We start from the raw sequence: 144,179 nt of genomic DNA, 5'->3' as shown, positions 1-144,179 counted from the left end.
CACTAATCCCTCTAACCTACGCATCTCAGGACTCTAAGGGGCAATTTTTAACCTGGCCAATCAACCTAACCCACACGTCTTTGGACTGTGGGAGGAAACCAGAGCACCCGGAGGAAACCCACGCAGACACGAGGAGAATGTGCAAACTCCACACAGACAGTGACCCAAGCCGGGAATCGAACCCGGGACTCTGGAGCTGTGAAGCAGCAGTGCTAACCACTGTGCTACCATGCCGCCGTACTGAATGGCCTCCTTCTGCACTGTAGGATTCTATGATTCTATTCTATGATAAGATAGATAGGTTTATGTGGGTGAAGGGTGGGCCAATGGAATAATGGAATAACAATGACAAGCTGGAAGGAATAGAACCATAGAAATGATACAGCACAGAAGGGGGCCATTCAGCCCATCTTGTCCATGCCGACCCAAAGACACCCCGATGCCCTTTCTAATCCCACCTTCCTGCACCCGGCCCATAGCCCTATAGCCTATAGGGTGCTTTTTAAAAGAGTTTAGGGTCTCTGATTCTGCCACCAACTCGGGCAGCGAATTCCAGACACCCACCACCCTCTGCGTAAAGAGCTTCTTCCTCATGTCCCCTCTACACCTACTGCCACTTATCTTGAATCAATGATCCCTGGTCTTTGAATTCTCGGCCAATGGGAAACAGTTCCTCTGGTCTGTTCTCTCCCTACCCCTCACAATTCTGTATTCTTCAATCATGTCACTCCTCAGCCTTCTCTGTCCGATGGTAAACAACCCCAATCTCTGAATGCCGTCTGCCTGTTTCCATGCTCCCACCCACCACATGGCAGCAGTTTTTAAAAAAAGTACTTTTCATTTTCATTTTAAATCCCTCATCGTATCTACTGCAAGTGAGGGGTTAACTCTAAACTCACTACTGAGCATGTGCATAAGGGGCTATGTCACAGAGATGTAACTTACCGAGAGAGGGTAAGTAAGAAGCACCTTAGGGAAGAGCTGTAGCCATGTCCTGGTCTTCTATAACCTTGTAAGTAATTAGTGATGTTAATAAAAGTATTTTGAATGAAAGACCATTGCCCTCAGTAAGGTCTCTTGTAGAGTAAGAAATCTAGGAATCCTGAGACAAACCTACAGTAGCAGTGACTGTGTTAAGCTTTCCATTGTCAACCTCCTTGAGCTCGCTCGCAGCGGACTTTGATGTGCGTGGCCACACCATCCTCCTCCAAAGCCTCTCCTCCCACCTCAGTGAGACATTACTGATCCCACTCCTGTTTGCCCACCTGTAGCCAGAACTCCTCCAGCAACCCCCACCCCGCTGTCCCTCCCCCCGCCCCCTTGTCCACACCATTAGCTCAGCTGATTGGCTGACAGAGAGCTTAACTGCTTCAGATTCCGGCCCAGGAGCCAACCAGGATATGGATTGGTTCTGTCCATCCCTCCAGTGTCTCAAGTTAAAGAGTTAAGAGGATGGAAATTGCCTCCTGTTGGGGTCGAGTTCCCTGCTAGGGAGAGTGAAAGGAAAGGAACTGCCAAGGACGTGTGTTGGTCAGAGCATTGTCTCAGCACCAGCTGCCAGCTTTCTATTAGCTCCTCCTCACCATCAGCTAGCAGCGAAACCACTGTAAGAACCTCTCTCATGCTCCATCATGTTTTATTGTTGGGTAATACATTTATTCAGCAGTTAAAGCTCAGAACAAGATCTCCTGCAATGATTATCCCGGGTGTTGAGTGATAAGCAGACTGATAAGCAAATCTATGCAGACTGGACTGGAACCAAAGATCAAAGTAGTTCTGACAAAAAAACAAGATTCTAAGCTTGTTATTCCAGGCATGAGCCCTGGAATTTTCTCTGGAGATTGGGGCAAGTGAATACACTGTCTGATATATATATGACACAGGAAATCCACACAGACTCGAAACATCTACAGCATGAAAGAACACCAATCAACATCTCATTCAGCTGCGCTGCTACAAGAGTTTCAAGGATTAACTTTTTATTTTTATAAATGTCCCTATTTGAATTGAGAATTATTTTATCCAAAGCAGCAATGGGGGTGACAAGTCGCCTTTATTTAGCATCAAATCACAATGTGTTTCATGGACAGTGAGTTATGGTGCACAATGCAGTCATGGATCTAATCCACTATCTTGACATTAATAGCAACATGCTCGAACCAACTGAATTAACCCATTGTGGTGATTGTCCCTTTAAGGGAAACAGAGCAGAGTAAGGGTCACCTGGCCTAGGGGACCAATAAGTGTTCAGAGTGGGTAATCACCCCAGGGGGTGGACTCTGCTCTCAGGCAGGAGAGGTGTAGGGGTAGCTATGCAGGCTGCTATATTGCTGCAGTTTTTCTTATTAATAAATACATTATGTGTTTCTCACAAAGGGGGTAATTTTCCCGTCCTGCCAGCCGCGGGAAACATGGGGGGGGGGGGGCGGGGGGGCGGTGGGGGGGGCGGCAGACCATGCAAATGTCCGTTGACCTCGGGTGAGATTTTTCGGTTTTCGGGTGAATGCGGCCAGAAAATCCCACCCCGCAGTGTGTGAAAATGCATCTTTACACCAGTCCCTCATTGCAGTGTAAAGGGTTAAAGATTGGCTATGCTAATGTATGATATAGATGACGATGTACCACTGACTCTCTTTTGAGACAGAGAGAGGTTGGAATTATATTAGAAGCGGCACACCTATTCTGTAACCAGTTTAGATGTGGTACCAAGAAAGGAGTGTGAAGCAGATATCAGAGTCTGTCTGCAGTCTTTCTAAGAAACAAATCCCACGCCGAGAGTCCCAGATAGAAGGGCCACCTCACAACATTCCTGACACATCCTGCTCCTTAAACAAGAATAAAAAGCTGGCAGTGCTGGTGAGAGCTCTGAATCCTAATCATTGGTCCACCAGGGAATCGCTATATAAAAAGTCTGAACACGACACATTTTTACAGGCAGTTGCTATGGACACCACATCCATTTGGTACCCAATTCCTCCACCCTCCTCTGAAGGGAAGTATCTCTGAATCCTTCAGTACTCCTGGGGCAGGAGTGTCAGCCCCACCATCTGTAGAGACACATTCCCATCCACCCTGTCTGCCTCACAGCCGTCTCACACTCAAACGAGCATCAATTGTCTGCAAGTGAGTCCTCTGCCCCTCAGCTCGAGAGGAAGCCCTATCTCACAGACCCGCCAGCCAATCTGACTGCGACCGTGGTGCAGAGGCCAGAAGAGGAATTGCCTGAAGATGTGTAATCCCTGGGACAGGAAGGAAAGGCTTATTTTTAGGGTCTCAGGGCCTAGAGGGTAGGGAGGGCCGGGGGGGTGGGGGAAGGGGGGGGGTGCGGGGGGGGGGGGGGGGCATTGCATAGAGGGCAATTGGGGTGTTGGGGGAGGGAGATGGTCCAGTGGCCATTGGACCTTAATCGGGAAGGGAGGTGGGTCCCAAAACTAATAAGGAGCTTTTGATGGAAGTGCCGTTCCTTACCCCCCGAGGCCTAATCCCAATCCTTTTCAGGATTAGCCCGTGTAGTAGCTAACCCCTTTAAGGGGTGTTGTCTGAAAGAGGAATCATGTGACCTGCTAGTCCAATCAGGGACAGAGTTGGCATTCACTGGGGCATGTCAGGACTTGACCCGGCAGCTGGAGCCTAGAGCTGAGTTGGGAAAGCACTCAGTAAATAGTTGTTTATCGTTGTAATAAATCGGTTTTTTCTAAGTTAACCAGTTGAGCTCACCCTGAAAGTTATTGTACTCGCACATGGGAATTGCCCCCAGGAAGCTAAAGTTTGAGGCTGGATGTGAAACAAGCTTTAATTGTCCAATAATTGGCTGCTTAAGGGCCTCAATTGGAGCAAGTGTGGGCAGCCCATGCGAGGCCTCGCCTGCCCCAGCCTAAAGCCACTGGGAGGTCAGGACTGACAGGAACCCAGCAGGAAGCCTCTCTCCCACCTAAAAACTGGCCGACGGGAAGTGTGCAATTCCTGGAGTGGGGCTTCAACCCATGACCCCTGTAACTCAAGTGAGAGGGTTCCCTCTGAACCCTGGCCAGCACAGTCAAGTACACGGCCTTCAATATTGAAACTTTAATTACACATCTGATCACAATCTCTTGAAAAAATCCTCATCAAATCATTTATATTATATCTAATGGCCTTGCTATAAGACCATAAGACCATAAGACATAGGAGCGGAAGTAAGGCCATTCGGCCCATCGAGTCCACTCCACCATTCAATCATGGTTGATTTCAACTCCATTTACCCGCTCTCTCCCCATAGCCCTTAATTCCTCGAGAAATCAAGAATTTATCAATTTCTGTCTTGAAGACGCTCAACGTCTCGGCCTCCACAGCCCTCTGTGGCAATGAATTCCACAGACCCACCACTCTCTGGCTGAAGAAATTTCTCCTCATCTCTGTTCTAAAGTGACTCCCTTTTATTCTAAGGCTGTGCCCCCGCGTCCTAGTCTCCCCTGTTAATGGAAACAACTTCCCTACGTCCATCCTATCTAAGCCGTTCATTATCTTGTAAGTTTCTATCAGATCTCCCCTCAACCTCCTAAACTCCAATGAATATAATCCCACGATCCTCAGACGTTCATCGTATGTCAGGCCTACCATTCCTGGGATCATCCGTGTGAATCTCCGCTGGACCCGCTCCAGTGCCAGTATGTCCTTCCTGAGGTGTGGGGCCCAAAATTGCTCACAGTACTCCAAATGGGGCCTAACCAGTGCTTTATAAAGCCTCAGAAGTACATCCCTGCTTTTGTATTCCAAGCCTCTTGAGATAAATGACAACATTACATTTGCTTTCTTAATTACGGACTCAACCTGCAAGTTTACCTTTAGAGAATCCTGGACTAGGACTCCCAAGTCCCTTTGCACTTTAGCATTATGAATTTTGTCACCGTTTAGAAAATAGTCCATGCCTCTATTCTTTTTTCCAAAGTGTTTGAATAGTGTTTGAATAATGTTTTCTTAGAGAAAGCCACAGATGCAATTAAGATAATGCCCTCAGTTCAATTCACTTTAATCAATTGCAGTAGGTTAAGAGGGATTGATACACACGAAATGAGCAATGGTTCTCATGATACTGGTCAGCGGTAATATTTCATGTTTATTGATTCGAGAAGATAGCAATAAACTCTATCTACTCAAAGTTAGGTGACTCATGGAGCTTATCTCAAACACTAATGGCCTCTTGCTGTGAGGGATCTTAAAAGGCAATTTATTGAAAGACAGATAACCATATTTCTGCTGTTCTCTCTCTGGTGATAAATCCGATAAAGTGGAACTAGAAAGATAAGTCACAAGACATTTCCTGCCTCTTGAACTGTGGATGAGACAACATTTATCTCCTTCCCTCAGTCTCGGGCTGCATTCAACAAAATCAATAATGAAGAACTTGCATTGATGTAACGCAGCCTCAAGATATCCCAAAGCACTGTAATAGCAGTGACACTCTTTGAAGGGTCGTTGTTGCAATATCGGAGACATAGCAGTCAACATGCGCACAGCAAGATTCCACAAATAACCATGTGATAATGACCAGATAATCTGTCTTTGCTAATGTTGGTAGAGAGAGATGAACATTGGTCAGACTCTGGGGATAGCTCCTTGACTCTTTTTTGAGATAGTGACTTGGAACATTTTGTGCTACCTCATTTGATAGCCGGCACCTCCGACAGTGCAGCACTTCGTCAGTACTCCACTGGTGTATCACTCACTATGGTTTCATAGAATCATAGAATCCCTACAGTGCAAAAGGAGGCAATTTGACCCATCAAGCCAGCACCAATCACAGTTCCACCCAGGTCCTATTCCCATAACCGCACATATTTCACTCCTAATCCCTAAGGGGCAATTTAGCATGGCCAATCCACCTAATCAGCACATCTTTGGACTGTGGGAGGAAACTGGAGCAATTTCTCACTCTGTGAATTTTAATCTCACCATGGTAAGTTGAATTCTATAAATCTAGTTCTTTGTGGAGGAGTGGCAGGAGGTTACGGAAGATGCTGTAATTGTTATTAGACCCAACTAGTTCATCAATGTCTTCCAATAAACAGAAACTGCTCCCCCCCCTAACCTGAAGACCCTCATTATGTTGGGAGTTCATGTCCCGTGCCAGAGTCTGAGCACTGAAACTGCTGCCTCACAGCGCCAGGGACCCAAGTTTGATTCCAGCCTCGGGTCACTGTCTGTGTGGAGTTTTCACATTCCCCCCGTGTCTGCGTGGATTTCCTCCGGGTGCTCCGGTTTCCTCTCACAGTCCAAAAATGTACAGGTTAGGTGCATTGGCCAAGCTAAATTGCCCCTTAGTGTTCCGGAATGCATCGGTTAGAGGGATTAGTGGGATAAATATGTGGGGTTATAGGGATAAGGCCTAAGTGGGATTGTTGTCGGTGCAGACTCGATGGGCCGAATGGCCTCCTTTAGCACTGTAGGGATTTTATGAAACATGAATAACATAGAATCACAGAATCATAGAAACCCTACAGTGCAGAAAGAGGCCATTCGGTCCATCGGGTCTGCTCCAACTCTCCAACAGAGCATCGTACCCAGGTCTCCCCCCTGCCCCATTCACACACCTGTTAGTGATATACAGAATCACCAGGTTACGACACCAATCTGTGCAGAATGCTGATTTGCTGATTTGGTACCGGAGACGCCATTTTGGAGTTTGACCCTTCAGCCAACAGCCTCTCTGAACCTCACACAGCTGAACATCATGGGGCTGGATTTACTCCTGGCAGCTTTAGGGAATGGAGATGGGAGGTTTCGTAGGGCTAACCTCGGATGTAGATTGGCAACTTGCTGCATGGATGTGGGCTGCCAATTTCAACCGTTAAGCCCTCAATTAGGGGCAATTCACAACACTGCTGGCACCTTGATGGTGGCAAACAAGCCACCCCCACCCCTCATCCCACCACTGCTGCATGGAGAGGTTCTGGGGAGGTTGCCACCCTGTGGCATTCTTGAGTGTGGGGTGCCATGGTAGATTGAAGGTCATTCTGGATTTAGGGTGTCTGGTGGACAATGGCACATCACTGTTTAATGTGAGGAAGTTGGCTACTGCACTATCTAGGTGGATTGGCAACCTACCCAATTGTATGACAAACCATGCCAACTAGAGGGTGTTGACGTGCACATGCGCCTCATTCGTCTGCCTGTTGAGGATTTCAGTGTACGTTTATTGGAGCTTCACCTCTCTGGATCAGCGTAGCAGGTTCATCTCGTGTAGGTTTTAGCTGGTAAAGTCTTAGTGGAAAGAGCAGCTATACGCAGTGCAACAACCAGTCCATCTTGCCAGGAGGTTAGGAGGGGTAATAGTCAGAAGGGTGATGTGCCAGAAAGCACCCCAGTGGCAGTCTCCCATAAGAGAAAGGGATGGGCAACAGATGGGAGAAGGGAAGGGAGTGAGCAGCCTGTGGAGGGATCCCCTGTGGTTGTCCCCCTCCACAATAGGTATATTGTTTTGGATTCTGTGGAGGGGGATGACCCTCCAGGGGTAAGCCACGAGGACCAGATCGCCTCCACGGAGACAGGCTCAGGGGTCCGGAAGGGAAAGAAGGGGTTTAGGAGAGCGATTGTTGTGGGGGACGCAATAGTTAGAGACACAGACAGGCGCTTCTGTGGGACTGAACGAGAATCCAGGATGGTAGTCTGCCTCCCTGGTGCCGGGGTACTGGATGTCTCCGAGAGGGTAGGAAGCATATTTAAAAAGGAAGGTAGTCAAACGGATGTGATTGTACACATTGGGGGAAATGATGTAGGTAGGAAGAGCAGGGGGGTCATACGAGAGAAATTCAGGGAGTTGGGTGCTAGGCTAAAAAGTAAGACCTCCAGTGTAGCAATCTCTGGACTGCTCCCGGTGCCTAGTGCAAGTGAGGCTCGGAACAGGGAGATTCTACAGTTGAACGCGTGGCTAAAGGACTGGTGCAAGAGGGAGGGTTTTAAATTCATAGATAACTGGGAAATCTTCAAGTCAAAATGGCAACTGTACAGAAAGGATGGGTTACACCTTAACTGGAAGGGAGCAAATATCCTGGCTGGGAGTTTTGCTCGAGTGTTTCGGCAGGATTTAAACTAGTGTGGCAGGGGGGTGGGGAACAAAACAGGAGGTCAGTAAATACTGAGGCTGGGGTCGAGCTGGGGGCCAGGGCAAGGCTAGCTAAGAAGAGGAGCACTCTGGAGGAGGAGGACCTGACTGGGCCTGGAGGTCTGGAGTGCATCTGCTTCAATGCGAGGAGTGTAACGGGTAAAACAGACGAACTTAGGGCCTTAATGCTTGTGCGGAATTTGGATGTGGTTGCGGTGACGGAAACTTGGTTAAAAGAAGGACAGGACTGGCAGCTGAATATTCCGGGGTATCAGTGTTTTAGGCGAGACAGAGGAGGGGCTAAAAAAGGTGGGGGAGTAGCGATATTAGTTAAGGAGCATATTACCGCGGTGCAGAGGGTAGACAACTTAGAGGGGTCATGTACTGAGTCGCTGTGGGTGGAACTCAGAAACAGGAAGGGTGCAGTCACTATGCTGGGGGTGTACTACAGACCACCCAACAGCCCACGGGAAGTGGAGGAAAGGATATGTCAGGAGATTCTGGATAGGTGCAAAAAACATTGGGTTGTTGTAGTGGGGGACTTTAATTTCCCTGGCACAGACTGGAAAGTGCTTAGAGCTGGGGGACCGGACGGGGAGGAATTTGTAAAATGCGTACTGGAAGGTTCTTTGGAACAGTATGTAGATAGCCCGACTAGAGAGGGGGCTATACTGGACCTAGTTCTGGGAAATGAGCCCGGTCAGGTCGTCAAAGTTTCGGTAGGGGAACATGTGGCAAATAGTGACCACAACTCTGTTAACTTTAGGATAGTAATGGACAAGGATGAGTGCTGTCCTACGGGCAGGGTGCTAAATTGGGGGAAGGCTGACTATAGCCGGATTAGGCAGGAATTGGTGGATGTTGATTGGGAGAGGATGTTCGAGGGTAAGTCCGCGTCTGGCATGTGGGAGTCTTTTAAGGAACTATTGATAAGGCTGCAGGATAGGCATGTGCCTGTAAAAAGGAAAGATAGGAAAGGTAGGATTCGAGAGCCGTGGATAACCAGGGAAATTGAGGATCTGATTAAAATGAAAAGGGAGGCGTACGTTAAGTCCAGGCAACTGAAAACAGATGGAGCTCTGGAGGAATACAGAGAGAGTAGGAAAGATCTCAAATGGGGAGTTAGAAGGGCAAAAAGAGGGCACGAGATGTTCTTGGCAGGCAGGATTAAGGAGAATCCTAAGGCATTCTATTCATACGTTAGGAACAAAAGAGTTGTCAGGGAGAAAATCGGACCTCTCAGGGACAAAGGAGGGGAATTATGCTTAGAACCCAAGGGAATAGGGGAGATCCTAAATGAATACTTTGCATCGGTATTCACGAAGGAGAGGGGCGTGTTAACCGGGAGTGTCTCGGAGGGAGGTGTTGACCCGTTAGAGAAAATCTCCATTACGAGAGAGGAAGTGTTAGGTTTTTTAGGGAACATTAAAACTGACAAAGCCCCAGGGCCTGATGGCATCTATCCTCGACTGCTCAGGGAGACGAGAGAGGAAATTGCTGGGCCTCTGACGGAAATCTTTGTCGCTTCTTTGGACACGGGTGAGGTCCCTGAGGATTGGAGGATAGCGAATGTGGTCCCGTTGTTTAAGAAGGGTAGCAGGGATAACCCAGGAAATTATAGGCCGGTGAGCTTGACGTCCGTGGTAGGGAAGTTGTTGGAGAGGATTCTTAGAGACAGGATGTATGTGCATTTAGAACGGAACAATCTCATTAGTGACAGACAGCATGGTTTTGTAAGAGGGAGGTCGTGCCTTACAAATTTGGTGGAGTTTTTTGAGGAAGTGACAAAAACGGTTGATGAAGGAAGGGCCGTGGATGTCGTCTATATGGATTTCAGTAAGGCATTTGACAAAGTCCCACATGGCAGGTTGGTTAAGAAGGTTAAGGCTCATGGGATACAAGGAGAAGTGGCTCGATGGGTGGAGAACTGGCTTGGCCATAGGAGACAGAGGGTAGTGGTCGAAGGGTCTTTTTCCGGCTGGAGGTCTGTGACCAGTGGTGTTCCGCAGGGCTCTGTACTGGGACCTCTGCTATTTGTGATATATATAAATGATTTGGAAGAAGGTGTAACTGGTGTAATCAGCAAGTTTGCGGATGACACAAAGATGGCTGGAATTGCGGATAGCGAAGAGCATTGTCGGGCAATACAGCAGGATATAGATAGGCTGGAAAATTGGGCGGAGAGGTGGCAGATGGAATTTAATCCGGATAAATGCGAAGTGATGCATTTTGGAAGAAATAATGTAGGGAGGAGTTATGCAATAAATGGCAGAGTTATCAGGAGTATAGAAACACAGAGAAACATAGAAACCCTACAGTCCAGAAGGAGGCCATTCGGCCCATCGAGTCTGCACCGACCACAATCCCACCCAGCCCCTACCCCCACATATTTACCCACTAATCCCTCTAACCTACGCATCTCAGAATTCTAAGGGGCAATTTTTAACCTGGCCAATCAACCTAACCCGCACATCTTTGGACTGTGGGAGGAAACCGGAGCACCCGGAGGAAACCCACGCAGACACGAGGAGAATGTGCAAACTCCACACAGACAGTGACCCGAGCCGGGAATCGAACCCGGGACCCTGGAGCTAGGTGTGCAAGTCCACAAATCCTTGAAGGTGGCAACACAGGTGGAGAAGGTGGTGAAGAAGGCATATGGTATGCTTGCCTTTATAGGACGGGGTATAGAGTATAAAAGCTGGAGTCTGATGATGCAGCTGTATAGAACGCTGGTTAGGCCGCATTTGGAGTACTGCATCCAGTTCTGGTCGCCGCACTACCAGAAGGACGTGGAGGCATTGGAGAGAGTGCAGAGAAGGTTTACCAGGATGTTGCCTGGTATGGAGGGTCTTAGCTATGAGGAGAGATTGGGTAGACTGGGGTTGTTCTCCTTGGAAAGACGGAGAATGAGGGGAGATCTAATAGAGGTATACAAGATTATGAAGGGTATAGATAGGGTGAACAGTGGGAAGCTTTTTCCCAGGTCGGAGGTGACGATCACGAGGGGTCACGGGCTCAAGCTGAGAGGGGCGAAGTATAACTCAGACATCAGAGGGACGTTTTTTACACAGAGGGTGGTGGGGGCCTGGAATGCGCTGCCAAGTAGGGTGGTGGAGGCAGGCACGCTGACATCTTTTAAGACTTACCTGGATAGTCACATGAGCAGCCTGGGAATGGAGGGATACAAACGATTGGTCTAGTTGGACCAAGGAGCGGCACAGGCTTGGAGGGCCGAAGGCCTGTTTCCTGTGCTGTACTGTTCTTTGTTCTTTGTTCTTTGAAGGGGGGGGAGGTTTAACACAGATATCAGAAGGACATATTTCACACAGAGGGTCGTGGGGGCCTGGAATGTGTTGCCGGGCAAGGTGGTGGAGGCGGACACACTGGGAACGTTTAAGACTTATCTAGACAGCTATATGACCGGAGTGGGAATGGAGGGATACAAAAGAGTGGTCTAGTTTGGACCAGGGAGCGGCGCGGGCTAATTGTTCCTTGTTTCTCGTTTCAAGGCTTCATTCTATGATCATCTTGCTGGTGCCAGTACAGAGCGAGACTGCGGATAGTTGGGAACCTGTCTCGGGGGCAGGGAATTCATATGGTGTTCATGGAAGTGGAAATGACTAGGGTTGGGAAGCATTTTCCGATCAGGGCCATTGTGATCTCCTGGACTCGTTTCGATCGCCTCAGGGGGTCGGAGAGGAATTTCCCAGATTTTTTTTTTCCCCATATTGGCCCTGGGGTTTTTCACTCTAGGTTTTCGCCTCTCCCTGGGGATCACATGGTCTGGAATAGGGGGTGGGGGTGAGTTAATAGGTTGTAATGAACAAAGCATCGTAGCTGTGAGGGACAGCTCGGTGGATAGGATATTGGTATGTAGATAGACTGAAAAAATTGGGCGGGGATCCTGGATTCAGGATTCAATCCTGGACCGGGGAGCGGCGCGGGCTTGGAGGGCCGAAGGGCCTGTTCCTGTGCTGTATTGTTCTTTGTTCTTTGAGGTGAGGAACAGAGTCAGAGGGATGGCCTGTTTGTCCCAATAAGGAGCCCTTTATTTTCTTCCTGGTTAACTTTCTTCATGCCAAATGCAGCACCGGTGACTAAAAGGTATGTCAGTGTCTTGTCCCCAGCATTGCCACACACTCAAACACAATGGCTGCGACTTAGTGCTCAGGACAGTAGGCCTGTCATTGGCTGGAAACCCTGCCACAGCCATTCCCGATTGCTGATTGGGTTTACTGCTATTCAGACTGTTAGCTGGTTTGCGATTGGGTCCTGGACATCTTCAGAATGGATGTGCCACTTGCAAGATCTGCCTATTCTAGTTGATGCTGGCAGCTCTCCGGTACCGGCAGCTACACCGGGATTGGTGGCCGCTACCTCAGGAGAGCCCAGGCGACAGGATTGTCACTGGAGCTCTGGAGGATAGGTAGGTGAGGTGGGATCACCGCTCTTTTTCGGTAAATCAAATAAACTCAGGGACAAAGCAAGAGGGCAGCCCCCAAAAAGAAGGGAAAGCAGAAAGGAAACTTAAAACATCAAACCAAAACGTGGTTAAAGGGTCGATAATACACCCCAGTCCCTGTGGTGCCCAGCGGGCACGGAAGGCCTCAATGGTGAGCTCCGCATGCTCCCTCTCCAGACACCGGGCCGTGAATGTAGCCGTGGTAGAGGGGCAGACAGTCGGGTCAGATGACCCCCTCAGTTGCCCGCTGCCTGGACCTGTTGATGGTGAGTTTAGCCAGGCCCAGGAACAGGTTCATGAGGAGATCCTCCGTCTTCCCCAACCCCCGCTCCACACCGGGTGCCCATAAATCAGGAGCGTGGAACTGAAGTGCAAAGAAAACTTCAATAAAAGAATTTTTAGATAACTAAAAAGGGAGTGTAGTCTACAATAAGTGACAGAGATATCACCAGGGCCAGTCAGGGGGCCACAGAGGGGCGGGAAGAGGGTCTGTTTTAAGGGTAGGCAGACATCATACATGGGGGTGAACGTTGCTGCCATTGGGTCTCTAGGTTGGGCACAGGCTCCTCAAGTAAGAGGGAGCCCCTCACCAGGTCACAAGCATTCCCATAGAAATCATAGAATCATGGAAATCCTACAGCGCAGAAGGAGGCCATTCAGCCCATCGAGTCTGCACCAACAACAATCCCTATCCCTGTAACCCCACATATTTAACCCGCTAATCCCTCTAACCAATGCATCCCGGGACACTAAGGGAGAAATTAGCATAGCCAATGCACCGAACCTGCACATCTCTGGACTGTGGGAGGAAACCGGAGCACTCGGAGGAAACTCACGCAGACACGGGGAGAACGTGCAAATTCTGCCCAGACAGTGACCCAAGGAAGGAATTGAACCTGGGTCCTGGCACTGTGAGGCAGCAGTGCTAACCACTGTGCCACCATGCTGCCCTCAAGCATTTCCCACAAGGGTTTACCCGATGGGTTGCCCACTGGGCAGGATGAGGCCCTTACGTGGCCATTGAAGGGCCTGAATTGGCCTAAGCATTGAATTCTGTTCAATGAGGTAAGGCTGTCCCTTGTATGGAAAAGTCCAATTGTCATCAGACAAATCAGGTCAAATCGTGTGCCATTACTCTGCAATCACTGCATTGCAGTCAGAATTCACTCACACAATCTTTTAATCAATGCTTTGCCCACTAACTAGACTTTAGTAAGTTACTAACGAGACTCCTCTGTAAGGCAAGTCAATGCTTTGAGGAGTAATAGATCAGCTATTTACCCTATTCCACCATTATGGAATCAGAATTCTCGGTATTCACACAACTGCATCCTGTATTAATATCCACTCAGCAACCTTTACTTTTGCACAGAAAATAAATCATTCCTTGTAATGTTTCTGAAATATAGATAGAGAAACTTCATGACTGATTTCCATTATAACGTGGATAAATGAAAGTGCCACAATGTTCAAAATCATTGGAATACGAATCATGGCCAAAGAGCTGAATTCCAGAGGCGAGGTGAGAGTGACATCCCTTGACATCAATGCCACATTGCACCGAGTGTGGCATCAAGGAGCCCTAGCAAAACTGGAATCAATGGGTATCAGGGGCAAACACTCTGCTGGTTGGAGTCATACCGGGCACATAGGAAGGTGGTTGTGGTTGTGGAGGGTCAATCATCTCAGCTCCAGGTCATCTCTGCAGGAGTCCCTCAGGTTAGTGTCCCAGGCCCAACAATCTTCAGCTGCTTCACGAATGATCTTCCCTCCGTCATAAGTCAGAAGTGGGGATGTTTGCTGATGATTGCACAATGTTCAGCACCATTCCCAACACCTCAGATACTGAAATAGTCCATGTTCAAATGCAATAAGATCTGGACAATATCCAGGCTTGGGCTGACAAGTGGCAAGTTACAGTCATACCACACAAATACCAGGCAATGACCATCACCAATAAGAGACACTCTAACCACTGCCCCTTGACATTCAATGGTGTAACCATCAGTGAATCCCCCACTGTCAATATCCTTGGGGTTACCATTGACCAGAAACTCAACAGGACTCACCACATAAACACAGGGGCTAAAGGAGCAGGTCAGAGGCTGGGAATACTGCGGTGAGTAACTCATCTCCTGACTCGCCCAAAGCCTATCTACCATCTACAAGGCACAAGTCCGGAGTGTGATGGGATACTTTCCACTTGCCTGGATGGGTGCAGCTCCAACAACACTCAAGAAGCTTGACACCATCCAGAACAAAGCAGCCCCCTTGATTGGCACCACATCTACAAACATTCATACAATCCCTCCACCACCGACGCTCAGTAGCAGCAGTGTGCACTATCTACAAGATGCACTGCAGCAATTCACCAAAGATCCTTAGACAGCACCTTCCAAACCCACAACCACTTCCATCTAGAAGGACAAGGGCAGCAGATACATGGGAACACCACCACCTGCAAGCTCCCCTCCAAGATACTCACCATCCTGACTTGGAAACATAATACCATTTCTTCGCAGTAACTAGGTCAAAATCCTGGAATTCCCTCCCTAAAGGCATTGTGGGTCAACCCACAGCACGTGGACTGCAGCAATTCAAGAAGGCAGCTCACCACCACCTTCTCAAGGACAACTAGGGATGGGCAAAAATGCTGGCCAACCAGAGATGCCCATTTCCCACGAACGAATTAAAAAAATGACTTCCTAATTGGCCTAATGTCTGGGAATCAGCTCCTGGGCACAAACCATGTGCCAGCCAGGTGATACTGTGTCAGGCCAGGGATATGGAAGCTCCTGGCAATGGGAGCCGCCATTTCTGGTTGCACCTCAATGGACTCCTGTTCTGGGCTGCGTGAGGACCCTCTTCCAGTGTGGACCAAAGGAAGGACAAAGATCTGGGCTCGAATTACAGCGGGAAGACATTGACAGGCTTCTGTGTCATTCTCCTTCTGGAAGAGAAGGGATTGTCTGAATCCCTGGGGTGGGGAGAGCGGGGCTGGGGTGGAGCGGGGGTGGGGTTGAGCGGGGGTGGGGTGGAGCAGGGCTGGGGTTGGGCGGGGGTGGGGTTGAACGGGGTTGGGGTTGAGCGGGGTTGGGGTTGAGCGGGGCTGGGGTTGTGCGGGGGCGGGGTTGTGCGGGGGTGGGGCTGTAGTGGTGCGAGCTGGTTGATGGGCAAGGGCTGATGATGAGAGAGACATGGCTGAGAGTGATGCTGACCTTGCTGAAGAGGAATCCTCAACTGAAAAAAACAGAAGAGATTTTGAAAAATTCTTTCATGAGAAATTCCTGGGCGGCTTGCAGCACAGTGGTTAGCACTGCTGCCTCACAGCGCCGGGGACCCCGGTTCAATTCCGGCCTCGGGTCACTATCTGTGTGGAGTTTGCACATTCTACCCGTGTCTGTGTGGGTTTCCTCCGGGTGCTCCGGTTTCCTCCCACACTAAAAAGATGTGCGGGTTAGGTGCATTGGCCATGCTAAATTGATCCTAGTGTCAGGGGACTAGCTATGGTAAATAAATGTGGTTATGGGGATAGGGCCTCGGTGGGATTGTTGTCGGTGCAGGCTCGATGGACCAAATGGCCTCTTTCTGCTCTGTAGGATTCTATGATTCTATTAGACGTGGATGTCTCTGGCAAGGCCAGCATTTCCTGCCCTTCCCTAATTGCCTGTGAATTGTGAAACTTGCTGATGGCAGTTAAGATGAGAAGTCACATGTAGGCCAGACCTGGTAAGGACGGCAGATTTCCTTCCCTAACAGGCATGATATGAACCAGATGGGTTTTGAAGACAATCACTAATGCTCACAGTTATTGAGACTAGCTTCTGACTCCAGATTTATTAATGGTATTTAAATTCCACCAGCTGTCCCAGAGTATTAACCTGGGTCTCTGGATTACTAGTGTAGGGCAGTCACAGGCATTCAGCCTCGGATCTTCAGGTAAGCGTTCTCCAAGGCGGCCTTCACGACACATGACAGCGCAGAGTCGCTGAGCAGAAACTGATCGCCAAGTTCCGCACACATGAGGACGGCCTAAACCGGGATGTTGGGTTTATGTCACATTATCAGTAACCCCCACAGCTTGCCTCCTGGACTTGCAGGCTGTCCTGTCTGGAGACAATACACATCTCTTTAACCTGTGCTTAATGCTCCCTCCACCCACATTGTCTGTATCTTTAAGACCTGGCTGGCTGTAGGGATTCGCATTCTAATCAGTATTCTGTAACTTGATTTTCTGTCTCTGTGCACTGTTTGAGAGCACATTTCCACTCCATCTGACGAAGGAGCAGCGCTCCGAAAGCTTATGGTGTTTGCTACCAAATAAACCTGTTGGACTTTAACCTGGTGTTGTGAGACTTCTTACTGTGTTCACCCCAGTCCAACGCCGGCATCTCCACATCATTACTAGTGTAGGGACAGTACTATACCACCATCACACCATAAATATATAACAGAATATATACTGGAAGCTCTGCTGGCATTTTTGGAAAGTTGACACCAGGTGACTGACCCTGCTTCAATGAGGAGTATATAAAAGCATGCTGGGATAGCATCCAGCATGTTAAACCTGGCACACGGGTCAGGGTCCAGTTAGTATTGTTCTGGACGTGTGTGTTGTGTCACACCAGGTAGCTCCTGTCCCACCATTCTGGAATCTTAACTAACAAATTGACGAACACAGTTTAGGATGGATGCCCTGGTGAGTCACAAACACAGTAAGAAGTTTAACAACACCACGTTAAAGTCCAACAGGTTTATTTGGTAGCAAAAGCCACTAGCTTTCAGAGCGCTGCAACTTCATCAGGTGAGTGGGAGTTCTGCTCACAAACAGGGCATACAGAGACACAAACTCAATTTACAGAATAATGATTGGAATGCAGTCTTTACAGATAATCAAGTCTTAAAGGTACAAACAATGTAAGTGGAGAGAGCATTAAGCACAGGTTAAAGAGATGTCACAAACAGTCAGCATGCAGGTACAGCAAGTATAAAGATTAAGTTTATTTATTAGTGCCACAAATAGGCTTACATTAACACTGCAATAACGTTACTGTGAAAATCCCCTAGTTGCCACTCTCCTGCACCTGTTCGGGTAAACACAGTAAGAAGTCTCACAACACCAGTTTAAAGTCCAACAGGTTTATTTGGTAGCAAAAGCCACTAGCTTTCGGAGCACTGCTCCTTCGTCAGGTAAGTGGGAGTTCTGTTCACGAACAGGGCAGATACCTGTACCTGTACAGGTACCTGCATGTACCTGTTCAGGTACACAGAGGGAGAATTTAGTATGGTCAATGCACCTAACCAGCACATCTTTCGGACAGTGGGAGGGAACCGGAGCACCCGGAGGAAACCCACGCAGACATGGGGAGAATGTGCAAACTCCACACAGACAGTGACCCAAGCTGGGAATTGAACCAGGTCCCTGCTAACCACTGTGCCACCATGTCGCCCAATTAGGATTAGGAAGGCAAATGGAATGGTGTAGTTTACAAAGAACAAAGAACAATACAGCACAGGAACAGGCCCTTCATGTGCCCAACTAGACCATTCGTTTGTATCCCTCTATTCCCAGTCTGTTCATGTGGCTATCTAAATAAGTCTTAAACAATCCCAGCATGTCTGCCTCAATCACCTTGCTTGGGAGTGCATTCCAGGCCCCCACCACCCTCTGTGTAAAATACGTCCCCCTGACATCTGTGTTGAACCTTTCCCCCATCACCTTGAACCCGTGACCCCTTGTGTTCTTCACCTCCAACCTGGGAAAAAGCTTCCCACTGTTCACCCTATCTATGCCCTTCATAATTTTATACACCTCTATTAGGTCGCCCCTCATCCTCCGTCTTTCCAGGGAGAACATCCCCAGTTTACCCAATCTCTCCTCATAGCTGAGACCCTCCATACCAAGCAACATCCTGGTAAACTTTTTCTGTACTCTCTCCAAAGCCTCCACGTCATTCTGGTAGTGTGGCGACCAGAATTGGACGCAGTATTCCAAATGTGGCCTAACCAACATTCTATATAACTGCAACATCATATGCCAACTTTTATATTCTATGCCCCGTCCAATAAAGGCAAGCATGCCATATGCTTGACGAAGGAAGAGCGGTGGATGTGGTCTATATGGACTTCAGCAAGGCGTTCGATAAGGTCCCCCATGCAAGACTTCTTGAGAAAGTGAGAGGGCATGGGATCCAAGGGGCTGTTGCCTTGTGGATCCAGAACTGGCTTGCCTGCAGAAGGCAGAGAGTGGCTGTGGAAGGGTCTTTCTCTGCATGGAGGTCAGTGACCAGTGGAGTGCCCCAGGGATCTGTTCTGGGACCCTTGCTGTTTGTCATTTTCATAAATGACCTGGATGAGGAAGTGGAGGGATGGGTTGGTAAGTTTGCTGACGACACCAAGGTAGGTGGTGTTGTGGATAGTTTGGAGGGATGTCAGAAGTTGCAGCGAGACATAGATAGAATGCAAGACTGGGCGGAGAAGTGGCAGATGGACATCAACCCGGATAAGTGTGTAGTGATCCATTTTGGCAGATCCAATGGGATGAAGCAGCAGTATAATATAAAGGGTACCATTCTTAGCAGTGTAGAGGATCAGAAGGACCTTGGGGTCCGGGTCCATAGGACTCTTAAATCGGCCTCGCAGGTGGAGGATGCGGTCAAGAAGGCGTACGGCGTACTAGCCTTCATTAATCGAGGGATTGAGTTTAGGAGTCGGGAGATAATGCTGCAGCTTTATAGGACCCTGGTTAGACCCCACTTGGAGTACTGCGCGCAGTTCTGGTCACCTCATTACAGGAAAGATGTTGAAGCCATTGAAAGGGTGCAGAGGAGATTTACAAGGATGTTGCCTGGATTGGGGGGCATGCCTTATGAGGATAGGTTGAGGGAGCTTGGTCTCTTCTCCCTGGAGAGACGAAGGATGAGAGGTGACCTGATAGAGGTTTACAAGATGTTGAGAGGTCTGGATAGGGTAGACTCTCAGAGGCTATTTCCAAGGGCTGAAATGGTTGCTACGAGAGGACACAGGTTTAAGGTGCTGGGGGGTAGGTACAGAGGAGATGTCAGGGGTAAGTTTTTCACTCAGAGGGTGGTGGGTGAGTGGAATCGGCTGACGTCGGTGGTGGTGGAGGCAAACTCGTTGGGGTCTTTTAAGAGACTTCTGGATGAGTACATGGGATTTAATGGGATTGAGGGCTATAGATAGGCCTAGAGGTAGGGATATGATCAGCGCAACTTGTGGGCCGAAGGGCCTGTTTGTGCTGTGGCTTTCTATGTTCTATGCCTTCTTGACCACCCTCTCCACCTGTGCTGCCACCTTTAAGGATCTGTGGACTATACTCCTGATGGTTCTGCCATTTATTGTATAGCTCCTCCTTACATTAGATCTACCGAAATGCATCACTTTGCATTTATCTGGATTAAATTCCACCTGCCATTTCTCCACCCAATTTAACCCATTTAACACGGAGATGAAGAGATTATTTTCTCTCAGAGGGTCGTTAATCTGTGGAATTCTCTTCCCCAGAGAGCAGTGAAGGCTGGGACATTTTTTAGACTGTGTTGGATAGATTCTGGATTGGATGGGAGTCAAAGGTTGGTCAGCCCTCGTCTTATCAAATCGTAGAACAGGCTTGAGGGGCCGAATGGCTGACTCCTGCTCCTGATTCACGTGTTCGCCTGTTCTTTCACTAGTGCACCGAGGTAGTCAATCCATAGCAACATAAATCAACACTTGTGTAGAAATGTGACCGGTGTCCGAAAATCCAGACTCCCTTTAAGAACAGCCTTAATGTGAAGTGAGTGAGGCGAATGCATTGATCGTAACTCTGAGTGTCTTTTCCTTCAGAAAACGGAGCTTGTATTTATCACTGCAAATGTAGAGTTCTGGATAGGTGACTTGAATTTCAATGGAGCTTTAGCATCGAGGTAAAGGCCGTGTAAAGGCAGTGTTATTGTCAGGGAGGCCTATCCATTGTCTCCATCATGTGGAGCACAGGGGGACTACAGCAGCTAATGGATTGACATGAGTTTCAGATGTATCAGCCTATGGGCTTTAGTTGGAGCTTCCTGTGCCAAGTCCACATGAGGCAGTCAATTCTGACCTGTCTATCCAGAACAACTTATTGAATCATAGAAATCATAGAAACCCTACAGTGCAGAAGGAGGCCATTCGGCCCATCGAGTCTGCACCGACCACAATCTCACCCAGGCCCTACCCCCACATATTTACCCGCTAATCCCTCTAACCTACGCATCTCAGGACTCTAAGGGGCAATTTTTTTTTAACCTGGCCAATCAACCTAACCCGCACATCTTTGGACATCCAAACAATTACCAGCCTGAGGCAGATTATATATTTTTTTTTACATGGACGGGGCATTAGTTTGACTCCCCCATCCCTTCTAGGATCATTGAGTCTGACTTCTCTGGTTTGACCTGTCTGACTTGTGTGTCCCTACAAGGAGTAGTGCTCCTGCCGGAGTCACTGCCAGCATTGTGACAACATGGGGTCCTTTCACCAGGTCGAGGCGCAGCCTTTATGGAATTCCGTGGGGAAAGTCGGCTGAGCAAAGTTTCTGCCATGCATGATTTGGATTTTTAGATTAATTTGCCATGGCACTTCATCATTTCATAGAAATCATAGGAGTCATAGAAACCCTACAGTGCAGAAGGAGGCCATTCGGCCCATCGAGTCTGCACCGACCACAATCTCACCCAGGCCCTACCCCCACATATTTACCCGCTAATCCCTCTAACCTACGCATCTCAGGACTCTAAGGGGCAATTTTTAACCTGGCCAATCAACCTAACCCGCACATCTTTGGACTTATTTTACATTTTTCAGAAGAATTTTAGCAGGCAGAGATGGTAACATCATGATAACCTCACTGGCCTAAAAACCCAGAGGCCCAGACTAATGTTCTGGGGACATGGATTCAAATCCCACTGCAGCAGCTGGTGGAATTTAAATTCAATGAATAAAATCTGGAATATAAAGCTAGTCGCTGTAATGGTAACCGTGAAATTATCATCAATTGTTGTAAAAACTCATCTGGTTTACTAATGTCCTTTATGGAAGGAAATCTGCTGTCCTTACCTGGTCTGGCCTACATGTGGTTGACACTTAACTGCCTCTGAAATGGCCTAGCAAACCACTCAGTTCAAGGGCAATTAGGTATGGGCAACAAATGCTGGCCCAGCCAGTGACGCCCACATCCTATGAAGGATTATGGGGGCGATTCTCCCAACCCGCTGCCCTGACGCCGGCATCTCCACATCACTGCTTTAGCAGCACAGCGGGCCAGGAGACTCAAGTGGAGACCATTTAACTGGCTTCCTGCTGGGCGTCACGGCCTTCGCTAGTCTCTGGTTGCCGGATTTCTAGCGCTGTCAGCTCCATGCTAGAAATCGGTGCGGACCTGCATTAAATACTTAAATTAAAATTTAAATCTGATTAGTGGTTCCGGGACTGAAGTCTCTGGGCCCGCTAGCCTCTCCCTCCACCGACCAAGAATGTTTCACTCCAGCGGGGTTTACAATAGCTCCCCACTAACGGGGAGCTGGCGGCCTGATCCCGCTGGAGTGAAGGAGGGCCATGGAGGCCCCCCGGGAGGTTGGAGGTAAGGGGGAAGTGCCCCCTGGACATTGCCAGCTTGGCACTGCCCAAGGGGCAAAGTGGCATTGCCCAAAGGGGCACCTTGGCACTGCCCACCTGGCATCAGGCGATGCCAAGGTGGTGGAGCCAGAGAGGGTGGGGCCTATAGGGCACGGGGCCTCTGGGGGGGTGGGGGGGGACATTTACCTTTTGTCTGAGCTATCCCTGCCACCATTCACCTGCTGGGTTTTCCGAAACCTCAGAAACCCAACCTCAATAGCAAGACGGACAGCTTTGGTAGCATATTTCACTCACCCCCGAGGAGCTGGATGATAGCTGTCCATCTCCATCAAATCCGCAAGTGGGCAGTTTGGAGGTAGGGGTGGGGTCAAGTCTCAGATTTTTTAAAGGTTTTAGCATCTCATTGGAACTTAAGCTTCACGTGTAAGTGTTAGGATTCACTCTGTACTGTGATGTTCGTGTGAGGTGTGATAAGCTCTGATATAAGGGAGATTCAGGCTGTGATCGCCCCATTGAAAGCTCATTTTCCATGTGCACAAAGAACTGAACAGAGTGCGACAAAATACATTTAAAAAAAAATTAAACAGGTCACTTAATTTCTCCTGCCTGCAAACAGTAAGGCAAACAATTGGAGACACAGTTCAGTGGTTAGGAAGATCAATGGTTAGGAAGGAAGCCCGAGCGGTGAGTACTCCTGTACGTCTATTCAAAGATCATCCCTTATGGTGCAAATGCTCAGATTGGGTCTTGTGGATACAGCACTTTGCTACACTTGTCTTCCTCTCTCAGCAGCACGGTGCCACAATGGTTAGCACTGCTGTCTCACAGCGCCAGGGACCTGGGTTTGATTCCCAGCTTGGGTCACGTTCTGTGTGGAGTCTGCATGGTCTCCCCGTGTCTGTGTGGGTTTCCTTTGGGTGCTCCGGTTTCCTCCCACAGTCCGAAAGATGTGCTGTTTAGGCACATTGGCCATGCTAAATTCTCCCTCAGTGTACCCGAACTGGTGCCGGAGTGTGGCGACTAGGGGATTGTCACAGTATCTTGATTGCAGTGTTAAAGTAAGTCTACTTGTGACACTAATAAATAAACTTAAAACAGTACTTCAGTAGCCTTGGTTTTGAGGATATCCCTGCTTTGTGCAGGCACTGCTGCACTCTGTACTTCAGCTGTGGAGTGCCCAATTCTTATAGCCATTTTGTTTAGGTGCCTCTTCAGAATGGAAAGATTTGTCATGTCCCTTTGTTTCTCTTTGGCCTATTTTCGAATGAAAATCCAACAGTGGTGTTAAGTTAGTGATGAGGTGGAGATGCCAGTGTTGGGCTGAGTTGGGCACAGTAAGAAGTCTCACAACACCAGGTTAAAGTCCAACAGGTTTATTTGGAATGATGAGCGTTCGGAGTGCTGCTCCTTCATCAGGTGACTGGGTATCATTTTAACTCAGCTCTCACGCTCACATGTCCTTCCTTGGCCTGCTGAGGTGCTCCAGTAATGCCCAACCTGATGCTCACCTATTGAAGGAGCTCTGAAAGCTCGTGATACCAAATAAACCTGTTGGACTTTAACCTGGTGTTGTGAGACTTCTTAGTGTTAAATTAGTGGATGAGGGAGTACTGTAGCCCTGCACACGGAGTTACATTTAAAGAATGTAAACATCATTTTTGAAAACATTTCAGCCAAGAATATTTTGGGGTTTAAATTCTATCCCCAGAAAATAGGGAAATTTGACCTGCGATGGCCCTGTGTCTGTTGATTCAGATTCATGGTACCTGCTCGTGTCAGTAACTTCAACATACTGCAGTGTTGGTCACCTAATGTTCATGCGAGGGTGGGCATTGTGAGTGGATTGCTCCACTTAAAGCAACCTTCTCTGCGTAAAGCTCATGGCATCTCTGTAGGGGTGGTGCATTGTGGATGAAGCAGGTGCTGGGAGAAGGTGACGCAGAGGAATTGTCACTGGACTAGTCATCCAGTAGCCCAGACTTAATGGTCTGGGGACACGGCAGCTGGTGGAATTCACCCCTGTCCTTTAGGGAAGGAAATCTGTCCTCCTTACCTGGTCTGGTCTACACGTGTCTTACACAGTAATGTGGTTAACCCTTAACTACCCAGAGAAATGGCAAAACAAGTTACTCAATTAAAGGGCAATTAGGGATGGGCAACATACATTGGCCTTGTCAACAATGCCCACATTAAAAAAAACAGAATCTGACTCGGGTAAATTGTAATTTAAGGTTTCAGCGTGGGGAGAAATGAGACAGGAGAGTATGACCTAGAGCAGTTACTGCAAGTCTGGGGGCTGGGAAGAGAAATGGTCTGATCTGGCCAGACCAGACCTCGGGAGGGCAAAGTTACAGCGATGCCTAAAAGAGCATGGTGCCCTGGTGTGTGTGGGACAGTGAGGCTGCGTAACATTGAGAGAGTGTGGCACTGAGAGTGGGGGTGTGGCACTGAGAGTGGGTGCACATGTTTGGCAGTGAGAGAGTGAGTGAACCTTACTCCCAGTCTCAGCATCCTCACTCACTCACAGCACCTATACACCCACTCCCAGTGGGTAAGGGTGGCTGAGTGAGTACCCTGAGACTGAGTCAGCCAGGCACATCCACGCTGAACCCTCTCACCTAGTCATTTTTATTAACTTACCTTCGGATTTATCAAATGAATGTTATGATATTGCTTTAATTTCATTCAGCAGTTTTTAATTTTCTTAACGCCTCAATACTTTTGTTTTGAAAGTCAGTTTATTCTCGTGCCAAATGTTATCTTTCCAAAATGTGTTCGGCAGCCCCTCGGGAGGAAAAGTAAATGCAAGTATGGCCCCACCTGAGGGAAAAGGTTGAGCACATCAAAAGATAGGCGGATTAGCTGGATTGGCCATGCTAAATGTGCAGGGACGGTTACGGGGATGGGGACCTGGGTGAGATACTCTGTCAGAGGGTCAGTACAGACTTGATGGGCTGATTGGCCTCCTTCGCACTGTAGGGATTCTATGTTTCTAAGCCCTGCTCCAGTCCCAGGTTCAAGGAGGCAGCAGGATCTGATAGTCACAGAGGTCAAAGCTAAGAGTCAAGCTCTGAGGGTCTGGATGCAGTGGTACAAGATGCCCAATGACCTCAATGGCCAAGGTCATCCTCAAATGTGGGCCGGGATTCTCTGGCGGGGGGGATTCTCCAATCCCTTTGGCAGCACATCCCTGACCACGGGTTTCCCATTGACAGCGGCAGGACCAGGGGATCCCGCTGCTAGCAAACAACGTGCCTCCTCCCGCCAGCAGGAAACATGCCCTGGGAGGTCGGAGAATCTCCCCGAAGGTATCTGAGCAAATGTACCACAAGGTACTGCCACATTACCCACATGCCAACAAGCATTATCAATCAGTGCTCATTTCTGATATTCAGAGCTTCACCTCTTTCTCACACATTTAACCCATTTAAACCTCAAACCCACACTGCGCACATTGCCAGCAACTCAGACATGACAGTCAGATCACCCAAAGAGATTGCATCACACATCTCCCTCCCTTACACAACACCGTGATGAACAACTGGAGCTGGCAGCAACTCACTGGTGGGAGATAGGCACACCTATATTTCCTCACTGTTGCCGAGGAGGTGGCCATCATTGGGAAGGTCATTGGGAAGGCCATTGATGAGGCTGTGGTCAACAGTGGGGCTATAACTAACAGAGAAGTCGGTATCCTCATAATCTGTGGTCCTTCTTACATCCCACTTCCCCCTCAAGTCACACTCTCCACTCACTCACAAGCTACAGCCTCTGACAGGCAATGTCCCAGTATCCATCGCAGTATTAATAGCAGCTAGCCAATGGCCAGTCAGTGGAAGCTCAGACAGCCACGGTGCACAGTCAGCTTGCTGCCTCCATTGCTGACATTTCACCTGGAGACAGTGGTCTGCCCACCAGAGAGTGGGTATAACCCTTCCTCCTCCCTTGGGGTAGCCCCTCCCCTGCCAATTCCATGGGACAGCCTGTCCCCCACCACTGTTCCTCAGATTTTGCTGTCCACTAATATGGAACGTGAGCTGGGGTTAGACTGTTGTGAGACAGGTTAGTTTTACCCTACTGATGATTACAATGTGTTGTTGTAATAATAATCCTGCTCAGTACGAGAGGAACCACAGGTTCGGACATTTGGTGTATGTGCTTGGCTGAGGAGCCAATGGTGCGAAGCTACCATCTGAGGGATTATGACTGAACGCCTCTAAGTCAGAATCCCGCCTAAAAGTAACGTTTATTTTGCTGTCCTCAGTTTAATGGCCGACAGTCGGGATTGCTGCCCCTCTGGAAGAGGGTAGTTCACCTCCATGAGCTATTGACCAATCAGAGGGCCGACAGCTCATGTGCCTACCCTGGTGGCCACTGCTGGGACTGCAACAGGCACTGGAGTGAAAGAAGGTGGGTTCAGGGACCACCTGGGTCAATTTGGCAGGCCCCAGGGAGGGGAGTTGTTGGTGGTAGGGGTTGGGGGGGGGGGGGGGGGGGGGGGGCGTTGGGGGGGGGGGGTGGTTTGGGGGGGGGGGGGTGATCGCAAGGCCAGGGAAAGCTCCTACAGTAGGAGTGGCTCTTGCTGCTTGTGTGAGAATCTTCTATGGGCCACAGGATGCCCAATCAGGTGGGACCAAGAAGGCTGCTAGCTTTTAGGGACAGCCACCTTAGGGAGCAAGTTGTCCCACTCATCCCTGGTAAAATACCAGTGGCGAGGACAAGAGGCCTCCAAATAGCCATTAACTGGCCACTTAAGAGCCTCAATAACCTAACTGTTCAGAATGGGCACTAAATGCTCACTGAGGAGCCCCACCCACCCACTGCTCAGCAGCATGGGGCGGGGGGGGGGGGGGGGGGGCGGGGGGGTGGGGGGGGGGGAGGTTACCATGGCAGGGGGAGGGGGAGGTCACCATGCCAGGGGAGAAGTCACCATGCCTGGGAAAGTGGGGGAGGTCACCATGCCTGGGGGAGGGGGGGTCACCAAACCTGGGGAAGGGGGGGGTGCTCACCATGCCTGGGGGAGTGGGGGGGCTCACCATGCCTGGGCAGGGCAGGGGGGATGGGGGGAGCTCACCTTGCCTGGGGGAGTGGGGGGGGGGGGGGTGGCTCACCATGCCTGGGCAGGGCAGGGGGGGTGGGGGGAGCTCACCATGCCTGGGGGAGTGGGGGGGGGGGGGGGGCTCACCATGCCTGGGCGGGGCAGGGTGGGTGGGGGGAGCTCACCATGCCTGGGGGAGTGGGGGGGGGGGGCTCACCATGCCTGGGGGAGAGGTGGGGGTGGGGGCTCACTATGCCTGGGCGGGGCAGGGGGGGTGGGGGGAGCTCACCATGCCTGGGGGAGAGGTGGGTGTGGGGGTGGGGGCTCACTATGCCTGGAGAGGAGGTGGCAGGGGGTGTACAACCAGCAAACCCTGGCATATTTCCTTGTTGGTTTTCTGGGAGAAGGTGGGGGGCAGTTTCCTTGTTCAAAGGCTCTCTGTGCCTGGTTGAGGCACTTGGCCTTGGGAGCGGTGGTGATGGGCCACTAAACCCCCACCCCCCTCTATCCACCCCAGCCTTTGTGCCAACCTACAAAGCTCCCCCGTGACCCCCTCTCGTCACCACTGACTGATGACTTGCATCAGTGGCACATGTTTTCATGAGTAGAGGTGACATGGGCAGGGGTGGGGGGTGGAGGTGGGTGGGGGGTGGGTGGGGGGGGGGGGATCTCACTGGCACTCTGTTTAAAGACTTCAGTAAGATTGTCTTTGACTGGAATCTGCCACCTGCTAAAACCTTTGATCAAGGCAAGGATGGTGGCTGTAAACATAGGACCAATGGGGAGGCCATTCAGCCCTTCGAGCCTGTTCCATCACTTAGTCAGATCATGGTTGGTGATTGGTCTCAATTCCACCTTCCTGTCTGTCCCTCATAACCTCTGAGGCCCTTGTCTATCAAAAATCTGTCTAACTCAGCCTTGAATATAATCAGTGACCCAAATTCCCACTGCTCCCTGGGGGACAGAATTCCAAATTCTAACAACCCTTGGAGAGAAAACAATTCTCCTCATCTCTATCTTAAAAGGGAGACCTCTTATTTTTAAACTGTGCTCCCTGGTTGTAGTCTCCCCCATAAGAGGAAACATCCTTCTGGTATCTACCCTATCCAATCCTCAGAGGATTTTATATGTATCAAGTGGACCTTCTCAGAACTGCTTCGAAAGCAATTATATCCTTTTTCAAATCAGGAGACCAAGGCCGGTATTTTACAACCTCGCTCGGGCGAGGACAACGGAGAATTCCGTTCTGCGAATTCCAGGACGGGCGTGGCAGTAAAATTCCAGCCAAAAACTGTACACAGTCTTCCGGATGTGGTACAGCTGCAGTAAAACCTCACTATTATATTCCATTCACCTTATGATAAATGCAAGCTGAGTGTGTTAGATGAATGACTATGAGTCTGCTTCTTTCCAGACTGCAGCTGGAGATATTTGCAACATCTGGTGGTATGTAATCCATTGCTGTGCAAGGCAGTTCACTGAGACTCTCGACTCAGTGAGACAGAAGTTCATTTTATTATCTCTTGTCTGAGTGAAGCAGCTGGAGTTATCGAATGGCTTTGCTGGGATTGCAAGTTTCCTCACGCTGCTGGGTGCCATTGTGTGGACGTCACTTTCTGACCACCATTAACTCAGCACTAAACAATCACACTTTCTCATTTGAATTGGCTTTCCAAAGGTAAATGAAGTTTAAATGAGTCTTTTATTGCATCGGATTATCTTGGGAAGCTGCGCAATGACTCCCCTTCGTCCCATCTTCACTCACTTCTGCTGTTGTCATTTTAGATGACTCTCCCTTCACAGTCTTAAATTTCTTCTGTTTGTAGTAGTTTCGTTTGGGTAGGAAGTGAAGCATTACCAAGTCACACAGAAGCGTTGCCTTTAATGAAGAAAGATAGTTCATTTAAAAAAAGATTCAACCTCTCAGTGCTAAAAGACTTTACCAGGTCTGAAAAGATCCTTATCCGTTATGGTTGGTAAACTCCATGCTTGTTTCTACACAGGTCTCTCCAGAGTCAACAACTGGCCAACATCTTAGGTCATGTTGTTTGTAATATTTATTAATGATCTGGATGAGGGTATAGTTGGGTGGATTAGCAAATTTGCTGATGACACCAAAGTCGGTGGTGTGGTAGACAGTGAGGAAGGGTGTCGTAGTTTGCAGGAAGACTTAGACAGGTTGCAAAGTTGGGCCGAGAGGTGGCGGATGGAGTTTAATGCGGAGAAGTGTGAGGTAATTCACTTTGGTAGGAATAACAGATGTGTTGAGTATAGGGCTAACGGGAGGACTTTGAATAGTGTGGAGGAGCAGAGGGATCTAGGTGTATGTGTGCATAGATCCCTGAAAGTTGGGAATCAAGTAGATAAGGTTGTTAAGAAGGCATATGGTGTCTTGGCGTTTATTGGTAGGGGGATTGAATTTAGGAGTCGTAGCGTTATGTTGCAACTGTACACAACTCTGGTGCGGCCGCACTTGGAGTACTGTGTGCAGTTCTGGTCCCCACATTACAGGAAGGATGTGGAGGCTTTGGAGAGGGTGCAGAGGAGGTTTACCAGGATGTTGCCTGGTATGGAGGGGAGATCCTATGAGGAGAGGCTGAGGGATTTGGGATTGTTTTCGCTGGAAAGGCGGCGGCTAAGAGGGGATCTTATTGAAACATATAAGATGATTAGAGGTTTAGATAGGGTGGATAGTGATAGCCTTTTTCCTCTGATGGAGAAATCCAGCACGAGGGGGCATGGCTTTAAATTGAGGGGGGGTAGTTATAGAACCGATGTCAGGGGTAGGTTCTTTACCCAGAGGGTGGTGAGGGATTGGAATGCCCTGCCAGCATCAGTAGTAAATGCGCCTAGTTTGGGGGCGTTTAAGAGATCCGTAGATAGGTTCATGGACGAAAAGAAATTGGTTTAGGTTGGAGGGTCACAGTTTTTTTTTAACTGGTCGGTGCAACATCGTGGGCCGAAGGGCCTGTTCTGCGCTGTAATGTTCTATGTTCTATGTTCTATGTTCATGTGTCTCTTTAAATCACCCAATGGGTGGTACGTTTCCCAGACCCACATATATATGGCATGGTGGCACAGTGGTTAGTACTGCTGTCTCACAGCGGCAGGGACCCGGGTTTGATTCCCAGGTTGGGTCACTGTCTGTGTGGAGTCTGCACGTTCTCCCCGTGTCTGTGTGGATTTCCTCCCACAGTCTGAAAGACGTGCTGGTTAGCTGCATTGGCCATGCTAAATTCCTTCTCAGTGTACCCGAACAGGTGCCGGAGTGTGGCGACTAGGGGATTTTCACAGTAACTTGATTGCAGTGTTAATGTAAGCCTACTTGAGACACCAATAAACAAACTTAAACTTAATGCTTGTGATGTCAGATGCCCTTATACTACACCCTCCCCCCCAGCCCCTAAGTTTATTTTTAACCAATATAATTACATTATAATAATATGAAGGCAAATTACTGCAGATGCTGGAATCTGAAACAAAAACAGAAAATGCTGCAAAATCTCAGCATCTGTGGACAGAGAATAGAGTCAATATTTTGAGTCTAGATTACCCTTCTGTAATCACATTATAGTGCTATCCCTTTTCTCCTCCCCCCCCGTTCAAGTCTCTGCCTGGATCAATTCAGATGTTCCCGATGCTTGACAAATCTTCCAGATCTTTCTCTGGCCACAGTCGGAGGAGCGAGTAAAAGGCTCTGTTGATTTGGGAAATCTTTGTTGACTCGGAGTTTGAGTTGTAGTTTGCCTGATTTTCTGACCTTGCCTGTGGCTAAGATTCTCTGACCTCGCCCGTGGCTGGGATTCTGGGATTCTCCAATCTCACAGGCGGCTGGGATTCTCCAACCTCGCCCGTGGCTGGGATTCTGGGATTCTCCAACCTTGCCCGCACCTGGGATTCTCCAACCTCACCTGTGGTTGGGATTCTGGGATTCCCCGACCTTGCTCGCGGCTGGGATTCTCCAATCCCGCAGGTGGTTGGGATTCTCCAACCTCACCCGCGACTGCGATTCTCTGCACCCGCTGCAGTGAACGGAGATTTGGCTGAGAACCAAATTCTTTGTTCTTGCTGGCAGCGGAGGCAGAGCGTGTGTGGGCGGAATTCCAGCAGCTTGGATGAACTGAAGAACAGAGGAAGATGAAGGAAATTTGAGAATAGCTCTGTTTTGAGAGTGGAGGTTATTATAAAAGATAGCCTCCACAAGACACCCACAGCATTTGAAGGGAGTGAGATTGAGATTTTCACTTCCCATTGTGTGAAAGATTGCTTTGTTAATCCCCTCAGAAATGGGCTGGTTTTAATTCTGACTTACCACACCAAACACACCAACTCCAGAACCAATCGTTGTCATGGTAGGAATGATGTCAAATTTACCAGCCTGGTAAAACAAACGAGACAGTTAAATTGGGTGAGTATGTAACTACATGCTTTAGCACACAAATACATTAATATCTTTTGTACTGGAGGTTGTTTGATTACTTTGACCAAAGGAAATTAAAAGCTATTCAGAACAAATGTACAATATATTCAAGCATATTAAAGCAGATTAAGGGGTGATTTTGAACGCTACCTGACCAGCTAATATTCAGTCACCAGAGCAAGAGAAGCTATGCACAGTTGAAGAATGCCTTTGTATAGATGGTTTGATTGCTCGCGTTATACCAGGCTGAGGGTCTGTTTAGTGAGTGATATAAAGCACATGGCCTGGATCGATGAGTGTCAAGCCATTCCATTCAAAGTAATCGATGCCCTCTGTTTGACAGCTATGCCTGGGCTGAAGATATGGCTCTGATCTTTGAGAACAGTCTGACTAATAGATTTCTCTGGCTCCTTGGACAGAAAGTTCAGTGGTCACTTTGAAACCAGGAGAGAGATGGAGCTATGTGGTAACGTGGCCTCTTTAAGGGGGTGATCCTTTAAGGCTAGACCCTATGGAGAGGCAGCAGGTAAGCTGAGCCAATCAGGAGCAAGGGTGTACAAAGTGGGACAGGGAGGAACCTCAGTTGGAGCCAGGGAAGAGAAACTCTTAGGGATCATTTCTATAGTGTTTTCCTAGAGAAATGTGCTTCTCGGCCTTTTGGCTAAGATCAAGTGTAGTATGGTAGGCAGCCCATGGTCGGCCGCACTTGGTCGAGGTCATTAGGTTACGCTGAAGCTTCATATGTTTCATATGAAGCAATTTTTTAAAGCGGCATCTCGGCCTTTTGGCTAAGATGCAAATGAGCTCAAGTCTTGGAGGAGGAACCTCCCCCTTCTCCAATCAGCTTGGCTCATGTAGATCAGGCCCAGGACAGGGTGGTTTGGTCGCTCGCCCTGTCTTGTCAGCCTGGATCTGAAATGTCTCAACTTGTTGAGACTCTGAATTAGCTTTGATTTGATTGAATTGGAAAAGTATAAAAAAAAGAGAAAAGAGTAGATGTGTATTTGTTCCATTAAATCTTTATCTTAGAATCATAGAATCCTACAGTGCAGAAGGAGGTCTTTCGGCCCATTGAACCCACACCGACAACAATCCCACCCAGACCCTATCCCTTCAACCCCACATATTTAGCCTGCTAGTCCCCTTGATGGTAAGAACAATTTAGCATGGCCAATCAACCTAATTCGCACATCTTTGGACTGTGGGAGGAAACTGGAGCACCCGGAGGAAACCCACGCAGATATGGGGAGAAAGTGCAAACTCCACAAAAACAGACACTCGAGGCTGGAATTGAACCCAGGTCCCTGGTGCTGTGAGGCAGCAGTGCTAACCACTGTGCCACCCCATGTAAGTATATAATATATTAACAATAAATTGTTCATTGCTGAAGCTACAACAAGCCATCTTTGACTTTACTGCAAGTTATATGACATTGGTAACATTTTTTTCACATAAGTGGTCAGCTCTGTTTCAAAAATGAATCTATATTGAGAGATAATTTGGGACAATTGCCTTTGTGGATTTTGTTGTAATGAGTTCTTTAGATGTCTCAATGATGATATCATTGTATGTTTAAACATGAACAATATTGTTAGTCTTTAACTATTTACAGAACTTGGGTTACTGTCATGCATGGTGCTGCTTCTTCATGCAGCTAGGCTGCTTCTGGAGTGTTCTCTCAGGGTTTATTACCATGTGATTCGACACATCATACCATACACAGTGCCATTCCCCAGTCCCGCATTAACCTTTCCTCTGCTGAGCACCTTTCCATTACACTGGCATGCATTCACACAGTACACCAGAGTTGCTTCATGGAAGAGCTTACAGTTCATGAATTACAATAAAGACTGCATTTGTATTGAATACTGTTCATTAACCTGTTGAATGTTAGATATATTTGACTTATTGTCTGAGTATCAATTGGATAGAGTGTATTTGTTACATCAGTGGAAGAGGGAGGCAACTCATTATAGAATGCAGTGAGTACAGTAACAGGCTTTCTCTATTTGATCCCAAATTTCATTACGCTCCCTGAAATATTGGCAGAAAAAGGCTCAGCCTTGTTTGTTGGAGAGATGAGATTCCCTTATAGGAGATTTGTGGCACTGAATCCAAAGGAAGTAATGAACACAAAACCCCCAGAACATAACAGTTCATACAGGAGTTTTTGTTTAAATGTGTCTGTACTGATGAATGAATTGGAAACAAATGATTGTCTCAAGACAAAATAGTAGATTCAAAGTTCTCGATGCAGTAACACCATGCTGATCTTCCTGAGAACTCAATTTGGTTCCGGAGCTGGCTAATGAGGTGACAATTGTTTTGTGGTTCTTGGAGTCCCACCAGCCAACCAACAGAAAATCCAGGTCAACTTGGCAAAATGTAGCACACTTGCTCATAAGAAATGATTGAATTGTTCAATGGAAAACCCGCAGGAGGTTTTGTGAAGGGAAAGACAAAGATATGCCATGAAGTGAATGTAGAAAGTGATTTATGCTATCTTCACTACCATTGTCAGCGAGTGTCAGATCTGAATTGCATTGCCAATGCTGACAGCCTTCACCTGAGAACCAACGCCTTACCTTGCCATTGACCATAATGTCTAATCGAATTCCAAAGACCTTGTAAAGATCCCTCGTTTCTGTGCCGTTTTCCTTATAGTATTTAGCATACCTTTGAAATGAAACACGGGAGATGTTATTGAACCCAGAATGACCTGGAGAGAAAGAAAGACTTGCATTGCTACAGCGCCTATTATAATCTCAAAGCTCCACGACTGCTTTACCGACAATGGAGTACATTTTGAAGCGTACATTTGGAAGTTTGTGATTCAGGTCACAGAAAGGATTTGTATTAATATATTAGTGAGAAAGGTACAATACCAGAGGTAACAGGTTGATGAAGGGAATCAAGTTAAATGGAAAAATTGTAATGGATAAAATAATGGGATTAAAATTAAAATACTTAGCTGCCAGGGGAGAGTCAATGATCGGGCAGGGGACGAAGCTAGCCCATTGTACTGGGGGTGTGCTGATGCCTGCGATTGTGGGTTTCCAAAGCTAGGGTAGAAAGATCAGGGTAGCCATTGAGGTTAAACTGAGGTTTGACCTGATGCAATTTTTCAAAGCTATCTCGGCCTTTTGGTTAAGATGATCAAGCTGGGAGGGGGTGCAATGCCTCATCCTGTCAGCTTGGATCTGATTTGATCGAGCCCAAGACGGGATGCGATATCTTGTCGGCTTGGATCTGGTTTGTCCCTCATGTGGGGACTATGATTGGACTGAATTGACTTTTTTGATTAGGAATAAAGTACTGAAAGGTACAAAAAAAAGAGATTAAAACCAAAGCAATCTTTTAGTCCAAATGGTTTTCATTCAAAGCTGTAACAAAATAAATGAGGAAGCTTATATTCAATCAATATTTTCCAAAGTTCGCTCGATTTTAGGATATTACCAGGTAATTGGGAGGTGAAGCATTAGAGCATTCTTAAAAAGAGAGGAAGGAACTTCGAATAACTTTGGATCACCAGCTAAGTATGAAACAACTAAGCTTTATTTACAACATGCTATCTTACAGAGTCTTGCAGCTTCGTGGCTGCCTATCAATGCCGTGTCAATCTGAAGGAAAAGCCCGCACTTGTTAGGGTGAACCCACATCTTGGCCGGTTTTCCAGGGTCATGTGACCCTATCGGCCAATGGCCCCTTAAAGGGGCCAGACACCACAGAGCATTTCTTAAAGGCACAGTACCGTCACATAGCATTCCATTGCAAGCATCAGAATAAGTGATTGATTGGAAACAGTTTAATTAAGGGGACCCACCATGAATTTATGATTCGAGGGTTATCTCTAACAAATCTGGTGGGGTTCTTTTACAACATATCAAAAGTCCTGGATAATGGAGGAACAACCGATGACATGTACATGGATTTTTAAAAGCTGTTTGCAAGGATCCCATACAAAATTTACTAGGATTCTACTGGGACTTGATGGTTTGAGTTATAAGGAGTGGTTGGATAGACTGGGACTTTTTTTCCTGGAGCATAGGAGACTTAGGGGTAATCTTATAGAGGTCTATAAAATAATGAGGGGCATAGATCAGGTCAACACCTTTTCCCAAAGGTAAGGGAGTCTGGAACTAGATGGCATAGGTTTAAGGTGAGAGATACAAAAGTGTCCAGAGAGGCAGTTTTTTCACACAGAGGGTGGTGAGTGTCTGGAACGAGCTGCCAGAGGCAGTAGTAGAGTCGGGTACAACTTTGTCTTTTAAAAAGCATTTAGACAGTTACATGGGTAAGATGGGTATAGAGGGATATGGGCCAAACGGGGGCAATTGGGACTAGCTTAATGGTAAAAACTGGGTGACATGGACAAGTTGGGCCGAAGGGCCGGTTTCCATGCTGTAAACCTCTCTGACTCTGTGACAATTACAAGGTGTGTAGAATTGGAGGCAGGTAACAGAATGGGTGAAGATATGTTAGAAAGATGGAAAGAAAGAGAGATTGTTGGATTGAATGGTTGTGACAATGTCAGGGTCACTATTGGAGCTTTCATACAATAACTAGTGTGGATTTGGAATGTAATACCAAGACGGAGGAGTACAATGAAAGTAGGAAAATACTCAAACGGGGAATTAGAAGAGCAAAAAGGGGTCACGAAATGTTCTTGGCAGACAGGATTAAGGAGAATCCCAAGGCATTTTATTCATACGTTAGGAACAAAAGGGTTGTTAGGGAAAAAATCGGACCTCTCAGGGACAAAAGTGGGGACTTATGCTTGGAGCCCAAAGAGGTAGGGGAGATCCTAAATGAATACTTTGCGTCGGTATTCACAAAGGAGAGCATGTGTTGACTGGGAGTGTCTCGGAGGGGAGTGTTGAACCGTTGGAGAAAATCTCCATTACAAAGGAGGAAGTGTTAGGTTTGTTAGAGAATATAAAGACTGACAAATCCCCAGGGCCTGATGGAATCTATCCAAGGCTGCTCAGGAAGACGAGAGGTGAAATCGTTGGGCCTCTGACGCAAATCTTTGTCTCGTCACTGGACACAGGTGAGGTCCCAGAGGATTGGAGGATAGCCAATGTGGTCCCGTTATTTAAGAAGGGTAGGAAGGATAACCCGGGTAATTATAGGCCGGTGAGCTTGACGTCCGTGGTGGGGAAGTTGTTGGAGAAGATTCTTAAAGATAGGATGTATGTGCATTTAGAAAGGAATAAACTCATTAACGATAGTCAACATGGTTTTGTGAGAGGGAGGTCATGCCTCACGAACCTGGTGGTGTTTTTTGAAGAAGTGACCAAAATGGTTGACGAAGGAAGGGCCGTGGATGTTGTCTATATGGACTTTAGTAAAGCGTTTGACAAAGTCCCTCATGGTAGGCTAGTGAAAAAGGTTGGATCCCATGGGATAAAGGGGGAGGTGGCTAGATGGGTGGAGAACTGGCTTGGTCATAGAAGACAGAGGGTGGTAGTGGAAGGGTCTTTTTCCGGCTGGAGGCCTGTGACTAGTGGTGTACCGCAGGGCTCTGTATTGGGACCTCTGCTGTTTGTGATTTATATAAATGATCTGGAAGAAGGAGTAACTGGGGTGATCAGTAAGTTTGCGGACGACACAAAACTGGCAGGACTTGCAGATAGTGAGGAACATTGTCAGAGGCTACAGAAGGATATAGATAGGCTGGAAATTTGGGCAAGGAAATGGCAGATGGAGTTCAATCCTGATAAATGCGAAGTGATGCATTTTGGTGGGAATAATGTAGGGAGGAGCTACACGATAAATGGAAGAACCATAAAGGGTGTAGAGACGCAGAGGGACCTGGGTGTGCAAGTCCACAGATCTTTGAAGGTGACGTCACAGGTGGAGAAGGTGGTGAAGAAGGCATATGGCATGCTTGCCTTTATAGGACGGGGCATAGTGTATAAAAGTTGGGGTCTGATGTTGCAGATGTATAGAACGTTGGTTCGGCCGCATTTGGAATACTGCGTCCAGTTCTGGTCGCCACACTACCAGAAGGACGTGGAGGCTTTGGAGAGAGTACAGAGGAGGTTTACCAGGATGTTGCCTGGTATGGAGGGGCTTGGTTATGAGGAGAGATTGGGGAAACTGGGGTTGTTCTCCTTGGAAAGACGGAGGATGAGGGGAGACTTAATAGAGGTGTATAAAATTATGAAAGGCATAGATAGGGTGAACGGTGGGAAGCTTTTCCCCGGGTCGGTGGTGACGTTCACGAGGGGTCATAGGTTCAAGGTGAAGGGGGGGAGGTTTAACACAGATATCAGAAGGACATATTTCACACAGAGGGTCGTGGGGGCCTGGAATGTGTTGCCGGGCAAGGTGGTGGAGGCGGACACACTGGGAACGTTTAAGACTTATCTAGACAGCTATATGAACGGAGTGGGAATGGAGGGATACAAAAGAGTGGTCTAGTTTGGACCAGGGAGCGGCGCGGGCTAATTGTTCCTGGTTTCTCGTTTCAAGGCTTCATTCTATGATCATCTTGCTGGTGCCAGTACAGAGCGAGACTGCGGATAGTTGGGAACCTGTCTCGGGGGCAGGGAATTCATATGGTGTTCGTGGAAGTGGAAATGACTAGGGTTGGGAAGCATTTTCCGATCAGGGCCATTGTGATCTCCTGGACTCGTTTCGATCGCCTCAGGGGGTCGGAGAGGAATTTCCCAGATTTTTCTTTTCCCCATATTGGCCCTGGGGTTTTTCACTCTGGGTTTTCGCCTCTCCCTGGAGATCACATGGTCTGGAATGGGGGGGTGGGGGTGAGTTAATAGGTTGTAATGAACAAAGCATCGTAGCTGTGAGGGACAGCTCGGAGGATAGGATATTGGTATGTAGATAGGCTGGAAAATTGGGCGGGGATCCTGGATTCAGGATTCAATCCTGGACCGGGGAGCGGCGCGGGCTTGGAGGGCCGAAGGGCCTGTTCCTGTGCTGTATTGTTCTTTGTTCTTTGTAATAACTGACTGGAATAACTGTGCTGGAAATAGATTCACTTCAATGAATTCTTGAGGCAGGAAATATTGCAGGGATATGGGGAAGTATAAGGGAGACAGTGGCATGATGGCATGATGGTATTGTCACTAGTAATCCAGAAGCCCAGGTTAATGCTCAGTGATCAAATCCCACCACAGCAGATGGTAAAAACTTTTAAAAAGCTCAATAAAATACCTGGAATTAAAGTCTAATGATGACCATGAAACCATTGTACATTGTTGTAAAAACCTATCTGGTTTACTAATGTGTTTTAGGGAAGGAAATCTGCTGGAGAGTTTTAGTGATGAAGAGAGATTGGATAGACTGAGATTGTTTTCCTTGGAGCATTGGAGACCAAGTGGGAAATATGATTGAGATGGAGAAAATGAGGGGCATAGATAGAGTAGTCAGGAAGAAACTTTTCCCCTTGGTGGACGGATCAATAACCAGGGGGCATAGATTTAAGGCAAGGGGCAAGAGGTTTGGAGGGGATGTGAGGAAAAACCTTTTTACCCGGAGGGTGGTGGGAGTCTGGAACCTACTGCCTGAAAGGGTGGTGGAGGCAGAGACCTTCACAACATTTGAGAAGTATTTAGATGCACACTTGCAAGGCTATGGGCCAAATGCTGAAAAATGGGTTTAGAATAGTTAGGTGGTTTGTCTTTTGACCAGCACAGTGGGCGGAAGGGCCTTTTTCTGTGCTGTATGGCTCTACAACTCTATGACTATGACTCTATGATGCCAAGCATCTCCCAAACGAGACCGGGACCTCTATGCACCCAGCTCCTCTGATCTCTCCTTAAAGCAAGGCTTTTCAGTCTGGTCTGACTGTAACTGGGCCCCAAGCAATGTGGATTGACAGAGCTGAATAGGATGATGGCGCATGATGTCAACACACTGTGCTACCCAGCAACCTGCCACAGCATTTCACTAAACACAAGCTCCTTCAAATTGTGAGGCTCTTACCTGAAGTTAAACCCTGTTGATACTTTCTCCTTGCCTAAACCCCCATAAAGCTGATGGAAGTTGTAGGTGGGTATACATAATTTCTCTGGCCAATCCAGGTCACAATCCCAGGTTATCACAATACCGATCACACCCCCCTTCAACAGAAACACAGTGTTAGCATAATCACATCACCATATTTTTCAAATATTCTTTCATGGACTGTGAGCATCACTGGCTAGAATCATAGAATCACATAATCCCTACTGTGCAGAAGGAGGCCGTTCAGCCCATCGAATTTGCACCAATTCTCGGACAGAGCATCTTATCCAGACCCTCTCACCCACCCTCACCTCATAACCCCACGCATTTACCATGGCCAATTGACCTAACCCGCACATCTTTGGAGTGTGGGAGGAAACCGGAGCACCCGGAGGAAACCCACGCAGATACGGGGAGAATGTACAAACTCCACACAGACAGTCACTCGAGGCCGGAATTGAACCTTGCTCCCTGGCACCGTACGGCAGCAGTGCTAACAACTTGCCACTGTGTTGCATTTATTGCCCATTCCTAATTGCCCTTGGGAAGGTGGTGGTGAGCTGCCTTCTTGAATCGCTGCAGTCCACGTGCACCCACAGTGTTATTGATGAGGGAATATTAAAGAGTGGTCTCACTTACAGGTTCTGTTACTCTATTCAGCAAAGGAGGACAAAGAGATTGATTAAGAACGGGAAAACAAAGTACGAGTGTAAGCTTGTGGGAACATAAAAAACTGACTGTAAAAGCTTCAATAGCAATGTTAGGAGAAACAAATTGGTGAAGACAAATATAGGATCCTTACAGTTAGAAACAGGGGAATTTATAATGGGGAACAAAGAAATGGCTGACCAACTCAATACATACTTTGGTTCTGTCTTCACAAAGGAGGACACAAATAAGATACCAGAAATGTTGGGGAACAGAGGGTTTAGTGTGAGGGAGGAACTGAAGGAGATCAGTGTTAGTAGAGAAATGGGGTTGGGAAACTGATGGGACTGAAGCCCGATAAACCTCCAGGGCCTCATAATCTACATCCCAGAGTACTTAAGAAAGTGGCCCGAGAAATAGTGGATGCATTGGTGGTCATCTTGCACATTCTGTAGACTCTGGAACAGTTCCTACAGATTGGAGGGTAGCTAATGTAACCTCACTATTTAAAAAGGGAGTGCAGAGGTAGTGAGGAAAATGCTAGAGTCCATTATCAAAGATTTAGGCTTGAATTCTCCGGCCGTCCACACCCTGCCACCCCTGCCAGCAGGAATGGAAAATTTGGCGCTCAGCCAAATCTACATTCACTGCAGCAGGACAGGAGAATCCCCGCTGTGGACGAGGTTGCAGAATGCAACCTGTAATAGCAGAGCACTTGGAAAACACTGGCAGGATTGAATAGAATCAGCTTGGATTTACAAAAGGGTATGCTTGACAAATCTACTGGAATTCTTCAAGGATATCACTAGTAGAGTTGATAAGGGGGAGTCAGTGGATGTGGTTTATTTGGATTTTCAGATGACTTTCGAAGAGGTCCCACATAAGAGATTAGGTGTAAAATTTGGGAATAGTGCATTGAGATGGATAGAAAACTGGTTGGCAGGCAGGAAACAAAAAGTAGGAATAAACTGGTCTTTTTCCAAATTGCAGGCAGTAACTAGTGGGGTACTGCAGGGATCAGTGCTGGGACCCTAGCTGTTCACAATATATATTAATGATTTAGATGAGGGAACTAAATGTAATGTCTCCAAATTTACAGATGACACAAAGCTGGGTGGGAGGGTAACCTGTGAGGAGGAGGCAGAGATTCTTCAGTGTGATTTAGACAGACTGAGTGAGTGGGTAATTGCATTATCAGATGCAGTATGCTGTGGATAAATGTGAAGTTATCCACTTTGGTAGCAAAATTGGGAAGACAGATTATCTGAATGGCCATAAATTAGGAGAGGGGAAGGTGTAATGAGACCTGGATGTCCTCGTGCACCAGTCACTGAAGACAAGCATGCACGTGCAGCAGTCAGTAAAAAAGCCAAATGGTATGTTGGCCTTCATAACGAGAAAACTTGAGAACAGGAGTAGGGATGTCTTACTGCAATTATACAGGGCCTTGGTGGGGCCACATCTGGAATATTGTATGCAGTTTGGTCTCCTTATCTGAAGAAGGATGGTCTTACTATGAAGGGAGTGGAGAGAAGGTTTACCAGACTGATTTTTGGGAGAGTGGGATTGACATATGAGGAGAGATTGAGTTGGTTAGGATTATATTCACTGGAGTTTAGAAGAATGAGGGGTGATCTCATAGAAACATATAAAATTCTAATGGGACAGGACAGGGTAGATGAAGGAAGGATGCTCCTGATGGTGGGGGTGTCCAGAACCAGGGGTCACAGTCTGAGGATACAGGGTAGATCATTTAGGACAGAGATGAGGAGAAATTTCTTCACCCAGAGCTTGTGGAAGTCGTTACCACAGGAAGAAGTTGAGGGTAAAACATAATGGGTGAGATTTTACATCCTCGCTCGAGCGAGACCAGAAATTCCTGCCCGAGACCAACAGACATTTCCGCTCTGATTCCATGGAGGACGAGGTGGTAGAATTCTGGCGTATGTGTTTTCAGGAAGGAGTTAGATATGGGGCGAGGTGATCAAAGGGAAGGTGGGAACAGGTTACTGAGTTGGATGATCAGCCATGATCATTATCAATGGCGGGGCAGACCTAAAGGGCCGAATGGCCTCCTCCTGCTCCGATTTTCTATGTTTCTATTTGGTGCAGTATGGATCATGCCAACTATTACTGTCCAATGCCCATTTCAGCTTTCTTAGTTAATTGGGGCCAGTGCCCATGGTAAGAACCCAGACTTACTTTGTATGCCAAGGCAGAGAAATTCTCTTTAATTTCTTCAACAATGTATCCCAAACGAAACACAGGGCAGAGCGGATCATGGACCTTATGGTAGGTGCAATTTTTCAGAACCTCTTTGGTTACTGATTCCACTATATTCCGCCTGGAAAACAGAGCTTTCGGTAAAGCTGAAAATACACGGCTTTTTTCTAATCACCATCTTCAAGATTGTGAGTAATAAAAATAGAATGTTTCCGAACATACCTTGAAACACCAAAAGCTGTGAAAGTGATTGCATTCTTGATAAAAATGGTGAAGTTCTCTGCAGCCATCAACAGTGGTGGACTAGATGGGGTGGAGGGGGAGATTGGAGAGAAGGTTCAGTATCGGGAGCAAACCGCCTTACATAGAAACATAGAAACTAGAAGCAGGAGTAGGCCATTCGGCCCTTCGAGTCTGCTCTGCCATTCATTTTGATCATGGCTGATCATCGAATTCAATATCCTGATCCCCCTTCCCCTCATATCCCTTGATCCCATTAGCCCCAAGAGCTATATCTAATTTCTTCTCGAAATCAGACAATGTTTTGGCCTCAACTACTTTCTGTGGTAGTGAATTTCACACATTCACCGCCCTCTGGGTGAAGAAATTTCCCCTCACCTCAGTCCTAAAAGGTTTACCCCTTATCCTCAAACTATGACCCCTAGTTCTGGACTCCCCCACCATTGGGACATTCTTTCTGAATCTACCCTGTCTAATCCTGTTAGAATTTTGAAAGTTTCTATGAGATCACCTCTCACTCTTCTAAACTCCAGTGAATATAATCCTAACCAACTCAGGCTCTCCTCATACGACAGTTCTGCCATCCCAGGGATCAGCCTGGTGAATCTTTGCTGTACTCCCTCTATAGGACATCTTTCCTCAGATAAGGATACCAAAACTGCACGCAATACTCCAGGTGTGGCCTCACTAACAATAGCAGCAAAACATCCCTGTCCCTATACTTAAATCCTCTCGCTATGAAGGTGAGCATACCGTTTGTCTTCTTTACTGCCTGCTGTACTTGCACGCTTACTGAAGGAAGTGACTTTCTTGCCTGTGTCCACTAGCAGAATCAGTGGAGATCATCAGCGGAGAGAGTGAGTGTGTGTGAGAGAGAGTGTGTATGAGAGAGAGAGTGTGTGTGTGAGGGAGAGTGTGTGTATGTGAGAGAGTGTGTGTGTGAGATAGAGAGCGTGTGTGTGAGGTAGAGAGCGTGTGTGTGAGAGAGTGTGTGTGTGAGAGAGACATGTGTGAGAGAGCGAGCGTGTGTGAGAGAGCGAGTGTGTGTAAGAGAGCGAGCGTGTGTGAGAGAGCGAGCGTGTGAAGAAGGGTAGCAAGAATAATCCAGGTAATTATAGACTGGTGAGCCTGACATCAGTGGTAGGGAAATTATTGGAGAGGGTTCTTCGAGACAGGATTTACTCCCACTTGGAAATAAATGGACGTATTAGTGAGAGGCAACATGGTTTTGTGAAGGGGAGGTCATGTCTTACTAACTTGATTGAGTTTTTCGAGGAACTGACAAAGATGATTGATGAGGGTAAGGCAGTGGATGTTGTCTACATGGACTTCAGTAAAGCCTTTGACAAGGTCCCTCATGGCAGACTGGCGCAGAAAGTGAAGTTGCATGGGATCAGAGATGAGTTGGCAAGGTGGATACAGAACTGGCTCGGTCATAGAAGACAGAGGGTAGCAGTGGAAGTGTGCATCTCTGAATGGAGAGCTGTGACAAGTGGCATTCCTCAGGGATCAGTGCTGGGACCTTTGCTGTTTGTAATATATATGAATGATTTGGAGAAGAATGTAACTAGTTTGATTAGTAAGTTTGTGGACGACACAAAGGTTGGTGAATTTGCAGATAGCGATGAGGACCGTCAGAGGATACAGCAGGATATAAATTGCTTGGAGGCTTTGGCGGAGAGATGGCAGATGGAGTTTAAGTCAGACAAATGTGAGGTAATGCATTTTGGAAGGTCTAATACAGATAGGAAATATACAGTAAATGGCAGAACCCTTAAGAGTATTGATAGGCAAAGGGATCTGGGTGTACAGGTTCACAGGTCACTGAAAGTGGCAACGCAGGTGGAGAAAGTAGTCAAAAAGGCATATGGGCATGCTTGCCTTCATCGGCCGGGGTATTGAGTTTAAAAATTGGCATGTCATGTTGCAGCTTTATACAAACTTAGTTAGGGCACTTGGAATGTAGTGTTTAGTTCTGTTCGCCACATTACCAGAAAGATGTGGAGGCTTTGGAGAGGGTACAGAAAAGATTTACCAGGATGTTGCCTGGTATGGAGGGCATTAGCTACGAGGAGAGGTTGGAGAAACTTGGTTTGTTCTCACTGGAGCGACGGAGGTTGAGGGGAGACCTGATAGAAGTCTACAAGATTATGAGGAGCATGGACAGAGTGGATAGTCAGAAGCTTTTTCCCAGGGTGGAAGAGTCAATTACTATTGGGCACATGTTTAAGGTGCGAGGGCAAGGTTTAAAGGAGATCTACGAGGCAGATCTTTTACACAGAGGGTGGTAGGTGCCTGGAACTCGCTGCCCAGGGGAGGTAGTGGAAGCAGATACAATAGTGATTTTAAGGGGCGTCTTGACAAGTACGTGAATAGGATGGGAATAGAAGGAAATGGTCCCCAGAAGGGTAGGGGGTTTCAGTTCAGTCGGGCAGCATGGTTGGTGCAGGCTTGGAGGGCCTGTTCTTGTGCTGTAATTTTCTTTGTTCTTTGTTCTCTTTGTTCTTTGTGTGAGAGCGTGAGTGTGTGTGAGAGAGAGAGCATGTGTATGTGTGAGAGCATGTGTGTGTGAGAGAGAGAGAGCATGTGTGTGTGTGTGTGTGTGAGAGAGCGTGTGTGTGAGAGAGCATATGTGTGCGAGAGAGCGTGTGTGTGTGAGAGAGCGTGTGTGAGAGCATGTGTGTGAGAGAGCGTGTGTGTGTGTGAGAGAGCGTGTGTGTGTGTGTGTGAGAGAGCATGTGTGTGTGAGAGAGCATGTGTGTGAGACAGAGCGCGTGTGTGAGAGAGAGCGCGTGTGTGAGAGAGAGCGCGTGTGTGAGAGAGAGCGCATGTGTGAGAGAGAGCGAGAGCGCGTGTGTGAGAGAGAGCACGTGTGTGAGAGAGAACCTGTGTGGGAGAGAGCATGTGTGTGAGAGAGTCAGTGAGTGAAAGAGAGCCTGTGTGGGAGAGAGCATGTGTGTGAGAGAGTGTGTGTATGTGAGTGAGAGTGTGTGTGTGAGAGAGCGAGCATGTGTGAGAGAGCGAGCGTGTGTGGGAACGCGAGCGTGTGTGAGAGAGTGAGCATGTGTTAGAGTGCGAGCATGTGTGAGAGCGCGAGTGTGTGTGAGAGAGCGAGCATGTGTGAGAGAGCGAGCATGTGTGAGAGAGAGCGTGTGGGAGAGAGCGTGTGTGAGAGAGCGAGCGTGTGTGTGAGAGAGAGCGTGTGTGAGAGAGCGAGCATGTGTGAGAGAGCGAGCATGTGTGAGAGAGAGCGTGTGTGAGAGAGCGTGTGTGAGAGAGCGAGCGTGTATGTGAGAGAGAGCGTGTGTGTGAGAGAGAGCGTGTGTGTGAGAGAGAGCGTGTGTGTGAGGGAGAGAGCATGCATGTGTGAGAGAGTGTGTGTGTGTGAGAGAGAGAGTGTGTTTATGTCTGAAAGAAAGTGTGTGTGTGAGAGAGCGAGAGAGTGCGGTCTGCAGCACTGTATAGTAAAATCATCAGTTGGGACGGGATTATCTTGGGCTCAGCCAGCATCTATTGCCTAACCCAAACTGCCCCTTGAGAAGGTGATGGTGAGCTGCCTTCTTGAGCCACTGCAATCCCCGTAGTGTCGATACACCCACAGTGCTGTTAGGGAGGGGGTTCCAGGATTTTGACCTAGTGACAGTGAAGGAACAGTGATATATTTCTATGTCAGGATGGTGACTTGGAGGGGAACCTCCAGTTGGTGGTGCTCCCATGTATCTGCAGCTCTTGTCCTAGATGGTAGTGGTCATGAGTTTGGAAGGTGCTGCGTAAGGAGCCATAGTGAGTCCCTCAGTGCTTCTTGGAGATGGTACACTTCATGTGCGTTTGGTGATGGAGAGAGTTAATTTTTAAGCGAGTTTGAACACAGGATCAAAAGCTTAATCATTTGAAAAGCTCAGTATGGCCTCAGCACAACATATTTCTTTGTGTTGAATTTCTTTGGTGATGGTAAACAGGAAGAAAATGGATGTGGTTTCGATACCAGGACAATATTTCTCTGTCGGGAGTAACACAAAGGTTACCACAGGCCTGCAGTCAGACAATACTTACTTTGAAACATGATGATCATTTTCAGCTGGACACCATCCAAAGATTTCACATGATTTGCTTCCCTCAGTGTCGTTCCGACATTTCCCACTCATGATGCCTGACAAGGTCAAACAGTCCAATAATGTCAGTGAAAGAGCAGACACTGTGTGCTAAACAACTTGTTCCATTTAACTCTCCCCACCCCCCCCCCCCCCCCCCCCCCACCCCCCGCACCCTCCATCCCTCCCCTTATCTCAATCATTTTATAGCATTCTCCACTTTTAGCACACTGTGTAATTTATGTCAATGTTCCTTGGCTGGGGGTGTGGCGGAGGGGTGGGGGTGGTGTAGAGGGTAGGTGGGGGGAGGGGTGGAGGGGTCGGGGAGGGTTGGGGTGGGGTGGGGTGGAGGGGGGGAAGTTTCTTGTCTCAATCTGTAGCTCTGTTAGGAGAAGAGTGAATCTCTGGGGGGAATGGCAGAGAGATATTTATACTGCTCTCCTGGGATTCCAGGAATGTTCTTGTGAAACTGCAAATTCTCCTTTAGGAAGAGAAATGGCGGCGTGGACTTGCTGAGGAGCTAGCTCCCACTCCAGGCCCTGGCATATTAATTGTGGCTAATACAACGTCCAAAAGGGTCCCACCCGTCAGTGATGTCCGAGGGAGGCAATAGTCCTGGTCTTCTCCCCAGGGCTTGTACAAGGGCTGGATCAGTGTAGCACCAGATTTATGGGTGAAGGAGGTTAGCTATCATCTTCCGAGTCCCCTTTCGACTCCATCCAGTCTGGAGATGGGCTGGGCCAGGTGCCAGAGATGTTGCTAAAATGGCTCCCAGGGGCTAACACAACCGTCCAGGATCACAGTGCAGGGAATTTTAAGTGTCTATATATGGCTAAAGATTGTTGATGGTGAAGGTCTAATTTGCACATGTTCTGCAATAAAAAAGCTGAGATACTGAAAATCTGACACAAAACATGAAAAGTCATTGACCTGAAATGTTAGCCGGAATTCTCTGATCTCACCCATGGCTGGGATTCTCCAGTCCCGTTGCAATTAATGGAGATTTGACTGAGCGCCAAATACCCTATTCTTGCTGGCAGCAGTAGCAGGGCTTGCGAGACCGGAGAATTCCGGCCATTAACTCTGTTCCCCTCCCCACAGATGCTGCCAGGCCTGCTGAGATTATCCAGCGTTTTCCTGTTTAAAATCTCCCATGTTCTGGACCAATTCCAGTCCCAGTGTTAACCTTCTGCTGGTCTTAAGGCTGTGCGTGAGAACAGCCTGGGCAATTGGCTCTCTTTTCTCTTCAAATATAGAAACAAGAGTAGGCCATTCAGCCCCTTGAGCCTGTTCTGCCATCCAGTCCATCAGTCCAACCAAATAAAATTCTATCTATCCCAGTCTTGGAAATCCCAGCTGAATCTAAGCAGCGTATCCAACTCTTTGGTGAGAGGATTCTGAACATCCTCCACCTGAAAGTGTTGTCTGGTTTCATGACCTGCATTTAATATTAACATTAAGTCTCTTTCTCTTGAAGAAATGGTTTCTCTATGTTGACCCAAATGCATCATAGAATCATAGAATCCCTACAGTGCAGAAGGAAGCCATTCAGCCCATCGAGTCTGCACTGTCAACAATCCCACTCACGCCCTATTCCCGTAACCCCATGTATTTACCCTGCTAATCCCCCTGACATTAAGGGGCAATTTAGCATAGCCAATCAACCTAACACGCACATCTTCGGACTGTGTGAGGAAACAGGAGCACCCGGAGGAAACCCACGCAGACACTTGGAGAACATGCAGACTCCACACAGACAGTGACCCGAGACCAGAATTGAACCCAGGTCTCTGGCGCTGTGAGGCAACAATGCCAACCACTGTGCCACCGTCACTTTGTCATTTTAAACACCTCGATTAGATCTCACCTCAACATTCCTAAAAACAAGCAAATACAAAGTAGCTTTATGCAACCTGTCCTCAGAATTGAACTCTCGAAGCCCTGGCGTCATTCTGGTGAATATGTTCCACCCCCTCCAAAGCCAATGTATCCTTCTGAGGTTCAATATCCAAACCTGAACTCATTACTGCGGATGGAATCTGAACAAGGCTAGATATAACTGAGGAGAATGTCAAAATCCATTCACCTTTTTGATTACTTATGCCTGTGCACTAGCTTTTAGTGATATGCATACATCGATGCCTGATTCTCTTTGCTCCTCCAAAGTCCCCCATCTCTCAGCATGAAGAACGTCTTCTGATTTCCCTTTCTTGGATTCAAAGTGGATGACCTTATTGAACTTCCTTTGTCATAGTTTTGCCCATTCACTGTGTCCCTTTTAAAATCTTCCTCCCATCTCCTCCTCCAGGTACCAGGTTCTAGGAGGGTGGTGGTGACCATGGACTTCCATTGGATCGGTTCATGCTTATGCTTGGCAAAGTACTACAATGGTTTGTCAATACCCTCAGTGGCCTAGGGATATTGTCACTGAGCTAGTAATGCAGAGAGCCAGGGTATTGCTGTGAGGAACCGAGTTCAAATCCTACCGTGGCAGATGGTGAAATTTAAATTCAATAAAAATCTGGAATTAAAAGTCTAACAACGACCATTGTCAATTGTCAGAAAAACCCATCTGGTTCACTAATGTTCTTTAGGGAAGGAAATCTGCCATCCTTACCTGGTCTGGCCTACATGTGACTCCAGATTGACTCTTAAAGCTACTCAGTTCAGGGCAATTAGGGATGGGCAACAATCACTGGCCTTACCAGCAACCCCCACATCCCATAAACGAAGTATGTCTGACCAGAAACACTCTCACACTACCGGCTGCCATCAGTATTGGAAGTATTTACCAGCTGATCATTAATCCGTTTGGCTGCATTCTGAATGCACCTTCCATGGACAACAAGTTCTGGAGAGCGACTCAAACCCGGAGCTTCTGGTCGAGAGGTAGCGATGCTACCTTCTGTGCCACCAGACCCCTCCCAGCTACATGATTCATCGCCTGTCTTAATACTGCCACCTACAAATTTGGATATCCAACTATGGTCCCTCCACGCCATCACTGTAGTAAAGAAAGCCCGCCAACGTCTCTACTTTCGATGATCTTTCATCGTGTTCTGATACAAGGTCACACTCCTGAAACATTGACTCTTCATAGATGCTGCCTGACCTACTGAGTATTCCCAGCATTCTCAGTTTATATTTCAACATTCCCTCTATCCCTACCTCTGAATCAATTAGCAAACCCTGGGTGGAATTTTCCGGATGTTAATGCCAGTGAGATTCTCTGGTCCCGCTACAGTGAACGGAGATTTGGTTGAGTGCCGAATTCTCTGTCCTCGCTGTCAGAAAATCCCGGCCCCTGTCTCAGAGTTCCCTCTGATCCCATGTCTTATAACCTTACCCTCATAATAATACTCCTGAGTCTACACAACATTCACTCCCCTAACACCTTCCTCAAATAAATGCAACTGCATTAGTCAGATGTCAAATATAGAAGCCAAACAGGGAGGGAAACTTGCATTTCACTTGTAGTCCATGCTGTAGGCGCGAGTCAGTGGGAGCAGGGGTTCTGGATGGGGTCCCGGGTTCAGCAGCTGGGGGGAGGGAGTGGGGGGTGGGGGTTAGGTGTGAGTGGCTCTCTCACACTGGGCGAAATCCAGGTGGGGAAGTGGGTAGAGTGGAGAAGAAGGAGGGATGAATGAATGGGGGCTGAGTGGGGATGGGAGGGGAGGCAAAGGTAGGGGGTTTGAGGGAGAGAGGTTTAACGATTGCTTCTGATCATGTTTGATGAGATATGTGGCAATGAACACTGCTGACTGCATGAAAAACCATTTCCAAATTTGGGCCAGAATTCTCCCAAAAAAATTCTAAATGTTGAATTTGCCAGAAAACTGGAGTAATTCACGCTGTTTTATTTCAGTGGGAGTTCGCACTAGGATCTCCCACACTTTGTGCAATGGAGAAGCCACCAGCGCAAATATCATTAGATTTCAGGGATGGGAATAGGTACCAAAGTGCAGACTAAATGAAACCCGCGGGTCTCTGTGCATGTGCAGTGGTCCTGAAGTGTCAGCCTCCCATTTGCTGGCCAGCCCGATCGCTGGTCAGCCCGGGACCCCCGCAATGCTACCCCCCCCCCCACCCCCAACACTCCACAGCCCGATTGCAGCACCCCCCCTCCCCCCGGCCATTCCTAGGCCAGCCTCGATCCCCTCTCCCAGTCCCTGACCGCCTCGATCTCCAGCCTTTCCTGCCCCTGCAGTGCCAATCTCCCCCCATCCTCCCACAGTGCAGACACCCCCGCAGGCAGACTACCCCCCCCAGCACAGACCCATCCACCCACCACCCTAGCCCGCCCCAATCATTGGCCTCCCTCCTGCCTTCATCGATCCCAATGGCAGAGTCACTCCCACTCTCACTGATGGCCCCCCCTAAAAAATTAGCGTAGCAGGATGGGAGAATTGTGACCTAAACCTTTTTAATGTCAAAGGATCTTCTTTAGTGTAATGAGTGTATTTGAACACAAAAGCGGTGTTACCATTTCCCTGGGTTATTTACCCAGTAAAACATTGTTTCTCTATTGCTTTCAATCTACAGGATGGCCCTTTACTTTTTAACCCTCCCTCCCCCGCCTACTCCTTGATTTACAGTGGTATTAATAATACTGGATGCCTGACATAAACAACAGTTTATGAATCATAACTTTACTAATGTGAAAAATTTGGATCTAGTGTTTATTGGAGCACTCGTTTCACTGGACATTGATGAAGAAGCTTGTTCTGCTTCAAGAGATGAATTGTTTAATATTTCAGTTTCTCTGTCTGTGCGTGGTCTGATATATTGCATCACTTTGCTGCCCTATATTATAGTTACAAACCACAACACTATCCTGTAGCCCAGTCTTGCTCTTTGGCACTAGCACGAGTCCAGTGATACATCTAAGATTGCAACAATTGTTAGGTTTCTAATGAGAGAAAGTTTAGGTAACCTATCATCCCAGAGTCAATTACCTCATCCTCAAACCCCTTGCAAAGTTGACACCATATCTGACATTGAAAACTCAACAGGTCTGGCAGCATCTTTGGAGAGAGAAACAGAGCTAACAATTTGAGTCAGTTTGACTTCTCTCCAGGGCTTTAAAGAGTCACAAAGACTTGAAACATTAACCCCGTTTCTCTCTCCACTGATGCTGCCAGACCTGCTGAGTATTTCCAACATTTTCTGTTTTTGTTTCAGATTTCCAGTGTCCACATTATTTTGCTTGTTTGACATCAAGAACTGTTGTCCAGAGGTTTACATGGATAATATGAAATAACTTGTAGCTCAGAGTCTGTTTTTCCTTCTCCTTGCTCTTGTCCTGCTCTCCAGGCCATGTTGTGTTGACTTGTGGTGGCCTGCACTGCAGTGTGCAAAGCACTTAGGGCTGGTACAAAGTGACACAAAAACAGAAAATGCTGGAAAATCTCAGCAGATCTAATAGTATCTGTGGAGAGAGGATACAGCCAATGTTTCAAGTCTGGATGACCCTTCGTCAATGTCAAACAGAGCTCTGAAGAAGAGTCATCCAGTCTCGAAATGTCTGCTGTCAGTCTGCTGAGATTTTCCAGCAATTTTCTGTTTTTGTTTCAGATTCCTGCTTATGGGCGGCACGGTGGCACAGTAGTTAGCACTGCTGACTCAAAGTGCCAGGGACCCGGGTTCAATTCCCAGCTTGGGTCACTGTCTGTGTGGAGTTTGCACATTCTCGCATGGGTTTCCTCCGGGTGCTCTGGTTTCCTCCCACACTGCAATGATGTGCGGGTTAGGTGGATTGGCCATGATAAATTGCCCCTTAGTGTCAGGGGGACTAGCTAGGGTAAATGCATAGGCAATAGAGCCTGGGTGGGATCGTGGTCGGTGCAGACTCATTGGGCCGAATGGCCTCCTTCTGAACCATAGGATCCTATCTCTTCCAGCATCTGCGGTATTTTGCTTTTATCTCTGGTACAAAGTGGTCTGGCCTCAATAATACATTTGACCCACATCTACACATGGTGTAGGACTGGAGTTTTCATCATTAACTCTACACTCACCCCCTCCACTTTTGGCATTTACTGCTTTACCGGCCACCTAAGCAGCCACCTAAATCAGTTGCTAGGACCTTAACATTACTCCAGTGCCTGAACTTCAGAAGTACTCTATTGGCTAGAAAGTGCTTGGGAACATTCTGAGGTTTAGAAGGATATTAAGTAATTGAAAGTCCTTTTCTTTCTTACACATGGAGGGGTCCTAACACTTGTTTTGGATCCTTACTCTGCTACATGGTTACCAATCCCACTCCATTTGGCACCCTTCAGGTGTCAGTAGGGCCTGGACTGTGTAGTTGTCATTACTGCCAAGTCAGGAGGCACAGAGACAACCGCTTCAGTTTCCCATCTCCCGGGATGCCTGGGAAATACCGTCCAGCTGCTGCTGGGGAAGTAAGCAGCCTGATGTGGAATCGTGCAGCAGCCTGCAGCTCCTCGACATGCTCACAGTGAGGCCTGAGGCCTAATTTCAGGCTGACCTCAGGACTCTCGGGCGGTGTGTGTGCTGAGCACACACTAGTATTTATGGATCTGAAAATGGACCATTGCCAACTTCTCATTACATAGGATTTACACAGAAATAACGGTTATTGGGTGCAATTCTCCCAAAAGATTTGTAAGGCTAGAATTTTATGACTTCACCTGCAGCTGGGATTCTCCGGTCCCACTACTGTGAACGGAGATTTGACTGAGTGCCAAATTCTCCATTCTCGCTGACAGGGGTTGTGAGGTGTATGAAACGGGACAATTCCGGTCTAAGTGTTGTCCCAGTAGGAAAACCCGGTGAGACTCCTGCTGGGAAGGTCGGTGCAATTCAGTTCACAATTCACCCACACTTAGAATACTTTTTGGAGTCTGGGGAGAGTCTCACTGAATTCTCTTACACTTAGAATTTTTTGGAATGGGGACTTAAAGACCTGATCCTCGAAGATTGGGGTTCCCCCTTTAAAAAGGGCAGCTTGATCTCAAAGATAAGTTTAAGGTCTCCCTCTTATACCCCCCTTGGACATTGCGGCTCCCCCACAGACATGGGGAACACCCCCACACCTTAACCCTAGAGAGGCAATTTCTCCAGTAGTGTGGAGACCAGTAGTGATTCGTGCCAGGTTCCCACTGCTCCCTGAGGGTCAGAGAATCCTGGGAGCTGGGAGAATCCACCTTAAAAGCATTATAGGGGATAGTGGAAAAGTAGTGGAAGGATTCCCAAGCTGATTATCAGCCTGTTGGAATATGTTGAATGCTTCTTCCATGGCCAACAAGTCCTGGCATTGAGCTCGAAGCTGGAGCTTCCAGTCCAGAGGTAGGGGCACTACTCACTGTGCCACAAGGTCTCCGTCCTTAATCTCTTCATCTCTCTACCTCACTTCTAAGATGCTCCATGTAAGCTCTCTGACCAAGCCTTTGGGCAGCTAATATACACTCGTGTGAACTGTCTTTGGGATACTTTGTCATGTCAAAGAGGTTATATAACTACAAGATAGAGTGGCACAGTGGTTAACACTGCCACCTCACAGCGCCAGGGGCCTGGGTTCAATTCTGGCCTTGGGTCGCTGTCTGTGTGGCGTTTGTATGTTCTCCCCGTGTCTGCGTGGGTTTCCTCCGCGTGCACCTGTTTCCTCCTACAGTCCAAAGATGTGCAGGTTAGGTTGATTGGCCATGTTAACTTGACCCTTAGTGACCCAGGACGTGAAGGTTGGGAGGGGGGGGGGGGGGGGGGGGGTTAGCATGGTAAATACATGGGGTTACAGGGATAGGGCCTGGGTAGGATACTCTGTTGGAGAGTTGATGAGTCGAATGGCCTCCTTCTGCACTGTCGGGATTCTGTGATGATTCTAAGATGTTGTTGTTTACTCTTTCGGGCTTCCATTAATTTCTTGGCAATCTCTTACTACTGAAACAGTTGGTCTTTAGCACTTGTGTTTCAGTTTACACTTTGAAACAATAAAACTGGAATGATATTGATGTATGATTCAGCTGGGAAAGTCTGACAGACCATCTGGCGCAACCACTGAGCCAGTGTTATGTTATTTGTGTGTAAAAGTGAGTCCAGCTTTTTCAATTTTCAGAATGCAATTTCATTGGTCAGGTTATTGCCTGTCCCGGGTGGAGCTCATTGATTTACCTTGTCCGTACCGACCAAACTCTCCTGCTGAACAGTCACTGTCAGATTTGCACCCTCTGGAACTTTGTTGCTACAGAGAAAGCAGCAAGATAAACCACAGATAATCACCATTCAATTCATCAATGCCCAATCTGTGTAAATTATATCACATCATCCAGAGCTTGGGCTTTGGGTGTGAACCTTGGCTCAATGATTAACACTTGTGTTCAATTCCCACTGAATGACTCAAGCAGCAGCTGAGTTCAGCGTCGGACTGAGTGAGTTTGAGGCCGGAGTCCTCCGGCCGTTCATGCCCTCCGCTGCTGCCAGTGAGATCGGAAAATTTGGCGTTCACTGCAGTGGGACTGGAGAATCCCAGTCGCGGGCGAGGTCGGAGAATTCCAGCCTTAGTTTGAGAAAAGGACAAATCTTTGTCGTTAGGACAGATACAGTGGATGTTATTTTGCTAGATTTTGGGAAGATTTTGACATTCCCCCACAAAGCAGACAACTTCATGAAACTGATAGGATAGATGGACATACATGAACATGGATGGGCGGATGATTGGTTGTTGGACACTAACGGGTTATGGTGTATGGGCTGGGAATTTCGACTAAGCAGTTCCCAGTGGAGTGCTTCAAGGCTGGGTTTCAGGGCTGGTGTTGTTTAGAAATTTTATAAGTGACTCAGAATGAAGAATTGCATCCAAATTATCCAGATGATGATAGATTGCGAGTAGCAGCAAATGTCAGTCCGTTGAAAGTTAAAAGGACATTGATTAATTCAATCATTAAATGGAGACATGGAAGATAGAAGTTATTACAGTGAACTGTATGGTTACCAGCATTGGTAATGTGCTATAGAGGGATATACTTTATGTAGTATTGTGTACAGAGAGAGAATAAAGCGGAGAGATGTTCAAGGAAAAGTTGCCAATCCTCAATGTCATCGCACGTGAAGAAAGAAGACCACAACAATTGTGAAAGGTTTGGACACATTAGATCTAGAACCAGAACTTAAATGCAATCTTTCTAAAATCAACAATAAAATAGTAAAAAATGTAGTCTAAATATTTATCCTGAAAGAATGGTGTGGGCGCGTTCGGCAGGGAACCGACACAGGTGAATGTGTGGAACAGGTTACTGACACAGGTGAATGTGTGGAACAGGTTACTGACACAGGTGAATGTGTTGAACAGATTACTGATGCAGGTGAATGTGTGGAACAGGTTACTGACACAGGTGAATGTGTGGAACAGGTTACTGGCACAGGTGAATGTGTGGAACAGGTTACTGGCACAGGTGAATGTGTGGAACAGGTTACTGACACAGGTGAATGTGTGGAATAGGTTACTGACACAGGTGAATGTGTGGAACAGGTTACTGGCACAGGTGAATGTGTGGAACAGGTTACTGGCACAGGTGAATGTGTGGAACAGGTTACTGACACAGGTGAATGTGTTGAACAGATTACTGATGCAGGTGAATGTGTGGAACAGGTTACTGACGCAGGTGAATGTGTGGAACAGGTTACTGACACAGGTGAATGTGTGGAACAGGTTACTGACACAGGTGAATGTGTTGAACAGATTACTGATGCAGGTGAATGTGTGGAACAGGTTACTGGCACAGGTGAATGTGTGGAACAGGTTACTGACACAGGTGAATGTGTGGAACAGGTTACTGACACAGGTGAATGTGTTGAACAGATTACTGATGCAGGTGAATGTGTGGAACAGGTTACTGACGCAGGTGAATGTGTGGAACAGGTTACTGACGCAGGTGAATGTGTGGAACAGGTTACTGACACAGGTGAATGTGTGGAACAGGTTACTGACACAGGTGAATGTGTGGAACAGGTTACTGACACAGATGAATGTGTGGAACAGGTTACTGACACAGGTGAATGTGTGGAACAGGTTACTGGCACAGGTGAATGTGTGGAACAGGTTACTGACACAGGTGAATGTGTGGAACAGGTTACTGGCACAGGTGAATGTGTGGAACAGGTTACTGACACAGGTGAATGTGTGGAACAGGTTACTGACACAGGTGAATGTGTTGAACAGATTACTGATGCAGGTGAATGTGTGGAACAGGTTACTGACACAGGTGAATGTGTGGAACAGGTTACTGACACAGCTGAATGTGTGGAACAGGTTACTGACACAGGTGAATGTGTGGAACAGGTTACTGACACAGGTGAATGTGTGGAACAGGTTACTGACACAGGTGAATGTGCGGAACAGGTTACTGATACAAGTGAATGGGTGGAACAGGTTACTGACACAGGTGAATGTGTGGAACAGGTTACTGACACAGGTGAATGTGTGGAACAGGTTACTGACACAGGTGAATGTGTGGAACAGGTTACTGACACAAGTGAATGGGTGGAACAGGTTACTGACACAGGTGAATGTGTGGAACAGGTTACTGGCACAGATGAATGTGTGGAACAGGTTACTGACACAGGTGAATATGTGGAACAGGTTACTGACACAGGTGAATGTCTGGAACAGGTTACTGGCACAGGTGAATGTGTGGAACAGGTTATTGACACAGGTGAATTTGTTGAACAGATTACTGACAGGTGAATGTGTTTGAACAGATTACGGACACAGGTGAATGTGTGGAACAGGTTATTGACACAGGTGAATTTGTTGAACAGATTACTGACAGGTGAATGTGTTTGAACAGATTACGGACACAGGTGAATATGTGGAACAGGTTACTGACACAGGTGAATGTGTGGAACAGGTTACTGACACAGGTGAATGTGTGGAACAGGTTACTGGCACAGATGAATGTGTGGAACAGGTTATTGGCACAGGTGAATGTGTGGAACAGGTTACTGACACAGGTGAATGTGTTGAACAGATTACTGATGCAGGTGAATGTGTGGAACAGGTTACTGGCACAGGAGAATGTGTGGAACAGGTTACTGACACAGGTGAATGTGTGGAACAGGTTACTGACACAGGTGAATGTGTGGAACAGGTTACTGACACAGTTGAATGTGTGGAACAGGTTACTGACACAGGTGAATGTGTGGAACAGGTAACTGACACAGGTGAATGTGTGGAACAGGTTACTGACACAGGTGAATGTGTTGAACAGATTACTGATGCAGGTGAATGTGTGGAACAGGTTACTGGCACAGGTGAATGTGTGGAACAGGTTACTGACACAGGTGAATGTGTGGAACAGGTTACTGACACAGGTGAATGTGTGGAACAGGTTACTGACACAGGTGAATGTGTTGAACAGATTACTGATGCAGGTGAATGTGTGGAACAGGTTACTGACACAGGTGAATGTGTGGAACAGGTTACTGACACAGGTGAATGTGTGGAACAGGTTACTGACACAGGTGAATGTGTGGAACAGATAACTGATGCAGGTGAATGTGTGGAACAGGTTACTGACACAGGTGAATGTGTGGAACAGGTTACTGACACAGGTGAATGTGTGGAACAGGTTACTGACACAGGTGAATGTGTGGAACAGGTTACTGACACAGGTGAATGTGTGGAACAGGTTACTGACACAGTTGAATGTGTGGAACAGGTTACTGACACAGGTGAATGTGTGGAACAGGTAACTGACACAGGTGAATGTGTGGAACAGGTTACTGACACAGGTGAATGTGTTGAACAGATTACTGATGCAGGTGAATGTGTGGAACAGGTTACTGGCACAGGTGAATGTGTGGAACAGGTTACTGACACAGGTGAATGTGTGGAACAGGTTACTGACACAGGTGAATGTGTGGAACAGGTTACTGGCACAGGTGAATGTGTGGAACAGGTTACTGGCACAGGTGAATGTGTGGAACAGGTTACTGGCACAGGTGAATGTGTGGAACAGGTTACTGGCACAGGTGAATGTGTGGAACAGGTTACTGACACAGGTGAATGTGTTGAACAGATTACTGATGCAGGTGAATGTGTGGAACAGGTTACTGACACAGGTGAATGTGTGGAACAGGTTACTGACACAGGTGAATGTGTGGAACAGGTTACTGACACAGGTGAATGTGTGGGACAGGTTACTGACACAGGTGAATGTGTGGGACAGGTTACTGACACAGGTGAATGTGTGGAACAGGTTACTGGCACAGGTGAAGATGTGGAACAGGTTATTGACACAGGTGAATGTGTGGAACAGGTTATTGACACAGGTGAATGTGTGGAACAGGTTACTGACACAGGTGAATGTCTGGAACAGGTTACTGGCACAGGTGAATGTGTGGAACAGGTTATTGACACAGGTGAATTTGTTGAACAGATTACTGACAGGTGAATGTGTTTGAACAGATTACGGACACAGGTGAATATGTGGAACAGGTTATTGACACAGGTGAATGTGTGGAACAGGTTACTGACACAGGTGAATGTGTGGAACAGGTTACTGGCACAGATGAATGTGTGGAACAGGTTATTGGCACAGGTGAATGTGTGGAACAGGTTACTGACACAGGTGAATGTGTGGAACAGGTTACTGACGCAGGTGAATGTGTGGAACAGGTTACTGACACAGGTGAATGTGTGGAACAGGTTACTGACTCAGGTGAATGTGTGGAACAGGTTACTGACACAGGTGAATGTGTGGAACAGGTTACTGACACAGTTGAATGTGTGGAACAGGTTACTGACACAGGTGAATGTGTGGAACAGGTAACTGACACAGGTGAATGTGTGGAACAGGTTACTGACACAGGTGAATGTGTTGAACAGATTACTGATGCAGGTGAATGTGTGGAACAGGTTACTGGCACAGGTGAATGTGTGGAACAGGTTACTGACACAGGTGAATGTGTGGAACAGGTTACTGACACAGGTGAATGTGTGGAACAGGTTACTGACACAGGTGAATGTGTTGAACAGATTACTGATGCAGGTGAATGTGTGGAACAGGTTACTGACACAGGTGAATGTGTGGAACAGGTTACTGACACAGGTGAATGTGTGGAACAGGTTACTGACACAGGTGAATGTGTGGAACAGATAACTGATGCAGGTGAATGTGTGGAACAGGTTACTGACACAGGTGAATGTGTGGAACAGGTTACTGACACAGGTGAATGTGTGGAACAGGTTACTGACACAGGTGAATGTGTGGAACAGGTTACTGACACAGGTGAATGTGTGGAACAGGTTACTGACACAGTTGAATGTGTGGAACAGGTTACTGACACAGGTGAATGTGTGGAACAGGTAACTGACACAGGGGAATGTGTGGAACAGGTTACTGACACAGGTGAATGTGTTGAACAGATTACTGATGCAGGTGAATGTGTGGAACAGGTTACTGGCACAGGTGAATGTGTGGAACAGGTTACTGACACAGGTGAATGTGTGGAACAGGTTACTGACACAGGTGAATGTGTGGAACAGGTTACTGGCACAGGTGAATGTGTGGAACAGGTTACTGGCACAGGTGAATGTGTGGAACAGGTTACTGGCACAGGTGAATGTGTGGAACAGGTTACTGACACAGGTGAATGTGTGGAACAGATTACTGATGCAGGTGAATGTGTGGAACAGGTTACTGACACAGGTGAATGTGTGGAACAGGTTACTGACACAGGTGAATGTGTGGAACAGGTTACTGACACAGGTGAATGTGTGGAACAGGTTACTGGCACAGGTGAATGTGTGGAACAGGTTACTGGCACAGGTGAATGTGTGGAACAGGTTACTGGCACAGGTGAATGTGTGGAACAGGTTACTGACACAGGTGAATGTGTTGAACAGATTACTGATGCAGGTGAATGTGTGGAACAGGTTACTGACACAGGTGAATGTGTGGAACAGGTTACTGACACAGGTGAATGTGTGGAACAGGTTACTGACACAGGTGAATGTGTGGAACAGGTTACTGACACAGGTGAATGTGTGGAACAGGTTACTGACACAGGTGAATGTGTGGAACAGGTTACTGGCACAGGTGAATATGTGGAACAGGTTATTGACACAGGTGAATGTGTGGAACAGGTTACTGACACAGGTGAATGTGTTGAACAGATTACTGATGCAGGTGAATGTGTGGAACAGGTTACTGACACAGGTGAATGTGTGGAACAGGTTACTGACACAGGTGAATGTGTGGAACAGGTTACTGGCACAGGTGAATGTGTGGAACAGGTTGCTGACACAGGTGAATGTGTGGAACAGGTTACTGACACAGCTGAATGTCTGGAACAGGTTACTGGCACAGGTGAATGTGTGGAACAGGTTATTGACACAGGTGAATGTGTGGAACAGGCTATTGACACAGGTGAATTTGTTGAACAGATTACTGTCAGGTGAATGTGTTTGAACAGATTACGGACACAGGTGAATATGTGGAACAGGTTATTGACACAGGTGAATGTGTGGAACAGGTTACTGACACAGGTGAATGTGTGGAACAGGTTACTGACACAGGTGAATGTGTGGAACAGGTTACTGACACAGGTGAATGTGTGGAAAATGTTACTGACACAGGTGAATGTGTGGAACAGGTTACTGACACAGGTGAATGTGTGGAAAATGTTACTGACACAGGTGAATGTGTGGAACAGGTTACTGACACAGGTGAATGTGTGGAACAGGTTACTGACACAGGTGAATGAGTGGAACATGTTGCTAGCACAGGTGAATGTGTGGAACAGGTTATTGACACAGGTGAATGTGTGGAACAGATTACTGATGCAGGTGAATGTGTGGAACAGGTTACTGACACAGGTGAATGTGTGGAACAGGTTAGTGGCACAGGTGAATGTGTGGAACAGGTTACTGACACAGTTGAATGTGTGGAACAGGTTACTGACACAGGTGAATGTGTGGAACAGGTTACTGACACAGGTGAATGTGTGGAACAGGTTACTGACACAGGTGAATGTGTTGAACAGATTACTGATGCAGGTGAATGTGTGGAACAGGTTGCTGACACAGGTGAATGTGTGGAACAGGTTACTGACACAGCTGAATGTGTGGAACAGGTTACTGACACAGGTGAATGTGTGGAACAGGTTACTGACACAGGTGAATGTGTGGAACAGGTTACTGACACAGGTGAATGTGTGGAACAGGTTACTGACACAAGTGAATGGGTGGAACAGGTTACTGACACAGGTGAATGTGTGGAACAGGTTACTGGCACAAATGAATGTGTGGAACAGGTTACTGACAGGTGAATGTGTGGAACAGGTTACTGACACAGGTGAATATGTGGAACAGGTTACTGACACAGGTGAATGTCTGGAACAGGTTACTGGCAGAGGTGAATGTGTGGAACAGGTTATTGACACAGGTGAATGTGTTGAACAGATTACTGATGCAGGTGAATGTGTGGAACAGGTTACTGACACAGGTGAATGTGTGGAACAGGTTACTGACACAGCTGAATGTGTGGAACAGGTTACTGACACAGGTGAATGTGTGGAACAGGTTACTGACACAGGTGAATGTGTGGAACAGGTTACTGACACAGGTGAATGTGTGGAACAGGTTACTGGCACAGATGAATGTGTGGACCAGGTTACTGACAGGTGAATGTGTGGAACAGGTTACTGACACAGGTGAATATGTGGAACAGGTTACTGACACAGGTGAATGTCTGGAACAGGTTACTGGCACAGGTGAATGTCTGGAACAGGTTACTGGCACAGGTGAATGTGTGGAACAGGTTATTGACACAGGTGAATTTGTTGAACAGATTACTGTCAGGTGAATGTGTTTGAACAGATTACGGACACAGGTGAATATGTGGAACAGGTTATTGACACAGGTGAATGTGTGGAACAGGTTACTGACACAGGTGAATGTGTGGAACAGGTTACTGGCACAGGTGAATGTGTGGAACAGGTTACTGACACAGGTGAATGTGTTGAACAGATTACTGATGCAGGTGAATGTGTGGAACAGGTTACTGACACAGGTGAATGTGTGGAACAGGTTACTGACACAGGTGAATGTGTGGAACAGGTTACTGGCACAGGTGAATGTGTGGAACAGGTTACTGACACAGGTGAATGTGTGGAACAGGTTACTGACACAGGTGAATGTGTTGAACAGATTACTGATGCAGGTGAATGTGTGGAACAGGTTACTGACACAGGTGAATGTGTGGAACAGGTTACTGACACAGGTGAATGTGTGGAACAGGTTACTGACACAGGTGAATGTGTGGAACAGGTTACTGACACAGGTGAATGTGTGGAACAGGTTACTGACACAGTTGAATGTGTGGAACAGGTTACTGACACAGGTGAATGTGTGGAACAGGTAACTGACACAGGTGAATGTGTGGAACAGGTTACTGACACAGGTGAATGTGTTGAACAGATTACTGATGCAGGTGAATGTGTGGAACAGGTTACTGGCACAGGTGAATGTGTGGAACAGGTTACTGACACAGGTGAATGTGTGGAACAGGTTACTGACACAGGTGAATGTGTGGAACAGGTTACTGACACAGGTGAATGTGTTGAACAGATTACTGATGCAGGTGAATGTGTGGAACAGGTTACTGACACAGGTGAATGTGTGGAACAGGTTACTGACACAGGTGAATGTGTGGAACAGGTTACTGACACAGGTGAATGTGTGGAACAGATAACTGATGCAGGTGAATGTGTGGAACAGGTTACTGACACAGGTGAATGTGTGGAACAGGTTACTGACACAGGTGAATGTGTGGAACAGGTTACTGACACAGGTGAATGTGTGGAACAGGTTACTGACACAGGTGAATGTGTGGAACAGGTTACTGACACAGTTGAATGTGTGGAACAGGTTACTGACACAGGTGAATGTGTGGAACAGGTAACTGACACAGGTGAATGTGTGGAACAGGTTACTGACACAGGTGAATGTGTTGAACAGATTACTGATGCAGGTGAATGTGTGGAACAGGTTACTGGCACAGGTGAATGTGTGGAACAGGTTACTGACACAGGTGAATGTGTGGAACAGGTTACTGACACAGGTGAATGTGTGGAACAGGTTACTGGCACAGGTGAATGTGTGGAACAGGTTACTGGCACAGGTGAATGTGTGGAACAGGTTACTGGCACAGGTGAATGTGTGGAACAGGTTACTGGCACAGGTGAATGTGTGGAACAGGTTACTGACACAGGTGAATGTGTTGAACAGGTTACTGACACAGGTGAATGTGTGGGACAGGTTACTGACACAGGTGAATGTGTGGGACAGGTTACTGACACAGGTGAATGTGTGGAACAGTTTACTGACACAGGTGAATGTGTGGGACAGGTTACTGACACAGGTGAATGTGTGGGACAGGTTACTGGCACAGGTGAATGTGTGGAACAGGTTACTGATGCAGGTGAATGTGTGGAACAGGTTACTGACACAGGTGAATGTGTGGAACAGGTTACTGACACAGGTGAATGTGTGGAACAGGTTACTGACACAGGTGAATGTGTGGGACAGGTTACTGACACAGGTGAATGTGTGGGACAGGTTACTGGCACAGGTGAATATGTGGAACAGGTTATTGACACAGGTGAATGTGTGGAACAGGTTATTGACACAGGTGAATGTGTGGAACAGGTTACTGACACAGGTGAATGTCTGGAACAGGTTACTGGCACAGGTGAATGTGTGGAACAGGTTATTGACACAGGTGAATGTGTGGAACAGGTTACTGACACAGGTGAATGTGTGGAACAGGTTACTGGCACAGATGAATGTGTGGAACAGGTTATTGGCACAGGTGAATGTGTGGAACAGGTTACTGACACAGGTGAATGTGTGGAACAGGTTACTGACGCAGGTGAATGTGTGGAACAGGTTACTGACACAGGTGAATGTGTGGAACAGGTTACTGACACAGGTGAATGTGTGGAACAGGTTACTGACACAGGTGAATGTGTGGAACAGGTTACTGACACAGTTGAATGTGTGGAACAGGTTACTGACACAGGTGAATGTGTGGAACAGGTAACTGACACAGGTGAATGTGTGGAACAGGTTACTGACACAGGTGAATGTGTTGAACAGATTACTGATGCAGGTGAATGTGTGGAACAGGTTACTGGCACAGGTGAATGTGTGGAACAGGTTACTGACACAGGTGAATGTGTGGAACAGGTTACTGACACAGGTGAATGTGTGGAACAGGTTACTGACACAGGTGAATGTGTTGAACAGATTACTGATGCAGGTGAATGTGTGGAACAGGTTACTGACACAGGTGAATGTGTGGAACAGGTTACTGACACAGGTGAATGTGTGGAACAGGTTACTGACACAGGTGAATGTGTGGAACAGATAACTGATGCAGGTGAATGTGTGGAACAGGTTACTGACACAGGTGAATGTGTGGAACAGGTTACTGACACAGGTGAATGTGTGGAACAGGTTACTGACACAGGTGAATGTGTGGAACAGGTTACTGACACAGGTGAATGTGTGGAACAGGTTACTGACACAGTTGAATGTGTGGAACAGGTTACTGACACAGGTGAATGTGTGGAACAGGTAACTGACACAGGTGAATGTGTGGAACAGGTTACTGACACAGGTGAATGTGTTGAACAGATTACTGATGCAGGTGAATGTGTGGAACAGGTTACTGGCACAGGTGAATGTGTGGAACAGGTTACTGACACAGGTGAATGTGTGGAACAGGTTACTGACACAGGTGAATGTGTGGAACAGGTTACTGGCACAGGTGAATGTGTGGAACAGGTTACTGGCACAGGTGAATGTGTGGAACAGGTTACTGGCACAGGTGAATGTGTGGAACAGGTTACTGACACAGGTGAATGTGTGGAACAGATTACTGATGCAGGTGAATGTGTGGAACAGGTTACTGACACAGGTGAATGTGTGGAACAGGTTACTGACACAGGTGAATGTGTGGAACAGGTTACTGACACAGGTGAATGTGTGGAACAGGTTACTGGCACAGGTGAATGTGTGGAAGAGGTTACTGACACAGGTGAATGTGTGGAACAGGTTACTGACACAGGTGAATGTGTGGAACAGGTTACTGACACAGGTGAATGTGTGGAACAGGTTACTGACACAGGTGAATGTGTGGAACAGGTTACTGGCACAGGTGAATATGTGGAACAGGTTATTGACACAGGTGAATGTGTGGAACAGGTTATTGATACAGGTGAATGTGTGGAACAGATTACTGATGCAGGTGAATGTGTGGAACAGGTTACTGACACAGGTGAATGTGTGGAACAGGTTACTGGCACAGGTGAATGTGTGGAACAGGTTACTGACACAGTTGAATGTGTGGAAGAGGTTACTGACACAGGTGAATGTGTGGAACAGGTTACTGGCACAGGTGAATGTGTGGAACAGGTTACGGACACAGGTGAATGTGTGGAACAGGTTACTGACACAGGTGAATGTGTGGAACAGGTTACTGACACAGGTGAATGTGTGGAACAGGTTACTGACACAGGTGAATGTGTGGAACAGGTTACTGGCACAGGTGAATGTGTGGAACAGGTTACTGGCACAGGTGAATGTGTGGAACAGGTTGCTGACACAGGTGAATGTGTGGAACAGGTTACTGACACAGCTGAATGTCTGGAACAGGTTACTGGCACAGGTGAATGTGTGGAACAGGTTATTGACACAGGTGAATGTGTGGAACAGGTTATTGACACAGGTGAATTTGTTGAACAGATTACTGTCAGGTGAATGTGTTTGAACAGATTACGGACACAGGTGAATATGTGGAACAGGTTATTGACACAGGTGAATGTGTGGAACAGGTTACTGACACAGGTGAATGTGTGGAACAGGTTACTGACACAGGTGAATGTGTGGAACAGGTTACTGACACAGGTGAATGTGTGGAAAATGTTACTGACACAGGTGAATGTGTGGAACAGGTTACTGACACAGGTGAATGTGTGGAACAGGTTACTGACACAGGTGAATGTGTGGAACAGGTTACTGACACAGGTGAATGTGTGGAACAGGTTACTGACACAGGTGAATGAGTGGAACATGTTGCTAGCACAGGTGAATGTGTGGAACAGGTTATTGACACAGGTGAATGTGTGGAACAGATTACTGATGCAGGTGAATGTGTGGAACAGGTTACTGACACAGGTGAATGTGTGGAACAGGTTAGTGGCACAGGTGAATGTGTGGAACAGGTTACTGACACAGTTGAATGTGTGGAACAGGTTACTGACACAGGTGAATGTGTGGAACAGGTTACTGGCACAGGTGAATGTGTGGAACAGGTTACTGACACAGGTGAATGTGTGGAACAGGTTACTGACACAGGTGAATGTGTTGAACAGATTACTGATGCAGGTGAATGTGTGGAACAGGTTGCTGACACAGGTGAATGTGTGGAACAGGTTACTGACACAGCTGAATGTGTGGAACAGGTTACTGACACAGGTGAATGTGTGGAACAGGTTACTGACACAGGTGAATGTGTGGAACAGGTTACTGACACAGGTGAATGTGTGGAACAGGTTACTGACACAAGTGAATGGGTGGAACAGGTTACTGACACAGGTGAATGTGTGGAACAGGTTACTGGCACAAATGAATGTGTGGAACAGGTTACTGACACAGGTGAATATGTGGAACAGGTTACTGACACAGGTGAATGTCTGGAACAGGTTACTGGCAGAGGTGAATGTGTGGAACAGGTTATTGACACAGGTGAATGTGTTGAACAGATTACTGATGCAGGTGAATGTGTGGAACAGGTTACTGACACAGGTGAATGTGTGGAACAGGTTACTGACACAGCTGAATGTGTGGAACAGGTTACTGACACAGGTGGATGTGTGGAACAGGTTACTGACACAGGTGAATGTGTGGAACAGGTTACTGACACAGGTGAATGTGTGGAACAGGTTACTGGCACAGATGAATGTGTGGACCAGGTTACTGACAGGTGAATGTGTGGAACAGGTTACTGACACAGGTGAATATGTGGAACAGGTTACTGACACAGGTGAATGTCTGGAACAGGTTACTGGCACAGGTGAATGTCTGGAACAGGTTACTGGCACAGGTGAATGTGTGGAACAGGTTATTGACACAGGTGAATTTGTTGAACAGATTACTGTCAGGTGAATGTGTTTGAACAGATTACGGACACAGGTGAATATGTGGAACAGGTTATTGACACAGGTGAATGTGTGGAACAGGTTACTGACACAGGTGAATGTGTGGAACAGGTTACTGGCACAGGTGAATGTGTGGAACAGGTTACTGACACAGGTGAATGTGTTGAACAGATTACTGATGCAGGTGAATGTGTGGAACAGGTTACTGACACAGGTGAATGTGTGGAACAGGTTACTGACACAGGTGAATGTGTGGAACAGGTTACTGGCACAGGTGAATGTGTGGAACAGGTTACTGACACAGGTGAATGTGTGGAACAGGTTACTGACACAGGTGAATGTGTTGAACAGATTACTGATGCAGGTGAATGTGTGGAACAGGTTACTGACACAGGTGAATGTGTGGAACAGGTTACTGACACAGGTGAATGTGTGGAACAGGTTACTGACACAGGTGAATGTGTGGAACAGGTTACTGACACAGGTGAATGTGTGGAACAGGTTACTGACACAGGTGAATGTGTGGAACAGGTTACTGGCACAGGTGAATATGTGGAACAGGTTATTGACACAGGTGAATGTGTGGAACAGGTTATTGACACAGGTGAATGTGTGGAACAGATTACTGATGCAGGTGAATGTGTGGAACAGGTTACTGACACAGGTGAATGTGTGGAACAGGTTACTGACACAGCTGAATGTGTGGAACAGGTTACTGACACAGGTGAATGTGTGGAACAGGTTACTGACACAGGTGAATGTGTGGAACAGGTTACTGACACAGGTGAATGTGTGGAACAGGTTACTGACACAAGTGAATGGGTGGAACAGGTTACTGACACAGGTGAATGTGTGGAACAGGTTACTGGCACAGATGAATGTGTGGAACAGGTTACTGACAGGTGAATGTGTGGAACAGGTTACTGACACAGGTGAATATGTGGAACAGGTTACTGACACAGGTGAATGTCTGGAACAGGTTACTGGCAGAGGTGAATGTGTGGAACAGGTTATTGACACAGGTGAATTTGTTGAACAGATTACTGACAGGTGAATGTGTTTGAACAGATTACGGACACAGGAGAATATGTGGAACAGGTTATTGACACAGGTGAATGTGTGGAACAGGTTATTGACACAGGTCAATGTGTGGAACAGATTACTGATGCAGGTGAATGTGTGGAACGGGTTACTGACACAGGTGAATGTGTGGAACAGGTTACTGACACAGGTGAATGTGTGGAACAGGTTACTGGCACAGGTGAATGTGTGGAACAGGTTACTGACACAGGTGAATGTGTGGAACAGGTTACTGGCACAGGTGAATGTGTGGAACAGGTTACTGACACAGGTGAATGTGTGGAACAGGTTACTGACACAGATGAATGTGTGGAACAGGTTACTGACACAGGTGAATGTGTGGAACAGGTTACTGACACAGGTGAATGTGTGGAACAGGTTACTGGCACAGGTGAATGTGTGGAACAGGTTACTGACACAGGTGAATGTGTGGAACAGGTTATTGACACAGGTGAATGTGTGGAACAGGTTACTGGCATAGGTGAATGTGTGGAACAGGTTACTGACACAGGTGAATGTGTGGAACAGGTTACTGGCATAGGTGAATGTGTGGAACAGGTTACTGACACAGGTGAATGTGTTGAACAGGTTACTGGCATAGGTGAATGTGTTGAACAGGTTACTGGCACAGGTGAATGTGTTGAACAGATTACTGATGCAGGTGAATGTGTGGAACAGGTTATTGACACAGGTGAATGTGTGGAACAGGTTACTGGCACAGGTGAATGTGTGGAACAGGTTACTGGCACAGGTGAATGTGTGGAACAGGTTAGAGACACAGGTGAATGTGTGGAACAGGTTACTGGCACAGGTGAATGTGTGGAACAGGTTACTGGCACAGGTGAATGTGTGGAACAGGTTACTGACACAGGTGAATGTGTGGAACAGGTTAATGACACAGGTGAATGTGTGGAACAGGTTATTGACACAGGTGAATGTGTGGAACAGGTTACTGGCACAGGTGAATGTGTTGAACAGATTACTGATGCAGGTGAATGTGTGGAACAGGTTATTGACAGGTGAATGTGTGGAACAGGTTACTGACACAGGTGAATGTGTGGAACAGGTTACTGACACAGGTGAATGTGTGGAACAGGTTAGAGACACATCTGAATGTGTGGAACAGGTTACTGGCACAGGTGAATGTGTGGAACAGGTTACTGGCACAGGTGAATGTGTGGAACAGGTTACTGACACAGGTGAATGTGTGGAACAGGTTACTGACACAGGTGAATGTGTGGAACAGGTTTTTGACACAGGTGAATGTGTGGAACAGGTTACTGGCACAGGTGAATGTGTTGAACAGATTACTGATGCAGGTGAATGTGTGGAACAGGTTATTGACACAGGTGAATGTGTGGAACAGGTTACTGACACAGGTGAATATGTTGAACAGATTACTGACACAGGTGAATGTGTGGAACAGGTTACTGGCACAGGTGAATGTGTGGAACAGGTTAGAGACACAGGTGAATGTGTGGAACAGGTTACTGGCACAGGTGAATGTGTGGAACAGGTTACTGGCACAGGTGAATGTGTGGAACAGGTTACTGACACAGGTGAATGTGTGGAACAGGTTACTGACACAGGTGAATGTGTGGAACAGGTTATTGACACAGGTGAATGTGTGGAACAGGTTACTGGCACAGGTGAATGTGTTGAACAGATTACTGATGCAGGTGAATGTGTGGAACAGGTTATTGACAGGTGAATGTGTGGAACAGGTTACTGACACAGGTGAATGTGTGGAACAGGTTACTGACACAGGTGAATGTGTGGAACAGGTTAGAGACACAGGTGAATGTGTGGAACAGGTTACTGGCACAGGTGAATGTGTGGAACAGGTTACTGGCACAGGTGAATGTGTGGAACAGGTTACTGACACAGGTGAATGTGTGGAACAGGTTACTGACACAGGTGAATGTGTGGAACAGGTTATTGACACAGGTGAATGTGTGGAACAGGTTACTGGCACAGGTGAATGTGTTGAACAGATTACTGATGCAGGTGAATGTGTGGAACAGGTTATTGACACAGGTGAATGTGTGGAACAGGTTACTGACACAGGTGAATATGTTGAACAGATTACTGACACAGGTGAATGTGTGGAACAGGTTACTGACACAGGTGAATGTTTGGAACAGATTACTGACACAGGTGAATGTGTGGAACAGGTTACTGACACAGGTGAATGTGTGGAACATGTTACTGGCACAGGTGAATGTGTGGAACAGGTTACTGACACAGGTGAATGTGTGGAACAGGTTACTGACACAGGTGAATGTGTGGAACAGGTTACTGACACAGGTGAATGTGTGGAACAGGTTACTGACACAGGTTAATGTGTGGAACAGGTTACTGACACAGGTGAATGTGTGGAACAGGTTACTGACACAGGTGAATGTGTGGAACAGATTACTGACACAGGTGAATGTGTGGAACAGGTTACTGACACAGGTGAATATCTGGAACAGGTTACTGACACAGGTGAATCATGGACAGATTACTGACACAGATGAATGTGTGGAACAGGTTACTGACACAGGTGACTATCTGGAACAGGTTACTGACACAGGTGAATATGTGGAACAGGTTACTGACACAGGTGAATCATGGACAGATTCCTGATTCAGGTGAATTTTGGACAGGTTACTGACACAGGTGAATGTCTGTAGTTGTAATTGAGGATAGTGTAGTTAAGGACATAGACACTGTTCTCTGTGACCAGGATAAGCAATAATGTAGGTTGTGTTGCCTGCCTGGTGCTCGGGTCCAGGATGTATCATCTGAGCTGCAGAGGAATCTGGAGTGGGAGGGTGAAAATCCAGTTGTCGTGGTCCATGTCGGTGCCAATGACATGGACAAAACAGGAACTAAGGATCTACAGAGGGAGTACGAAGAGCTGGGGAACAAATTAAAAAGCAGAACCAACAAGGTGGTAATATCTGGATTACTACCTGAGCCACGTGCGAATTGGTGCAGGGTTAATAGGATTAAGGAGACGAATGCGTGCTTCAAGGATTGGTGTGGGAGGAATGGGTTCGAATTCATGGGGCATTGGCACCAGTATTTGGGCAGATGGGACCTGTATAGATGGGATGGTCTCCGTTTGAGCCGTGCTGGGACCAGAGTCCTAGCGAATCATATCACTAGGGCTTTAAACTAATTTATGGGGGGGAGGGTGCAGAGGTAAGAGGAATTACAAAATCAATGGTAGAGGAGAGGGAGCGAGTGCAAGTGAATGAGGGCATTCAAGTAGTTAAAGGAGTAAAGGGCGAGGGAGAGGTTGATGGCGTTTCATCAAATCGGGTCCAGATAAAAGCTGGAATAAAGACACTTTGCCTCAATGCAAGAAGCATTTGGAACAAAGTTAATGAGTTGATGGTGCAAATCAGCACTAATGGCCATTACAGAAACATGGCTGCACAGAGACCAGGACTGGGAGATGAATATCCAGGGGTATCAGGCATTTAGGAAGAATAGACAGGAAGGAAAAGGTGGTGGGGTAGCTCTGTTAATAAAAGATAATATCAGGGTAGTAGTGAGGGATGACATAGGCTCTAAGGAACAAAACGTGGAATCGTTATGGGTAGAGATAAGGAATAGTAGGGGAGAAAGACACTAGTAGGCGTGGTCTATAGGCCCCCAAATAATAATGTTGAGGTGGGGAGGGCTATAAACAAGCAAATAATGGGTGCGTGCAAAAACGGAATGGCAATAATCATGGGGGACTTCAACCTGCATATTGATTGGCTGACTCAAGTTGGAAAGGGTGGGATGGAGGAAGAGTTCTTAGAATGCTGTCGGGATAGTTACCTTGAACAGTATGTTACAAAACCGACGAGGGAATGAGTTATCTTAGATCTGGTAATGTGTAACGAGGTAGGTAGAATTAAGGATGTTCTTGTGAAGGACCCTCTTGGGTCAAGTGATCACAATATGGTCGAATTTAGAACATAGAACATAGAAAGCCACAGCACAAACAGGCCCTTCGGCCCACAAGTTGCGCTGATCATATCCCTACCTCTAGGCCTATCTATAGCCCTCAATCCCATTAAATCCCATGTACTCATCCAGAAGTCTCTTAAAAGACCCCAACGAGTTTGCCTCCACCACCACCGACGTCAGCCGATTCCACTCACCCACCACCCTCTGAGTGAAAAACTTACCCCTGACATCTCCTCTGTACCTACCCCCCAGCACCTTAAACCTGTGTCCTCTCGTAGCAACCATTTCAGCCCTTGGAAATAGCCTCTGAGAGTCTACCCTATCCAGACCTCTCAACATCTTGTAAACCTCTATCAGGTCACCTCTCATCCTTCGTCTCTCCAGGGAGAAGAGACCAAGCTCCCTCAACCTATCCTCATAAGGCATGCCCCCCAATCCAGGCAACATCCTTGTAAATCTCCTCTGCACCCTTTCAATGGCTTCAACATCTTTCCTGTAATGAGGTGACCAGAACTGCGCGCAGTACTCCAAGTGGGGTCTAACCAGGGTCCTATAAAGCTGCAGCATTATCTCCCGACTCCTAAACTCAATCCCTCGATTAATGAAGGCTAGTACGCCGTACGCCTTCTTGACCGCATCCTCCACCTGCGAGGCCGATTTAAGAGTCCTATGGACCCGGACCCCAAGGTCCTTCTGATCCTCTACACTGCTAAGAATGGTACCCTTCATATTATACTGCTGCTTCATCCCATTGGATCTGCCAAAATGGATCACTACACACTTATCCGGGTTGAAATCCATCTGCCACTTCTCCGCCCAGTCTTGCATTCTACCTATGTCTCGCTGCAACTTCTGACATCCCTCCAAACTATCCACAACACCACCTACCTTGGTGTCGTCAGCAAACTTACCAACCCATCCCTCCACTTCCTCATCCAGGTCATTTATGAAAATGACAAACAGCAAGGGTCCCAGAACAGATCCCTGGGGCACTCCACTGGTCACTGACCTCCATGCAGAGAAAGACCCCTCCACAGCCACTCTCTGCCTTCTGCAGGCAAGCCAGTTCTGGATCCACAAGGCAACAGCCCCTTGGATCCCATGCCCTCTCACTTTCTCAAGAAGTCTTGCATGGGGGACCTTATCGAACGCCTTGCTGAAGTCCATATAGACCACATCCACCGCTCTTCCTTCGTCAATGTGTTTGGTCACATTTTCAAAGAACTCAACCAGGCTCGTAAGGCACGACCTGCCCTTGACAAAGCCGTGCTGACTACTTTTGATCATACTAAACTTCCCTAGATGATCATAAATCCTGTCTCTCAGGATCCTCTCCATCAACTTACCAACCACTGAGGTTAGACTCACCGGTCGGTAATTTCCCGGGCTGTCCCTGTTCCCTTTCTTGAATATAGGGACCACATCTGCAATCCTCCAATCCTCTGGAACCTCTCCCGTCTCCATCGACTGATACAAATGGAAGAGGAGAAAGTAGGGTTTTGCATTGAGGCAAAAGTAGGTTGTCCTCTGTTTGAACAGAGGGAAGTACGATAGGATGAGGGCTGAATTGGCTAAGGTGGACTGGGAGAGCAGACTGGTAGGAAGGACAGCTGAGGAACAGTGGAGGATTTTTAAGGAGATCCTTTTCAGTACTCAGCAACAATATATTCCGGTGATAAAGAAGGGCTGTAAGAAAAGGGATAACCAGCCGTGGATAACGAAGGAAATTAAGGAGAGTATTAAATTAAAGACCGATGCGTACAGAGTGGCCAAAAATAGTGGAGAATCGGAAGATTGGGAAAACTTTAAGAAACAACAAAGAACGACTAAGAAAGCGATCAATAAAGGAAAGATAGGTTATGAAGCTAGGCTAGCTCTAAATATAAAAAATGATAGTAAAAGCTTTTACAAATATATAAAAAGGAATAGAGTGGCAAGAGTGAATGGTGGACCCTTGGAGGACGAGCGGGGGGATTTAATAGTGGGAAATGAGGAAATGGCTGAAACTTTAAATAAGTTTTTTGTGTCGGTCTTCACGGTGGAAGACATAAATAGTTTACTGAATATTAACGATAGAGGGTTGGTAGGAGAAGAGGTACTCGATACAATTAATGTTACCAGAGAGGCAGTGCTTGGTAGACTAACGGGACTGAAGGTGGACAAGTCCCCGGGTCCGGATGGAATGCATCCCAGGGTACTGAAAGAAATGTCAGAGGTAATAGTGGATGCGTTAGTGGTTATTTATCAAAATTCGTTGGATTCTGGGGTAGTGCCAGCGGATTGGAAAACGGCTAATGTTACGCCGCTGTTTAAAAAAGGAAATAGACAAAAGGCGGGTAACTGTAGGCCGGTTAGCTTAACGTCTGTCGTAGGGAAAATGCTGGAATCATAGAAATCATAGAAACCCTACAGTGCAGAAGGAGGCCATTCGGCCCATCGAGTCTGCACCGACCACAATCCCACCCAGGCCCTACCCCTACATATTTACCCGCTAATCCCTCTAACCTACACATCTCAGGACTCTAAGGGGCAATTTATAACCTGGCCAATCAACCTAACTCGCACATCTTTGGACTGTGGGAGGAAACCGGAGCACCCGGAGGAAACCCACGGAGACACGAGGAGAATGTGCAAACTCCACACAGACAGTGACCTGAGCCAGGAATCGAACCCGGGACCCTGGAGCTGTGAAGCAGCAGTGCTAACCATTGTGCTACCGTGCCGCCCATCATTAAATGGAATCCATCATTAAAGAAGAAATAGCAGGCCATCTGGATAAGAATGGTTCGATTAAGCAGACGCAGCATGGATTCATGAGGGGAAAGTCGTGCTTGACGAACTTGTTGGATTTTTATGAAGATGTGACTAGTGTGGTTGACGGAGGGGAACCGGTGGATGCGGTGTTTTTGGATTTCCAAAAGGCGTTTGATAAGGTGCCTCACAAAAGGTTGCTGAAGAAGATTGGGTCACACGGAGTTGGGAGTAGGGTGTTAGCGTGGATTGGGGATTGGCTATCCGACAGGAAGCAGAGAGTCGGAATAAATGGGTGCTTTTCTGGTTGGCAGATGGTAACTAGTGGCGTGCCGCAGGGATCGGTACTGGGGCCTCAACTATTTACCATTTATATAGATGATCTGGAGGAGGGGACTGCGTGTAGGGTAACAAAGTTTGCAGACGACACAAAGATAAGTGGAAAAGTGAATCGTGTGGAGGGCGTAGAAGGTCTGCAGAGAGATTTGGACAGGCTGTGAGTGGGCGAGGATCTGGCAGATGGAGTATAACGTTAACAAATGCGAGGTTATTCACTTTGGAAGAAATAATAGCAAATTGGATTATTATCTAAATGGAAAGAAATTACAACATGCTGCTGTGCAGAGGGACCTGGGGGTCCTTGTGCATGAGACGCAAAAACCCAGTCTGCAGGTGCAACAGGTGATCAAGAAGGCAAATGGGATGTTGGCCTATATCGCAAGGGGGATAGAATATAAAAGCAGAGATGTCTTGCTGCATCTGTACAGGGCATTGGTGAGGCCGCAGCTGGAATAGTGTGTGCAGTATTGGTCCCCTTATTTGCGGAAGGATATATTGGCCTTGGAGGGAGTGCAGAGAAGGTTCACCAGGTTGATACCAGAGACGAGGGGTGTTGATTATGAGGAGAGACTGAGCAGATTGGGTTTGTATTCGTTGGAATTTAGAAGGCTGAGGGGGGATCTTATAGAGACCTATAAGATAATGAAGGGGCTGGATAGGGTAGAGGTGGAGAGATTCTTTCCACTTAGAAAGGAAACTAGAACTAGAGGGCACAGCCTCAAAATAAAGGGGGGTCAGTTTAGGACAGAGTTGAGGAGGAACTTCTTCTCTCAGAGGGTGGTGAATTTCTGGAATTCTCTGCCCACTGAAGTGGTGGAGGCTACCTCGTTGAATATGTTTAAATCACGGATAGATGGATTCCTGATCGGTAAGGGAATTAGGGGTTATAGGGATCAGGCGGGTAAGTGGAACTGATCCACTTCAGATCAGCCATGATCTTATTGAATGGCGGGGCAGGCTCGAGGGGCTAGATGGCCTACTCCTGCTCCTATTTCTTATGTTCTTATGTTCTTATGGAACAGGTTACTGAGACAGGTGAATATCCAGAACAGGTTACTGACACAGGTGAATGTGTGGAACAGGTTACTGACACAGGTGAATGTGTGGAACAGGTTACTGACACAGGTGAATGTGTGGAACATGTTACTGACACAGGTGAATTTGTGGAACAGGTTACTGACACAGGTGAATGTGTGGAACATGTTACTGACACAGGTGAATGTGTGGAACAGGTTACTGACTCAGGTGAATGTGTGGAACATGTTACTGACACAGGTGAATGTGTGGAACAGGTTACTGACACAGGTGAATGTGTGGAACATGTTACTGACACAGGTGAATGTGTGGAACATGTTACTGACACAGGTGAATGTGTGGAACATGTTACTGACACAGGTGAATGTGTGGAACAGGTTACTGACACAGGTGAATGTGTGGAAAATGTTACTGACACAGGTGAATGTGTGGAACAGGTTACTGACACAGGTGAATGTGTGGAACAGGTTACTGACACAGGTGAATGTGTGGAAAATGTTACTGACACAGGTGAGTGTGTGGAACAGGTTACTGACACAGGTGAATGTGTGGAAAATGTTACTGACTCAGGTGAATGTGTGGAACAGGTTACTGACACAGGTGAATGTGTGGAACAGGTTACTGACACAGGTGAATGTGTGGAACATGTTGCTAGCACAGGTGAATGTGTGGAACAGGTTACTGACACAGGTGAATGTCTGGAACATGTTACTTCTTATGTACATGTGGCTTCTGCTACCAAATAAACCTGTTGGACTTTAACCTGGTGTTGTTAAACTTCTTACTGTGTTTACCCCAGTCCAACGCCGGCATCTCCACATCATGACATGTTACTGACACAGGTGAATGTGTGGAACAGGTTACTGACACAGGTGAATGTGTGGAACAGGTTACTGACACAGGTGAATGTGTGGAACAGGTTACTGACACAGGTGAATGTCTGGAACATGTTACTGGCACAGGTGAATGTGTGGAACAGGTTACTGGCACAGGTGAATGTGTGCTGCTGAATGGTGTTGTTGGGCAAAGAGATATTCATTGCAATCAGTAGCTTACCTGTATGCAGTATGTCAATGTCTGTCTTGGAGTGATAATGTAATTGGTCATAATTACAAAGGAGTCCGATCCCTGAGAAAGGAAATATAGTTACAGGCTGAAGGATCACAGCAAGATGCTTCCTTTGTCTGACACTAAATGACACTTTCAACATTCCCAGTCACTGGTTCAGCATTCCAACAGTCCAGTTTTTGAAAGCTGGATAATTGAAAATCATTTTATTCATTCTCAGGCTGTGGACATTGGTGGCGCCACTGGCATTTATTGTCATACACCTGAGGAGATGTTGGGGGGGGGCGTGCCTAGTGGTATTATCACCAAACTATCCTAGGGCACTGACCCTCCTGGACCCTCAACATCAAGACCCAAACTCCTTGGACCCAAACCCCAGGACTCTGCACCCCAGTCCCTGGCAAGCAGAGTACCAAACCCCCCTCTTGGGACAATGATCCTCCAGGACTCAAAGCCCCTGGACTCTGCACACCCCCTACCAGATCATTTTCTCCCCAGAGGACTAGACACCAGACCCTCCTGCCGGGGCCAATGCCCCAGAATGTGAACCCCCAGTGTCCGGGGAAATTTGAATAAACCATTAATCTGACCACATTTGGAGAGTGTGGGAGTTTTGGGAGCCCATTATAGAAAGAAAAATAAGGCCACTTAGTTCATGTTCACGAGTTCCCTTCCTTTCTCGATCGACCTGACCTGTGATGGGAACGCATAATCAACTGCATCGAAGGTTCTGGGCCCCATGTCGGAGAGGTTGGTGAAACCAATGCCTTTCACTTTCACTGAGACCGAGCTGATGGTGGAATCCGTAGACTGGTAACCTTTCTCATAGATAAAAACCCACCTGCAACACAGGAATGCAAACTCAATGTTTATTCCAACACTCCAGTCCCTGCATATGACCAAAGGTGGACAGGAAAGAGCCACTTGTGTCCCCAACACCTGACATATTGTGATGCACAGACCCCACTACAAAGTGAGATAAAACTCTGGCCAATTAGGGGATAAATATCAGGCAAAATCTTACCAAAACGTCTTGTTTCCAGTGAGAAAACGGGCATGTTTCTCTCCAGATCGTATCACACACTGCCTAAAAAGCTCAAGGGGTGCTTCACGCCATTGTGCAAGGGGGCAGAGCCTCAATACGCTGGCAAAACCTGGCTGCACTGAGATCAGACCGCCACCTTTCAAGGGTGCCTTGATCATAACAGGAATAAACTCCCTCCCCCCGCCCACCCAGCCCGCCACAGAGGTCTCAGGGGCTCCCCCCAACCACAACCACCACCCTCCCCCCACAATTGCCACTCCCCCGCCCCCTTGATTGAAGTAGACACTCCACCACCACCCCCCACCCTTCCGATTGGAGCTGGCGCTCGACCTCCCTGATCAGAACTGGTATGCAACCCCCCCCCAACCCCCGGTCGCCCCCCTCACCAACCGCCCCCCCCTTCCACCTCCTCGCCAATCGGAGTTAGCACTCAAACCCCCCCCCACCTGCCCTTCTCCCCGACCATTGGTCCTCCACCTCCCCCCCCACCACCAACAGTCAGTACTGACATCCACACCCTCTTTCCCCCGATCACCAGCCCTCCCCCCCACCCTCCTTGCCCCTCCACCGGCCATCACCAGTGTCGCCAGCTTCCACATCCACTTGGCCCAACTCCACATATGAATTGTTCCTCCGCCCTCCCCTGCTGAGGCTACCACTGGGATCTGCACCTGGCACTGTTCCCTGGCATGGGTTGGCACTGCCGGGTTGGCACTGCCAGATTGGCCATGTCCCTCTCCCCCGGGGGCTATATTTATCTTTACTCCCCCAGGGAGACTCCCATGACAGGTTCACCTCTGGGCGAGACCTGTGATTCTGGTATCTTCAGCCCTCGCCAGCAAGTGTGGGTTCAAGATTGCCCCCATCTTCTCTCTTGGGTGATGAAACAGTGTCCAGAAGATCAATCTATTCTTGATTCATGTTTCCAGATACCAACACAGAGGGCAGAATTTTCCCGTCCTATCTGCCAGAGGAATCGTAGCGGGCAGGAGACGGACTGTGCAAAGGCCCGTTGACCTTGAGCAAGAATGTCCGGCCTTGGGGCGAGCACGGCCGGAAAATCCCACCACAGAGAATTTACATGGTGGGCTGGGTTGTGGTGGGCCAATATTGGAGACTGCACCACTGCTGATTGGCTGGTGTGAGTCTGAACCCTGTGACCCTGTCTCTCACACAGAGGTCAGCTCATTGAAGTACTTTTGGCTTTGTGCACAGGTTGGCCTGATGGTATTACTAGCTGCAATTTCTGGCATTTTGAGGCAAGGCTGGCCATTTGCTTTCGGAACTGAGGGACAGCATGTGTGAACAAATGTCTAGCATATGCATGAGGAAAGAGAGTCATGATGTGGAGATGCCGGCGTTGGACTGGGGTGAACACAGTAAGAAGTCTCACAACACCAGGTTAAAGTACCGACAACTGAACAACGAGGAACACTACAGACAGTTACCCACAGATCCGACCAAAGAACACACCCGTCAACTCAACACTCTGATCAAAACCTTTGATCCGGACCTTCAGAGCACCCTCCGTGCTCTCATCCCACGTACTCCACGCGTTGGAGATCTCTACTGCCTCCCAAAAATACACAAGGCAAACACACCCGGCCGTCCCATCGTTTCAGGAAATGGAACCCTGTGCGAGAACCTCTCCGGCGATGTCGAGGGCATCTTGAAACCCATTGTACAAAGAACCCCCAGCTTTTGTCACGACACTACGGACTTCCTACAGAAACTCAACACACATGGAGCAGTTGAACCAGGAGCACTCCTCGTCACAATGGATGTCTCGGCACTCTACATCAGCAACCCGCACGATGATGGCATTGCTGCAACGGCCTCAGTACTCAATGCCGTCAACTGCCAGTTTCCAGATGCAATTTTACAACTCATCCGCTTCATCCTGGACCACAATATCTTCACCTTCAACAACCAGTTCTTCATCCAGATACATGGAACAGCCATGGGGACAAAATTCGCTCCTCAATATGCCAACATCTTCATGCACAGGTTCGAACAAGACTTCTTCACCGCACAGGACCTTCAACCGATGCTATACACTAGATACATCGATGACATTTTCTTCCTTTGGACTGATGGCAAACAATCACTGAAACAACTATATGATGACATCAACAAGTTCCATCCCACCATCAGACTCACCATGGACTACTCTCCGGAATTGGTTGCATTCTTGGACACACGCATCTCCATTAAGGACGGTCACCTCAGCACCTCACTGTACCGCAAGCCCACGGATAACCTCATGATGCTCCACTTCTCCAGCTTCCACCCTAAACACGTAAAAGAAGCCATCCCCTACGGACAAGCCCTCCGAATACACAGGATCGGATGAGGAGGATCGCAACAGACACCTCCAGACGCTGAAAGATGCCTTCATAAGAACAGGATATGGCGCTCGACTCATCGATCAACAGTTCCGACGCGCCACAGCAAAAAACCGCACCGACCTCCTCAGAAGACAAACACGGGACACGGTGGACAGAGTACCCTTCGTCGTCCAGTACATCCCCGGAGCAGAGAAGCTACGGCATCTCCTCCGGAGCCTTCAACATGTCATTGATGAAGACGAACATCTCGCCAAGGCCATCCCCACACCCCCACTTCATGCCTTCAAACAACCGCACAACCTCAAACAGACCATTGTCCGCAGCAAACTACCCAGCCTTCAGGAGAACAGTGACCACGACACCACACAACCCTGCCACAGCAACCTCTGCAAGACGTGCCGGATCATCGACACGGATGCCATCATCTCACGTGAGAACACCATCTACCAGGTACACGGTACCTACTCTTGCAACTCGGCCAACGTTGTCTACCTGATACGCTGCAAGAAAGGATGTCCCGAGGCATGGTACATTGGGGAAACCATGCAGACGCTACGACAATGGATGAATGAACACCGCTCGACAATCACCAGGCAAGACTGTTCTCTTCCTGTGGGGGAGCACTTCAGCAGTCACGGGCATTCAGCCTTGGATCTTCAGGTAAGCGTTCTCCAAGGCGGCCTTCATGACACACGACAGCGCAGAGTCGCTGAGCAGAAACTGATAGCCAAGTTCTGCACACATGAGGACGGCCTAAACCGGGATGTTGGATTTATGTCACATTATCAGTAATCCCCACAGCTTTCCCCCTGATCTTGCAGAATCTCACGAGCTGTTCTGTCTGAGACAATACACATCTCTTTAACCTGTGTTGAATGCTCCCTCCACCCACATTGTCTGTACCTTTAAGACCTGGCTGGCTGTAGAGATTTGCATTCTAATTAGAATTCTGTAACTTGATTTCTGTGTCTGTGCACTGTTGGAGAACAGAGACCACTCCATCTGATGAAGGAGCAGCGCTCTGAAAGCTTATGGTATTTGCTACCAAATAAACCTGTTGGACTTTAACCTGGTGTTGTGGGACTTCTTACTGAGGAAAGGGACCCAGAGAGGAGGCATGGTTCAGTTTCATTGGGTAGCCTTTCTGTGCAGCCATTCCAGCTATGGCTCAGGTGTGGCACGCAGCACGCTCCCCAAGTCAGATTGGGGGGGTTTGCAAGTTTCACTACATAAGATTTGAGTTGAAATCTAGGCTGACATTGCAGTGAAGTACTTGGGAGTGCCACACTATCAGAGGTGCTGCCACCTGGAGGAGACGTCAGAGTGAAGCCCCATTTCAGATCCACATCAATGATCCAATGCCATTGGCTGGGATTTTCCGCTCCCGTTCGTCTCGGGGGGGTTAAATGCCGGGAGTGGCAAAACTCATGAGAGGCTCAAATTGTGTTTTACATCGGCGGGAATTCTCGTCGCAATTTACCCCGTCTCCCACCAGTGACATAACAGGAATCATACACATCATTATAATAAATCTGAATCTGATCATCAGGCCCCTACACCTAACCATCCACATTCCCTCACCCCCCCACCCCCATCCCCAGAAGATCACCCATTCATGTTGGCGCGTGGGCAGACTAGCGTGAATTCCGACTGGTCTCCCATGACATGCACCTGGTGGGCAGACCTCTCGGAGGAGCTGAGGTAAGTCATCACTCAGGGGGGAGAGGGTCATACACAGGTTCTGGTACAGCCCCTGGCACTGCCCCCTTGGCAATAACCAGGCAGTGCTAAGAGTGGGGGGGGGGGGCGCGTTGTGTAGTGGGGGAGGGGGTTCCGTGAACTTTTCTATTTTCTATTTTATCTATATCCCTGATGACATGCTGGAGAAAGCCACCATTCGTGCCGGTGGATTCAACGCTGCTTTTCCTGCAAGCAAACCCTGGTGTCCTTCCCAATATTGATCCCTCAATCAATATTGTCGGTGAAAACAGACTATCTGGTCATTATCACACTGCTGTTATGGGAGCTTGCTGTGTACATATTGACTGCCGTGTTTCCTACACTACAACAGCAACCACACTTTAAAAGTATTTCACTGGCAGTAAAAGGCTTTTGCTGGTTGTGAAAGGCAAAACTGATTCTTTCTTTCACCATCAAGTGTTTCAGCTGGACTGTGGATCTTTACCCTATCTGACTTCTAGCCAGCAGTGGCCTAGTAACCTGGCGTGGGTGTAGGACCCCATTACGGAGCCGACTGGTATTTGGAGACGATTGGGCGCTGTTTAGATCTCAGGCTGCTGCATTTGTTCATACGGACCCCCTGACACCCGAACCACCTTGAGATTCAACTTTGGCATAGTGGATCCTATTAATTAACTCTTCCGGATTGTTCCCATTGCAGACATCAAGGACGGCATAGTGGCACAGTGGTTAGCACTGCTGCCATACACGCCAGGGACCCAGGTTCAATTCTGGCCTTGGGTGGGTGTCTGTTTGGAGTTTGCACATTCTCCCTGTGTCTGCGTGGGTTTCCTCCGGGTGCTCTGGTTTCCTCCCACAGCCCAAAGATGTTCGGGTTAGATGCATTGACCGTGCTAAATTGCTCCTTAGTGTCAGGGGGACTAGCAAGGGTAAATGTTTGGGGTTGTGGAGATAGGGCCTGGGTGGGATTGTGGTCGGTGCAGACTCGATGGGCCTCCTTCTATGATTCTAAGGGCAGGAATTCTCCTGTCTCGTGCGCCCCATCCCCACTGCCAGCGAGAATGGAGAATTTGGTGTTCAGCCAAATCTCCATTCACTGTGGCAAGTCTGGAGAATTCCAGCCCATAGCTCTGAAGAAGGGCCATTCGGACTTGGAACGATAATGCTGTTCCTCTCTCCAGAGATGCTGCCAGGCTTGCTGACATTTTCCCAGCTCTTTCTGTTTCTATTTCAGATTTTAGCAGTATGCTGCTTCTATTACAATGGACAATGGCATCTGTTGTGTGTGAGTTTGAGTAATGGAAAAGAACTTTGATGGTGTGATTCCTTTTCCAGTTTGGTACACAAAAAAAGGATGAAATGTGAAAGTTTATCTGACCCAGTTCATCCACTTTGTTCATCTTCCGATTATAGTCTCGACCATACCCATTTCACCAGCTCAATGATGGCCCTGTGCACATGATTCCTGATCTCCAAAGCTGATTGACCAACCAGTGGAAAATTCACCTGCTCCAGCACCGCTCAAAGGGTTGAGAGCAGGGATGATGCGATCCCAGGGTTTCCAATAGCTGTGAGCTGATTCTTCAACCCAATGTGGTGGACAAGGTCAGAGAATTGGTTTTAATTCAGCTGTGGCTCTGTGGATAGAATTCTGACCTCTCAGAATGTATTAGTATACAATGAAAAGTATTGTTTATTGCGCACTATACAGACAAAGCACACTGTACGTAGAGAAGGAAATGAGAGACTGCAGAATGTAGTGTTACAGTCATAGCAAGGGTGTAGAGAAAGATCAACTTAATGTGAGGTAGGTTCATTTAAAAGTCTGACGGTAGCAGGGAAGAAGCTGTTCTTGAGTCAGTTGGTACATGTCCTCAGACTTTTGTATCTTTTTCCCGATGGAAGAAGGTGGAAGAGAGTATGTCCGGGGTACGTGGGGTCCTTTATTATGTTGGCTGCTTTTCCAAGACAGTGGGAAGTGTAGACAGTGGGTGGGAGGCTAGTTTGCGTGATGGACTGGGCTTCATTCACGACCCTTTGTAATTTTTTGCGGTCTTGGACAGAGCAGGAGCCATACAACTAGAAAGAATTCCTTCTATGGTGCATCTGTAGAAGTTGGTGAGAGCTGTAGCAGACATGTAGTGGCTTTGGTGGTCTTTCTTAACTATAATGTCTGCATGGAGGGACCAGGACAGGTTGTTGGTGATCTGGACATCTAAAAACCTGAAGCTCGCGACCCTTTCTGCTTCGTCCCCATTGATGTAGACAGGGGCATGTTATCCACTACGCTTCCTGAAGCCGATGACAATCTCCTTCGTTTTGCTGACATTGAGGGAGAGATTATTGTCATCGCAGTTCACTAGATTCTCTATCTCTTTCCTGTACTGTGATAGACTCGAGGGAGAGGAGGGAGGTCCAGAGACCACTGTGCCTTAAAGAGAGGGTTTCCCATGTAAGAAGTGATTTTGTGACAGGGGTGTCCCCCCACTTCCCTCCCAAGTTCGAACTTTGTTTTCTTTTTCCAACATCCCCCTCCTGAACTGTCATCCGCCTGACTGCCCAGAAATGAGGCCGGGTAGGAAAAGACTCTTAAGTGGTTTTTCGGGCCCTAATTGGATTAAGAGTGGACTTCACAATTGAGGTCCTGCCCACTCCAATGTAAAATCACAATCAGGACAGGGGCAGAAATCCCAACCATGCAGATTTACACATAACCTTGCGTCAGAACCTATCTGAGTTGGGGGGAGGGATGGAGGGATGGAGGTGGGAGGGATGGATTGGGGGAAGGAGGAAGGGATGGATGGGGGAGGGATGGATGGGGGGAGGGGGAGGGATGGATGGGGGTGAGAGATGGATGGGAAGGGGGGAGGGATGGATGGGGGATGCATGTTTGGGGGATGTTGGGTGGGGGGAGGGATGGGGGGAGGGATGGGGAGAGGGATGGATGGGGGGGGGGAGATGGGTGGGAGGTGGGGAGGGTGATAGCAGGGTGTTGGAAGCAGCATAAAATTCTGGTCCTTGTCTTTTACGAACTTACTGAGTTGATGGAGGTAAATTGGAGTAGGAGTTGCCAAGTTGGAGGGAGAAACATTGTGAATTACCCAGTGCCAATCCTCAGCATAATTGAGGAGGTTATCTGGAGTGTGTGATGTTGATGACACTGCCTGCTGCGTTCTTCACTGGGGGGCATTCTTCTCTCAGCTTTCTGGTGTACAATGCCTCTGAATAGCGTGGTGGCAGTCCTCATTAACATTACAGTGCCATACAACTATCAGGAGGCCTCTTGCTGGAACACACTGGGACAAAGCTCCCATCAATCCAACGATGGTGCATCAATTTTAATCACAAAGAAAACAAAAATCATAGGATGGAACAAATTTTGAAGCCCGACAAATTAGACCTGGACCCTCAAGCTGTGGGAGCTTCCAACAGCTTCGACCACTGGCTGAAGTGCTTTGAAGCCTTCCTCAAATCCTCCGCTGTCGTCCAGTCCGAAACAGACAAGCTGCACGTGCTCCACGCCCGGGTAAGCGACGTGGTATATTCCACCATCCGCGACGCAGAGACGTACAGGGACGCGATAGAGCTCCTAAAGAGCCAGTATCGTAAACAGACGAACGAAGTCTACGCCAGACACCTGGCTACTCGAAGACTGTGGCCGGGAGAATCGAGTGCCCAATTTCTCCGCGAACTACGGGTACTCGGCAGGGCCTGTAATTGCAAGGCTGTATCCGCCGCGCAGTACATGGAGGATTTAATCCGCGATGCCGATGTTACGGGCATCGCGTCCAATTACATTCGGCAGCGACTGCTGGAGCAGGGTGGGCTGGACCTACCGAAAACAGTGGCGCTTGTAGAATCTTTGGAGGTGGCCTCCCGTAACCTCGAGGCTTACTCACCCGACCACGCAGTCGCATCGTGGGCACCACGGCCGCTGCCACCCCAGTATCTAGGAGGGCCGCAGACTTGCGCCACACCGCGCCCCACCAACGGCTCAACTGCTGCGGCTGTTGCAGGTCTGAAATGTTATTTTTGCGGCCTGGGGAAGCACCCCTGACAACGCTGCCCGGCGAGGGAGGTGTTCTGCTCTGGGTGCGGGAAGAAGGGCCACTATGCTAAAGTCTGCAGGGCAAAGTCGAACTCAAAACCCAACAGTGCCGCGTGCGACCCGAGGGAGCCGCCATTTTGGACGCCATCGGCCGCGTGTGAGTCAAGGGAGCCGCCATTTTGGACGCCATCGGGCCGCGTGTGAGACAAGGGGGCCGCCATTTTGGACGCCATCGGCCGCGTGTGAGACGAGGGGGCCGCCATTTTGGACGCCAGCAACTGCGGTCGACCACCCTCCAGGATCAACGGTGGCAGCTGTCCAGCTGGATCAATCCCATCCGCATCAACTCGCCAGGTCCATGATGGATATTAAGGTACACGGCAACGTGGGAATTTGTTTGTTCGACTGCGGGAGTGCTGCTACGCCCTTTCCGTGTGGCCAGTTAAACAAACAATTTCCTTGGTCTCAAAGTCCTGCTCGGCGGATATCCTCGGGTACTGTGTGGTGAGCCTGGGCACTGAGTATGAAAATTTCAAGCTCCTGATGCTGCCACACCTCTGCGCTCCTGTACTCCTGGGGCTCGATTTCCTGACCCATCTCAGGAGTGTCACGTTGCAGTATAACGGGCCTCTTCCCCCACTCTCCGTCTGCAACCCACAGTTCCTAGACTGCCCACCGCGCACCACTTGCAGCCTCTCGACCCTTCAAGTCACTCCTCCCTCACTATTCGAACACCTCACCCCCGAGTGTAAGCCTATTGCCACCAAGAGCAGACGGTACAGTGCGGGGGACAGGACCTTCATCAGGTCCGAGGTCCAGCGGCTCCTGAAGGAGGGGATCATTGAGGCTAGTACTAGCCCCTGGAGAGCACAAGTGGTGGTGGTCAAAACTGGGAGAAACACCATATGGTCATCGATTACAGTCAGACCCACATGCAGCTGGATGCGTATCCCCTTCCGCGCATATCTGACATGGTCAATCAGATTGCGCAATACCGGGTGTTCTCCACTATTGACCTTAAATCGGCTTACCACCAGCTCCCCATTCGCCCAGAGGACCGCCAATATACTGCTTTCGAGGCGGATGGCCGCCTCTATCACTTCCTTAGGGTCCCCTTCGGCGTCACCAACGGGGTCTCGGTTTTCCAGCGTGAGATGGACCGAATCGTGGACCAGAACGGGCTGCGGGCCACCTTCCCGGACCTGGATAACGTCACCATCTGCGGCCATGATCAGCAGGACCACAACGCAAACCTCAATAAATTCCTCCACACGGCCGCTCTCCTTAACCTGACCTACAAGAAGGAGAAGTGCGTCTTCCGCACTCACTGCCTTGCCATCCTGGGGTATGTAGTGGAAAACGGGGTCATCGGCTGCGATCCTGACCGCATGCGTCCCCTCCTGGAACTTCCCCTTCCCACCAGCCTCAAAGCACTGAGGAGATGCCTGGGCTTCTTCTCGTACTACGCCCAGTGGGTCTCTAATTATGCGGATAAGGCCCGTCCGCTCATTAAATCCACCTCTTTTCCCCTGTCGGGAGAGGCCCGCTTGGCCTTCGACCACATCGAAGCGGACATCGCGAAGGTCACGATGCACGCGGTGGATGAGTCAATCCCCTTCCAGGTGGAGAGCGATGCGTCTGACTTCGCCCTGGCCGCCACCCTTAACCAGGCGGGCAGACCCATGGCCTTCTTTTCACGAACTCACCAAGGCTCGGAAATTCGACACTCCTCTGTCGGGAAGGAGGCTCAGGCCATCGTCGAAGTGGTGCGACACTGGCACCACAACTTAGCTGGCAAACGGTTCACTTTGCTCACTGACCAACATTCTGTGGCTTTTATGTTCAACAACGCACAGAGGGGCAAGATTAAGAACGATAAGATACTGAGGTGGAGGATTGAGCTCTCCACCTACAATTATGATATCTTATACCGGCCCGGGAAGCTCAATGAGCCTCCAGAAGCTCTGTCTCGTGGAACATGTGCCAGCGCACAGGTGAACCAGCTACAGACTCTCCACAATGACCTCTGTCACCCGGGAGTCACCAGGCTCTACCATTTTATTAAGGCCCATAACCTGCCCTATTCTGTTGAGGACGTCCGGTCTATAACCAGACACTGCCAGGTCTGCGCAGAGTGTAAGCCGCACTTCTATCGGCCGGACAGGGCACACCTCATCAAAGCCACCCACCCCTTTGAACACCTCAGTATTGATTTCAAAGGGCCCTCCCCTCTTCTGACCGCAACATCTATTTCCTCAATGTTATTGATGAGTACTCCCGATTCCCTTTCGCCATTCCCTGCCCGGATATGACTTCGGCCACGGTTGTCAGGGCCCTGCACAGCCTCTTCACCCTGTTCGGTTTCCCTAGCTACATCCATAGCGACCGGGGATCCTCCTTCATGAGTGATGAGCTGCGTCAGTACCTGCTCTCAAAAGGCATAGCCTCGAGTAGGACCACCAGCTACAACCCCGGGGGAACGGACAGGTAGAGAGGGAGAATGCGACAGTCTGGAAGGCCGTTTTACTAGCGCTACGGTCTACAGGTCTTCCAGTCACCCGCTGGCAAGAGGTCCTCCCTGATGCACTACACTCAATTAGGTCACTCCTCTGTACGGCTACCAATGCCATCCCTCATGAGCAGATGTTTGCTTTCCCTAGGAAGTCCTCCTCGGGGATCTCATTACCGTCGTGGCTGACGTACCCAGGCCCAGTTCTGTTCCGGAGGCATGTGCGGCCGCATAAGTCCGACCCCCTGGTCGAAAGGTTCCAGCTCCTCCATGCCAAACGCCAATATGCCTATGTGGCATACTCCGATGGGCGGGAGGACACGGTCTCTATCCGGGACCTGGCGCCTGCGGGTGCCCCGGAGCCCACTATGACCCTCCACCCCACATCCCTAGACCCCACTATGACCCTCCACCCCATATCCCTGGACCACTCTGTTGTTCAGGTAGCACCAGGTCCGCTTACTTCTCTGTCCCCCGTGTGCAGCTCGCCTGAGCCCTCGGAGTCACCACGCAGTACCCGATCGGAAGGGACGACGGCGGACTCGAGCGGATTCACCCTGCCACCTGAAACAACACCACAACCGGTACTACGGTGGTCGCAGCGGCGGATCAAACCGCCCGACAGGCTGAACCTGTGAGGGGCCAACGTCTTGCTTCAGCTGTGACTTTTGTATATATTCTGTGACTTTGTATATATTGTTCCACCCATTTCACCCCCGCCGGACTCTTTTTTTTTAAAGAGGGGTTGAATGTGGTGACCCACTGTAATTACATGTTATATGCCTGGACACACCCCTGCTGCGCCTGACCCGAGACTCCTCCCTTTCCACCTGATCGAGGTATAAAGGTAACGGTTCCTCCCCTCTGCCTCAGTCTGGACCAGGCTAGCTACAAGGGTGTGTTCCAGTTCTTTGTGATTAAAAGCCTGTTTTATTTCACACTCGCTATAGTCCTCGTGAATTGATGGTGCATCACTTATCAAATGGTGGAGCAGGTTTGAGGGGCTGAATGGCCTGTGCCTGCTCCTTTTTCATTCTGCTCATGTGCAAACAAATGACCATAAGACTTGGGAGCAGAAGTAGGCCATTCGGTCCATCGAATCTTCTCTGCCATTCAATGAAACCATGACTGACCTGATTTAAACCTCACCTCTACTTTCCCGCTGTGAGAGGGAGACGAGTGAATGCGGAATATGGATTATTACAACAATTGATGAGGACAGACGACAGACACTGGTTATTAAGGGGTAAAGGATCAAACAATCAAAAGGAGCTGTAACTGACTTAACGGACTTTATAGAGGGTTTTAAAAACTATACGGTGCAGATTTAGAGAGGTTAAGTAAAAATATCACCCAGCGAACATGCTGATGTGGAAAAAAACAGGCACTGCTAGCTGAATGTGTACGTGGTTAAGCAATACCAGTAAACATGCCTGAAGCCGTCTGCACTGGCCTGAGTTAGTAAAGCTAACCGTCCAAGGCCGGGGTCAGGAGCAACAAGGAGGGAAGAGATTACAAGGAGCTGAAGAAAGATAGTTCTTGGAATAGTCGACACTCGGCCTTGCGAACAGAAAGGAGTTATCAAACTGCTTATTACCAGTTTATATTTATCAATGCTTAGACAAATAGAATCATAGAATCCCTACAGTGCAGAAGGAGGCCATTCAGCCCATCAAGCCTGCACCGAGCACAATCCCACCCAGGCCCTATTCCCATAACCCCATGCATTTACCCTAGCTGGTCCCCTTGACACTAAGAGTCAATTTAGATGGCCAATCCACCTAACCTGCACATCTGTGGGAGGAAACTGGAGCACCCGGAGGAAACCCACGCAGACACGGGGAAAATGTGCAAACTCCACACAGACAGTGACCCAAGCCGGGAATTGAACCTGGGTCCCTGTCGCTCTGAGGCAGCAGTGCTAACCACTGTGCCACCGTGCTGCCCAGTGAATGACAAAATCCAGAAAGGTTGGTGGCTGCAGTTTGCAGCGACATCGCTGATCATATAGGGGCAGGGCCACACCTGTACAATAAAACACAGTCACCAACTACCCCTCTGGGAGAGCACCCCTATAGCCATGGCCCCTACAACCATAACCAGAATTAGTAACTCTGGGAAGCGGGGTAAGGCTAAACCTGATGAACTTGTTGAGAAATGGGGACTGCACAGTGAGTGCTGTTTGACTGAGAGGAGTGCTTTTGGAGTTGGATGAACAGAGGGAGTTAGGTGAAACAGGCAGCAGAAGCTACAAGGGAGAGTGCTGATTGGTAAGTAGGGATTATTTTTTTCTTTTTGCTCTTGGCATTGTAGTTGTTGTACACTACTGTGTCATTTCTGTGGTTTATAGTTTGAAAAGATTATATTTGGTAGTAACCAGGAGCAGGAAAGAAGGGCCCGAGAAAATTGGATATAATCTGAAACAAAATATCTTTCAAACCTTAAAGCGGTAAGACATGACAGGAGAGCTCCAAGCCGTGGTTTGCTCCTCTTGTTCCATGTGGCAGGCTGGGGACAGTTCCAGTCCCCTGGGTCAGCATGTGTGCAGGAAATATCTCCAGCTACAGCTCCTGGAAGCTCGAGTTTCACAGCTGGAGCGGCGGCTGGAGACACTGTGGAGCATCCGCGAGTCAGAGTATCGTGGATAGCACGGATAGAGAGGTGGTCACACCACAGGCTCAGACTCCGCAGGCAGGAAGGGAGTGGGTGACCACCAGCCAGAGCAAGAGAGATAGGCAGGTAGTGCAGGAATCTCCTGTGACCATTCCCCTGCAGAACAGATAAACGGCTTTGGATACTGTTGAGGGGAATGACCTCTCTAGGGAAAGCAGCAGCAGCCAAACTCATTGCACCACGGTTGGTTCTGCTGCAGAGGGGAGGGTTAAAAATTGTGCCAGTGCAATAGTTATAGGGAATTCAATTGTAAGGGGAATAGACAGGCGTTTCTGTGGCACAAACGAGACTCCAGGATGGTATGTTGCCTCCCTGGTGTTAGGGTCAAGGATGTCTCGGAGCGGCTGCAGGACATTCTGAAGGAGGAGGGCGAGCAGCCAGTGGTCGTAGTATATACTGGTACAAATGACATAGGTAAAAAAAAGGGATGAGGTCCTAAAGCAGAATACAGGGAGCGAGGAAGTAAGTTAAGAAATCGGACCTCAAAGGTAGTGATCTCAGAATTACTACCGGTGCCACGTGCTCGTCAGAGTAGAAATGACAGGATATATCGGATAAATACATGGCTGAAGAGATGGTGCCAGGGGGAGGGTTTCAGATTCCTGCGGCATTGGGGCCGGTTCTGGGGGAGGTGGGACCTGTACAAATTGGACAGGTTACACCTGGGCAGGACTGGGACTGATGTCCTAGGGGGAGTGTTTGCTAGAGCGATTGGGGATGGTTTAAACTAATATAGTAAGAAGTTTAACAACACCAGGTTAAAGTCCAACAGGTTTATTTGGTAGCAAAAGCCACACAAGCTTGTGTGGCTTTTGCTACCAAATAAACCTGTTGGACTTTAACCTGGTGTTGTTAAACTTCTTACTGTGTTTACCCCAGTCCAACGCCGGCATCTCCACATTAAACTAATATGCCAGGGGATAGGAACCTATGTAAGGAGTCCAAGAAGGACGGAGCAAGGACAAAATGTGGGGAGAATGTTCCAACTACATCAAAGATCAGGAAAAAAGTTAAAAGGAAGGAGAACTCAGGAGATGTTATTAATGGAAGTGTTAGAATTCAAAAAGATACAAAAACTAGCATAAAGGCACTTTATCTGAATGCTCGTAGCATTCGAAACAAAGTAAATGAGTTGACAGCACAAATCATTGTGAACGAGTATGATTTGGTGGCCATTACAGAGACATGGTTGCAGGATGGTCACGACTGGGACTTGAATATCCAGGGGTATCAAACTGTTCGGAGGAACCGACAGGAAGGTAAGGGAGGTGGTGTAGTTCTGATATTTAAGGATGACATCAGGGCGGTAGTGAGAGATGATATAGGTTCTATGGAAAAAATGGTTGAATCCATTTGGGTGGAAATTAGAAATAGTAAGGAGAAAAAGTCTATCGGTCACCAAATAATAACATCATGGTGGGGCGAGAAATAAACAAAGAAATAACTGGTGCATGTGTGATGCGCGTCAATTGAACTCGAGGCACGAAGCTTCGGTAACAGAAGGCTTTTATTGTCTAACAATGGAACTAATAGAACGTAAGTACACCATCCCAGACTGACGAGGTCCCGCCCGAGCAGGGGGTCTTATACCTCTCCCAGGAGGCGGAGCCCGACTGGGATGTGCCACAACAGTAACAACCACAGGGGTATCAATCCCACCCTAGCCCAACAACAACATTAGAACAATCCCACAGTGGGAACCAGCGATGGTTCACCACATTCACCCCTCCTTTGAGAACAAAGGCCGGCGGGGTACGAAAACAGACTAAAAAGTCGACAGATTATAAGTCCAGACGGTCTGGAGGACCGCACCGTCGTTGTGACCTCCTCAATACCGGCGGTGACATCGGAGTAGGTGCTTGTGGTGGCGTTCTCCCCAAAACAGCGTCCAGCTGTTCTCCCACGGACTCACAGGCCGGTTGACCCTGATGAAGCGGTAGTGCAGGGGATCCCGGTACATTCTGCGATGGCGCCGATCTCCGGGGTTCAGGCAAGCTGTGCATTGGTGTATAACTGTTAAGCACTGGTCCCGGTGCTGACCGCGCCACGTCCGGGGGAGAAATAAGGGATAAGGGATTCGTCACTGGGGGTATGGGAGCGACAGGAGTTGCTACGTCCCCTGCGGGCGCCAGGTCTCGGATCGAGACTGTGTCCTCTCGCCTGTCAGGATATGCCACATAGGCATACTGAGGGTTGGCGTGGAGGAGGTGGACCTGTTCGACCAAGGGGTCGGACTTGCGGGCCCTTACATGTCGCCGCAGAAGGACGGGTCCTGGGTACGTCAACCAGGCTGGTAAAGATATCCCCGAGGACGACTTCCGAGGGAATGAGAACATCCTCTCGTGGGGAGTAGCATTGGTTGCCGTACACAGGAGGGAGCGAATGAAGTGAAGCGCATTTGGGAGGACCTCCTGCCAACGGGAGACTGGAAGGCCTTTGGACTTCAGCGCCAATAGGACAGCCTTCCAGACTGTAGCATTCTCTCTTTCCACCTGTCCATTACCCCTAGGGTTGTAACTCGTGGTCCTACTAGAGGCAATCCCGTATGAGAGCAGGAATTGCCTCAAGTCATTACTCATGAACGACGAGCCCCTGTCGCTATGGATATAGCTGGGGTACCCGAACAGGGTAAAAAGATCACGGAATGCCTTGATCACCGTGGCAGTCGACGTGTCCGCGCAGGGGACAACAAACGGGAACCGGGAGTACTCGTCTATTATGTTCAGAAAGTACACGTTCCGATCTGTTGAGGGAAGAGGGCCCTTAAAATCCACACTCAGCCTCTCGAAGGGGCGAGTGGCCTTGACCAAATGTGCCCGGTCAGGTCGGTAAAAGTGCGGTTTGCATTCCGCGCAAATCCGACAGCTCCTTGTCACCGACCTGACGTCCTCCACTGAGTAAGGCAGGTTGCGGGCTTTGATAAAGTGGTAGAGCCGAGTGACCCCAGGATGGCACAGGTCATTATGGAGGGCGTTCAAGCGATCCTCCTGCATAGTAGCGCATGTTCCGCGCGAGAGGGCATCCGAGGGCTCATTGAGTTTCCCTGGACGATACATGATATCGTAGTTATAGGTGGAGAGTTCAATTCTCCACCGCAAGATCTTATCATTCTTGATCTTGCCCCTCTGCGTGTTGTTGAACATGAACGCCACGGACCGCTGGTCCGTGATCAGGGTGAACCGCTTCCCCGCCAGGTAATGGCGCCAGTGTCTAACGGCCTCCACAATGGCCTGGGCCTCCTTTTCCACCGCTGAATGCCGAATTTCGGGGCCTTGGAGGGTGCGGGAAAAAAACGCGACGGGCCTGCCTGCCTGGTTTAGTGTGGCGGCCAGGGCGAAATCAGATGCATCGCTTTCCACCTGAAAAGGGATGGATTCGTCTACCGCGTGCATCGTGGCTTTCGCGATGTCGTGTTTCAATTCCTTGAAGGCCAATTGGGCCTCTGGCGTGAGTGGAAAAGTCGTGGACTTAATAAGCGGACGGGCTTTGTCCGCGTAGTTGGGGACGCACTGCGCATAATAGGAGAAGAAGCCTAGGCATCTTCTCAGTGCTTTTGCGCTAGCGGGCAAGGGAAGTTCAGCAAGGGGGCGCATACGGTCGGGATCAGGGCCAATGATCCCGTTTTCCACCACGTATCCCAGGATGGCTAACCGGCGCGTACGGAATACACACTTCTCCCTGTTGTAGGTCAAATTCAGGCGAGATGCAGTGCGTAAAAAGTTCTGGAGATTTGTGTCATGGTCCTGCTGATCACGGCCGCAGATGGTGACATTATCCAGGTACGGGAAGGTAGCCCGCAGCCTGTTCTGGTCCACCATTCGGTCCATAGCACGCTGGAAGACCGAGACCCCATTGGTGACACCAAATGGAACCCTAAGAAACTGATACAGACGACCATCCGCCTCAAAGGCCGTGTAGTGTCGGTCCTCTGGGCGAATGGGGAGTTGGTGGTAGGCGGACTTAAGGTCTATGGTGGAGAACACCCGGTACTGCGCAATCTGATTGACCATATCAGATATGCGCGGGAGGGGATACGCATCCAGCTGCGTATATCGATTAATGGTCTGACTGTAATCAATGACCATCCGGGGTTTGTTCCCGCTCTTGACCACCACAACCTGTGCTCTCCACGGACTAACACTGGGCTGTATGATCCCTTCTTTGAGGAGTCGCTGAACCTCAGATCTGATGAAGATCCGATCTTCAGTGCTGTAACGCCTACTTTTAGTAGCGATGGGCTTGCAGCCTGGTACCAGATTCTTGAATAAAGAGGGTGTGGTGATCTTTAATGTAGAAAGATTGCATGCGGGGCGCTTTGGACAATTTGGAGACTGCAGCTGTTCCCCTACTGTCAGCGAAGGGAGTGGCCCACCGTACTGTAGGATCACACACTTCATGTGGACCATAAAGTTTAGTCCGAGGAGAATTGGTGCGCAAAGATGCGGTAACACAAGGAGCCTGAATCGCTCGTAAATTGTGCCTTGCACTTTCAAAGTTACCACACAACGTCCTTGAACAGTCAAGCCTGTGGTGCTTAGCCTGGTTCAGGGTGATCGACGCCACCGTTGGTCCTTGAACGTCACTGCAGGCAGCTGAGGTCGACGCTGAGGGCCCCTGCTGGTCGCTCCTGGTCATCGTCGACCAAAATGGCCGCCCCCATGAATCGCACATGGTTGAGGGCGCCAAGCGTAGCGACTCCTGGTGGTCATCCTCCTCCGACTCCGTCGACCACAATGGCGCCGTCCTGGACTCGCACGTGGACGAACCCCGTGGGTACTTCGACGTCGATGGTGACGATCCCCGTTCCGAAGGGTCACAGGCTGCACTGCCGTTCTTGGGCTTCGATCTGCACACCTTCGCATAGTGCCCCTTTTTACCGCATTGGTCACAGACCACCGCTTTAGCGGGACACTTTTGTCGTGGATGCTTGACTCCTCCGCAGAAGTAGCACCGCGGGCCGCATGGGGCTGCAGCCGTCGTCGGGTCTACATGGGAGCACGCCATAACACTGCACTTCGAGCTCGTGGGGCGAGGAGGGATTTGCGACTGCTCCTGCCATGTTGTCTCCACGTGGTCCTCCGGATACAGGACCAAGCTCTTCGAGGCCGCCTCAAGCATTTCAGCCAATTCCATAGCTTGGGTCAGGTTGAGATTCCCCTTTTCTAGCAGCTTGAGACGGATGTATGAAGACCCTACCCCTGCCACAAACGCATCTCGGGCGAGGTCATACATGTACTGCTCAGCCGACACTGCTTTGCAGTCACAGCCCCTGGCAAGCTGCAAGAGCTCATTGGCGTAATCCTCCATGGTTTCGCCCGACTGCCGACGTCGTGTAGCGAGGAGGTAACGAGCGTGGATCTCGTTGGGAGGTTTCGTGTAGCGCTTTTTTAAAAGCTCGAGGGCCCTCGGGTAAGTGGTGGCCGCACGGATCGCGAGGTAGACTGTGTCGCTTACCCTCGCATGGAGGACCCGGAGTCTGTCATCATCTGTGTTGACCGCTGCGGAGGCTGCCAGGTAGTCCTCAAAACACTTCAGCCAGTGGTCGAAGGTGTTAGAAGTGCCCACCGCACGTGGATCCAGCGTCAGACGTTCTGGCTTTAGGATTTGCTCCATACTCTCCTTTCCGTCGAGAGCTTAGTGTTAGACAATAAAATTGATGCGCGTCAATTGAACTCGAGGCACGAAGCTTCGGTAACAGAAGGCTTTTATTGTCTAACAATGGAACTAATAGAACGTAAGTACACCATCCCAGACTGACAAGGTCCCGCCCGAGCAGGGGGTCTTATACCTCTCCCAGGAGGCGGAGCCCGACTGGGATGTGCCACAACAGTAACAACCACAGGTGTATTAATCCCACCCTAGCCCAACAACAACATTAGAACAATCCCACAGCGGGAACCAACAATGGTTCACCACAATGTGAAAATGTTACAGCAATTATCATGGGGGATTTTAATCTACATATCAATTGGTCAAACCAGGTCGGTCAAGGCAGCCTCGAGGAGGAGTTCATAGAATGTATCTGCGATAGCTTCCTTGAACTGTATGTAATGGAACCTACGAGGGAGCAAGCTATCCTAGATCTGGTCCTGTGTAATGAGATGGGAATAATTTATGATCTTGCAGTTAGGGACCCTCTTGGAAGAAGCAATCACAGTATGGTTGAATTTAAAATACAGATGGAGCGTGAGAAGGTAAATTCCAATACCAGTGTCTTGTGCTTAAACAAAGGAGACTACCAAGGGATGAGGGAGGCTAAGGTAGACTGGGAGCAAAAACTTTATGGTGGGACAATTGAGGAACAGTGGAGGAATTTCAAAGCGATCTTTCACAGTGCTCAGCAAAAGTATATACCAGTGATAAGGAAGAACTGTAGAAAAAGAGATAATCAGCCATTGATATCTAAGGAAATAAAGGAGGGTATCAAATTGAAAGAAAATGCATACAAAGTGGCAAAGATTAGTGGGAACCTAGAGGATTGGGAAATCTTTAAAGGTCAGCAGAAAGCCATGAAAAAAGCTATAAAGAAAAGTAAGATGGATTATGAGAGTAAACTAGCTCAGAATATAAAAACAGACAGCAAAAGTTTCTACAAATATATAAAACGAAAAAGAGTGGCTAAAGTAAACATTGGTCCTTTACAGGATGAGAAGGGGGATGTAATAATTGGAAATGGCTGAGGCATTGAACAGATATTTTCACAGTGGAAGACACAAATAACATGCCAAAAATTGATGACAGGAAGGCTATGGCAGGTGAGAACCTAGAAACTATCATTAACACGAAAGAGGTAGTGTTGGGCAAGTTAATGGGGCTAAAGGTAGACAAATCTCCTGGCCCTGATGGAATGCATCCCAGGGTACTAACAAAGATGGCGGGAGAAATAGCAAATGCACTAGTGGTGATTTACCAAAATTCGCTGGACTCTGGGGTGGTTTCCACAGATTGGAAAACAGCCAATGTGACGCCACTGTTTAAAAGAGGAAGTAGACAAAAGGCGGGTAACTATAGGCCGGTTAGCTTAACTTCTGTAGTAGGGAAAATGCTTGAATCTGTCATCAAGGAAGGAATAGTAAGACATCTGGATATAAATTGTCCCATTGGTAAGATGCAGCATGAGTTCATAAAGGGAAGGTCATGTTTGACTAATGTCAAACCTGCATTCTCCCTGCATTCTTCTGAATTCCAATGAGTATAACCCCAGTCTACTCAGTCTCTCCTGATAAGCCAACCCTCTCAACTCCGGAATCAACCTAGTGAATCTCCTTAGCAGCCCCTCCAGTGCCAGTATATCCTTTCTCAAGTAAGGAGACCAAAACTGTACACAGTAATCCAGGTGTGGCCTCACCAGCACCTTATACAGCTGCAACATAATCTCGCTGTTTTTAAACTCCATCCCTCTTGCAATGAAGGACAAAATTCCATTTGCCTTCTTAATTACCTGCTGCACCTGCAAACCAACTCCTTGTGATTCCTGCACAAGGACACCCAGGTCCCTCTGCACAGCAGCATGCTGCAATTTTTTACCATTTAAATAACAGTCCATTTTGCTGTTATTCCTACCAAAATGGATGACCTCACATTTACCAACATTGTACTCCATCTGCCAGACCCTCGCCCACTCACTTAGACTATCTATATCCTTTTGTAGACTTTCAGCGTCCTCTGCACACTTTGCTCTTCCAACCATCTTAGTGTCATCTGCGAATTTTGACACACTACACTTGGTCCCCAACTCCAAATCATCTATGTAAATCGTAAACAATTGCGGTCCCAACACTGATCCCTGAGGCACACCACTAGTCACTGATCGCCAACCAGAAAAACACCTATTTACCCCCACTCTTTGTTTTCTGTTAGTTAACCAATCCTCTATCCATGCTAATACATTACCCGTAACATGGGTATGAAGGGAATAGATAAGATAGAAGCTGGGAAGTTGTTTCCACTGGTGGGTGAAACTAGAACTAGGGGGCATAGCCTCAAAATAAGGGGAAGCAGATTTAGGACTGAGTTGAGGAGGAACTTCTTCACACAAATGTGAATCTGTGGAGTTCTCTGTCCAGTGAAGCAGTTGAGGCTATCTCATTGAATGTTTTTAAGGCAAGGATAGATAAATTTTTGAACAGTAAAATAATTAAGGGTTATTGTGAATGGGTGGGTAAGTGGAGCTGAGTCCACGAAAAGATCAGCCATAATCTTATTGAATGTCGGAGGAGGCTCGAGGGGACAGATGGTCTACTCCTGCTCCTAGTTCTTATGTTCTATGTCACTGTATCTCATCCGAAAGCATAGCAAACTGATCAATAAAATGAAGAATTAGGTTGGCCAAACTGTGAATGAAATATAGACTTGTGTCAAACAATTCCATTTCTATGAATTGGGACATCTTGTTGAAGTTGTACAAGACATTGGTAAGGCCACATTTGGAATACTGTGTACAGTTCTGGTCACTCTGTTATAGAAAGGATATTATTAAACTAGAAAGAGTGCAGAAAATATTTACTCGGATGCTACCGGGACTTGATGGTCTGAGTTATTAGGAGAGGCTGGATAGACTGGGATTTTGTTCCCTGTAGGTGGCTTAGGGGTGATCTTATAGAGGTCTATAAAATAATGAGGGGCATAGATCAGCTAGATAGTCAACATCTTTACCAAAGGTAGGGGAGTCTAAAACTAGAGGACATAGATTTAAGGTGAGAGGGGAGAGATACAAAAGGGTCTAGAGGGGCGATTTTTTCACACAGAGGGTGGTGAGTGTCTCGAACAAGCTGCCAGAGGTAGGAGTAGAGGCGGGTACAATTTTGGCTTTTAAAAACATTTAGACAGTTACATGGGTAGGATGGGTATAGAAGGATATGGGCCAAATGTGGGAAATTGGGACTAGTTTAGTGGTTAAAAAAAGGATGATGTGGAGATGCCGGCGTTGGACTGGGGTAAACACAGTAAGAAGTTTAACAACACCAGGTTAACGTCCAACAGGTTTATTTGGTAGCAAAAGCCACACAAGCTTTCGGAGCTGCAAGCCCCTTCTTCAGGTGAGTGGGAATTCTGTTCATAAACAGAGCATATAAAGACACAAACTCAATTTACATGAATAATGGTTGGAATGCGAATACTTACAACTAATCAAGTCTTTAAGAAACAAAACAATGTGAGTGGAGAGAGCATCAAGACAGGTTAAAAAGATGTGTATTGTCTCCAGACAAGACAGCCAGTGAAACTCTGTGGGAGTTACAAATAGTGTGACATGAACCCAATATCCTGGTTGAGGCCGTCCTCGTGTGTGCGGAACTCTGATAGCCAAGTTCCGCACACACGAGGACAGCCTCAACCGGGATATTGGGTTCATGTCACACTATTTGTAACCCCCACAGAGTTTCACTGGCTGTCTTGTCTGGAGACAATACACATCTTTTTAGCCTGTCTTGATGCTCTCTCCACTCACATTGTTTTGTTTCTTAAAGACTTGATTAGTTGTAAGTATTCGCATTCCAACCATTATTCATGTAAATTGAGTTTGTGTCTTTATATGCTCTGTTTGTGAACAGAATTCCCACTCACCTGAAGAAGGGGCTTGCAGCTCCGAAAGCTTGTGTGGCTTTTGCTACCAAATAAACCTGTTGGACTTTAACCTGGTGTTGTTAAACTTCTTACTAAAAAAAGGATGGCATGGACAAGTTGGGCCGAAGAGCCTATTTCCATGCTGTAGACCTCTATGACTCTGTGAAAAGCATTTTGCAACCTCAATCAGAAGCCATTCAGAGCCACTGCAAAGTTGGGAAGGAAAAATACAGCAGCAAATATCAGAAATTGAAAATTGGCTTAAAGAGAAGAAAAATGGAACTAGAGAAGTTTTTTTTCAAATAATCTAAAATGATGCAATTGAATGCCGAGTTTCCCCACCCCTTTAGGTTGTGCAGAAAAGTTCACCATTTCAGCAAACAGTTGATTTGTTGATAAATCGCTTGGAAACTTGTGTCCAAGTTGCTGTATGTAAGATTTAATTGTGGATTTGTGGAAACTCAACAACACCAGTTAAATGTGATCATTTTAAGCATATTTGCAAATTGTTTAATGCAAAATCTAAAACCAGACAATGCTGGAATGTAAATAATGCCCTGCCTACGTAACTTACAATAAATAGGGTAAGGTTCATCGGCTAGACTAGGGCTAGTCTCAGGGGACCCTTCACCGAGGTTGTGCTCCTCCAACGCGTTAGCTAATAAACAAACATTCTGTACTGGGTCTGCTGAGATCATTTCATGCAAATGTCTGCTCCATGGCGGGATGGTGGCACAGTGGTTCGCACTGCTGCCTCAGAGGGCCAGTTGGACTTTAACCTGGTGTTGTGAGACTTCTTACTGTGCCTCAGAGGGCCAGGGACCTGGATTCGATTCTGGTCACTGCCTGTGTGCAGTTTGCATGCTCCCCCCATGTCTGCATAGGTTTCCTCCGGGTGCTCCAGTTTCCTCCCATACTCCAAAGATGTGCGGGTTAGGTTGATTGGCCATGCTAAATTGACCCTAGTGTCAGGGGATTAGCAGGGTAAATATGTGGAGTTATGGGAATAGGGCCTGGATGGGATTGTGCTCAGTGCAGACTTGACGGGTCGAATGGCCTCCTTTTGCACTGTAGGGATTCTATGACCACCGCCTTATCTCCATAACCCTCGATTCCCTGCCCGATTAAAAATCTGTCTATCTCAGCCTTGAACATACTTAGCAACCCAGCCTCTACAGCCCCCCAATCATTTCCATTTCCTGACTTTCCATTTCCCACGTCTGCCTCTGTCCTGGAATGTGGGCAGGAATCTAACATTATCCCCGCGGGATCTCAGGCTCCACATTTCATACAGTGCATTGGGAACAAAGAGATGTTTGCTCACTGGTGTCATTTTCATATTCCCTTTGGAATCTCACTAAAGGAGCTTAGAATATGAATGCCTGGTGAATAGATAGATTATTGCAATGTTTGTCTTTAGAGTGGGCATTGCAAACACTGTGGGTGGTACTCTGTCTAAATGTCACAACAGCCCTGATTACATTGCGTGGGCGTGTGCGTGGTGTCCCAGCGTCACACAGCCTGGCAATTATCATACAATAAACGTTTTATAGAAATCATTCCGACACACCCGATGATGCAATCCATTCCAGGTGGAATCAGCTACCTGGGAGCACAGCTCTCATTTTACAATGACCACCAGGAGCTTGTGTACACACACAAATCAAGAAAGGAATCCTAAATAGTTATAAATCACCGATGAGGCCTCAGCTGACGTACGGTGTCTGACTTCACACTGTAGGATGGATATCAAGGCCTTGGAGAGGGTGCAGGAGAGGTTTAGAAGGTTGATACGAGGGACGTCGCATGGTGGCAAATCTGCCTCTGAACCAGAATGTTCTGCGTTGTGCTCCAGAAGAACCCAGCCATCGGTACAGGCAAGCCAGCCTCTTCTGCCTCAGACTTCATGGGTGAAGCTACTTTAGCAGAGTAAATCCAATATCTTACAGCTTTTATTATTCATGGTGGCGTTATTAAGCAGTGCTAACCACCATACCACCATGCCGCCCATTGCCACTGTGCCAACCACAGTTAGTACTGCTGCCTCACAGCGTCAGGGACCTGGGTTCAATTCCGGCCTTGGGTCACTGTCTGTGTGGAATCTGCACGTTCTGCCCATGTCTGCGTGGGTTTCCTCCGGGTGCTCTGCTTACCTCGCACAGCCCAAAGATGTGTGGGTTAGGTTGATTGGCCATGCTAAATTGACCCTAGTATCAGGGAATTAGCAGGGTAAATACGTGGGAATAGAGCCTGGGTGAGATGTGGCTGGTGCTGACTCGATGGGCCGAGTGGCCTCCTTCTGCACTGTAGGGATTCTATGATTCTATGAAAGGTGTGTTTCAGTACCATGGAATGCCCTATGTAATAAATTCAGCACCCTCACTCATTCCCAAAGTTTGTTTCTTCAGTTTTGTCAGCCGGTGAGGGGTACTCAGCCTATTTAACAATGTCCATTAGAGGGTCAAGGCAGAACACAAATAGCGCATTCCAGCCGTGTTCACTTGATTTGCGCACCATAATTTGATGTGCCCAAGGGAAAAGGCACATTCACTGCACCAGAGATTAAGTGGTAACAGCTGGAGTAAAGCCCACACATATCAATGTCAAAGCCAATCATGAGCCTACACCCTGGTGAACATGAAAGAGTTGTCATCGGTCTTCAGTGCAAACAGCTTTCCTCACAAATTTATTCCGACGCCTGCACAGTTCACGGAATCTCTTTGAAAGCTGCTGCACTAAGATGGCCAATCTCACAACAAACTGTGTTTGACACGCTAAAGGTGAAGATAGCATCTCCACCAGTACAGATGCATTCCAACCCACACGTGGAAATGGATGCCACAACAGATGCATCATGAAACACAATGGGGGGAGATGATGGTGTCATGATAATATCACTGGACCACTCATCCAAAGACCTAGGCTTATGCTCTGGGGACACGGCTTCGAATCCCACCACGGCAGCTGGTGGAATTTAAATTCAATTAATAAATCTGGAATATAAAGCTAGGCTCAGTAATAGTGACCATGAAACTCTTCCTGATTGTTGTTAAAAACCCTATCTGATTCACTAAAGTCCTTTAGGGAAGGAAATCTGCCGTCCTTACCTGGTCTGGCCTCCATGTGACTCCAGAGCCACAGCAATGTGGTTGCCTATTTTTGATTTTATTGTTATTGTCACATGAATTGGTATACAATGAAAAATATTGTTTATTGCACGCTATACAGACAAAGCATACGTTCATAGAGAAGGAGAGAGTGCAGAATGTAGTGTTACAGTCATAGCTAGGGTGTAGAGAAAGATCAACTTAATGCAAGGTAGGTCCATTCAGAAGTCTGATGGTAGCAGAGAAGAAGCTGTTTTTCAGTCGGGTGGTATGTGACCTCAGACTGTTGTAGCTTTCTCCTGATGGAAGAAGGTGGAAGAGACTATGTCCGGAGTGCGTGGGTCCTTGATTATGCTGGCTGCATTCATCCAACTCAGTAACCTGTTCCTGCCTTCCCTCCTTACCCTTTGATCACCTTCGCCCCAAGACCTATATCTTACTCCTTCTTGAAAACATACAATGTTTTGGCCTCAACTGTTTCCTGTGGTAGAGAATTCCACAGGATCACCACTCTCTGGGTGAAGAAATTTCTCTTCATCTCAGTCCTAAATGGTTTACCTTGTATCCTTAGACTGTGACCCCTGGTCCCAGACTCTCCTACCATTGGGAACATTCTTTCTGCATCTACCCTGTCCAGTCCTGTTAGAATTTTATAGGTTTCTATGAGATGCCCCCCTCATTCTTCTTGAACTCCAATGAATGCAATCCTAACCAACCCAATCTCTTCTCACATGTCAGGTCCTGCCATCCCAGAAATCAATCTTGTAAACCTTTGCTGTACAAGAACCTGCCTCAGATAAGGAGACCAAAACTGCACAAATTATTCCAGGTGTGGCCTCACCAAGGCCCTGCATAACCGCAGCAAGCCATCCCTATTGCTATACTTGAATCCTCTCGCTGTGAAGGCCAGCATACCATTTGCCTTCTTTACTGCCTGCTATACCTGCATGTTTACCTTACGCAATAATGTTCTCAGTAAGTTAGGTCAGGTAAAGTCACCATAATCCCAGATGACCATGGGCCGAGGGGTGAGCTCTGTGAGGGGGAGAGCTGACTGGTGGTGATTTAACCTGAGTGTCACCACACCTTAGGTGAGGGGCAAGGTTGAGAAGGCAGGGCCTTCAAGAATAACCTCAGCCAGTACAGGAATTGAACCCGCACTGTTGGCATCACTCTACACTACAAACCAGTTGTCCAGCCAATTGAGCTAACTGACTCTCAGTAAGTATACTATCCCTGTAAACCAGTAGGTTAACTGTGGTCAGATATACTGCATTCTGAAACCAAATGACAGACGTCACAACTTCTGTGGATTTTTCATCAAATCTCCCAGACACTTGTCACACTGAGAGCCAACTGGTCTCACTGGAGTGTTTTCAAACTCCATTCTTGAATAATATGTGAGGAATCTTGCCCCAAAACAATGCTTTCCCACAAATGCATTCACCAAGGATCCACATCCAGGGTTTCAATTTCTCCTTACGACATTCCTCTGCCTTGGGTTGCTATGTGCATTCAATCTTCCACACAATCTCTCAGGTATGCAACAGAACATTACTGCTTCACAAGCTGTATTAAGATGTCACCAAACTTTTGATTTATCTCAGTTGTCTGGCTTCTCACCTAGCTGATTTTAAATCTAGCTCTTGTAACTGTCCCTGAAATTCAAAGGGCTTTCTTTGCTTTTTACTTTAACTGCACTGAACAGAACCTTTTTCAAAGAACAAAGAACAGTATAGCATAGGAACAGGCCCTTCGACCCACCAAGCCTGCACCGATCACATTGTCCGATCCAGACCAACCGCCTGTACCCCTCTATTCCCCATCTATTCATGGGCCTATCAGATACGTCTTAAATGTCGCTAACGTAACTGCCTCAACCACTTGCATTCCAGGCCCCCACCACCCTCTGTGTAAAAAAAACTTCCCTCGCACATCACTACTGAATCTTACCCCCTTACCTTGAACTTGTACCCCCTTGTAATTGTCATTTTTGCTCTGGGAAAAAGCTTCCAACTGTTCACCTTATCTATACCCCTCATAATTTGATAAACTTTCATCAGGTCGCCCCTCAGCCTCTGTCTTTCCAGGGAGAACAATCCCAGTTTATTCAATCCTTCCTCATAACTAATATCCTCCATACCAGGCAACATCCTGGTACTTTTCTGTAATCTCTCCAAAGCCTCCACATCCTTGTGGTAGTGTGGTAACCAGAATTGGACACAGTATTCCAAATGTGGCCTAACCAATGTTTTATACAACTGTAACATAATTTGCCAACTTTTATATTCGATGCCTCGGCCAAAGAAGGCAAACATGCCATATGCTTTCTTCACCACCTTTTCCACCTGTGCTGCCACTTTTAAGGATCTGTGGATCAGCATGCCCAGATCAGCAACAGCTGCAACATGCCACCATCTACCCTCATGGACAAGCCAAAGACTGATCGGTATCCAGACATGTTTTTACTTTTATTTGGACTTCATGGGCAATTAAACAACTTATTAGAGGAGGATGCTTCCAAATAGCCCCATCCTCAATGATGGAGGGGCCCAGCACATCGGTGCAAAAGATAGGGCTGGAGCATTCGCAGCAATCTTTAGCCAGAAGTGCCGAGTGGATGATCCATCTCGACCTTCTCCGGAGGTCCCCAGCATCACAGATGTCAGTCTTCAGTCAATTTGATTCACTCGACATGATATCAACAAATGGTTGGAGGCACTGGATACTGCAAAGGCAATGGACCCTGACAATATTCTGACAGTAGTGCTCCAGAACTTGCCGTGCCTCTAGCCAAGCTCTACCAGTACAGCTACAGCACTGGCTTCTACACGGCAATGTGGAAAAATGCCTGGTATGTCCTGGACAAATCCAACCCAGCCAATTACCGCCCAATCAGTCTACTCTCGATCATCAGTAAAGTGATGGAAGATGTTATGACAGTGCTAAGGAGCAGGTATCTATTCCACAATTCCCTGCTCAGTGATCCCCAGTTTGAGTTCCACCACGGTCACTCAGCGCCTGACCTCATCACAGCCTTTGTTCAAACATGAACTCCAGAGCTGAGGTGAGAGTGACAGCCCTTGACTCAAGGCAGCATTTGATTGAGTGTGGCATCAAGGAACCCTCGCAAAATGAGTCAATGGGATTCAGGGTGCAACTCTCCGCTGGCTGGGGCCATACCTGGCACGTAGGAAGGTGGCTGTGGTGGTTCGAAGTCAATCATCTCAACTCCAGTTCATCTCTGCAGGAGTCCCTCAGGGTAGTGTCCCAGGCCCACCCATCTTCAGCTGCTTCATCAATGACCTTCCTTCCATCATAAAGTCAGAAGTGGGGATGTTCGCGATGATGGATTATTATCTAAATGGAAAGAAATTACAACATGCTGCTGTGCAGAGGGACCTGGGGGTCCTTGTGCATGCGACGCAAAAACCCAGTGTGCAGGTGCAACAGGTGATCAAGAAGGCAAATGGGATGTTGGCCTGTATCGCAAGGGGGATAGAATATAAAAGCAGAGATGTCTTGCTGCATCTGTACAGGGCATTGGTGAGGCCGCAGCTGGAATACTGTGTGCAGTATTGGTCCCCTTATTTGCGGAAGGATATATTGGCCTTGGAGGGAGTGCAGAGAAGGTTCACCAGGTTGATACCAGAGATGAGGGGTGTTGATTATAAGAACATAAGAACATAAGAAATAGGAGCAGGAGTAGGCCATCTAGCCCCTCGAGCCTGCCCCGCCATTCAATAAGATCATGGCTGATCTGACGTGGATCAGTACCACTTACCCGCCTGATCCCCATAACCCTTAATTCCCTTACCGATCAGGAATCCATCCATCCGCGCTTTAAACATATTCAGCGAGGTAGCCTCCACCACCTCAGTGGGCAGAGAATTCCAGAGATTCACCACCCTCTGGGAGAAGAAGTTCCTCCTCAACTCTGTCTTAAACCGACCCCCCTTTATTTTGAGGCTGTGTCCTCTAGTTTTAACTTCCTTACTAAGTGGAAAGAATCTCTCCGCCTCCACCCTATCCAGCCCCCGCATTATCTTATAAGTCTCCATAAGATCCCCCTCATCCTTCTAAACTCCAACGAGTACAAACCCAATCTCCTCAGCCTCTCCTCATAATCCAAACCCCTCATCTCCGGTATCAACCTGGTGAACCTTCTCTGCACTCCCTCCAATGCCAATATATCCTTCCTCATATAAGGGGACCAATACTGCACACAGTATTCCAGCTGCGGCCTCACCAATGCCCTGTACAGGTGCATCAAGACATCCCTGCTTTTATATTCTATCCCCTTCGCAATATAGGCCAACATCCCATTTGCCTTCTTGATCACCTGTTGTACCTGCAGACTGGGCTTTTGCGTCTCATGCACAAGGACCCCCAGGTCCCTTTGCACGGTAGCATGTTTTAATTTGTTTCCATTGAGATAGTAATCCCATTTGTTATTATTTCCTCCAAAGTGTATAACCTCGCATTTCTCAACGTTATACTCCATTTGCCATATCCTCGCCCACTCACTCAGCCTGTCCAAATCTCTCTGCAGATCTTCTCCGTCCTCCACACGATTCACTTTTCCACTTATCTTTGTGTCGTCTGCAAACTTCGTTACCCTACACTCCGTCCCCTCCTCCAGATCATCTATATAAATGGTAAATAGTTGCGGCCCGAGTACCGATCCCTGCGGCACGCCACTAGTTACCTTCCTCCAACCGGAAAAACACCCATTTATTCCGACTCTTTGCTTCCTGTCGGATAGCCAGTCCCCAATCCACTTTAACACACTACCCCCAACTCCGTGTGCCCTAATCTTCTTCAGTAGCCTTTTATGGGGCACCTTATCAAACGCCTTTTGGAAATCCAAAAACACCGCATCCACCGGTTCTCCTCCATCAACCGCCCTAGTCACATCTTCATAAAAATCCAACATGTTCGTCAAGCACGACTTTCCCCTCATATTTATTATGAGGAGAGACTGAGCAGATTGGGTTTGTACTCGTTGGAATTTAGAAGGCTGAGGGGGGATCTTATAGAGACCTATAAGATAATGAAAGGGCTGGATAGGGTAGAGGTGGAGAGATTCTTTCCACTTAGAAAGGAAACTAGAACTAGAGGGCACAGCCTCAAAATAAAGGGAAGTCAGTTTAGGACAGAGTTGAGGAGGAACTTCTTCTCTCAGAGGGTGGTGAATTTCTGGAATTCTCTGCCCATTGAAGTGGTGGAGGCTACCTCGTTGAATATGTTTAAATCACGGATAGATGGATTCCTGATCGGTAAGGGAATTAGGGGTTATGGGGATCAGGCGGGTAAGTGGAACTGATCCACTTCAGATCAGCCATGATCTTATTGAATGGCGGGGCAGGCTCGAGGGGCTAGATGGCCTACTCCTGCTCTTATTTCTTATCTTCTTATGTTCAGCACTATTCATGACTCCTCAGATACTGAAGCAGTCCATGTCCAAATGCAGCAAGACTTGGGTAACATTTAGGCTCAGGCTGATAAGTAGCAAGCAAGATTCATGCCACACAAGTGCCAGGCAATGACCATCTCCAATAGAGAGAATCTAACTATATCCCTTTGACAGTCAATGGCAATACCATCACTGAATTCCCCACTTTCAACATTCTGGTGGTTATCATTGACCAGAAACTGAACTGCACTAGCTGTATGACTACTGTAGCTGCAAGAGCAGGTCGGGAACCTGTGGTGAATTACTCACCTCCTGACTCCCCAAAGCCTGTTTACAATCTACAAGGAGTGTGATGGAATACTCACCACTTGCCTGGATGAGTGAAACTTCAGCAAAACTCAAAGCGTTCACCCAATCAGACCAAGCAGCCCGCTTGACTGACACGTCATTCAATAATCAACCCCTCCACCATCAATGCACAGTGGCAGCAGTGGGCACCATCTATAAGATGCACAGCAGCAACTCACTTAGGCTCTTTCAACAGCACCTTCCAAAGTCGCAATCTCTACCATCTAGAAGGACAAGGGCAGCAGACACATGGACACACCACCCCCTGGAAGTTATCCTCCAAGTCACTCGCCATCCTGACTTGGAAATATGTCGCCATTCCTTCATTATCACTGAGTCAAAATCCTGGAACTCCCTCCCTAACAGAACTGTGGGTGTACCTAGACCTCGGGGACTGCAGCGGTTCAAGAAGGCAGCTCACTACCACCTTCTGAAGGGCAATTAGGGATGGGCAATAAATGCTGGCCTAGCCAGCAACATCCTATCACCAGGAATGCATTTTAAAACGTCCTGAGCTTAAAGTGCACACGAATTGCATTACTGCTGATTTGGTGTCATGTACAGCAGCTAAAATGCCAGCTCACTGCTGCCTAGAACAGAATGCCTGGTATAGTGTCACCCCTCTCAATACCATCCATCAGAATTGGTGTCATTAATCAATTAAATTGTACCTGCACAGGGTCAGATATTACAATCAAAGCTAAAGCTAAAGGAGCTGGTGTTCTTTGCTTAGGCATGTCCTGCCAGTTTAGAAGCTTTTTGAGAAGGGTAAAGAAGGGTAAAAAAATGCCAGTTTCCTGCATTAACAGCATATTGCACCCTATAGATACGCATTGTGCAAGTCTAGCATGCCAGCTCCTACCTGAAGGACAAGGAATCTCAGCACAGGAAATTGGGGGCTGGTATCATTTGAACTAGTTCTCAACCAAGTCATTTCTTTGTTCTACAGCGTACTTGGTGAATGATACGTCAGTACCATACATCGCAGGAGTCTGCTACCCTTTATTGTGTGGACAATGGAGCCTCTCTCACATGCACTGCTCCATACTGTGGGGGCATTCATTGAGTAAAGAATGAATAGGCACTCGTGGTATCTTTTCATTCACAATTATACAAACAAGCAATGATTGGGCTTGACGTTCCTGTGTTCTTTGTGTATGAAGCTCCGAGTGCCAGACTTATAATTAACTCAAGAATTGCTCTTTATGATATACCCTATGTAATGTTCATAGAATCATAAAAGTCCTACAGTGCAGAGAGAGCCATTTGGCACATTGAGCCTGCATCGATAAGAATCCCACCCAGGCCCAATCCTCATAACACAATGTATTTAGGTTAGGTTCATTGGCCATGCTAAATTCTCCCTCACTGTACCTGAACAGGTGCCCGAGTGTGGCAACTAGGGGACTTTCTCGGTAACTTCACTGCAGTATGAATGTAAGCCTACTTGTCCCTAATAAATAAACATTATTTACCCTGCTAATCCCCCTGACACTATGGGGCAATTGAGCATGGCCAATCAACCTAACATTAGCTATAACAGTCATCCAGACTGAAAATACTGATTGAAAGACAGATGCAAAACTTCATTTGAAAAATATAAAGTGAAGTGCAAGCTGATAGAGTGATTTAAATTTTATTTATTAGTCACAAGTAGGCTTACATTAACACTGCAATGAAGTTACTGTGAAATCCCCAAGTCGCCACACTCCGACGCCTGTTTAGGTACACTGAGGGAGAATTTAGCATGGCCAATGTACCTAACCAGCACGTCTTTCAGACTGTGGGAGGAAACCGGAGCACCCGGAGGAAACCCATGCAGACACAGGGAGAACATGCAAACTCCACACAGACAGTGACCCAAGCCGGGAATTGAACTCAGGTCCCTGGCACCGTGGGGCAGCAGTGCTAACCACTGTGCCACCGTGCCACCCACTATTTACACAGAACTGTTCACAACTCAGGATGTCTGAAAGCACTTTATGGTCAATCGAGTACAATTGAAATGTGGTCATTGTTATAATGTTGGGAAAATATCGGGGTACTGAGAACAAACAGCTGTCAATACATAGAATCCAGTGTGCATTTTGGATCTATGACCCTGTGTTGCTCAGGTTGATGTGGTCAGTAATATGGTCAGTACAAGACAGAAAAAGTCAGAGTGCGAGAGTAACAACTAATAACATTTACAGCATGTGGAACTGGTGAAGAGGAGTAAGTAACATCAACACACTCACGCGCGCACACTCGCGTGCGCACACTCGCACGCGCACACTCGCGTGCGCACACTCGCGCCGCACACTCGCATGCGCACACTCGTGCCGCACACTCGCGCGTGCACACTCGCGTGCGCACACTCGCATGCGCACACTCGCGCCGCACACTCGCGCGCGCACACTCGCACACAAACCCGCACACACACTCGCACACACACTCGCACACACACTCGCACACACACGCACACTTACTCACTTACTTACTCACACACGCACTCACTCACTCACGCACTCATAGCACTAACTCCAACAACACTCAAGAAGCTTGATACCATCTAGGACAATGCAGCCCGCTTAATTGATATTCCTTCCACAGACATCCACTCCCTCCACCACCAACACTCAGTGGCAGCAGTGTGTATCATCTACAAGATGCACTGCAGGAACTCACCAAGGTTCCTTATAGCTGCAGGGTGGCACAGTAGGTAGTACTGCTGCCTCACAGTGCCAGGAACCGGGTTCAATGCTCGGGTCACTGTCTATGTGGACTTTGCACATTCTCCCTGTATCTGCGTGTGTTTCCTCCGGGTGCTCCGGTTTCCTCTCAGTCCGAAAGATGTGCTGGTTAGGTCCATTGGCCATGCTAAATTCTCCCTCGGTGTAGCTGAACATGCGTCGGAGTGTGGCAACTAGGGGATTTTCACAGTAACTTCATTGCAGTGTTAATGTAAGCCTACTTGTGACACTAATAAATAAATACATGAAATAAATAAATAGTCAGCACCTTCCAAACCCACAACAACTACCATTTAGAGGGACAAGGGTAGCAGACACATGGGAACACCACCACCTGGAGGTTCCCATCTAAGCCACATATTATCCTGACTTGGAAATATAATCACCACTTCATCACTGTCACTGGGCTGAAATCCTGGAACTCCCTCCCTAACAGCACTGTGGGTGTACCTACACCTCAGGACTGCAGTGGTTCAAGAAGGCAGCTCACCGCCGCCTTCTCAAGGGCAACTAGGGATGGGCAATAAATGCCGGCCAAGCCAGTGACACCCACATCCCATGAATGAATAAAAAAAAATCCACAGTGACACAATACACGCATACACAAACACGCATTTATGCCTACACAACATATACACAAATTCGCACATACACAACACACAGTCACACAACACGCACACACATACTCACATTCTCGCACACATTTGTGCAGACAGAACATATACTCACAAAACAAACATACACTCAATCAAACACTTACAAACAAAACATACACAAATATGAGACTCAAATACAAAACACACACATACACAGAAGTTTCGGTGTGATAACTCCTTGGCTCTCTGACAAGTCTTTGGTTCAGCCTTGGGAAATGTTCTTGAGCTGAATTTGGAATGCATGGTTTGGGCAAGTGCAGTGTGTTAGAACTCAAATAGCCAGTCAGTGAAGAATAAAAATGACACATTGGCTGAAAATTTCCCATCCTGCCTGATGTGGGAGTCATACCAGGCAAGACAGAAAATACGACGGACCACTTAAAGCTCCCTTGAGCTTGGATGGGAATTTCTGGTCTTGGGGTGCACGTGGCCGGAAAATCCCACCCATAATCTCTGTACACAGACAGGATTTTACTTGCTAATTGACACATTACACACCATACACGTCTAAATCCAAAAGCCACATTTCAGTCAGTTCCTATACGTGTGAGCACAGATCAATCCCCCCACCCCAAACTGAATGCAATTAAATAGCCAATAAATACAAAATAAATATTTTGCTGCTAATTCCTTCGGCTGCATCAACATTATCCAGTCAGCTTCTAGTAATTCCCATTCAGTTTTTTGTTACAATGATTCTAAGTAAAGCTGCAGAGCAAATTTGTTCCAGTAAAATTCTTGCTTCATGTTGTTTATAAAATGGATGTAGTCAGCCAGGTTGGGACTGGATGATCCCAGTGGCAGGCAAGGCCAGAATATCCCACCATAAGAAACAATATACATGTTTATGTGTCCATATCTATGTTCCCTGGTTTTGTTTACATCTCTGTCACATCTGTGCGTGAGTGAGTAAGTAAGTAAGTTTCTCATTAAGTGAGAAGGTGTACCTCATACTTATAGGAATATGAGTTAAATTGAGATAGTAAGTGGTTAACGTTAGCTTTTCCAGGTATGATCGTGTTTGCAGGAGAATCAAGGTACAACAGGGCATGATGTGAATTACTACTGAGGTCTCTCCAAACGGGGAAAGTTAAGAGCCCTCATTGTACAGATCTTGCCAGCAGTGTATCATCGAATCATAGAATCCCGACAGTGCAAGAGGAGGCCATTCAGCCCATCGAGCCTGCACCAACAACAACCCCACCCAGACTCTATGCCCACAACCCAATGTATTTACCCTGCCAATTCCCTGAGACTAAGGGGCAATTTTGCATGGCCAAGGGGCGGCACGGTAGCACAGTGGTTGGCACTGCTGCTTCACAGCTCCAGGGTCCCGGGTTCGATTCCCGGCTCGGGTCACTGTCTGTGTGGAGTTTGCACATTCTCCTCGTGTCTGCGTGGGTTTCCTCCGGGTGCTCCGGTTTCCTCCCACAGTCCAAAGATGTGCGGGTTAGGTTGATTGGCCAGGTTAAAAATTGCCCCTTGGACTCCTGAGATGCATAGGTTGGAGGGATTAGCGGGTAAAATATGTGGGGGTAGGGCCTGGGTGGGATTGTGGTCGGTGCAGACTCGATGGGCCGAATGGCCTCCTTCTGCACTGTAGGGATTCTATTCTATGAAACCTGTACATCTTTAGAGTCTGGGAGCAAACCGGAGCACATGGAGGAAACCCACACAGACACGGGGAGAACATGCAAACTCCGCGCAGTCACCCGAGGACAGAATTGAACCCGGGTCCCTGGCGCTGAGAGGCAGCAGTGCTAACCACTGTGCCACCATGATATGTCAAACATGTGTGTGTTAGATATTACTAATATTCACACAGGGTTTCTATTCCAAAACAGGGAGCTGCTGGATTGGCCTCCTATGTTTTTGTAATGGTTACTCGAGGTCAAACTCATAAAAAGATAAAGGACAAACCTTTATTCTTCCATGCGAGCTGAATGGGTCCTGTCAGTTTCCTGTCAACAGGAAGTTGACTAGAGGGCCAGTTACTATGCTGTTAGCAACAGTGGAAAGCTCCATCTGAAAGCTGCAGCATGGAGGAAGTTGCAACTTCAAAGTCTGAGAACTTTTTTCATTAATAGTTCAAGTCCTAAAGCTATCATCCAAACTAAAGTGAGTGACGTTGGCTGGATACTGAAAACTGTGTCTACTAGGGATCGGCCACTCTGTAAAGTGATTTGCTTATTCTGCTATTCATAGAATCATAGAAACCCTACAGTGCAGAAGGAGGCCATTCGGCCCATCGAGTCTGCACCGACAACAATCCCACCCAGGCCCTATCCCCATAACCCCATGCATTTACCCTAGCTAAACTCCCTGCTACTAAGGGACAATTTAGCACAACTAATCCACCTAACCCGCACATACTTGGACATATTGTTCAACATTATTATTGGACAACAAATTCATGGCCTGAATTTTTGGGATGGCATGGATATTGGTAGGTAGGCAGATAGGAGGGAGATTGGGAGGTGTCCAGTCCCTGAGGGGAAGGTGTCCCCAGTCAGAAGGGGTTTCTGATGGAGCCAACCCCAACCACCCCCCACCCCCACCTTCCCACCCAAGAATTGAGATTTAAAATGTTTCTATTCCCCCCCCCCCCCCCCCGCCCCCCCCTCACTGATCTATCCATCACCCACCAGCCTAAGAATTGGGGCTGGCAGAAAAAGGCCTGTGAATGGCCACTTAGGGGCCTTAACTCAGGCAAAACAAAGGCGGGCTTCCTGTCTGAGGCCCTGCCTGTCCCTCATTGAAATCATGACCAGGTTGGGATGGGTGGGATCGCGGAGGGAACCTTGTCCACACAATTTCATGTTCCCCTCCTGCCTCAAAACCAGGGGAGGATGGTAAAATTCAGGCCCGTGTTGGTGAATCGGCATGGAATTCCTGATGCCATGTTAGCAAACTGAATTCTTACACATTGTATAACAAACCTCTAACTTTGCCAAATGCATATGTACCTCAGCCCATCCAACAAGCACTGGCCCCTGGAGTATGATCGCAGTTACATGTTACCCAATGCTGCAACCTCTCTCCAGCGATCAAACGGAAAACATACTGACAGGAAGTGAAGATAAATGTTCTTGAGTCCTCCTGGCCTTCAGATAGCGAAAGAATATCTAACACCATCAGATTATTTGGCTTAAGCTGCAAACCACATATTTAGGTTTAGAAAAGTGAAAATGAACAGTAAGCAGGACATAACTTGATTGCTGAACTTAACTGAGACCTCCAAAGGTGCGATAACGCAACACTTCACCAACACTTGTACTCAAACACTTACACAAACATTGCAGCAAAAAGTGAAGTTTTATCTACCTTCCTCTCCCGGGTGCCTCAGGTGTCCCAATTTTGCTGAATTCCGATGAGGTAAAAATAGATTGAGAGTTAAACCTAGGTTACCTTCAAGGTTCAAACCAGAGCATCAAAGGAAATCAAAAAGATTGTCTTAACCCATCGGCTTTGGAAACAGAGGCTTCCTGCTGACATAGAAATGCATGGTTTTCTGAATGAGCAAGCTTGCTTTCTACCCACACCTGAAGTTAACTATTTGTAACTACTGGATATCTTCGTATTGTTTGCTTGTGTGAGCTGGCAAACAAAGTCACAAATCAATTGCATTAAAGTATAAAGAATACTTTATACTTCACTTTACGAGGTCCCACTCCCTGTGTGGAGGGGAGCACCAGTTTTAAGAATCAACCTTGTCATGACATACTTTGTATATCAAGACTTGAAATATGGCTGAAAAAAGGCACATGCATTCAAAGTTTTTGTCTTAGAACATAGAACAGTACAGCACAGAACAGGCCCTTCGGCCCACGATGTTGTGCCGAGCGTCTTGTACTCATCAGGCCAATTTGAAAGAATACTTATAGCTTGTTGTTCCCATTGTTGTTGTTATAAATAGAATCCCAACAGTACAGAAGGAGGCGATTCGGTCCATCGAGCCTGCACTGACCACGATCCCACCCAGTCTCTATTCCCATAACCCTACATATTTCCCCTGCTAATCCCCCTGACACCAGGGTCAATGTAGCATGGCCAATCCACCTAACCCATACATCTTTGGAGTGAGGGAGGAAACCAGAGCACCCAGAGGAAACCCATGCTGACACAGGGAGAACATGCAAACTCCACACAGACAGTGACCCAAGGCAGGAATTGAACCCAGTTCCCTGGCACTGTGAGTCAGCAGTGCTAACCACTGTGCCGCCTGTTTACCTTTATATTTGATATTCTTGCAAACTCTCTTGATGAGTGCAAGATGAAAAGCTTTGACAATACTCAAATTCTGTACAATTAGAATTGTACAGAATTGAATTTTACAGAAGTGCCGTTCTGCCCCATTATCTCTCTATACTAGCTCTTTGAAAGAGCTGTCCAATTTAATTCTACACTCCAGCCCTCAGGACCATAACTGCACAACCCTTTTATTATTCTAGAGTTTATTTTTATGATTGTTTATAACTCTTACATAAGCTATGATTACTTGTTTTATTTGTATCATTATCACAATTTACCAGCTGTTAACGTGATGACTTTTTCAATTCATTCACGGGATGTGAGTGTCACTGGCTGGGCCAACATTTGTTGCCTATTCCTAATTTCCCTTGAGAAGGTGGGGGTGAATTGGGCGAACTGCCTTCTTGAATCACTGCAGTACATGTGGTGTAGGTACTGCCACAGTGCTGTTAGGCAGTGTATTCCAAGGTTTTGACCCAGTGATAATGAAGGAAGTGTCCAAAGGTGTGTAAGTTATGGGGTTTAGTAGGATAAATGTGTGAGGTGATGGGGAGAGGGCTGGGGAGAGGGCTCGAGTAAGATGCTCCGCCGGAGTGTTGGTGCAGACTTGATGGGCCGAACGGTCTCCTCCTGCACTGTAGTGATTCTTTTCTATTCTAAGGATCAGCAATATATTTCAAGTCAGGATGGTGAGTGGCTTGGAGGGGAAATCTAGGTGGTGGTGTTCCCAGGTACCTGCTACTCTTGTCCTTCAAGATGGTAGTGATCATAAGTTTAAAATGTATTCCAAAAGTACCAAATAGAATAGATGAAATGAAATCATGTACAGAATATTCTGTTTGTACTTTGTCCACCTATGGCTAATCTGACCAAAGTTGCTGTGGTTCACTGATACAATGGTTAAAGAGGTGGTGATACCCCAGAAAATAATGTCCACTGCATTACACAGAGGAATTGCCCCATCTACTCCTCTGTGTGAATGGCCTAGCAACCTTGAGCTCAAACCCAACCATGACAAGTTGCAAAATTGATCTCAATAAATCTCTGAATTTGTGAGTTTGACCACAGCCACAAAAAATGCAAATAACTAGTGCCCTTCAGAGATGGAAACCTGCTTCACTTATGCTCATGTATTTGATTTTTTTATACCTTCAAGATAACTAGTGCCCACATTCCAAGCATAAAAATAGATAAACTTAGTGTAGGTACTGCACAGGGGGAGACCATTCAGCCCATTGAGTCCAAGTGAGCTTTCGGTAGGTCAGTCCAGCCAATCCCATTCACTCACTCTATCCTTATAACCCTTTCGTTTATTTTAGTCAAGCGCCCAGCCAATTTCCTTCTGAAATCATTGACTGTTTCCACTTCCACCCTCGTGGGCAGCAAAGTTCAGGTCATTACCACTCGCTGGGTAACAGTTTTGTCACATCCTCCCCTGCATCCCCTTACCAGCTGGTGCCAGCTGAAATTGGCTTCACGTCCTGCGGGTTTGTGCCAACTCGAAACCCATCCGCCACTCGATGTGTGGAAGCACGGTCTGACCCTGGGAGAGTGCTCCAGGTTTGACACTCGTGGCCTGAGACAGCCAGGGGCACGTTACAGATGTCATCAGAAAGTGAAAATGCCCCATTTTAATAACCAGTTTAGCTGAGCTTTGGAGTTTTGATTTCATGACCCTCCTCTGACCCTGCCACCCCACCTGCTTTCCCTGTTGACCTGTTCCCTGATTATCGTGAATGGTAAGACAGGGGCCCTCCACATCTCCAGTGTCCCTCATGAGGCTTTTGATGAGTTTCCACATGCAAAGCTCCGAATTAGGTAGAAAGCACGTGAGCAATTGGAAATTTCATAGAATCCTACAGTGTAGAAGGAGGTCATTCGGCCCATCGAGTTTGCGCCGACCACAATCCTAGTCAGGCCCTATTTTCATAACCCCATGCATTTACCCTGCTAGTCCCCCTTAAACTAAAGGGCAATTTAGAATGGCCAATCCACCTAACCCGCACATCTTTGGACTGTGGGAGGAAACCGGAGCACCCGGAGGAAACCCAGGGGGAGAATGCGCAAACTCCACACACTGACCCAAGCCGGGAATCGAACCCCAGTCCCTGGCACTGTGAGGCAGCAGTGCTAACCACTGTGCTACCGTGCTGCACAATTTGGCACAAAGGTGAGGGCAGGAGAGGAGTACAGGCCTGGTTGTTCTGGCAATGGGCTTATTCACGGAATGTTAGCTTGGGCCTTCTTTCTTCAGCCGCTGCCTGACCTGCTGAGTGTTTTCCGATGCGATACACGAGAGGTTCATTTTGCTGAGCTGGTGGGAATCAGCAGACTTGTACAGGGGTTCTCACTGCCTCTACCTACAAGCCTATGAAAGCACTCCAAAGATTGCAAGCTTGTGGTTAACAGTAAGAAGTGAAGTATAATCAAAGGTAAGGATGCGCTAGGTATTTGGATCAACCATGCAAACATACTGACGGGTGTAAGATGAACATGTGGGAAATGACATGGCGATTATATGGGTAAAACCATACCAGTCGCAATAAGTGACTGAGGCTATGCTGAAACTCTACAATACACTGACCATACCACCATTGCAACTGTGCAAGGTCCTGATTGGAACGTGCAGCTTCTGAGAAGAGCGGTCTGTACGGTTTTAGAGGTCATTACCTACTGGAATAGGTTCAGAGACTCAGGGTAGACATTCATAGTGGGCAGTACCTGGCAAAAAATGGTTCAGCCACCTTTTAGGACCAGCGATTGATAGCTGTAGGGACATGGTGGTAATGTCACTGCGCTAATAATCTAGAGGCCCTGAGAACCTGGCATTCAAATCTCACCATGACAACTGGTGGAATTTAAAAGTATGTTCAAGGCTGAGATAGACAGATTTTTAATCAGTAAGGGAATCGAGGGTTATGGAGAAAAGGTGGAGTTGAGGATTATCAGATCAGTCAGCATCTCGGGTGGCACGGTGGCACAATGGTAGCACTGCTGCCTCACAGTGCCAGGGACCCGGGTCCGATTACCGGCTTGGGTCACTGATTGTGTGGAGTTTGCGCGTTCTCCCCATGTATGCGTGGGTTTCCTCAGAATGCTCCGGTTTCCTCCCACAGTTCAAAGGTGTCTGGGATAGGTGGATTGGCCATGGTAAATTGCCGCTTAGGACTAGCTAGGGTAAATGCATGGGGTTATGGGGATAGGGTCTGGGTGGGATTGTGGTCAGTGCAGACTCGATGGGTCGAATGGCCTCCTTCGCATTGTAGGGTTCTATAATTCTCTGATTCTATCTCATGGAATGACGGAGCAAACTCAATGGGCTGAATGGCCTACTTCTGCTCTTATGGTCTTAAGTTCAATTAATAAAATCTGGAATGAAAAACTAGTCATAGCAGTAGCGGCCATGAAATTTGCCATCCTTACCTGGACTGGCCCACAATAATATGGTCTAAAACAGTGGTTCCCAACCTTTTATACATCATGACACACCTCTATACTATAAGAACATTCTGAGTCACACCTCCGACTTTCTCTGTTCCCTGACTGGGAACTTCATTTTTAACTTGTCCCTGTCATCTTGCCTGTTTTTTCTTAACCTCTCCCTGTCTGTCTCGCTTCTCCCATGGTTTGTGCATTCTTTTTGAGTTTTTGCTTTTTGTGTGGGCCCATAGGGACCTTTGTCTTCAGCCCCAAGATCCGTTGGTCAATGCGCATGGGCCTGACCAACATGAAATATCTAAACCGCGCATGTGTGACCCTACACCAGCTGGCACACACGCGGGAGGCCCGAGATTTATAGGTTCTTGCCGATGCCTGCCCCAGAGTTGGAGACCAAGGTTAGTTTTAGTTTAACTACATGAATTTTGAATCATCTGGAATCATTTTTTTCCCCCGCACATTTGGAGAGGTCCCCACGGCACTCATTGAGAACCATTGCTCTAGAAAGCCACTCAGTTCAAGGGCGATTAGGGATGGGAAATAAATGCTGGCCTTATCATTGACACCCACATCCCATAGATATTTTTTAAAAACTTCCATTTGGAACTGACCCAATAGCACTTGTTTTGTACACCGACAGAGATGAATTCTCTTGTATCTTCACAGCCCAGAGAGAAAGAGAAGCAGAGACCGCGTTGAAGGCATGGGTTAAAGGGCCAGAGATTATAGGATCAGATTATTGATTGATTTGGATCTGACACAGATCCTAGTGTGTGGTATCAGTCACTCACTCACTGCCCCTCAATTTCCTGTGTTCCAGGAACTGCTCCCAGCATTTCCTAAAATGCCTGACCACAGCGGAACCTTTGCAAAACTCATCCTTATATAAAGAAAGAGAGAGAAATAAACTTGATGGTAGGAGGAATGTCTGCACATTAAGGCTGATTGATGTCTGGGGTAATTTTCCAGGACGGTTGGTAAGGACGCAGGGTTTGAATAGACACTCAGATGAAGAAATGTGACATTCACCCTCATCATTAATCAGTACCCAAGTGTAATTCCAATGCTGGAGATTTTACTGACAGTTACAGGTCAGTCTGGGGCACTCTCATTGTTGACACTCTCATAGCGTCATAGAATCATCGATGTTTACAGCATGGAAAAAGGCCCTTCCGCCCAACTTGTCCATGCTGCCCCTTTTTTTTAAACCCCTAAGTTAGTCCCAATTGGCCGCATTTGGCCCATGTCCCTCTATACTCATCTTGCCCATGTAACTGTCTAAATGCTTTTTAAAAGTCAAAATTGTACCCGCCTCTACTATTGTCTCTGGCAGCTCATTCCAGACACTCACCACCCTCTGTGTGAAAGAATTGCCCCTCTGGACCCTTTTCTATCTCTCCCCTCTCACCTTAAACCAAGGCCTCTAGTTTTACACTCCCCTACCTTTGGGAAAAGATATTGACTATCCATAGAAACATAGAAAAACTACAGCACAAAACAGGCCCTTCAGCCCCACAAGTTGTGCTGAACATATCCCTACCTTCTAGGCCTACCTATAACCCTCCATCCTATTAAGTCCCATGTACTCATCCAGGAGTCTCTTAAAAGACCCTATTGAGTTTGCCTCCACCACCACTGACAGCAGCCGATTCCACTCGCCCACCACCCTCTGTGTGAAAAACTTCTCCTATAGCTGGGGAAAAGGAGATTATGATGCGATTAGGCAAGATTTAGGATGCATACGTTGGGGAAGGAAACTGCAGGGGATGGGCACAATTGAAATGTGGAGCTTGTTCAAGGAACAGCTACTGCGTGTCCTTGATAAGTATGTACCTGTCAGGCAGGGAGGAAGTGGTCGAGCGAGGGAACCGTGGTTTACTAAAGAAGCTGAATCTCTTGTGAAGAGGAAAAAGGAAGTGTATGTAAGGATGAGAAAACAAGATCCAGTTGGATCCATTGAGGGTTACAAGTTAGCAAAGAATGAGCTGAAAAAAGGACTTAGGAGAGCTAGAAGGGGACATGAGAAGTCCTTGGCGGGTCGGATCAAGGAAAACCCCAAGGCTTTTTACTCTTATGTGAGGAATAAAAGAATGACCAGGGTGAGGTTAGGGCCGGTCAAGGACAGTAGTGGGAACTTGTGCATAGAGTCAGAAGAGATAGGAGAGGCGATGAATGAATACTTTTCTTCAGTGTTCACCAAGGAGAGGGGCCATGTTTTTGAGGATGAGAGTGTGATACAGGCTGATAGGCTGGTCCAGCTAATCTATGCCCCTCATTATTTTATAGACCTCTATAAGATCATCCCTCAGCCTCCTGCTCTCCAGAGAAAAAAGTCCCAGGCTATCCTGGCACTCCTTATAACTCAAACCATCAAGTCCCTGTAGCATCCTAGTAAATCTTTTCTGCACTCTTTCTAGTGTTTTCTTTCTACACTCCCCTCGCAGTTTATAATGTGGCTGCAAAGGCAACTGGTTAAACTTTTCGCAACTTATGGCTCCAAAGCAGCCTGGTGATTGGCTAACGCTGCAAGCCTCACTTAGTGCACAAGAGTTAAGGGTTAAGCAAACTTTCTCTTACCCGATGATGTAGGCAAGGACTCCTAGTTGGATCAATCGAAAAGTTACTCCAATGTTTTTGTTTTTAACGATTACCATCCGAGGGGTGTCGTACTGAAACAAGAACCCAGAAACACTTGCGACCAACTTGTCCTTTTCCATCACCTTTGGAGAGCTTGACTCCACATAGACGGAGCAATGCAAACAGGTCCCTAATTCATCGCTGATAACTTGTTTAACCCTGATGGGTGGAGCCTATTGACATAGCTATTTCTATAGTAACAACCAGCATTTCCACTTATGGTTCGAGAGCATCTGGAACCTTACCACGTGTATGCAAAAAAAAAGATCGGAAGTAAATAAAATTTTAACTCTTAGTTAACTGCAGTGGCATCCTTGTACCAGAGAAAACCAAAATCAGCAGAGACTGGACATTGAGCTGTAAGTATCCAAGAGAATTCATTCAGAATCAATCACCCTGCATGACATGGACAAGGAAGACAAACTGGACTCTCAGGCTGACATGATTGGGCCAAATTGATGAATCCTTGATTTGGACCTTCATAGAATCCCTACGGTGAAGAAGAGGCCATTTGGCCCATCGAATCTGCAGCGACAACCATCCCACCCAGGCCCTATCCCCATAACCCCACGTATTTAACCTGCTAATCCCCCTGACACTATGGGGCAATTTAGCATGGCCAATCAACCTAACCTGCACATCTTTGACTGTGGGAGGAAACCAGAGCACCCAGAGGAAACCCATGCAGACACTAGGAGAACGTGCAAACTCCACACAGTCACCCGAGACCAGAATTGAACCCAAGTCCCTGGCACTGTGAGGCAGCATGCTAACCGCTGTGCCACTGTGCTGCTCTACAGATGCTTTGGGGAAGAGTTGGTGGTGGGAATCTGAAAGCTGCCTGCTGTGACAGGCACACAGAGGGGTCTGGGAGTCCTTCACCAGGTACATTAAACCCTCCACTTTAATGAAAGTGAGAGGGGTTATCCCATAATATGGTCTGAGCCACAATCAAATAAGAGAATGCCCCTGTGAAAAGGCACAGCTCAATATTGCATAACCTTTACAGGGGAGGTGGTGGAGTAGTGGAAATGTCACTGAACCCCTAATTCAGAGGCGCAGGCTGATGCTCTGGTGACACAGGTTTGAATCCCATCAAGACAGCTGGTGGAATTTAAAACTCGTTCTCAGTGATAGGGACCTTGAAACCATTGTCGATTGTTGTAAAGATCCATCTGGTTCACTAATGTCCTTTAGGGAAGGAAATCTGCCATCCTTACCCCGGTCTGGCCTACATATGACTCCAGAGCCACAGCAACGTGGTTGACTCTTAACTGCCCTCTGAAATGGCCTAGCAAGCCACTCAGTTCAGGGGTAATTAGGGATGGGCAACAAATGCTGGCCCAGCCAGCGACGCCCACATCCCATGTAAGAAAGAATAAATAAACAGAAAGCTTCTGGTCAGGCAATGCCTCAACTTAAAAATTCTCATCCTTGTTTTCAAATCCCTCCATGGCCCATTCCCTATCTCTGTGATTCCCTTCAATCTCTGCAATCTGTCAATTCTTGCCCATTGAGCATTTGTGATTGGTAACCATACCTTCATTTGCTGAGACCTAAAGTTCTGGAATTCTCTCCCCAACCCTCCACTCCGTCTCTCTACTCTCTTTCCTCCTTAAGATGTTCCTTAAATCTTACCGCTTCGACCAAGCTTTTGGTCATCTGACATAATATCTCATTCCATGACTTGATGTCAAACCTTATCCCATAATGCTCCTGTAGAGCATTGGGACTCTGTTTTTATATTCATAGATAAATAAATGCAAGTTGTTCTTGATATTATCATACTCCCCATGTCCAAGCAGTCACGTCATCAATCTCCCCCCTTCCTGGTGTCCTGATAACCCAAACATTACCATGGCAAAACACTTACCTCTTTGTCAGAAGGTTGTATGACTTCGAGTCAATGAGACATAATCCAGGCTGACACACCGGTGGAGTACTGAGTGAGTTTCAACAGAGAGATGGATTTGACATAGAATCATACAGTGCAGAAGGAGGCCATTCGGCCCATCAAGTCTGCATTGACCACAATCTCACCCAGGCCCGAGCCCCATACATTTACCATAGCTAGTTCCCCTGACACTAAGAGGTAATTTAGCATGGCCAATCCACCTAACCCGCACATCTTTGGACTGTGGGAGGAAACCAGAACACCCAGAGGAAACCCATGCAGACACGGGGAGAATGTGCAAACTCCACACAGATAGTGACCCAAGCCGGAAATCGAACCTGGGTCCCTGGCGCTGTGAGGAAGCAGTGCCACCGTGCAGCACTGTCAGCGGTGCTGTCTTTCCGATGAGCTTTTAAACAAATCTTCCCTTTCAGATGAAGGCAAGAGATTCCATGGCACCATCTTCAAGAAGAGTGAGGGAGTTCTGGCCAATATTTATCCATCAACCTAATTCACTGAAACAGAATATCTGGTCATCATCAGATGAGTGTGTGTGAGATCTTGTCAGGCTAGCTGTTATGTTTCCTGCCTCACACAACAGTGACTGGATTCCAAAATTACAACAGCTATTTAAGCTTTGTCACATCCTGAGATTAGGAACGTTGTAGTTCCCTCATTCTTTTCCTGCGCCGTGCTTCGGGGTCCCGATCCTCCTGGAATAACTGGACATTTCCCAGAATTGTGCTTTCCTGAACACTGCCCCCAATATCCCCTGAGATCAGCGATTTAAATTCCTTGCCTCAGTGCACCCATTTAAACAGCAAACACTGTGTGAGGAACTGCCAAAAACAAGACTAACTCTTAGCCTGGCATCCCGAATCTTAATGTGATTAAATGTCATTCATTTTTAATCGTGTTCAGTCTCAGGCGTTCTCACAGAGTTTATTGTGGGTGTCCAGCAGAGAGAGACAATGTGATCCAGGAAGAGGGAGAGCCTGGGAAATGGGATTCCGAGAGAGAGAGAGAGAGACTGGGGAATTGGGGCTCGGAGAGAGGGAGAGAGAGACTGGGAACCGGGGATTGAGGGACTGGGAAATGGGGATTTAGGAGGGGGTGAGACTGGAGAATGGGGATTTAGGAGAGGGAGAGACTTGGAAAACGGGGATTCAAGGAAAGGGAGAGACTGGGGAATGGGGATTTAGGAGAGGGAGAGACTGGAGAATGGGGATTTAGGAGAGAGAGAGACTGGGGAATGGGGATTTAGGAGAGGGAAAGACTGGGAACCGGAGATTCAGGGAGAGGGAGAGACTGGGGAATGGGGATTTAGGAAAGGGAGAGAGTGGAAACTGGGCATTCAAGGAGAAGTAGAGATTGAGAAATGGGGATTCAAGGAGAGAGAGAGACTGGGATATGGGGATTTAGGAGAGGGTGAGAGACTGGGAAATGGGGATTTAGTAGAGGGTGAGACTGGGAAATGGGGATTTAGGAGAGAGAGAGACTGGGAAATGGGGATTTAGGAGAGAGAGAGACTGGGAAATGGGGATTTAGGAGAGAGAGAGACTGGGAAATGGGGATTAGGAGAGAGGGAGACTGGGAAATGGGGATTCAAGGAGAGGGAGAGACTGGGAAATGGGGGTTTAGGAGAGGGAGAGACTTGGAACCGAAGATTCAGGAGAGGGAGGGACTGGGGAATGGGGATTTAGGAGGGGGTGAGACTGGGGAATGGGGATTTTGGACAGGGAGTGACTGGGAAATGGGGATTTAGGAGAGGGTGAGACTGGGAACTGGAGATTCAGGGAGAGGGAGAGACTGGGAAATGGGGGTTCAAGAAGAGGGAGAAACTGGGGAATGGGGATTTAGAAAAGGGAGAGACTGGGAACTGGGGATTTAGGAGAGAGAGAGACTGGGGAATGGGGATTTAGGAGAGGGAGAGACTGGGAAATGGCATTTTGGAGAGAGAGAGACTGGGAAATGGGGATTTAGGAGAGAGACAGAAAATGGGGAATGTAGAATCCTTGGGAGAGACAGAGAGAGGGAGAGAGAGAGAGAATGCAGAGAAAGAGAGAGAAGGGGGAATGGGGATTCAGGAGAGAGAGAGAAAGGGTCGTCTCGAAACATCGTCTTTTCTCTCCTTACAGATGCTGCCAGATCTGCTGAGATTTTCCAGCATTTTCTTTTGGTTCCTGCAGAGATGGTTATTTAATTGAAGAAAATGTCTGCTCATCCATTACTGGATATCTGACAAAAAAGTAACTTGACAATCTTGGAGCTGTGGGGAGATGGTGGTTATATGTGATAAGTAATACAATGGTCTCACTCTTGTCTTAGTTTTGATCATGCTACTAATCTTTGGTTTTTTCCCTGTCCAGCTCTTCTTGTCTCTTTTCATTCTTGTCTCTTCTGCTGCTCTCATCATCTCTTCACTTTGCTTTGGGTCGTGAGTAACAGAACATGATGTGCCAACGGAAGCAGCTATTGGCTGCCGGCTACATTACAGCTGGGGAGCCGGTTAGCTCAGTTGGCTGGATGGTAGGTGAATGATGCAGAGTGATGCCAACAGTGCGGGTTCAATTCCCGTTCGGCTGAGGTTATTCATGAAGGCCCCACCTTCTCAACCTTGCCACTCGCCCATGGCCAGGAACTTTGCAGCAGGACTGACATTGATGGCTGGTAAAATTGTGGAAAGAATGGGACCGGTCTCCAATGTTCATCGTGTAAAAGATATGTGCATCATTTGAGGAAGAGAGTTGGGCCTGATACAGGAATCAACAGGCGTCTCCTGCAGTAGACTCATGTTCACCAGTTGCTGACACAGGGATCCCTGTTATAAACGTGGAGCTAGGGCACCCAGCAGTTTCCGTAGCTGAGGACACGTTAGCTATTGAGGAGGATCTTGACTCTGGATTGATGAGTTTACCTTTCGCAACAGCCCGCTCAGACTCTTTACTCATCGATGATCATAGTAGCCAATTGAGACATTCCTCCAGGATTTGGAAGTCTCCTGACAGACTAAACTTGTGATGAGTTTTTCCTGAGGTGTCCCTGATTTCTTGTTGAGTTGTGCATACCCATGTTTAATCATAGAATCATAGGGTCATAGAATCTTATCATGCAGAAGAGGCCCTTCAGCCCACTGAGTCTGTACTGACAAGTGAGAAACACCTGACCTCCCATCTAATCCCATTTCCCAGCACTTGGCCCATAGCCCTGAATGTTATGACGTGCCAAATGCTCATCCAAGTACTTTTTAAAGGAGGTGAGGCAATCCGCATCCACCCAGGCAGCGCATTCCAGACCATCACCACCCTCTGGGTAAAAAGTTTTTTCCTCACATTCTGCCCTTCACCTTGAACTGTGTCCCTTTGTGACTGACCCTTCAACTGAGGGAAACAGCTGCTTAATGACGTTTCTTTGCTTCATTTATAACTGAACTCAGGAGTTAGGGGGAAGGAGCGTGGCAGCGTGGCCCCTTTAAGGGATGATCCCTAAGGGATTGGACCATATGGAGAGTCAGTGAGGGAAGCAGAGTCAATCAGGAGCGAGGGCGTGCATCCTGGGTGAGGGAGGAACCTAGTTGGAGCCAGGGGAGGAGACAGTAGACTGTGTATACAATTCTGTAGCCCATCGCTTGTACATATAGAAATATTGTTGGCAATACAGCCTTCATAACTTGAAGCCACAAGGAGTCACCTTTGAAGTTTTTACAACTATGGGTGTGATTATCCACGCAACCCGCCTGCTGCATGTTTGGTGGCGGCGGAGGAGGCCCGCCATTGGCTGGCGGCAGCATCACCTGGTCCCGCCGGCATGAATGCCAATATTCTAGTGGCAATGGCTTAGTGCTATTAATCCAGAAACTCAGCTAATGTTCTGGGGACCCGGGTTCAAATCCCGCCATAGCAGATGGTGGAATTTGAATTCAATAAAAGCCTGGAATTAAGAATCTACTGATGACCATGAAACCATTGTTGATTGTTGGAAAAACCATGGGTTTTTTACTAACGTCTCTTTTGGGAAGGAAATCTGCCATCCTTACCTGGTCTGGCCTACATGTGACTCCAGAGCCACAGCAATGTGGTTGACTCTCAACTGACCTCAGGCAACTAGGGATGGACAATAAATGCTCGCCAGCCAGCGACGCCCATGTGCAATGAATGGGTAAAACAAAACTTCACCCGGTATATAAATAGGTCCCAAGTCACCCGGTTTCTCCCAAACACTTTACACTTACCTTATGTCCTATCACAAAATACTTCTATATTGCTTCCAGATCCTGAAGGTTGTAAGCATGACTTTGCAAAGGATCAATAGTTCAATCCAAAGCTGTCAGTTACACAATTGAGATACTAAACCAATCAACGTTCCTGCTGGCATTGTAATCCTTGTGTACTCTTCACTTTGGCATTTCAATGTCAAACACAGGCAGTTAATGATGGGAGAAGAGGAGTATGATGCTGTTTAAAGAGCAATAAAGATGGCAGTGATAACTTGAAGCCCCATGTATCCTGTGATGCATGTTCTTTCCCAACCTAACAATCACCAGCAGATTGCTGGTTAGATACAGGTCAAATTCTGTTGGATAAATATGGATTCCCAAATGCTGGGCCATCCGGAAAGTGCATGGGCGTCTCGGATTACACCTCCAGTGGTCAGCCACAGTGAGGGGAAGGGAATTCAGGCAAGCTGCGGCCAGCCCAATCTCAGCAGCCTTGTGTTTAAGGTCCCTCAGTCCCCAGGTCAAGGAAGTCCACTTGTGAGGTCAGCATTCTTTGACTCCAGCCCAGGTCATGGACCTCTGACACCAGGTCACTAAGTGTTTGTTTCTCTCTGCGTAGCAACATGTCCCAGGGCTGGTTCAAGGAAACCCCTAGTATGGCAGGTCTATCACTCCTCCTCAGTCAACCCTCCTCTGACGTGAACTAAAAAAATCCCTATGAATTTGCCACGCAGGAATGGCAGTGGGAGTTTAGGCTCAAATGGAAAATTTCAACTTTGTGGGGAGCTGAACTGAGGCTGGAAGATTCACCTAGCTTTGGCTAGAGGGAGAATTTCAGGCATAAGAAAACCTGTCTGTAAACATGCTAAGTTCCAGATTAACAGGTTAGCAATAAAAATAACAGGAATAAACCCTTTGGTACTAAGAATCACCTTGTGTTGATTCTGGGAAAATTGAATGTCCAGCTAAAGGATGGCATAAAATATGCCTATAAAGTGTATTTTTTCATTGCGCTAATAATAAGAATAATTTCAAAGTATAAGTTGCCTATAAAGATTGTGTTTAGTTGATAGTTTTTTTTGTCATTTGTTACAGTATGCATCTTAAAACCTGGGCCAGAATTATATGTCGCTCGAGTGGCATGAGCCTGATCTGGAAACAAATAAAATGATGTGAGATTACATCGGGTGCATGTCAGGATGCCATCGTGCTCTCGCGCAATATTTCAGCTGGTGGGCTTGGGCATGAGTCGGAGGTGCGCCCACTGACAGTCAAGAAGCTGTGTCACCTGTCTGCCTTCACGGCTAGACGGCCAGGTAGGTTTTACATTTTAGCTTCTGTGGTGAGCCACTGTAACACTGTCTGTATATGTGATATGCCTGGGCACGCCCCTGCTGCCTCAATCCGGGGCTCCGCCCTCCTCGGGGTATAAAGGTGGCTGCTCTCCGCCCCTTTGCCTCAGTTCGGGTTAGCCATCGGTTTGGGAGTGCTTCTGTTCTTGTTAATAAAAGCCTGTTGTTCCGCAACATCTAGTCTTTGCGTGAATCAATGGTGCATCAATTTTATTAACAAAATTTTGAAATGGAGCAACTCCTGAAACCTGACAAATTGGATCTCGATCCGCAGGCAGTTGGCGCCTCTAACTCTTTTGATCACTGGCTGCGCTGTTTTGAGACCTTCATCGCCTCCTCCTCCTCCTCCGTCGTCATAACAGACATCGACAAACTGCCTGTGCTCCACGCCCGCGTCAGCGCTCACGTCTTCGCGCTGATCCGAGACGCAGAGACTTACCAGGAGGCAATCGATCTCCTCAAGAGCCAGTACAACCAGCAGCCGAACGAGGTCTACGCCAGACACCTGCTGGCCACTCGCAGACAGCAGCCTGGGGAATCGACTGAGCAATTCCTGCGCGAACTGCGTGCACTCGGCAGAGCCTGCAGCTGCAAGGCCGTTTCAGCCGCCCAAAATGCCGACGACCTGATCAGAGATGCCTTTGTCGCGGGCATCAGGTCGACCCATATGCGGCAGCGCCTGCTGGAACAAGGTGGGCTGGACCTGAAGAAAACTGTGGAGCTTGCCGGCTCGCTGGAGGTGGCTTTCCGGAACCTCGAGGCCTACATCCCCAACCACGAGGGCGCACCGTGGACACCGCGACCGCAGCCATCGCTGTACCCAGGAGGGCCACAAACCTACGCCACGCCCCATCCCGAAGCCGAACTGACCACTGCGGCAGTCCCCAGAGGCCCGAGGTGCTACTTCTGCGGCCTGGAGAAGCACCCACGACGACGCTGCCCGGCAAAAGACGCGATCTGCTCTGGCTGCAGTAAGAAGGGTCATTACCTGAAGGTTTGCAGGGCAAAATCGGCCCCCAGGCCCAGCAGCGCCGCGTGCGATCCGCGGGAGGGACTGCCTTCGACGCCATTGACCGGGTGCGATCCGCGGGTGCCGCCATTTTGGACGCCAGCGGCCGCGTGCGACCCATGGAGGCCGCCATCGTGGACGCCATCAGCCACGCGCGACCCACGGGAGCCGCCATCTTGGGTGACGTCAGCCGAGTCACGGGGGCCGCCTTGTTGGGAACCGTCCACCGCATCGCCTAATCCGACAGTGGCCTCGGTCGAGTTGGACCAGTCCAGGCCTCACCAACTCGCCTGTTCGATGATGGACATCAAGGTAAACGGCCACACTACTAACTGCTTGTTTGACAGTGGGAGTACGGAGAGTTTCACCCTGACACGGAGAGGCGCTACGCACTGCCAGTACTGCCAATGCAGCAATCAATCTCTATGGCTTCGACCTCCCGGTCAGTGAATGTCCTCGGGTACTGTGTAGCAAATCTGACTGTACAGGGCACGGTGTACAACAGGTGCAGGCTCCTCGTGCTGCCACAGCTCTGTGCTGCCGTACTACTGGGGCTAGATTTCATGTGCCACCTTGGGAGCGTCACTATGGTGTATAATGGGCCTTTTCCCCCAATCTCCGTCCAAAATCCACAGCTAACAGACCAGCCACTGCGCATCACCTGTGGTCTCTCGACCCTCAAAGTCGCCCCTCCCTCGCTCTTTGAGCACCTCACCCCCGACTGCAAGCCCATTGACACCAAAAGCAGACGGTACAGCGCTGGAGTTAGAGCGTTCATCAAGTCCGAGGTGCAACGCCTCCTGGGGGAGGGGATCATTGAGGCCAGTACCAGTCCCTGGAGGGCCCAAGTGGTGGTTGTCAAGACTGGGGGGAAACTTCGCATTGTCATTGACTACAGTCAGACCATCAACCGATACACGCAGCTGGACGCGTACCCCCTTCCCCGCATATCTGACATGGTCAATCAGATTGCACAATATCGGGTGTTCTCCACCATTGATTTGAAGTCTGCATACCACCAGCTCCCTATCCGCCCGGAAGACCGCCAATACACTGCCTCCGAGGCGGAAGGCCATCTTTACCACTTCCTTCGGGTCCCCTTCGGCGTCACCAACGGGGTCTCGGTTTTCCAGCGTGAGATGGACCGAATGGTGGACCAGAACGGGCTGCGGGCTACCTTCCCGTACCTGGATAACGTCACCATCTGCGGCCATGATCAGCAGGACACGACGCCAACCTCCAAAAATTCCTCCACACTGCGGCACTCCTCAACCTGACCTACAATAAAAAGAAGTGCGTATTCCGCACGCGCCGCCTCGCCATCCTTGGTTGTGTTGTGGAGAACGGGGTCACCGGCCCCGGCCCCGACCGCATGCGTCCCCTCCTGGAACCTCCCCTCCCCACCACCCTCAAAGCGCTGAAGAGATGCCTAGGCTTCTTCTCATACTACGCCCAGTGGGTCCCCAATTATGCGGACAAAGCCCGTCCACTCATCAAATCCACATCTTTTCCCCTAGCGGCGGAGGCCCGGGTGGCCCTTGACCGCATCAAAGCGGATATCGCGAAGGCCACGATGCACACTGTCGACGAATCCACCCCATTCCAGGTGGAGAGCGATGTGTCTGATTTTGCCCTAGCCGCCACTCTTAACCAGGCGGGCAGACCCGTGGCCTTCTTCTCTCGCAGCCTCCAGGGCCCTGAAATTCGACACTCCTCTGCCGAAAAAGAGGCACAAGCCATTGTGGAGGCGGTGCAGCACTGGCGCCACTACTTAGCTGGCAAACGGTTCACCCTGCTCACGGACCAACGGGCCATTGCCTTTATGTTCAGTAACGTGCAGCGGGGCAAAATCAAGAACGATAAGATTTTGAGTGGAGGATCGAGCTCTCCACCTACAATTACGACATTTTATACCGGCCTGGGAAGCTCAATGAGCCCCCAGACGCCCTGTCCCGGGGGACCTGTGCCAGCGCGAACCTAGACCGGTTACAGACTCTCCACAATGACCTCTGCCACCCGGGGGTTAACAGATTCTTCCATTTCATCAAGGCCCGGAACCTGCCCTATTGCATCGAGGAAGTCAGGTCTGTAACCGGGCACTGCCAAGTCTGCGCGGAGTGCAAGCCACACTTCTACCGGCTGGACAGAGCGCACCTCATCAAAGCCACCCGCCCTTTCGAACGCCTGAGCGTTGAGGGGAGGTCCCCTCCCCTCCTCTAACCGCAACATATACTTCCTCAACATCGTTGATGAGTATTTGCGGTTCCCCTTTGCTATTCCCTGCCCGGATATGACCTCAGCCACGGTCATCAGGGCCCTGCACAGCCTCTTCACCCTGTTTGGTTTCCCCAGCTATATTCATAGCGACCGGGGGTCAAAGAACAAAGAACAATACAGCACAGGAACAGGCCCTTCGGCCCTCCAAGCCCGCGCCGCTCCCTGGTCCAAACTAGACCATTCTTTTGTATTCCTCCATTCCCACTCCGTTCATATGGCTGTCTAGATAAGTCTTAAACGTTCCCAGTGTGACCACCTCCACCACCTTGCCCGGCAGCACATTCCAGGCCCCCACCACCCTCTGTGTAAAATATGTCCTTCTGATATCCGTGTTAAACCTCCCCCACTTCACCTTGAACCTATGACCCCTCGTGAACGTCACCACCGACCTGGGGAAAAGCTTCCCACTGTTCACCCTATCTATGCCTTTCATAATTTTATACACCTCTATTAAGTCTCCCCTCATCCTCCGTCTTTCCAGGGAGAACAACCCCAGTTTACCCAATCTCTCCTCATAACTAAGCCCCTCCATACCAGGCAACATCCTGGTAAACCTCCTCTGTACTCTCTCCAAAGCCTCCCCGTCCTTCTGGTAGTGTGGCGACCAGAACTGGACGCAGTATTCCAAATGCGGCCGAACCAACGTTCTATACATCTGCAACATCAGACCCCAACTTTTATACTCTATGCCCCGTCCTATAAAGGCAAGCATGCCATATGCCTTCTTCACCACCTTCTCCACCTGTGACGTCACCTTCAAGGATCTGTGGACTTGCACACCCAGGTCCCTCTGCGTATCATAGAATCATAGAAACCCTACAGTGCAGAAGGAGGCCATTCGGCCCATCGAGTCGGCACCGACCACAATCCCACCCAGGCCCTACCCCCACATATTTACCCTCTAATCCCTCTAACTACGCATCTCAGGAACAACTTTTTTTTTTTAACCTGGCCAATCAACCTAACCCGCACATCTTTGGACTGTGGGAGGAAACCGGAGCACCCGGAGAAAACCCACGCAGACACGAGGAGAATGTGCAAACTCCACACAGACAGTGACCCGAGCCGGGAATCGAACCCGGGACCCTGGAGCTGTGAAGCAGCAGTGCTAACCACTGTGCTACCGTGCCGCCCTGAAGGGGAGGGAGGTATTTTTTTCTGTTCACCCCCCTCTCCACCTGTGGAGGTGTTTGATCTGGAGGGGCTGGGGGTGGGAGTGTGGTATTTCTGCTCAGGAGGGTGCCGTATCTACACCTTTTATGGTTCTGCCATTTATCATATAGCTCCTCCCTACATTATTTCTACCAAAATGCATCACTTCGCATTTATCAGGATTGAACTCCATCTGCCATTTCTTTGCCCAAATTTCCAGCCTATCTATATCCTTCTGTAGCTTTTATGGGTCCTCTTTTATGAGTGACGAGCTGTGCTAGTATCTGCTCTCCAAAGGTATAGCCTCGAGTAGGACCGCCAGCTACAACCCCAGGGGGAACGGACAGGTGGAGAGGGAGAATGCGACTGTCTGGAAGGCCGTTTTATTAGCTCTCCGGTCTAAGGGTCTTCCAGTCTCCCGCTGGCAAGAGGTCCTCCCTGATGCGCTACACTCAATTAGGTCACTACTGTGCATGGCTACCAACGCCACCCCTCATGAACGAATGCTTGTTTTCCCCAGGAAGTCCTCCTCGGGGACCTCACTACCGTCGTGGCTGACGTCCCCTGGCCCTGTCCTGCTCCAGAAGCATGTGCAGACCCATAAGTCGGACCCCCTGGTCGAAATGGTCCGGCTCCTCCACGCCAACCCCCAATACGCCTATGTGGCATATCACGACGGGCGGGAGGACACGGTCTCCATTCGCGACCTGGCACCCGCAGGTACTACGTCCCACGGCCCCTCACCCCCAGCTCCCAACGTCGTCCATGATGCACCAGAGTCGCAGCATGCTCATTTAGCTCCCGTGTACGGCACGCCTGAGCCCCAGGAGCAGCCTCCACACACCCGGCAGTCTGAAGGCGCTAAGGACGGCTTCACCGGTTATGGACTGGCGTCTGACCCATCACCGTGGCCTCCTGAACTGGCACCACGGCTGACATTACGGCGGTCGCAGTGGCAGATCAAGCCCCCGGAGAGACTGAACTTGTAACTTAAATCAATAACTTGTGACTGTCGCTCCACCACCTCGCCCCCGCCGAACTCTTTTTTAAACGGGGAGTGAATGTGGTGAACCACTGTAACACTGTCTGTATATGGGATATGCCTGGACACGCCCCTGCTGCCTCAATCTGGGGCTCCGCCCTCCTCAGGGTATAAAGGTGGCTGCTCTCCGCCCCTTTGCCTCAGTTCGGCTTAGCCATTGGTTTGGGAGTGCCTCTGTTCTTGTTAATAAAAGCCTGTTGTTTTGCAACATCTAGTCTTTGCGTGAATCAATGGTGTATTAGCTTCGATCCAGAGCGGGATGAAAGGTCAGGACTGAAGTAAAATGAATAGATGTGTTTGGGGACTGAGATCTGTGTATGATTCTGCTGGCCAGACATATGTGGTATAGTTTTTCCACTGATATTTATTTTTTTACAGGCAGTAGCTCCCTCTGACCGTTCCACAGTGGCTGGCCCCCTGAGGGAGCACATTGGAAGCGCCGGCCCGCATTCTCCCCTTTCTCGGTGCTCACCCTGCATCCCACCCTATAACCTGCCTTCCCACGCCCCGGCCTTCCGATTTCCACTCTCACATATCCGGGAGAGAGGAACAGTACGCCATTGATGAGTAAGCACCATCAGGTGATCTGACATGCTGAGTTCCATTTGGGGTCCATTCTATCTGAGTATGAAGAGGTGGCTAACGCTCTGACAGGAGATGGGGACCCCAGGCGTGACACCCACCTCTCTGCTGGTCACTGCCTCAGCTTTGACTGCAGCACAGACTTCCTTCATCACCTCAGTGCTGATTGGAAACTTAGACTGAGGTTCTAGGATCCATTGTGCTTGCGCACAGGATCAAACTGCTTGTGGATCTGAGTGTTCACCCGGACAGCCGCTAACCACAGCAGTCCTACAGTCATTCCTCTGACAGATCACTCGGATCCCCGGGGTGTGGTGCCAGGGGTATGGCAGCGCCACCATCTCTCACAATCTTCCGGCCTTGTCTCGGGGCCACGGCACTTGGGTTCTAACCACTGCCAGTCCATGCCTCTGCCCCTCAGTCAGACTGTCCAGGCTGCTGCTGCCCATACTGGCTGGCCCAGATTTACTTGAGGAGGTCCTACCAGGATACCGGCAGTCTACCCTGTGAAAACCAGCCACTATTCCACTGTCATGCAGCTGGCACATTGACAGCAGGAGGTAGGAGAACTCAGAGAGGCCGGGGGAGGCCAGGCACAGAGAGGATGCACAAAAGTGAACAGTCCATTCATATAAATGCTGTGCTACTGATGTGAATGAAGATGTTATTAAACTATTAATGGTGGCAATCCACCCCAGCCTGCACATCTTTGGACACTGAGGGGCAATTTAACATGACCAATCCACCTAATCCGCAAATCTTTGGATTCTAAGGGCCAATTTAGCATGGCCAATCCACCTCACCGACACATCTTGGGAGACTATAGGGAAATTTAACATGGCCAATCCACCTAGCCTGCACAGCTTTGGAATGTGGGAGGAAACTGGAGCACCTGAGGAAACCCACGCTGACATGGGGAGAATGTGCAAACTCCACACAGACAGTGACCCTAGGCTAGAATTGAACCCAGGTGCCTGGCGCTGTAAGGCAGCAGTGTTACCCACTGTGCCACCATGCCACCATATGTGCAGTCAATAGCGCTGGGAATCCCAGAGGCCACTGAGGTGCCATGTTTATTCTTCAGGACCTTCAGTTTATTCTTCAGGACCACCAGTCCCGCTATGGAGTCACTATCCAGTCATTAGCACGTTGTTTGGTCAGAGCTTGTTGTACACAAATTGGCATTCCCTACATTTGGCAGCATGGTGGCACAGCGGTTAGCACTGCTGCCTCACAGCACCAGGGACCCGGGTTCAATTCGGCCTCGGCCCACTGTGAGGAGTTTGCATGCTCTCCCAGTGTCTGCGTGGATTTCCTTTGGGTGCTCCGGTTTTCTCCCACAGTCTGAAAGATGTGTGGGTTAAGTTGATTGGCCATGCTAAATTGCCGCATGTTTCAGGGGGATTAACAGGGTAAAGGAATTGGGTAACGGGGATAGGGCCTAGGTGGAGTTGCTGTCGGAACAGGCTTAATGGGCTGAATGGCCTCCTTCTGCACTGTAGGGATTCTATGATTCTATTACTGTGCCCTTCAAAAATACACGATTGCAAAGCAACAAGGGATGTTCTGAGGCCACGTAAGGTGCTTGAGAATTTTTTGTTCCTTATTATCAGATCAGTCATTAACCTGAAGCTTGAACTCGCTGGTTTGCTGCCTATTATCTGCTGAGCGTTTCCGGCATCTTCTGTTCCTATTCCAGAGAAATTCGCCTTTGTTCACGGCTCCCAAGAAGCACTGCACTGAAGAGGACAGTGAACGCAATCATGTCAAAGATTTATCAGCTTAATTTAGACTTGAAAGTGAGTGCGTGCTTTTAGTAACATGCCATCGCCTTGTGCTAAGTGAGTTCACAGTCTGCTGATCTCTGTTTACATTGCTGAGGATTTACGATATGCAAAGTTAGGCATGAGTTAGTGAGGAGAATGTTCTGGCTCAGCCTCTCCCACTTACAGTGGATCACTGGTTGCTGCTTGGGTTTTGAGTGAAAGTCCAGCAGTGTAACCGGGCTTCAACAGCTTTTCCAAGGTGGAGGTCCGGTTGGCAAAACACGAGTGTGTGGTATCTCAGAAGGATTGGCCTTCAACTCCAGTCTCAGACTGACTGGGAAAGCCCCCGCTGAACCCCGGGATTTGTGCTCTCCGGCCTGATTGCCGCCCTCTCCATCCCCCCAAAACCTCACCCCTAGCAGGGGCGCGCTCCCACAGAGTCAAAGCCACTCGGACACAGTGTAAATTAGCTGATCATCAGCCTAAATACCAATGTACCCATCATCCCTCAATGGGGGACATGTTCTCTTGACATGAACAATCCCTTTTGTCAAAGGCCATTGACAGAGTACTGATTCCAAGTTGGCTTACCCTGTCTTTCCATATCGAATAGATAATATTAGGGATTTCTTTCTCATTGCTTTCCGATTCCCAGCTATAGAGTTCCCTAATCTCATTACCTCACTGTACTGAAGTCAAGGCTGTGGTAACATGGCCCCTTAAGGGGCGATCCTTTGTGGGTCACATGACTGGACTGGACCCTATTATGGAGTGGTCGTGTAGAAAGCTGGGCCAATCTGGAGCGAGGGTGCGCATCCTGGGATGGGGAAGACTTTTGGTTGGAGTCAGAGAGGAGGAGAGAGTAGACCTGAGCATATGTTCCGCCAGACCATTATGTTGTATATAGTTATATTAGTTTAATAAACCCTTTGCTGTTGAAGTCACATTGCGTCGCTACCAGTTACTACACTGGGGACAAGGAAAACCAAGGAGATCACAGAGAGCAGTTAGAGAGGGAGGAATGTGATCGTCAAAGCCAAGAAGGAAAGGATACAGGTGCCTTTAATTGGGAAGTTAGAGCCATTTGACCCAGAAGTTGAGAGCTGGAGGCAATTTATCAAAAGGCTGTGTCATTTCTTCGTGACTAATGAGATCACAGCAGAGGGAAAGCAAAAGGTGATACTACTCTCAGTCTGTGGCTCACAAACTTACAGCCTGGTGAGGAACCTAACATCACCTGAAACTCCGAACACAAAGGTCGGAACTTTCCGGCTGCGCTCACCCCAAAACTGGAAAATCTCGCTCAAGGTCAATGGACTTCTGCATGGTCTGCCACCCCCTGCCCGCTACGATTCCTGTGGTGGGCGGGACGGGAAAACTCCCCCAAAGTCTTTTGACCAAAGACTGGGCCTGGTCAAAGACCATTTTAACCCCCGACCTTCAATCGTCATGTTGACGTACAAGTTTCATTGGGCTATGGCGGACGGAACCAGGAGAGATAATCTCTGGGTTCATGGTCAGATTGCGTCATTTAACAGAGCACTACAAATTCATAGAATCATAGAAACCCTACAGTGCAGAAAGAGGCCATTTGGCCCATCGAGTCTGCACCGACCACAATCCCACCCAGGCCCTACCCCCATATCCCTACATATCTACACAATCATCCCTCTAATCTCCGCATCTCAGGACACTAAGGGGCAATTTTAGCATGGCCAATCAACCTAACCCGCACATCTTTGGACTGTGGGAGGAAACCGGAGCACCCGGAGGAAACCCACACAGACACAAGGAGAATGTGCAAACTCCACACAGACAGTGACCCGAGCCGGGAATTGAACCCAGGTCCCTGGAGCTGTGAAGCAGCAGTGCTAACCACTGTGCTACCGTGCCTCCCAGCCTAGCTTTGGGGGAGATGTTGGGTGCCCGATTGGTCTGCGGGATCAACAGTCACACAATACAAGAAAAAAACGAGGAACCCAACAAGGGATATTGTATGCTAAATCAGGCCCGACTCAACAAGATGCCACCTATTGAGATGGTCCTGATGGACAACACTGGAGGCCAACACTGGAGCCACAGCCATGGTCATAAGTGAATAACCATTTAGATACCTCCAGAAAGGTCTACAATCCTTGAGACTGAGTTGTTCCGTGGCCATTTTATCTATCTATATGGGAGAGATGCTGAAGACAGTAGGGTTAGTTGCAGTAACTGTATCATATAGGAACCAGGCAGCACAGTTACCAGTTCTAGTGACTGAGGGTCACAGACCTTGTTTCATGGGTCGAGACTGGTTGAAACAGATAAAATTAGATTGGCTGGAAATATTGACTGTCCAGGATGGAGGTTTTCAAGAACTCTGGTGCAGATGCTCAGACATTTATCAGCAGGAACTGGGCTGAATAATAGGGGCTAAAGCCCCTGTTTGAACCCTGAGGCTACAACTAAATACTACTGAGCCCACCTAGTGCCTTATACACGAGTAGAAGTGGAGTTGAAAAGATTGGAGGACTTGGGTATCATAATGGGTATCATAAACCAGTGCAGTTTTCTGAATGGACTGCATACATCATCCCATAGTCTCAAAGAAACTGCACCTTATCACCCGTCAACAAATAGACCGGCAGAACAGGCGGTGCAAACTTTCCAAAGTATGAAAAACAACAGGTGGTATCCATGGAGACCAAATTGGCATGATTTTTGTTTGACTATAGGACCATGCCTCACACGACAGCAGGAATTGTCCCAGCGGAGCTGTTAATGAGATGATGGCTTCGTACAAACCCGGTGGGGAGGGCAGAATCCCAATAAGAAAACCTGAAAAAAAAATCACAATCAGGGCAGAAGGAACATTTAAAACAGGTGGTCTGGTTCAGGTAAGGAACTTCGGAGATGGTTGGGTCCCTGGGATCATGACAGATTAAATGGGGGACAGTATTTTACAAGACTAAAGGCCAGGGAAAAATTGTATAGAAACACCTGGTCCATCTCAGGTGTGGCATTCTTGCCATCTGTGGACCTTCTTCCCGCCACAGAGGGAACATTAGAAAATGGTGGCCAGTGCCTTTTCAAGGTGTTTCCCTGGTTACTGCCTTAGTTTTACAACCCACATATTGAATGACTTCATCAGATTGTTCTTGGGAAATTTCCCTCATTTCCCAGACAATATTCTTATTCTGCCTTCACTTTTTGGCCAGAGAGATTCTCAGGGAAAAGAACAACAACTATTCAACCTCTGACTCCTGAGATATGAAGCGACTACAGAGTACGTACATGGTAAATGTCAGAGTACAGGACATTCAATGCTTATCCAGTACAGGAAGTTAAAACCTTCACAGTGGAAGTTTTTTTTTCATTTACAGCATATGGATGGCGCTGGCTGGGCCAGCATTTATTGCCCATCCCTAATTGCCCTAAGAAGATGGTGGTGAGCTGCCTTCTTGAATTGCTGCAGTCCACGTGGTGCAGGTACACCCACAGTGCTGTTAGGGAGGGAATTTCAGGATTTTGACCCAGTGACAGTGAAGGAACGGCGATATAGTTCCAAGTCAGGATGGTGAGTGACTTGGAGGGTGATGCACCATCAATCGAGCAAAGACTAGTTTGTATGCAAGAACAAATAGGCTTTTATTAGCAAAAGACTTGGAGCACACCCATGCCGATGAACTGGTCCAGACTGAGGCAGGGGGTTGGGGAACAGTCACCTTTCTACCTGGACCGGGGGGGGGAGGAGTCTCGGGTAGGGATGTGTCCAGGCATGTCACATATACAGGTAATAAGCTAACAGTGGTTTACCACAGAGGGGAACCTCCAGCTGGCAGTGTTCCCATGGTGTCTGCTGCTCTTGTCCTTATAGATGGTAGATGTTTTTGGGTTGGAAGGTGCTGCCTAAGAAGCCTTGGTGAGTTCCTGCAGTACATCTGTAGATGGTGCACAGAGCTGCCATTGTTTGTCAGTGGTGGAGGAAGTGAATGTTTGTGGAAGAGGTACCAATCAAGCAAGCTGCTTTGTGCTGGTGTCAAGTTTCTCGAGTGCTATTGCAGAAGCTGAAGGTTTTGAAGGGGCAACTACCATTCCATGGCACAATTAGCTCCTGTCAGGAACAAAACAAATGTTTACACCTCGATCAACTTGGAGTCAGATACCCCTCCCCATGCGGAGGGCGGGGGGCGGGGGGGAGGGTGGTGGGCAGATATCCCTCACCTTGGGGAGGGG

The 144,179-nt window shown here is 48.0% G+C and overlaps 1 protein-coding gene across 2 annotated transcripts; it reads right to left on the bottom strand.

The window, feature by feature from the left end:
* Positions 1–28,691: 28,691 nt before the first annotated feature.
* Positions 28,692–124,830, bottom strand: p2rx1 (purinergic receptor P2X, ligand-gated ion channel, 1). Of its 2 annotated transcripts, XM_078225963.1 has the most exons (12): positions 124,612–124,826; positions 117,670–117,705; positions 78,892–79,039; positions 78,187–78,258; positions 54,925–54,994; positions 46,754–46,850; positions 42,683–42,763; positions 42,440–42,581; positions 39,569–39,705; positions 34,204–34,294; positions 31,511–31,576; positions 28,692–29,077 (listed from the first exon to the last, which is right to left on the bottom strand). In XM_078225963.1, exons 1-12 carry the CDS (start codon positions 124,749–124,751, stop codon positions 28,901–28,903), a joined length of 1,257 nt encoding a protein of 418 aa, XP_078082089.1. In that variant the 5' UTR covers positions 124,752–124,826; the 3' UTR covers positions 28,692–28,900. The 2 variants fall into 2 exon arrangements, with proteins under 2 accessions (XP_078082089.1, XP_078082090.1); XM_078225964.1 differs by lacking the exon at positions 117,670–117,705 and having other exon boundaries at positions 124,612–124,830.
* Positions 124,831–144,179: the final 19,349 nt, after the last annotated feature.

This window comes from Mustelus asterias, chromosome 12 (assembly GCF_964213995.1).
Source record: "Mustelus asterias chromosome 12, sMusAst1.hap1.1, whole genome shotgun sequence".
In the NCBI taxonomy this organism is placed as follows: domain Eukaryota; kingdom Metazoa; phylum Chordata; class Chondrichthyes; order Carcharhiniformes; family Triakidae; genus Mustelus; species Mustelus asterias.
The sequence above is the reverse complement of the archived record's forward strand: the minus strand, read 5'-3'. Positions and strand labels throughout refer to the sequence as shown.

Excerpts from the sequence above, each read along its gene's own strand:
- p2rx1 (XM_078225963.1), bottom strand. The coding sequence starts at position 124,751 with ATGGAAAAGGACAAGTTGGTCGCAAGTGTTTCTGGGTTCTTGTTTCAG. Across the intron at positions 46,851-54,924 it reads GTTTGGTCGGTACGGACAAG|GCATCATGAGTGGGAAATGT; the intron begins GTAAATCAATGA and ends TGACCTTGTCAG. Across the intron at positions 39,706-42,439 it reads TCTCTGCCTTGGCATACAAA|GGGGGTGTGATCGGTATTGT; the intron begins GTAAGTCTGGGT and ends TTTCTGTTGAAG.